General features: G+C 46.1%; 1 protein-coding gene across 2 annotated transcripts; it reads left to right on the forward strand.

Moving 5' to 3' along the window:
- The first annotated feature begins 24,689 nt into the window (after window positions 1-24,689).
- Window positions 24,690-98,967, forward strand: LOC119402383 (uncharacterized). Of its 2 annotated transcripts, none has more exons than XM_037669518.2 (5): window positions 24,690-24,905; window positions 35,929-36,104; window positions 74,555-74,643; window positions 80,469-80,552; window positions 98,756-98,967. In XM_037669518.2, exons 1-5 carry the CDS (start codon window positions 24,714-24,716, stop codon window positions 98,866-98,868), a joined length of 654 nt encoding a protein of 217 aa, XP_037525446.1. In that variant the 5' UTR covers window positions 24,690-24,713; the 3' UTR covers window positions 98,869-98,967. The 2 variants fall into 2 exon arrangements, with proteins under 2 accessions (XP_037525446.1, XP_037525445.1); XM_037669517.2 differs by lacking the exon at window positions 98,756-98,967 and adding an exon at window positions 86,651-86,865 and having other exon boundaries at window positions 24,693-24,905.
- The last annotated feature ends 45,212 nt before the right edge of the window (window positions 98,968-144,179 follow it).

A 144,179-nucleotide genomic window follows, 5' to 3' on the forward strand; every position in this document is an offset into this window, starting at 1 on the left:
CAATTCTCACGTCGAGCGCAGACGTACGGCAAAAAGGGCCCAATATTCCCGCAAAAGATTGTGACTGAGCTCTCCACTCTCTGATGCACGGCAAAATTCGCGCAATGTTAACCGGTGAAAGCCAACGCCTCAGCCAGCGTCGGCTGAAGAACGGCAAAAGTTGCGAAATATTAGCCGGTGAAAGCGAACAGCTCAGTGGACATAGGCTGAAGAACGGCAAAACCAGTCCCAGTATTGCCGGTGAAAACCCAATATCAGATGATGCGCGGCAAAACCGGCCCATTACTGCCTGTCATATTCAACGGCTCAGCCAATGGCTCACTGTCGGCAACAGTAGGCCGAGATAGGGCCTCGCATAGCCGTCACGAAACCAATATCGGCCCGACGTTGTGTGCTGCCTGGATGGATTTCACCTTTTAACCTTCCGTTAAACGCACGCCTCCCTGTCCACTTTCTTATGGGACGGGTGATATCGCCTTCTGGTTCCCCGGAAGTGGACCATGATGATTCCGTAGATGTGTGTTAGCACTTCTGTACCTCCCGTCCTCTGACCTCTCTCTCCAGGCGTATCCTCGAGCTGTGAGACTGCTTTGTAGATTCGTGGCAATGAATTCATGCTCATTATATGTAGGGTTGATAAGGTTTCGCATAGTAAATGAGTTCTAAAATTACGTAACATAGGATTGCCACTTTACATTAATAAATGTCTAGACACCTACCTAAGGTAGGCCACCACCTTCAAAAACATATTTTTTTGAATAAAGAATTATTTTTTTAATTCGACATTTTCAAGCTTTTTGTCTATTCAAAATATTTAGCAAAAAGAATTATGTAGTTATCTTGAGCCGTTCGAATGTTATGACCATTTTTCCAACACCTCTCAGACGCATGTCGTAAATGTTTTTGCTTATACATATTACATAATGCTAAGTGTCTAAGTAGATTCTAAAGCTTGTGGGGCATGATTTTTTTTATTTATTTGAAAATTTCCACTATCCGGCTTCAGCACTTTGTGTTTAAGTCGCGCGCGTTTTCGCTCGGCTATCTGTGCTTTTTCGTATACCACTTCGAACTCTTGGACTTAGTTGTGGCCTTTCAAGGAGAAAGGTATAGTACTCCATGAGGAACGGCAAAGTATAGGACAAACAGGAAGCATCAACGCAAGTTATGGAAATAATATACCAAGAGTGGACCCGCTGTTGCGCACAGATGAGAGTCAGCTGGAGACGCAAAATGAGCTAGAAAAAAACATATGTGCTTCAGCTCGCTCAAGAGGCGAATGTGCCGCTTCAGAAGAGGTCCCAAGATATGATCCTGGAGAATTTCAGACATCTTCAAAATTGGCTAGCGCGAAAATGGACAAGGACTGAGAAGGAACACTGATGTACAGGACAGGCGCTACTCTTGGTTGTAGACACTTGGTTGTAATGCGAATATGTTTTGGTATCCCGGTCCTGATTAGCATGTCGACTGTCATGTGCATTGCGCCTGCGCGCGCCACTCGGCTGTGTATATATGTAGGAAGACGTTTCTGAATAAAGTTTAGTTGCGAGTAGCGCCTGTCCTGTACATCAGTGTTCCTTCTCAGTCCTTGTCCATTTTCGCGCTAGCCAATTTTGAAGATTATGAACCAACTAGCCCAACAACGTATACTCTTAAGCTAAATTTCAGGCATATTGAATGTTTCTTTATTATATGTGCATTCGACTGAAATCTTTAAAGATGTTTTTCTCAAAACGTAATTTTTTGCATCCTACACTTTGGCGAACAGTGATAACTTTCCTTGTGTTAAATATTTTTCCATACAATTTTGTATACTAATTCTTTATAGTTGAGTTGTACATTCAAGCAGATTTATTGAAAATGAGCTGTAACTTTTTCTACTATGGCAAATTTTGTGCAGGACAAACCCCTCAAATATAAACGTTTTAACTCTTTTTAGGATATCGCGCCTCAGATTAAAGATGGGGTGATCGTGGAGGACAGGTGCACAGGACAGTGTCCTTACAACGTACCTGCCAAGTCTCATTTAATTCGCACGAACCATTTTATAGTTATGACTGTTGGCGCAACATGCATGGATATTTTGGCAGCTTTTGATTTCTATAAATGTTGTGTTTTAAATTTTTAGCAGTTTTATCATTCTGACGTATAAATTTACCTAAGCCCTACAAGCCAAAACCATAAATATAACTTTTCGACTGCAACTGTAAAATGTTTTCTCGAACGTGATGACCTACCTTACTAATAGAAATCAGTACAAGTGTGCCTACGATGCTGAATGCTACTTGCGGTGTGGCACGGGGAATTGCTTTGGGGCCGCCATCAATCGTTATATATGTAAATGATTTAGAGCGGGCAATCCCTAACTGAGCGCATATAAAAATTTTTGCAGATAATTGCTTAGTGTTTATTGAAAAACCGAGTCTGAAGACCATAACCAATTACAGCAAACTGCTACCCACATTGAACGCTGGTGCGCAGCATAGGACGTGGAATTAAACGTTGATAGTGCTCTTAAATAGAACGCGGCAAACTAATCCTAGTGCGTTAACGGGCAAGCGCGCCCTGACGTTCCCACAGGGCACACTGCTAGGCCACCATATGCCAAAGCTGCTGTATAGTGCCAAAGTTTCCACGGTGCTTTATGATTGTCTTGTTCTGTCCAACTTATCTAAAAAACGCACAGACCCCATAAGCTTTTTGAGTGCCATCAAAAAACAAATGTGGTTGAGTAGTTCCATCCCCTCGCAAAGCATCCACTTAACGAATGATGGCCGTGTCTTGAATTTGATGTAATTATGAGCACCATTTACTCCACTGCATAGCAAGATCTTCTGGTATACAGTGCTACAGTGGTTTACAGTGATCTGATATACAGATCATCATCCTAATCAACCTTTCTCCTACACAGCTCTTGAAATAGTAGCTTCGCTTGTATAATGAAAGGTGCTATCACCCCCATTGGTTCAAATATTCTTGACGCCGTCTGTGGAACAGACCTCTAACACGGATTTCGTTCTGTCTGCACGAATTCAAGCGCCGACTTTAAGCAACCGTTATAACGCCTGTCGACGGATTCCATTTAAGACCGAGCACTTTCGCGGAGCCCGAAGAAATGTCGGTTTCTTCAGTCGCAGCAAAGAATTGACGTGGAGTCGTCGAGTTTGACGCCCATTTCCTCACACGCATACCTGCTCATTCTATCATGACGTTGGCTTCTCGGTAGATTCGCTGAGCTTCTTCATCTGCTGGAGCTCCGACGAGAAGGTCATCTACATAAAAAGATTCAGCTGAAATCTGGCCTGTAGGCTGTATTTTGCCCTGGATGGACGTCAAGTGTTGTCGCAAAGTGACATTTAGTAGAAATGGACTCGCTGCGGTTCCAAAGGGAACTCTGGTCGTCCTTCACTCCTCAATTTCAGGTTCCGGATTTGCTGTAGTTGGAACGTCTTTGAACCAGAGAAACCGTAGGGAGTGTCGGTCTTGTTTTCTATTAGCGATCTGTAAAAAGGCCTTCTCTATATCGGCCGTTAAAGCAATTTGATTCATCCTAAATCGTATGAGAAGAGCCACCAAGTCAGTTAGCAGATTGGGATCTTTTTCTAAGCATTGGTTTAGAAAAAATAGTCAGGTCCATCGTCTGACGCGTCGAAGACCACACGTACTCATGTAGTCGTAGACTTGCTTCGTATGACGGCATGATTAGATGATACCTAGATGATATCATAAATCCTACATGGTACCTTGTCACTTTCTTCAGCTTCTGCGTGTCCATCTTCATATAATTGCTTATTATCGACTGATATTGTACTGAGAAATTACGGTTTCGCTTTATTTGTTTTCCGAGTGACAACACTCTCTTTAAAGCTTCTGCTCGATTGCTGTCAAGTTCAACACAGGCAAATGAAAGGGACAGGACGACGCGCTACTAGCAACTGTAGTTTAATGAAAACCACAGAAAGATATAAACGCACAGTACCAAAAAATTAGAAAATTAAAAATTACACACCCACAGAAAGAGCATGAACATGTCTGAAAAATCACAGCATATCCACGGAGTGAATGATGATGAGTGGGCGAAGCTGCGGAGGTTCATCGGTAAACCGTGAATCTTCCGTGAATTCTGTTCAGTACATCATCACTGACGTGAGATCGGGCGCGTTTACACTAAAGGTTTGATGAGTTATGACGACTTGCAGCTCACTTTAATTTTACATGTACGCTGTGAATTTTCATTGTTTAGAAAACCATTGCTTTAGAAAACATCTGGCGTCTTTCGTTAAGCAGCTGGCGTCTTTTCGTTTTGCTTTAGAAACATCTGGCGTTCTTTCGTTTTGCTTTTAGAAAACATCTGGCGTCTTTCGTTGGTTTATTTCATCAATCAACGGCGTTTTGAACAAAATTTTTATTGTTTAATCACGCACAGGAGAAATCTCACCAGGCACTACCTTGGAGGTAAACAATGGCTGCTAATGGGAATGAGAGACAGAAGTAGTCGGCTTTTAGCTAACACTTACACTTCTACTTCTACTAACGTTTCCTACTGGAACATACCAATGGCTGCTAATGGGGAATGAGAGACAGAAGAATTCGGCTTTTAGTTAAAGCGCACGCTGCGAATATTTTATTGTTCAACAACGCACAGGAAATATCTCCCACCGGCACCACCTTGGAGGTCAAGATCTGGTACTAGCGTTACGACTGGTTACGCACTACGACTACGACAACTACGAGGGACGAACGGGTGCCGCTTTAAGGAGCTTCGCCCCTAAAAGCCATACACGTGTCAAACTTCAGTTAGTAGTGTGATGTCTTGTCCCCTTCGTCTCTATGTGTTTTGGTTTTGTTTTCGCGTTTTGTTTACCTATGAACTGAAGTCGCGACTGTTTTACACCCTCTATATGTGTGTGGTCAATTTTTATTCAACCTCATGGCATATGAAGTCCTAGGATCCAATGTGCAAGGCCAGCAGTCACTATATATAGGAAAACTTTGTTCACTTTATGTGACTGCCAAATTCCAAGTTGACTTCTCAGCCTTGGTACTTGGATTAATTTTCAATAGGTAATTATCCATAAGCCATAGAGTGAGGAATTAAAGATGCGGAAGTTTTGAATTGCGGGTGGCACTAGCTGGAATGAAAACATTCAGACATAGCTGTACTAATTATGCATAATAGAAGTACTGCTACATTGCAGTTATGTGATTATGCCGACAAGTTCCCATGCACACTTCTAGAAATTTACGATGGTTTTCATATATGTGTGAGTAAATAAGTACAGCTGTATAAGAAGACAACGTTGTCGTTTGTGGGCATTGCTGAATGCTCTTATGAATCTTGGCAGTGGACCTACAGTCAACACCACAGGTCTATTTTGGAATGTTCTGAAGGAAACTAGACTGCGCAACATGTGTGGCATGTTTTGATGCCATGTGGCAAACTAATGTAACGGAAACCGTACAACCTTCCTGTCTTCACTGTTGCATATATCTCAAAAGTGATGCTAGCCTAATGTACTAATTTAGGTACTTTCATGTGTAGGCTGACACCAAGTGTCTCGGGTATCCCGTTTCTTTGGGTTGTGCTTATATATTTGAAGGTGAAGTGCACATGTCAGTGTGCATTATGGTAAGATTTTACGCCCTACTTTCGTGTTGCTTTACTGCTGTAAATTCTCTATAGTGCTCAGGTTCTACTGCATATGTTGCTCCACGTGTTCAGTGTCGGGAGTATGTTTTGTGCGCTACGATGGAAATATATATATATCCTTACATTGACATGAGACTGCTACTGTTTTGTTTCCAATAAAATATTGCAACCACTGGTTCTTGTATCCATTCAAGTATGACTGCTTGTCGTGCATGGAATTGAAAGGAATGAACTTGTGCAAGCAAAACAAATTGCTGAAACACTGTCTCCTCATATACCTGGTTGTGTTAATTACCACACACGTTGAACAGATGATTCGCAGATGCACAGATGATGACACATTGTAGAGGAGAGATAGGCAACAGAAGGTTAGGCAGAAATCAGTGTCCTAACGTAGATTCGGTGACTTTTCATCAATAGTAGCATAATTCAAGTTGCCTGTTGTATAAATGAAGTTTAACATAATGAGCAGGTAGACGAAGCAGTTCACATATGATAGAGTTTTTCGACTTTTTTGTATATTTGCTACTGTCCTCATGCTTCTGTGTTATCAGTGTGAACTTCATAACTGCGAACAAGCCAACCTGTCTGCTGCTGTGAAAATACCATACTAGAAATTGAAAAGAGCCATTATTATCCGAATAACCGCTGTTTCATTGAGGAAGACGGTATTGCCTATTTCTTAACTCATACTACATCATCTGTGCACGAAGAGGGCCAAATACACGTGGGCGTTCACAAGAGAGTAGGGCAAGCACATTAACTTTTTCATTTGGCAGGGGACCTGTCACTGGTAAATTTGGGGACGTTGTGCTTGATCTTGGGGCAAGCGTTGGTATTCGCTTTATCGGGGTGGCGTGATACTTAACAAAAAGGTTAACGAGTAAGATAGTAGCAGTGGCGTAGCCAGGAAGTGGCACGCCCCCACCCAAAAAGCAAAAATTTCTGCCTACGCCTCTGGATAGTAGGTAGTCTTCGAGTATGAAAGCAACTAAATACTGAATATTAGTGCATGCCGCGCTAAAGCGTACATTGCGAATAAGCGCTGATTGAGGAAACAGATGATCGTTCAGCTGCTAAGACAACGCTGCTGCCCATGCGTGCGGCTCGCGACAGTACGCGCGCATTAAATGCACTTAATGTAGGCGCGCTACAATCTCCTTGTAAGTCGTACACCTGCGTGTGTAACTTTCATATGAGAACGCAGACGGTCATCGAACCACTCAGAACACGCTGCCGCCTCTGGACGCGTGCAGTTCGCGGCTGTAGAATAAACTAAAACTGCTCCACAGCATACACTCATAGAATGCACACACGTTCGCTCATCTGAAAATACCTTTGTCACGCTGGTATTCACGAAACTTGGGCGAGCGAAGCATTGTCGATATATGAAGAGCACTCAAGAGGGCACACGTTTATAATTTTTCTAGCGGCACGACACGATGAACCGAAGAATTTGGAGCCGAAGGTGTCTACGTCGGCCTGCATGACGCCCAACAAATTAGGTTATCGACCTTACTCAAGCGCAAACACACGCCGATGGTACAAGAACAGAAGTTCGAAGTTCCGCCGACGGGTTACCAGCTGCTTTGTACATACATTGGTACATATAGACCTTTTTTTCGTGGGCGCCGCCATGTTGCCTAGCGGGAGGCGCCGTCCCTGGTCTGGCAACCCACTGGCATGTGCGAAGCTCCGCGTTTGTATGGAAGGTATGCGTGCGGCTGCAGTTGCAGTCGTATATTTTCGCTCTGGCGCACGGAATCTCATATAGAATGATGTAATTTAGGTAGGAAATGAGTCTATGAGACGTCCCGAAAAAGTTTCATCCATTGAGGGTCCATGATGTTAATATACGGCGGTGCGAACGTGTCGCAAATTGTCGTTATCATACATTTTCGCCACTGTCTGTCGGTAAACCACTCAAATATTTCGACTCGTTCTATCTGGACAAGCAAGTGCTGGAACTCTTCGGGGATACGATGACTTTTTTTTCTTGCACTGTAATCTTTTAGTTTTTTTTCTCATTCTTTGTTTTTTTTTACGCTGTCGCACCGACTACCGCTCGTACACGCGGTTGCGCGTGCGCGCACAGTCTCGATTTCGTGGCGCAGACGGCTTCTGTTTGTTGCTTACAAACTGTGGGCTGTCTTGTTTCTCAACTTTTAAGTGACCGCTTATTACTCGTTCGTTTATTGTCCACCGGTGCGACCAAAATGAGAGCTATTCACAGGGAGGTGCTGGTACATAAAAACGATACTGATGTTGACATGCCGGCGTGCATCTTTTTTTTTCTTTTTTGAAGAGTCGTGATTTTTTTATTGGATTTCGGCGGCGATAACGTGAAGACGGTCAAAGTTTCTTCTGTCAGTGAGACACCAAGCGCGCCCGGACTCGAGCCTATGATCGGCATCGGAGGTGATTCGCGTTGTTTTTTTTAAAGATTTCGTATACCAGATGTACTGTTCTTGCGAAATTCTTGCTGTCGTTCGCAAAGCTAAGCAGCAAAATTGGCAGTTCAAGAAACACTAGACAAGCGTAACAACGTGGTTTTTGTATCGCGCTTAGAAGAGAATTAACTATGTTGCATATCATTGCGCGACTTGTCGGACACGGTTAATTCTTGACCACATAAAAATTTGTCTTCCTGAGGTATTTGTTCTACACACAAAGCGACAGAATTATTTTTTTTCTGTTCTTTTTTTTGTACTATTCGGCTTTCATATCTCTCATCGTATACAATACACCCCACGGTCTTACGGAAGTTGTATCCTCTAGACAAAGCTCTCGCCACGCCCATTTGATGTAGTGTTCATTGAATGTTCGGGTTTTACAAGGATGGCACGAAGCAATAATTAAATGTATGATGCCGATTACCCGCTGCGAAGGGAGGCGCGGCATTTCTCGTCCGTGCTAATACCGGCATACATCAACTGCAGCGATCACCCTGTTGAGCCGTACTACGAAGCTAATTGTTAGACCACACACATTATAATAAAATATAATATTAAAACGAATCGAAAGCAATTCAGGTGGTACTTATATGTTTTGCACTTTACCGGACAGGGCCGCACTTGACCGTTTATGTTTGTTCGCAAATCTGACCACGTCCGATTGACATTTGAATGCGTGGCACACTGGGAATTCCGGATATATTGCGGCACTTGCCCATTTAGAGCCTGTAACGTAGCACAAACGATGTACCTTGAAGAGTTGGCAACCACACACACTTCGCGTTTGGCGATGCGCGTCGCATACAGACAGCACTTTCCTTTTTTAGTAGTTATTAGAACAACCAAAAACGGCACAGTGGGTTCCCGTTGACCTTTCGCTGGCTAACATTGCAAGAAAAGAGAACAAAATCCGCAGGTCGACCCAAAACACGCAAAAATTGTTCAAAAGCGCCACTCATGCAAGCACCAGCCCGCACACTCCGCGCCGTCGCGCACGAGCCAGAAAGGAGGAAAGCGCCGGTTGCCAGTCCAGTCCTCCTCGCCCGATGCAACGGTCTATATAAGCCCACGAAAAACGCCACGACGCGAGTGGTGGCGCTTTGGTGTAATGGTTATAGTGTTTGCTTTAGGTGCGTGTAGTCGCGAGTTCGATTCCAGTGTCGCGCTTACTTGTATGCAAATGTCGTGTATGTGCATAAATACATTGATGACTATTTTCTACTATGTCCTAGTGGTGAATAGTAGCAAAAATTGTCCGTGAAACGCTAATAGAGTGCCTGAAGTATATATATTTTCTGCCATTTTGCAACCACTCTAGGGCCTCGTATAAAAGGAGGCTTTAAAAGCTCTCAAACGAACCAGGAAAACTTCTAATGCGCTCCGTTCAAGCCACCAAGATGAGTTAAATAAAAACACTAAATTTACCGCCTAAAAACCGTTAATTCCGTCTAATCACTCCCTTAACAAAGGATGTAAATAAAACCTCCTTTTGAAGGAGGTTTTGCGTAGTACCTTTAGTATGCGCGTTATGCGTCGAGCCCGAAACTCCCTAAAAGGCTCAAACCCGTTTGCAGTGTAAGAAGAAAAAAAATAGTGAAAAGAGGGTCACGGTGCCGTGACTCTCTTCGGGTATCCAATTGACCCCTTTTGCAAGGTAGATGCAGAAAAAGAAATTAGCATTTTTGAAGGAGTCAATGAACTCTCGTGAAGCGCGTTTCGACTGGCTTCCTTGATGAAGGCGCTGCCGTATACGCCGTACATATCGCGCGTTTGCCGTTCGCCGCAGTCCTGGCGCCATGGCTCGCCGACGGAGGCGGGCTGGCGCCATGCTGGCGCGGCGCCTCCGCCTCCTCTCTCAGTATCCTCGTTATTTTGGAATGTGTTGCGTTGGTTGCGCGGGTTGCGTCAGTTGCCTGTCTTGTAGTTTTGTGTTCGAGCTAACATGCGCATCTTCGGTGGTGGTGACACCAGGCTCCGTGCTGTTAAGTGACGCTTGGAGGGCGGAATATTCATGGAGCTGCGGAGACGGACCACGTGCGCCTCTTACCTGTGAGTGTACTGCTTTCGTAGGTAGTAATCATAAAGCTTTAGCGGGGCGTCTGCAGCAGCTCTGTGGAAGTAGGCTGCGAGCCCTTCCCAACAGCCGCCTGCGTCAGTGGGGCTGTTGCAGATGTCCAACTAAAAGTGTCAGTTAACGAGTTGACACCGTTATGCGCGTTGCTGTATGAGCTCTCATAAAGTCAGCGATTGAAACAATTATCGAGGGTCATTGTTTGCTGACCACACATTGTGTCTGCACTGCTGAAGGTGCAAGATGTTGTTTTGAGGTGCGCTTTAGTTTACTTCATAATAACATTTCATCTACATTGAGTGTGCTGCATATTTCAGCACGTGGGAACGTGAAAAAAAAGTCTGTGTAAGAACACTTAGTCGCGCTATATATAAGGGTATTTGTTGGCCCAAACACTGTAGTTTCATATGCAGATTTAGTATGCAGAGTCACGATGTTTCCAGAGCGTACGCGGTAGTCACAGAAGTTGGGCACGCCTCGCCGGTAAGGTGAAAAGCTCGAGACTTTCGACGGCGCAGGTTGTTGCGGCGGGCGCCATGCACTCGTTTCCCTCGTTTCTGTTTGCTGTTTTCGTGGTTTGCCCACATCTGCGGTGACGTTTGACATTGTAACAGAATCGATGGAGTACGTGACTGTGGGAGCTATGTGCGGTATTTCTGGCATATGACATGTCTGATCTCGACGTAGACGGTGTCCGCGCGCGCTTGGGGTGTCGCTCGGGCGCTCGTACTCGCATATTTTTATCTGAGTATTTAAGGATGTGTTACTTTTCTAAAACACGCGGTCAGTAACCGCTCCCGACGTGCGCCTGTATGCCGGAGGATGCGCTTCGGTGTCGGAATATGCGGGCGCAAAGCCGGGCTAGTTCTGATATCGATCTTTGAAGCGAGTTCTCAGAAAAGAAGTGCTTTCATTCGTACATGGCCAGTTGCTTTGCGAAACTGGGTTCCTGTCTCGTTTTACGGGAAAATTTGTTTTCATTGCGAAATATTTAAAGCGAAACACACGTTACAGATTTGTGTACAGTAACGGTGTGTTGAACAAAGGGTCGTTTTAAATACAAATAATCAGTGTGTGTGTGTGTGTTGCTTATTCCCAGACTCCCGGATCGCTTCTCCCGCCTCTTCCCTCCACTTGACAGCCACACTCGGGGAAACGAAGGTACGCTATGGTCTGACTCCTCCGCACTCGTGATGGGAAAATAAGCGGCAGCATTCGCCCTGTCAACGAGGCAGTCGGTCTTACATTTGCTTTGGTTGGACAACACGACTCAGGAAAAGAGATGAGTGGCACCCACGCAAACGAGCCTCAACCAATTGTGTTTATTATTTAAAAGAGGTTCCCATCATCTTGTCCTGCAATTTTGTCGCTAAGCGACGTGTTACAAAAGCTACAATTTGCAAGTTGTGTTTTGCAAGATAACGGCAAAAAACTTTGTTCTTCACTTGCATGTTTGCATTTGTCGTTTTGTTTCGAGCCTTCATTATGTCTGTGTAAATCACTTATTGTGTAGGTATTGCCAACTCTTACTGCAATTGAGTTTTCTCTTCTTAATATCACGTTCAGCTTTTCAGATACAATTTTTATGGCTGTTCAAGCTGAACAGGAGCCACAACGTAGGAAGTCACAAGTCTGATGCCTCCAGCCGTCACCACTTTTTGATTTATTCGTAGTCATAAGGAATAAATATGGAAACATGGTGCCCATTTTTGCAGTTTCTTTTAAAGTTTACGACACTATGCACATCACAGTCACATATTTTAGTTGGCTATACTCATACAAGCATATTGTCACGCACTACAGACGTTGTAGGGCAAGAACACCGGAACAGCAAGACGCGAATGACAGACACGATCCAACGGCTAGCGCTCCTCGCCTTCACGTCTTCGCCTTTTCGGCTTGCCACGGCATGCTGGCTCAAAACACCAGGTGGCATTATTCCCCCTCCCAACGGAGCATCGACTCGATGCTGACACACAGGAGATACACTGAAGAGGCCGATAAGGAAAAAAAATGAACAAGAGAAAAAAATGTGAAAGAAATACGTTATAACACATAGCGAAAATGCACGCGAAAGAAAATGAGGTCTGGGGTCCGCAATAAAGGCAAAAAACGCAGTTCACAGTTCTTTGGAGAGCTAACCGACAACGGCAAAGGGAAAAGAAAGTTTGCTGCACGGCGAAAATAGTCACCAAAAATAATCACCGCGTAAAATATGGTTTTAGGCGTACAACATGTACAACCTCTGTGCGCGGTACACGGCGTTGGGACGATGCTGAGCCTCCGTCTGGGATAACTTCATAGTTAACTTCGCTCACACGCCTTAGTACTTTGTACGGTCCGAAGAACTTGCTCAGGAGTTTCTCGCTGAGACCTCGTCGTCGAATGGGATTCCAAACCCAAACTTGGTCACCAGGTTCATAGGTAACTTGTCGATGGTGGATGTTGTACCTTCGTGCATCTGCACACTGCTGCGTGCTTATGTGCACGCGGGCCAGTTGACGCGCTTCCTCTGCGCGCTGAATGTAATCTTCGACGTCAGGAGCTAACTGTTCGTGCTGGGAGGTGTCGTCATAAGGAATCATGGCGTCTAGCATGGATTCGACATCTCAACCATAAACGAGGCGGAATGGCGTGAATCGAGTCGTTTCCTGTGTTGCGGTGTTGTACGCAAACGTTACGTACGGTAGGATTTCGTCCCACGTTTTATGCTGCGCATCCACGTACATAGAGATCATGTCCGCCAGCGTTTTGTTGAGCCTTTCTGTCAAACCATTAGTCTGAGGGTGGTATGCAGTGGTCTTCCGGTGGTTCGTGTAACTGAGCTTGAAGATGTCGTCCAAGAGCTTTGCCGTAAACGCTGTCCCTCGGTCAGTGATGATGAATGACGGGGCGCCGTGACGAAGCACAATGTGATGCATGAAAAACTGGGCGACTTCGGATGCTGTCCCGCGGGGTAGTGCCTTCGTCTCAGCATAACGGGTCAAGTAGTCAGTGGCGACAATGATCCACTTGTTTCCGGAGTAAGACAAAGGAAACGGCCCAAGGAGGTCCATTCCAACCTGGTCAAACGGCGTACGTGGTGGATCGATGGGTTGTAGGAGGCCTGCAGGTTTTAAAGGTGGCGACTTGCGACGCTGACATTCACGGCATCCTTTCACGTAGCGGTTTACGCAAGCAGCCAGTTTAGGCCAGTAATATTGTTGTCGCACCCGATCAAGAGTCCTCGAGTAGCCCAGATGGCCAGATGTCGGCTCGTCGTGACAAGCTAACAGGATGTCATCAAAGTGGTAAAGTGGGCATGTTGGTATTCCATGCTTAAGAAGGGTAGAAGCGCACTGAAGACGAGCACACAATGAAGACACACACACGCACACACATAGCGCTACTTTCAACAGTTTATTTTGTGATCTCAACACTACTTATAGGGCAAAACCATGAGCACATCTGCTGCGCAGAAGTAGCAGCAACATTACTGAGCATCAAAAACGGACACCAAGAAAATCAAATTCCTTTTTCGTCAGCGCGATAGAAGGCATACTAACACACCTTTCACCCAACTTTTCAATCTCTCCTGCTTCAATTATCTCACGTGTAAGCTGATTTCTATTTCTAGCCAGAACTCTGCACGTGTCGAACAAAGGCATACAACCACACTTCTGAGATGTCATCGCGAAGGCCTTGAGGCACGACTAGAAGATGAGATCTGCTGCCGACACCAGTGTTCCGTTTGTATAATATGCCCTCTCGTAAGCAAAATGACGGCAACGTTCGCGAAATAGGACGAGGGATTGACGCGGTGCCGCCTTCTAAATGATCAATGATGAGCCTTAACTCAGCGTCCGTTCGTTGTTTAGCGATTAGGTCCGCCCCACTGAGAGTCCCCAGGAAGGCGTTGTCGTCTTCTGCGGCTGCACTGTCAGATTCGAGAGGGGCTCGTGCTAGCGTGTCGGCATCTTCATGCTTTCTACCTGACTTGTATACGATGGTGACGTCGAATTCCTGAAGTAGCAGACTCCATCTTGCTAATCGGCCAGAAGGGTCTCGGAGGTTAGCCAACCAGCATAGAGAGTGATGATCAGTCACAACTTTAAATGGGCGCCCGTAGAGATAAGGCCTAAACTTCGTAATAGCCCATATTACCGCGAGGCACTCCTTCTCTGACGTTGAATAGTTGATCTCGGCTCGTGAAAAAGTGCGGCTCGCGTAGGCGATAACTCTTTCGGTCCCATCTTGAGTTTGCACCAAGATAGCTCCGAGACCAATGTTGCTGGCGTCAGTGCGTACCTCTGTGTCAGCGTCCTCATCGAAATGGCCAAGTACAGGAGGAGAAGACAATCTATGTTGCAGTTTCGCAAAGGCAGTCGATTGTTCGTCAGCCCATAGAAATGGTGCGTCGTCACGCGTAAGTCTGATTAGTGGTTCCGCAATCTTAGAGAAATTTTCAGTAAAGCGGCGATAATACGCACACAGACCCAAAAATCGTCGAAGACTTTTCTTGTCCGTCGGGGCTGGAAAAGCAGCCACGGCAGCAGTCTTCTCGGGATCGGGCCGAACACCAGCAGCGCTCACAACGTGGCCGAGGAACTTTAGCTCTTCGTAGCCGAAATGGCATTTCTCAGGCTTGAGGGTGAGGTCAGCCGATCGAATGGCTTCGAGAACACTCCGAAGGCGACGTAGGTGCTCGTCAAACGTTTCCGAAAAGACAACGACATCATCCAGGTAGACAAGGCAACTTTTCCATTTGAGGTCAGCGAGAACGGTATCCATCATTCGTTGGAAGGTGGCCGGAGCGGGACAGAGGCCGAAAGGGAGCACTCGAAATTCGTAAAGGCCGTCCGGAGTTAAAAGAGCAGTTTTTTCGCGGTCCCGCTCATCGACCTCTATTTGCCAATAGCAACTTTTCAGGTCGATTGAGGAGAAGTACTTTGCGCGCCTGAGCCTGTCTAGAGAATCGTCGACCCGAGGCAACGGGTACACGTCTTTCTTTGTGACGTTATTCAGCTTCCTATAATCGACACAGAACCGAAGGGTGCCATCCTTCTTTTTCACCAGGACGACAGGCGATGACCACGGGCTGCTTGAGGGCTGTATTACGCCGTCTTGCAGCATTTCCTTCACCTGCGTTTGAATTGCGCATCGTTCGGTTGGTGAAACTCGGTAAGGCTGCTGCCGTATAGGGTGCGCGTCGTCGTAGGTGATGATACGGTGTTTCGTAATCGATGTCTGACGTATGTTCGACGCACATGCAAAGCAAGTGTGGAACTCCAGCAACAGGTCGCGCAGTCTTTGTTTGTCTTCGCCAGGAAGAGTGGGACTTATGTCGACTCCGCGGAGAGGTGCTTCAGCAGTGTCGATCGCCTCGGAAGCAAAACACTCAGTGACATCGGCTACTGGGTCGGCGTAGGCGATGACAGTACCGGGGAAAAGGTGCTGGTGGGCGTAGCTGAAGTTTGTGACAAGAACCTCGCAGTGGCCTTCACGGAGGTCAACCAGGCTTCCTGCTACGCAGACACCTTGGGAAAGGAGTAGGGAATGATTGCTTTCCGCCACCATTTCGCCGTGTGCTAATCCGTCGCACGCCACTTTAACCACGACACTTGCGCGCGGTGGTATCGTGACAGAGTCGTCTATTACACGCAGACATACTCGATGGTGGCTAGTGTCGTTCGCTGCTGTGGCACTCTTTGTCGAGAATGTGACGAGGCGTTGTCGAGTGTCGATGATAGCACCGTGCTCTCTGAGAAAGTCCATTCCAATTATTAGGTCTCGAGAACACTGACGGAGAATGCTCAAGCTAACAACAAAGGTACAACCGCGAATCTGTATTCGTGCCGTGAACGCCGAGCGGTGTGACGATATGACCGCCAGCAGTACGAATTGGCGTTCGGTTCTAAGGCGTCGTCACTTTCGTCAGAAAGGCAGCCAGTTTTTCGCTAATAATAGAATAGTCCGCACCCGTATCCACTAAAGCACTGACTTGGCGACCGTCGAGCAGTACTGGAATGTCCAAGGAAACCTTTCTGGAATCAGTCGGCGATGTCGTCGGTGGATCGTCGGTTCGCGTAAGCGTCGATGGGGGGCCTTGAGCATATCCAGTCTGAGCGGCCGTGCCCCCGAAGGTCGCTGTGGTTAGTTTTCCCGGCGTGGGCTGGGTGACCGACCCTGCACCACGCTCGAATAACTACGGCGACTAGGGGAAAACCGCCGCGGTGATGGGGAGCGAGGTTGGTGCAGGGATGACGAGGATCCACGCTGCTGGGCAACGTAGTCTTCGATTTCAGGGGGCCGCTGGCCGAACCTAGGTCGCGGTGAGTTCGCCGAGAATCCGCGTAAGCCAAGCTCCCGGTAGGTGCACTGTCGGTATACATGCCCAGCTTCGCCACAGTGGAAGCAGAGAGGACGTCGATCTGGTACACGCCATACGTCTGATTTCCGCGGGGTCAGTCGATGGTCGTTGCAATACGGGGCCGCTTGGACTGTCTGCAGCATTGCTTGGTCCGCGGTGTGAAGCGGCATTGCAGGTGTGATCGGGGCCGCGGTGTGAAGCGGCATTGCAGGTGTGACCGGTTGCCTCAAAGCTTGATCATACGACATCCGGGGGAAGTCACTCGGTGGCTGAGGTTCTCTCATAAAAGACGGTTCTCTTAGGGCATGCTGGACTTCATCTCGGACAACGCTGGACAAAGAAGAGATAGTGGGCGGTGAGGGTAATGCCACCTGGTGTTTTGAGCCAGCATGCCGTGGCAAGCCGAAAAGGCGAAGACGACGAAGGCGAGGAGCGCTAGCCGTTGGATCGTGTCTGTCATTCGCGTCTTGCTGTTCCGGTGTTCTTGCCCTACAACGCCTGTAGTGCGTGACAAACTGGTGGAGGTGCGGGGTACTGACAGCTTCTGAAGTTCTTCGCGTATTACTGAGCGTATGAGCTCTCGGAAGAAATCCATGTGGCCACCGAAAGCGCCCAAGCAGTCCGTAGTTGAGGCAGCGTTGAGTTGTCGTTCGTATGATGGGGCCCGGTGCCGAAGAGTGTTCTCGATGGTCACGGCTTCAGAAAGAAATTCTGACACAGTCTTGGGCGGACTGCGCACAAGCCCACCGAACAGCTGCTCTTTCACCCCGCGCATGAGGTACCGCACCTTTTTCTCTTCTGCCATGTTGGGATCGGCTCGTCGGAAAAGACACGTCATGTCCTCGGCATACATTGCAACGCCTTCGTTTGGCATTTGTATGCGGGACTGGAGATCACGCTCAGCTCGCTCCCGACGATCAGGGTTGGCATAAGTCTCAAGAAGCCTGCGTTTGAAGTCTTCCCATGATGTCAAGATGCCTGCACGGTTCTCATACCAAACACGTGCGCCATCCATGAGGCTGAAATAGACGTGTCGCAGCTTGTCTGCGTTGTCCCACTTGTTGTGCACGGCAACAAAGTCGTAGTGCACAAGCCAATCTTCCACATCCTCATGTGGAGCGCCATGGAAGGGATTTGGCTTTCGAGGATTGAGCAAAGTACAATGAAGCGGCGTTGTGCCTTCCGTACCGGTTTGGTTGGTGTCGGTTGGGATGGTCGGAGCCGCCATGTTGTCTGGGAGCAGTCCAAACTCAGGAGCTTGTCCTCGAATCCTTCTGCTGGCGCGGTGCACAGGAGTAACCACCGGCACGATGCTTGAGATCTTGCTACTCGGAGGGGTACGGTGCATAGATTACCCCGCACCACCACCAGTTTGTCACGCACTACAGGCGTTGTAGGGCAAGAACACCGGAACAGCAAGACGCGAATGACAGACACGATCCAACGGCTAGCGCTCCTCGCCTTCGTCGTCTTCGCATTTTCGGCTTGCCACGGCATGCTGGCTCGAAACACCAGGTGGCATTAATATAAATAGGGAATACCTCAACTGCCTAATTGGAAATGACAGACCATCTTTTCGCGCTTTTAACACTAATCTGCTGGAAATGGTCTGTTGTTTTGACGAGTTTCATGAAAATAATGCGAAATTTGAACTATTATTTATACACCTCAACTGCTTAACTGGATATCACAGACTATCTTTTCGCGCTTTCTACATTACTGTGCTGGAAAAGGTGTGTTGTTTAGACGAGTTTCGTTACAATTGTGCTAAAATTTAACTATTCTTTTTTCCAGGCGCTGGGTACAACGGCAAGTATTATTGGACTTGCTTAAAATGAATATTTCAGTATTTCCAACAGTAGTCGCGCAAAAGTAGAGCATGGGTTTAATGAGCAACTTAAAATAGTTGTGGAGTCTCTTGACGCTTCGGTGTGTGTCATTTAACCAACCCCCGTACAAGTCTTACCAGCAAGAGTCGTTTGACGCCCTCAGAAGAATAAGAGTCCTTCGACTCCTCTTAAGAGGGTCAGGGTACCCCCCTAGAGCGCCCCCACTCTGCCCCCCAAGAGAGTCACCGTGCCTCTTTAAAGAGAGTCGTATACGTGGAAAGTCAGAACTCTTCGAAAACAGTCACGCATATTTTTTTCTTAGGGTGTAGGATGACGCCCGGCACAATTATTTTAAAAGGTATCGGGGGGTAAGGACATGCTGACGTACACGCTGGATTCTAGCATACCCACGGCTTCACTTACACGTGATTCATTGATATGAAAGTGCCAGTTAACCTTTAATCTAGGTAGATACTATATGGCTGCAGAACAATGAAAACTGTTTTCAAATTGTTACTTAGCACAGATGTTTTTCAACTGCCAGGAAATCCAGCGGTGACCTTTTAACAAACACCATCTGTCCATAACACACGTTCCAAAATCAGTTCTTCATCTATACCTATGCCTAAATAAATATCAACAGCTATGTTAAAATAAACTGTCGCCTCCTTAGATTTAACGTCTATTACTTTGTCGGAGAGACTATGTAAACAAGTTTCCAAAGTATGCACCTCTCAAAGTAATTGCTCACCTTGTATTGCGAATATTCCTTACCTCTGCTGTGGTTTCCTTATCAAATAATTACTGTCCACATGTACATGCATCTCCGCATTTATGCTCGCGTGTTAGTCATTACTAGAGTTACATAGTGATCTGTGCGGATGCGAAAATAAAATGTCCAATTTATTCCTAAATCTCATGTTCCAACAACTGAGCCCATTGAATAAGTCAGCAGTATCTTCTTTTTCTGTTTTGTAAGCCCTAATCTGTGGTTCCTACTTTCTAGAATGCCTGCTATCAGTTACATCGTCTTCACAATACACTTTGTCATACCAGTTACATCACTACTTGTGCCGTGGCATTCTTGCTCCTCAAACCGTTTAAATATATACGATGCTGAACGAAACAAGCGTGAAATAGATTTTCACTCATTAGGTTCGAGCCGCAGTTGATAATGAAAATTCGTCCCAATGCTTTAAACCCACCGTGACATTGTTTTTTTATAACGTGTCAAGGCGAAATCAAAGCGACCGACATAAAGCGCCGTGGTCGTACAGGATGGTTTAGGTAACACTAACTTTAGAAGTACATTGCTCTTCCTGCGTCAGCTGTCAGTAAATGTTCCCCAATGTTTCCCAGTACGCACCTAGCACTTGCCCCAAGATCAGCACGAGCTGTCAAGCGCAGACACAGCGGGCAGGAGACAATCATCAATTTTGGCTTGAACTCTTCCATAGTCAGAAGCGGCAACGCCACGGGTGCGCAACATTTGTGCGATGACCTCCGTATTGAGTTTTTTAAACGCGCAGCATTTCTTAGTAGCACCTGCGGCGTCAGACGCCGTCCACACCCCCACTGCGCAAGCTCGGCTCGTCTCGTGCAGGCAGCAAGCCTCTCCTCTCCCTCCCTCGCATGCTCGGCTCGTCTCGTGCCGGCAGCAGGCCTCTCCTCTCCCTCCCTTCTTTCGATCGAACGCGGGCGTTGTGTATATAAGCGGCGGAGCGCGCGTTCGGAATTCAGTCAAGGGCGTCTTTACTTGGCTTTGGCTTGACTTGGCGCTTTGTTTGACTCGAGTAGATGCGATGGAAGCAACAGTACTTTCAATCAGCGTCCCACCACTCGTTGAAGGCAACGTTACCCCCCACCCTCACCGTCGTCGGTGAGGGTGGGGTAAGAGACGGCTGCGAAGAGACGAGCATACGACGCTGAACGCAAGCGTTTGAAGCGAGCTGCGGATCCGGAACTTCGTGCACGAGAAGCTGCTGCGAGGCGGCAACGAGGGGCTGCGGATCCATCACTCGGGGAACGAAATGCAGCTGCGAAATGGCAACGACGGGCTGTGGATCTTGAACGTCGTGCTCGAGAAGCAGCAACCGTTCGTGAACGTCGAGCAGTGGATCCATCACTCGGGCAGCGCGACGCTTCTGCGAAACCCAACTACGCAACATTCAGGCGATACCCCCACCACTCTTGCGACGCATTTACTCGAGTTCCCCCCATGGGATGATGCGGGCACCATTTTTTCTGCACACATTTGTCAGCTTTCAGTAGGATTATACAGTTACTTCACTATATACCGAAATCCGGTTTTAAGAAGTTGCCGATATAACGAAGAAATTACAATTCCCCGGCATGTACCCATAGGGATCAAAGTTAGAATGAACTTGAATGCCCCGCGTACCGCGACCAGAGACAATAATTGAGTGACAAATGGACATAATTTGCCATGAATAGTTAACGTTGCAAAGCATATATGTGCGATGCCCAGCACTTCAAAACAGCGACGGGTTTTACAGTAACTATTCAGTTACCTGCCTGAAATTGGCCTAGTCGGAATGCTTTAATGATTGTGTATTTCCTGTAAAAAAACTAACTTTTCTGACATTCGAGTTGTAAATGTTCGTATCAAATTCACTTGCACATTTTATATTTCTTGATGAACTTTCTTCTTAATATAGTTTTTCCCTATCTTCTGATAATCCTGTAATCGCATTTCCCAACCCTATACATAGTAGAATGCCAGCGGTTATGTATACGCTGACAAAAAATCTCTCTTTTCCTAATAAAGAGTCTCTCTCTATGAAACTGAAATAATGAAACTAACTTGGCGCCAAACCGGAAAAAGGAAGTTTTTGCCTAAACAAATGGTTTAAAAATCCGGCAGATCCCACGCACTGTGGGAATCGATGTAATGCGAAGCAGCCAGCAAAGAGCTGCATACATCGCTTTGTTTATTTTTGAGCCGAATGAAATCATTCATGCCATGGCATCTAATTCACCATATATCGCATGTTTGCCATGCACGCGTGCATGCACAATATGGTATGTACCATGCCAATGAAACGTATATTCTGGTATATACACTGCATGACCGGTGAATTATGTTCATCACGCACTCCTGTCATGCAATACCAATTTTGGTATATATCGAGTTATCTAAACGGCCGGAAGCGCACCATAACAGTGTCATGTAAATCATACCGTACACGACATGCATAACATAATTCGCATGTTAGGACCTGTCATTTATGTTCGGCATACAGTCACGTCGCACAGTACCAATTTTGGTGTATATCAAACGAGAGAAATGGTCGCGAGTCCACCATGAGCGTGGCATGTAAATCATGTCATACATGACATGCATGTCATGGTTGTCATGTTACCACCTGTCATTTACGTTCGGCATACATTCGCGTCACGCAATGCCAGTTTTGGTGTATATCAAGCTAGTGAAACGTCCGCGAATGCACCATGAGCGTGGCATGTAAATCATGACATGCATGTCATGGTTTTCATGTTACCACCTGTTATTTATGCTCTTGATACAGTCACATCGCGCAATACCAATTTTGGTGCATATCAATCTAGCGAAACGGCCGCGAGCGCACCATGAGCGTGCCAAGTAAATCATGTCGTACATGACACGCATATCAGATTTTCATATTACCACCTCTAATTTACGTTCGTCATACAGTCTCGTCGTGCAATACCAATTTTGGTGTACATCGAGCCCGCGAAACAGCCGCGAATGCACCTTGAGCGTGGCATGTAAATCATGACATACACGACATGCATGTCATGGTTTTCATGTTACCACCTGTTATTCATGTTCTTCATACAGTCACACCGCGCAATACTAATTTTGGTGTATATCAACCTAGCGAAACGGCCGCGAGTGCACCATGAGCGTGGCATGTAAATCATGACATTCATGACATGCATGTCATGGTTTTCATGTTACCACCTGTTATTCATGTTCTTCATACAGTCACATCGCGCAATACCAATTTTGGTGCGTATCAACCTAGTGAAACGGCCGCGAGTGCGTCATGAGCGTGGCATGTAAATCATGATGTGCATGACACGCGTGTCATGATTTTCATGTTACCACGTGTCAGTTATGTTCGTCATGTCGAAATGTCTCGTCATACCAGTTTTCGTATATATCCATTCATTTAAACGGCCGCGAGCGCCCCGGAACCATGTCATGTAAATCATGCCGCATATGACATGCGTGTCATGATTTGCACGTTAGGACCCGTCATTATGTTCGCCATGAACTCTTGTCACGTCATACCAGTTTTGGTATATATGAAATTAACGGAATGGCCGCAAGGGCCCCAAGGCCGTGGAATGTAAATCATGCTGTTCATGACATGCATGTCATGATTTTCACGTTATGACCTGTCATTTATATTCGTAATACGGTCATGTTATTCCATACCAATTTTGGTATACGTCCGATTAACGAAACGGCCAGGAGAGCACAAAGTCGTAGGCGGCTAGATAGATAGATAGATAGATAGATAGATAGATAGATAGATAGATAGATAGATAGATAGATAGATAGATAGATAGATAGATAGATAGATAGATAGATAGATAGATAGATACGCTCAAACTCGCAGCAGTTCGCTAAGAAATGCTTCGCATTCAAAAAGCGGTGACTTCCTTTCTTTGTTTTGATACAGACGGATTTTTCTACGAGCCTGCGCTCGAACGCTATCATGTGAAACCATCTAGCCGCCCTAGTAACAACCCTAGCTTTATTTTGTCGAGACTGCACATAGGGCCAGTGTGCTGAACAACGCACGCAGCAATCGGTGGTGCTTTTACGTAAGAGACTATTGTTGTTTACGTAAGAGGCAAATTGTTGGCTCCTGTACTAAATTACTTGCACAAGCTTGGGTATATTTGCAGTCAAAGACTCCAAATATTTCCGCTTCATCCAATTCTTTGCCCGCGCGATAACTGAGTCTGGGTATCAGTGGGAATCATGATGCGTTCAGTGTTTCATGCGTTATATGTTTTTATTTCTACCATGCCATTACATCCCGACCAGGCGAGATTTCGTCCGATTCTCGATTCCATACCCGCTAGGCGCTGTGTTACGCTCCGCAGGGATCAACTTCGACCTTAAACAGCAAATAAGGGGGTTATAATTTAATAGTGAATGCGATCGGGGCTCACCGTCTATAGTTTAGCACTGTTGAGACTTGTAGCTTATATATGCTTTCTATGATTGACTTGAATCACCTGTAGTGGACAGTCTCTGATTCTCCGCAGAACGTCTGTATTTCAAAAGCGCATGAGAGTAGTTCAATCAGCCCGAGACATCCTAAAAGTGCTCACTGTGATGTGCACGCAAAACAGGGAGTTCTCGTGTGTGATGCACTGAGATTCAGTCGCGCTCCATTATCACCACGAAGAAAAGCACAATAGACAAACAAGTGCAGAATATCGGCGGTTTAGTGATTCTGGAACGATACCTCTCTAGAAAAATTGGCTAACCACACAAGTAACGGGACAAAAAAGACAGACACACTCAGCTCTTCGTCTGTCGGAGTATGTTTGCCCTGTTCCTTGCACTGTTACCGAATTTTGCTAGTATGTACTAACAAGCCCAAGTTAGCACCACATTGACACTTCTATCTTTACCCTACTTTTTTTCGCTCATTTGGTAATTTGTTTCTATTTTTTAGCACAATGTAACACGTTTAAAATTGCAATCCCAACTTGCATCTTTAACGTAGGTAAAATCCATTCATTTTTTCACTCAATTTTTATTTCGTAGTTTCCTTCTGTACAAGAAAATGACCCAGCAAACTTAAAAGAAAGATACTTTATTTTCAGTGCGCGAATAACTGTGGATCAAGAAAATTGCTGTGAGAAATACTGCTGACACTCCGATAGCTGAGGTATTTCCTGAGAGAGAGAGAGAGAAATGCAATGCGGAAAGGCAGGGAGGTTAACCAGAAAATGTTAGAGTAAGCGAACGCTGCTTTTAAATGTCAAATAAATTCACATTCAAAAATGGTCGAGTTCCTTGGCCTGCGTCGCTGTTAAATGCTTTCGTTCATGCACTATCAAAAGAAGGGTGAACTTTGCGTGTGACCCCAAGAAACTTCGTACGACTTTTCCCAATACACACCTTTCAGTAAGATATGCAGTGTCAAACATGTTGCTTCATTTTCTGCCTAAAGACACTCATCGAAAAAAGGCTTTGACTGATACAAACACTATTGACGTAAAAAATGGTGTGATGTCTCCGTGCATACATTTGACGCCTATATAAATGACGGAAAAAATAGCATCGCACATTGTATTACTAGAGCCCCCAGTAAATTCCTACCAATATATGAACACTAAGCAAAGCAACAACAGTCTCTCTTCTTTTGCCATGAAGCTTCTTCATACTCCATCGGTATACCATGCTTGCTTCACGTTGCTCTGTATTTCTTGTATTTACGGCTGCATCGAATGCACAACCACGTTCAAACCTGGAACGGGAGCACTGGCAAGAGGCCGTGCCGAGTTGAATCTCACAGCGGTAAGTGTTTCGCATTTGAGACCGCCAGAGTCTTGCTCAGATTACTGACTCTAAGTGACCTAAATATGAGCCAACATACATTGCATTAATCCTTTGCTCTCTTTGTGCAATGCGGCAGGCTTTGTGAAGCTAATTCCTAAATGCTTCAGTGAAAGATCTCATAAGACATTGCGACAAATAATGTTTGCTTTAATCACGTAAGTTGAAACGGCATGGCGCCGCTAACAAATACGTGGGCAACGGCGACGGAGGTGCTGCTGGCAGCCCAATATATTTAATGAAGCTTTCCTTCCCTATTTAGCGCCAGCGTTTTCTAAGTATAAAGGTGCATGGAGGAGGATACTTAGCAGGAAACGAAGGAGCTCTAGCAATGTTCAATCTAGACGCTCAAATATGGAATATGTAGCATTGTTCGAGAGATAAGTGTCTGCACTAGGCAACTTATTTTACGTGAGCATGTTAGAGCAGCTGAATACTCAATGATTGTCACTGAAATGTATTTTTCGGAGAATAAAGAAAGAGAAAGAGAAATCTGTGAGTGTTGGCCGGTTTGCTTTTGTGAAGTTTTAGCATTTCACAAAACCACTATAAAAGAATTAGCGCAGCTTGCGCTAAGTTGCGCAAGGCTGGTTCACAGCAGAGCTGCTAGGCACGTTCCAGCTTGCTAACCATTTGTATAGAATGCTTGGGCGGTCATTGAGCGCTTGCGGATTGATGATTTTGATAATTTTCTATCTACGACACTGGGCAAACCTCTACCATAACAGCTTTGCTATGAAACTGCTATAGCGCGTATGTGCCACAGAAATCGAGCAAATCCCGCTACACACCACACTGGTCCACTACACTGGCACACCGGAATTGATGGGATTGCTAAGGTGCTAAACGTAGCATCTCTCGCCCGTCGTTGTTATACTGCATCCTACGGTGTAGGAATCGGCACACGTGCTCTGGGAGCGAAGCAGAAGATGGAACAAGACGACGAAGTTGAAGAAGTTAACGAAGAGAGCACGTGCCGATTCATGAAGATCGTAGGTTTCCTACGCCACATGGCAAATTATACTTCTTACTCTTTTAGGGGCGAAGCTCCTAAAGCCGTGGGTTTGTCCCTCCTAGCTCGTACGTGACCGCCTATGCCGCGCGTATGTGCCAGTGGTGATGGCAACGAAGCAGCGCGAGTGTTCTTGGCCCAGCGCAGGGACGAAGAAGACGTTGCAGTTCTTTCTCTGATCGATAAAGCGTGTTTGTTTGTCGTGCTCCGTGTCCTCGTCGATCCCACGTCGTTACACTGGTGGAGGTGCGGGTTAAGCTTCATGCTTGGCACTCTGTCGCGGAGCCGACAATCGAGCTCGGAAGCGCCACCACGCGTCAAAACACCGGTCCACCGATTCAGTCGCCGTCTGCTAGTCGCCGTCATGACCGTGTACCTCGGACCCAACCTGTCTATCGGGGACGTCAAGTCGTTTATAGACGCTGCGTTACGTGACTACGACAACAAGTACAAGAACCGTCTGTTTGTGCTTGTTGGGGACTTCAACGTGGACCTCATTGCCAATGACTGGATCGTGCAGCACATGCTTTCCAAATACGCACTCAGATGTATCCATATGCAACCTACCACGATCCGAGGGACGTGCATAGACTTAGTGTTTGCAAACTTCCCACTGCAGCCAGTACAAGAACCTCTCTCGCTTCATTTCGCGGACCATAAAGCCGTCATAATGAAGGGACCTCGCAATCCAGCCGCCATGACAACGACGACATGAAAAGAACGAAGAAACGAAACAACAAATGAACAAGAACAAAATAAAAGTTGATTTTGTATAATATACGCTCATTCTTACGTCTTTCTAATGATGTAATGGGCTAACTTTCACGGGAGAGTTACGGTTTACCGATGATCTCCCCCTCTCGAGCTTCGCCCACTTGTCATCATTCATTCCGTGGATATGGCGTGATTTTTTTATTTGTATCTTCTTTTTTGTGTCCTTGGCTTTCTATTTCTTTCTCTATCTTTGCCTCTTTTATTTATCCCCAGAAGAAACACAAGCCACCTTCTTGTGTTTCTTCTCACTCGATTGCATTCACGCCCCCCCCCCCCCCCTTTCCGACCCCACGCAAAGCATTCTGCACCCAACGTAGGTTGGCACCGCCTCCGGCATCAGAGGCACTGGAAGATTTCTGCACATCACGTCGCTTTGCATGGCCTCATCGGTGCTCCGTTGGCCAAGGGACGATGTGATGACGTCGTCATGACGTCATAGCGTAACCTCATCATCTTATGATTTTTTGTGCAGTTCATGTTGAAGCCGATGGTCACTTTCTGCGTTTTATAAAGCATCGATGGCATTCGCTATAATAAAAAAAAACTAACTATTACATATTCATCAATTATAACAAAATATGTTAAAGTTGGAGGATTAAGAATAAATTGTAGAGGTTATGTACCACGCAGCTGGTGTTGAACGGGAAATTATAGGTGTAACTTTAACTGGTGGGAAGACAGCAGAGGGCATCAAATAACTAGGAGCAATAACCGATATTCTAGTGGGCACTAACACAAAGAAACCTATCTGGACAGGCTCAGAAATGCGTACAAACCACAGAAAATGCGGACACATCACAGGTCGTCGTTAAGGTCAACGGTGTGGAAACTAAGGTATGAAAAACGCAGCCGAGGGCCGCCGGGTGTCAGGGTCAGTGAATAAATTAAGAAATTTGAAAGCCAAATATGGAACGACGAAGTGAAAGACAGGCCTTATTCGAGAGGACATGGACAAGCTTTCGTCCTGAAGTGGCAAATATAATGATGGGCATCATGATTGTCATGATGACGATAACCGTGTATGGTTAGTTATTCTTGGTTATTGCATGGTCTCTTTTGAAATCGTCTCTAGCCCACGGGTCATTTGGCGCTCGTATCGATGGCTCACCCTTCTGGCCCTGTATGTGTTTCTTTTTACTATGAACGACATACGCCTGATCCAACTTGCAGCCAGCATTAATATATGGTTAGACATAGAGAATTCCGGTGATATCAATATAACAGTTGCAAAAGGTCACGCGCAACTACAACGAATAGTTGGAGGGATTGAATGAAGGGCTTGTTTCTTGCTATACAGAACGAAATTTGGCGTACAGACAAAACAGCCAAGGGAGTCACAGGAGACATTACTTTTTTGCTGCAGTGTATGAATTATGATATAAATGGAAATGAAATAACTTGGACGAAAAACAACTTCCTGATGGTAGGTGTCGAACCTGCAACCTTTGGATAACGCGTCCGATGCTCTACTAATTGGGCTGCAGCGGCGGTCGTTCTCGCTTACACTTTGTTGGGTGTTTCTGTTTCTGTAATCCTGTGAATGTCAGCCAGCGCCACTCGCATGCAGGACGGCTAGATTGGAATACTCTTTTTGGCATCTGGCGCCACATAGCAGATAATATTTTCACGAAATTGCAACTGGCCAAAAAACTTGCCGCGTCTTTTACGTGGTCGCCTAAGACGACTCCAAGGGAAAGCCATCTTCTTCTGCTTTGCCTTCTCAGTCGACGTTTCATGAGCCGCATTTGATGATCAGTCGACGTTTGATGAGGCATCTAAGGTTTTCGGGTTAATAAAACTTCGCTTGCTACATCAAGGCATGAAGACTGCCGTGACGAAATCCTCACTGTGGAAAAGCGAAAGGGATTGGATCAAGAGCTCGCTTCTTCGTTAGATACAACCTAATTAAACCAACATAAGATGAAGCCAAGGAACGTGCAGGGGATATTTTTGTAGTTTTTAGCTGCAGTGTAAAGGGCAAGTTGTTTTTCCACCCTCTTTTCCTCCTTTCCATTTATGTCATAATTACTGCAGTAGAGATAAAAACTACAAATGATGACCCTTTCGCTTTGATGGAACACAGCGGGCGGCTTTCCTGCGCTGCCTGTGTGCCCTTTGCCTTGACATTCGGAAATGAAATTCGCGAACTACGTGTCCTTTGTTTTCAATTTCTATAAAGTGGGTATGATATATATATATATATATATATATATATATATATATATATATATATATAAACAACTGCGCTCGAAATAATAATAAAAATGCCATTAAAAATTCCAATGATTTGTTTTACTGTAGTGAAGAGAGGGATAGGTTGAACAAACAGGAGAAAGTGCCTCAGACAGGCTGGCCGGCGTTCCGATAGGGGCCCCTATCTTTGTCGAAGGCGCCTTGTCATCCTTGGCGTTTAAGCTTTAAGGGGGTTAGTGTTGACGTCAGCTCCAGCGGGGGCGCGTGTTGCTGTTCGTAATTGCTGTCTGGAAAGGAAAAAAAACTATAAAGGAGAAGAGTGTAACCCTTGCCCCGTTTCAAGCAAAATTGCAACGGCCCTCAGGAATCTCATCTCGGAGATAAGGGGAGCAGAAAAAGGGGGAAGAAGAAAGAACGAGAAGAAGAAAAGATTGCAGGGAGGAGCGGTGCAACAAAGAGAGAGCCGCCCAACGCACGGCGAAGAAAATAGCGGAGCATGGAAGAAACTTGTAAGACCGGCAAAGGGTCGTCGAGTCCAGCTACCGCAAAGGCTGCAGAAGATGGTGGCGTCTCTCTAATTCCAGAAAACCACCTCTGAGTGGGAAGCGCCAGAAGAAGGCAATTACAAAAGGGGAGAAACGGGCGGCGTTCTTTTAAAAGTCCAGATGTCGACTGTAAGTGATGCTGAGAGGGGTGTCTGAAAAACAAGCGTTTAATGGGTAACGTCTTTGGCAGACATATGCATCGAGTGTCACCGTAGGTTTCCCTCCCAGGGGAATGGCCTCAAAAGTTGGGAGGCATACCAACTAAGGAAATGGAAAATTGAAAAAGAAGGAACGGGGAAGGAAGGGGAAACAAGCGGAATAAGACGCGGAGAGCTTCCTGGGGAGGCGACGACTTTGGCAATGCGGGGGCAGAAGTGGCAGAAGCGACGCCCTCGTCTTCCTTTTTACCGCCGCCAAGACGTGTGACGAACACCGGGCAACAGGCTCATCTGCTTCGCGTTAGTTGTCGCTGGACACGTCGCTGGCCACTGCCGCCGATGCCCACATCTTTCTTCAATACCATGGCCCCGCCTGATCCCGCGTCGTCACGTACACCACCCAAGCACCCCGCTTAAAATCGACCATGCTTCTCCAATCACCGGTCACCATCTCCTCGACGACGCTCTCTCGCCCATGCGTCGCCGCTCAGCTACAGATGAGGGAAACTGATTGCTGCAGTTCCGGAGGCAAGAGCTGCATGCAAGTCGAACTGCCCAAGGCCCCCATGTGTTTCGCCGCAAAATGTCATTGACGTCGATGTTAAAGGAACCGCCGCCGTAGCGCTTATTGCCAGAGGGGCCGCCGTTTCCGTCATCTCTGAGACACTGCGTCGCAAGATAAAGAAGTAGACGACGTCGCTATCAGGAATAATGATCCGTACTGACAGCTCACAGTGCATGGCGCCGTCAGCTGTCTGCACTGTGCCAGTCATCATACTAGGTGCAATTTACGTGATCGAATTTTTCGTGCTACCGTCCTGCTCCCACGACATTATTCTCTGGTGGGACTTCCTATCGAGTCAGAGCGCCATGATAGACTGTTCTCTGCAGAAGCAGCCCTTAAGCCTCTGCAGACCTCTCTTTCGACGGACCCTCCTCACAGACTTGTCGTCGCTAAGGCCACAGATATCACCCTACAAACGTGGACCCTTGTCGCAATGACCTGTACGACTGCACCAGACTGAGCAACACTCTTTGCCCCGTCGGAAGTATGTCTCCGTCGTCGCGGCTTACGAAGGCCCTTTGCAGTACTATCGGTTAAATCTGGCGCTACGATAACGCTCGTTGCCAACTCGCTGACGTCCGCCGTTACCTTTCTTCGAGGGAAATGTTTGGGGCACGTACAAGACGTCGACCTCTTGCGATCCCTGGACTTCTCTGAGGACCAACACAACCTTCAACTGAAGGCCATTACATCACCTGTTGCCAGCTCTTCAGCCCCAGATAATTTCCGCCCTTCTACTGCCGACGATCTACCGCCATCGAATCGCAGCGAACTTCCCGCTCTTCTGCAAGACTTCCGCTCGTCCTTCAATTGCGCACAGCCAACCTTGAGCCGCACAACGAGCGTCACACACCACATCGACACCGGTTCACATACTCCCTCACGCCAACGATCCTATCGAGTTTCCGCGGCAGAAGGGCAAATTTTCAACGAACAAGTCGACGACATGCTTAAACGCGCAGTCATTCAGCCGTCCCAGAGCCCCTCCCCTGGCGCGAGAAGGACGGATCAATAAGGTTCTGTATTGACTGTCGCCGCTTCAATGAGATTACTCGAAAAAATGTGTACCCGTTGCCGCACATCGAAGATGCTCTCGATTGCTTACAAGGAGCACAATATTTCTCGTCTTTAGATTTATGCTTGGGGTACTGGCGAGTACCGATGACCGTCACCGATCGCGCGAAGACTGCTTTCGTCACTCTGATGGACTCTATGAGTTTAACCTCATGCCGTTTGGATTGTGCAACGCCCCAGCTACTTTGGAAAGGATGATGGACAACATCATTCACGGCTACTAGTGGAAAACGTGCCTTTGCTACCTTGATGACATCGCAGTCTTTTCTGGGAATTTTCCTACTCACCTTCTTGGCCTTCGTGAGATTTTGACGTGCCACACCTCATTTTGTGTCATTTTGTGGCACGACAGCTGACTATACTGGGTCACGTCGTCTGCAAGGTAGGCGTTCTTCCGAACCGAACGACCCTCCGGGCCGTTGCCGAATGCCCCAAGCCCACTTGCATGAAGGCGCTTCGATGTTTCATTGGGCTTTGTTCATATTTTCGCCGATTTATCTGCCACTTTGCCTCCATCATCGCCCCTCTTACCAAGCAAGACGTTGATTTGGGCGAGTTGGTACAAGCTTAGCTGGCGAAAAACAGCGCAAAAGGACGAGGATGCAGGAACACAGTACAGTGGATGAGCGCTGAACTTACAGCTGACATCTTTATTACACCAATCACTCGTTTTTACAACGCACCTAACCGCGCACACCATTCCAATCCAACTGCCAATAAAAAGCATCAGGTAGGCAAACTACATTGTCAGTGAAAACTATCACATGTACATGAATTACACCGTGCGCACGCATGTTTCACATTTACATAAAATGAACACAAGTGAAAAACCGATAAAGCCAGCCCCTAACAAGGATGAACGAATTGAATCGTCTTGATATGGCAATGCACATGCACATATAAACAAAGTAGGCGTAAACCTTTATTTGGCTAATTGCAGTCCACTACAGCTAATATGGTAACACATTTGCTAGCGCGATTACAAACAACTTAGTAATAAACTAACCATTCGAGTCAGCACTATTCACTTACTAACTAGGTAGCTAATTTCACTAACCTGCACATTACTACCTTCACTTACTAACTAACGCCCCGCCACGGTGGTCTGCTGGTTATGGCGCTCGACGGCTGACCCGAAGGTCGCGGATTGAATCCCGGCCACGGCGGCTGCATTTTTGATAAAGGCGAAAATGTTTGAGGCCCGTGTACTTAGATTTAGGTGCACGTTAAATAACCCCAGGTGGTCGAAATTTCCGCAGCCCTCCACTACGGCGTCCCTCATAATCATATCGTGGTGTTGGGATGTTAAACCCCAGATATTATTATTCACTTACTATGAGGCTAGTGTTTTTTGTAATTTTTAGTTAGAGAATATGCCAACCGTTTTCTTTTTCTAAGAGCGTACGGCCCGCTTCCCTCGACGACTTCTGGGAATAGATGGCTCATCGCCGGCGTAGACCACCTCTCGCATTATGCAGAGACTGCAGCTTTGGCCACAGCAACAGCCAGAAAAGTTGCGTTTTATTGCGATAGTAATTATGCGGACAATCTAGGCGATTTTTTACCGTCGCCGTCATGTCCCGAATATGTATATGCATGTATATGTAAATAAAAGCAACAAATAAAAACAATTTAGAAGACAAAAATACCGACGCGCTCGCTCCGCAGCTCGCTGCCTTAGACAACTAGGCCATGCCTCATTTGTTCTCCAGGATACTAACGGCAGATTACAAACACACGTGGCGTTGGGTGAAACGCACGGGACGCAACATGTGGCGAAATTAAAATTATGTGAGACGCGGGCATGCTTCACGGTTGGCCGCACTGTGTTTGCGTCGTATCACTGGCGGCCCATGATAGTTTTCCATTTTGGGGTTTTAGCGCCACGCCACTCGTGGCCCGTCAGCCAGGGAAAAAGAAGAGCGTCCCGTGGCTCATGGTGGCGCGAGCTAGTGGGAAAGCTTTGGCTCTTGTAGGCTTATGCAACAGGAGGGAAGAAAGGAGATGGCTGAACCAGAACCACAGTATATATGTTACAGCGCGACCAGAATCCTGAGGCTAAAATTACAGCTCAAACGCACAAGACACCCACGAAGAAAAGAAACGTATGACACAAGCGCTGACTAACTGCTTTATTCTTGCGTACGCCCATGCATATGTAAGCCCAATGCAAACTTACCGCATATGCGCACAGAACAATAGCTATAAACCAAAACATGTAAGAAGGATGATAGTGTATTAGATACGTGAAGACATGAGATCATATTAAGATGGGTGCAAGGACAAAGAAGTAAAGAAGAAGTAAGAAGGACGAAGAAGATCGTTTGCGCTGTAATTTTAGCCACAGGAATATGTATGAACTAGAGTCAAAGGAAGTTTTATCTTAGTCACCAGAATCGACGCCCGAAGGAAATGCGAGCCTTGGCTTCACGTGCCACTGCCAAGTGCCGTCTTTATTTTCTTTTCTTGAGGTCGTGCGCTCTGTGCTTTTGTTTGCCGCCCAAAGGAAGGCGCTGCAGGGTTTTGGGACAACGCCAGCGCAAGAGTCTGAGAGTGGCTTGCGTTCTGCACATGCGTCCTGGCGGCTCGCACATTTCTTCGGTCCCCAACTCTAAAACTGTCTAGTGTTTCGCCGAAGTTGGGATGTGCACCTTCAACTTGTACTTTGACATACAGGGCGTGGTCGACCGTGCTCGCGTGATTATCTCTTGAGGTGGAGTGTTGTACGTCTTGTTTTTACACCGCAAAGTTTGCGTCGAAGCTGTAGACCCTACGAAGATCACTTTGTTCGCTGCAGCGGCCGCGTTTGCGAAAGGAGTGAGCTGCTAGCTAGAAGAGCCAAAGCAGGGGCTAGTTGAAGTAACAACTGTGAGACTTCGCACTCGTATTTTGTATACCTGTGCGTTTTTTTCGTGCGTCCTTTTTTGTGTTTGAGCAGCGCGCTGCAAGTGTTGATTTGTGACAGCTGTTAGTTCGCACTCACCCTGTGTGTGTTCTATCCCGCGTCCTTTGTGCTTGAGCAACACGTAGCAAGTTTCTAGCTGCTTGCCGTTCGGCCTGTGACATTCCATTTTCTTGCTATCGCATTGATTGCTTCGCCCTTGCGGCCACACTGTCACTTTTTTTACGTACGCAACCTTGTCCTGCGAACTTTTGAGCGACAGAGGACATGTTTTCCTGTCCGAAGCTATTGAAGCATTGCTCGTTCAGTGCAACATCGTTCACCACATGACGACCGCATATCATCCGCACACCAATGGCCTAACCGAAAGATTTAATTGCACTCTCGGTGATATGCTGACGGTGCACACCGCATCAGACCAGACCAACTGGGGCACCGTCCTTCCTTTCGTGACATATACGTACGACAGTGCTACGCCAGCGACCACAGGATTCTCACCATTCTTTCTTTTATACGGTCGCGAGCCACCATGCATGCTGGACACCATGCTTCTTTACACACCTGACGTATGTGAGTACAGTCCAATTTCCGACGTTACCAGGTACGCAGAAAATTGTCGACAGTCGACCGTTCATTTACGATTTACGACAGAAGACAAAGGTCGCGAGAAGCTTAGGCGCGACGGCGACCGACCTCTTGCTGCTTTCAAGACAGGTGCCTCGTCTAGCTTGGGGTCCGACCGAACACTCCTGGACTTCCCTCCAAGTTACTGGCCCGATACCACGGCCCCTACCGCATTCTTGCTCGGACTTCTCCCATCAATTAGGGGGTCGAGCCCTTGACAGTATCTGACGACTTGAGCAGTCGCGGCCGGGTAATCGTCCACGTGTCTTCCATCAAGCCATATTATGAGCCTACTATCTTGCCAACGCCTTAAGTCGCCAAGATGGCTCCGGTATTCCCCTGGGGACAATGTAGTGAAGAGAGGACGACGACGAAGCACACGAGCAAGCAAGCAAGCAAGCAAGCAAGCAAGCAAGCAAGCCGCGGTGTCAATAATAGCATGGGGCACGAGCTCGGGCTCGCCCGGATTTTGGCTGCTTGACGCCCGCCGCTCTTCGACGCCCTACTCTTGACGTCTCTCGACTTTCGCTGAAGACGCGTCAATAAACCACGTCACATTACCAAGGTACCGTTAGCAGCATCAAGCATTGCAGCCTCCATGTATATATTTAGTCTGAAAAGACGACATTTAACCTTTGTGGCATAGTACTTTTATTTTAAATCTTGCATTTCCCTAACAAACACTCTGTATTTGCTGCTTGAACGAATAAACATTTCCTTATTTCTCGTCGCTGTTGCATGCCCAGTCTAGATACCTGTTTGTCTGCGCTTTTTCTAATAGAGTTCAGCTTTCTGTTATGCGTGTGGTAATTCCGTGTTTTGCTCCTCTTTTTATCAAGCTTATTGTAGAGGCTGGCACAATTCGCGAGCAATAATTTTCATTTATTCATGAGCACCCAGAACACGCTTCTGCGTGGCAAGAAACGAATGAACAAGCATGCACTTTATGCCCTGCAGAAAAATACAACAGGTGCCATACCTACCAAAACAAGACTACCAGGGGACTCGAAAGACATAATTCTAGAATACTTTACTGCCTTTGCTGACACGTCGCTAGCACTTGTAACTAATTTAACCTATAAATGATAGAAATATTGCACACGTACTCATAATATCGCTTCCATACTTTTTCCGCAGGTACTGAACACAACTGATCCACTGTATTTGTATTACTGGAGTGTAAATGTCTCTGCGAACTGTAGTGGTTTCGAGTGCATAAATGAAACAGGAACCTGTGATCATTTAAGGAAAAATAATCTCACAAGTGATCAGTACAATTTCACACGGTCCTTCCTCACTGCAAATAAGCAATGGTAAAAAAAGCTTCCAACGTATAATAAGGGATTTGTGCATAATACCATGAATTTACGGTTTGAAACGGCACTGCAAACGGGCTTGAGCCTCTTAGGGAGTTTCGGGCTCGATGCATAACGTGCATCAAAAAGGTACTACGCAAAACCCCCTTCAAAAGGAGGTTCAAAAGGAGGATTTATTTACATCCTTTAAGGGAGTGATTGGACGGAACTAAGGAGGTAAATTTGTGTTTTTATTGAACTCATTTTGAGGGCTTGAACGGAGCGCATTGGAAGTTTTTCTGGTTCTTTTGAGAGCTTTTAAAGCCTCCTTTTGGAGGTAAAGTTGGTGTTTTTATGTAACCCATTTTGGGGGCTTGAACAGAGCGCATTGAGAGTTTTTCTGCTTCTTTTGAGAGCTGTCAAAGCCTCCTTTTATACGAGGCCCTAGAGCGGTCGCGAAATGAAAAAAAAGCTTAGGCATTATATTACGTTTCACGGCCAATTTCCGCTACTATTCATCACTAGGACATAATAGAAAATGGACATCAAAGTATTTATGCACAACCACGACATTTGCATACAAGTACCCACGACACAGGAATCAAACTCGCGACCACACGCACTTAAAGCAAGCACTATAAGCATTACACCACAGCGCCACCACTTGCAAACTTGCTTTTCTCTTGGGCTTATATATGTACCAATGTATGTACAAAGCGGCTGGTAACCCTTAGGCACAACTTCGAACTTCTGTTCTTGTACCATCGCCGAGTGTTTGCTCTTGCGGAAGGTCAATACATAATTTGTGGGGCGTCATGCAGGCCGAGCCGATCGACGTAAACACCCTCGGCTCCGAATTCTCCGGTTCCCCGTGTCGTGCCGCTAGAAAAATTATAAATGTGTGCCCCCTTCGCTCGCGCTAAATTCGTGAATACCATCGTGACAAAGGTATCTTCGGATGACCGAACGTATGTGCGTTCCAAGAGCGTATGCTGTGGAGCAATTTTCGTTATTTCAGCAGTCGCGAACTGCGCGCGTCCAGATGCGGCCGCGTGTTCTGAGCGGTTCGAAGACCACCTGCGTTCTCATATGAAAGTTACACACGCAGATGCCCGACTTACAAGAACATTGTAACGCGCCTACATTAGGTGCATTTAAATGTTAGTAAAACGAAATACATTGTGTTTGCTCCACCTAATAAGCCGCGTAACTATAGTTCGACTGTTTTATTTGAGGGAAAAGAGATAGAGCGAGTCACCAGCCAGAAGTTTCTAGGTGTATGGTTTTCCGAAGGCTTGACATGGAACACACATATAGAAAAACTAACAGTAGAACTCAGTAAAACCGTTGGATGTTTATATAAGCTCAGCCCAGTCTTACCAAAGTGGTTACAACTAGAATTATATTATGCTCTTTTCTACTCTAAAATGACATACGGTATCTTGGTATGGGGTACTACTACACAAAAAAAACTATCAAAAATTACTAGTTCTTCAAAAAAGAGTTTTGCGAGCATTCGAGCAGTACCATGGTATTATCAAGGACTTGAAAACTAAGCCACTCTTTAAAAAATACGTAATACTAACGGTAACAAAACTGTATCACTTCAAACTTCTGCAATGGGTGAAACAAAACAAGCCACAGTTTCTTCAGAACCCGCCTGACAATACGCATTATACTATGCGTCAGCAACGCCGGAAAATCCCAGCATTAAGGACAAATTATGGCAAGCAACACGTTCAGTATCAAATACCCACAATGTTAAATCGTTTACACGGTCTCATAGATGTCAATTCTATACCTTCGAACACCATTATCAAGTCCATTCTAATGAACCATGATATTGAGTATGCTTATTAAAGTTCCTATGCTTGATTTGTTACATCCTATCTATCAATTTGAGTTATGTGTTCTAGTTTCTTTTCTTATGCTTTATTTAACATTGTGTATTGATGAAGTTTCTTTTGAGATGTAGCTTTTGTGATGAAGTTCTTTTGTTATGTTTACTCTGAAATTGTGTAACAAGAACATGCTAAATATTGTTGTGTTATTGTTTTATTTCTGAAAAAATCTGCCACAGAGTGAGATGTTCAGCGGCCTGCGTGCCAAACTGTATTTAGGAGCAGAGGCCCCATGTCAGGCTATATAGCCTTTAGCCTCTGCTCCCGATCCTGTAAAAATTCAGGACAAATAAACTTCAATTCAATTCAATTAATGCGCGCGTACTGCCGCGAGCTGCACGCAGGGGCAGCAGCGCGCTCTGAGCAGCTGAACGAAAATCAGTTTCCGCAATTAGCGCTTATTCGCAATGCACTCTTTAACGCGGCATACAGTGATTCTCTGTGACTCATATTCAGTATTCAGTTGCTTTCCTACTCGAAGACTACCTAGTATATTACTCATTAATCTTTCTGTTAAGCATCACGCCTCCACGTTAAATTGAATACCCGACACTTGCCCCAAGGTCAAGCACAACCTCCCCAAAATTACCAGTGACAGGTCCCCTGCAAAATGAAAAAGTTAATGTGCTTGCACTTCTCTCTTGGGAACGCCCATGTGTACTTGGCCCTCCGCTAGCACAGATGATGTAGTACGAATTAAGAAATAGGCATTACCGCCTTCCTCAATGAAACAGCGGTTATTCAGAAAATGATGGTTCTTTTGAATTACTAGTGTGGTATTTTCACAGCAGCAGACAGGTTGGCTTGTTCGCAATTATGAAGTTCACATTTATAACACGGAAATATGAGGACTGTAGCAAATATGCAAAAAACCGGAAAAACTCTATCATATGTGTACTTCTTCGACCACCTGTTCATTATGTTAAACTTTATTTATACAACAGGCACTTTCAATTATGCTACTATGAATGAAAGATCACCCAATCTACGTTAGAACACTGATTTCTGCCTAACTTTCCGTTGTCTATCTGTCCTCTAGAATGTGTCGTAATGCGTGCATCATCTGTTCAACTTGTTTGGTAATAAAGCACAAGCAGTTATATTGAGCAGACAGTGTTTCAGCAAATTGTTTTGCATACACAAGTTCATTTCTTTCATTTCTATGCAGGACAAGTAGTCATACTTCAATTGATACAAGAACCAGTCGTTGCAATATTTTATTGAAATCAAAACAGTAGCAGTCTCATGTCAATGTGAGGATATATATATTTCTGTCGTGGCGCACTCAACCTACTCCCAATACTGAACACGTGGAACAACATATACATAGAACCTGAGCACTATACATAATTCACAGCAGTAAGGCAACACGAAAGTGGGGTGTAAAATCATATCACAATGCACACTGACATGTGCTAGTATGTAAGTACAATCCGAAAAAATGGGATACCCGAGAAACTTGGTGTCAGCCTACACATGAAGGCAACTGAATTAGTACAAAAGGCTAGCATCACTTTGAGAAATATGCAACCGTGAAGACAGGCAGGTTGTACGGTTTTTGTTGCGTTAGTTTGCCATATGGCATCAAAACATGTCACACATGATTGTGCAGTTAGGTTTCCTGCAGAAAAGACCAAAATAGACCTGTGGTGTTGAGTGTAGGTCCACTTACCAAAATACATAAAAACATTCAGCAACGTCCACAAAATGACAAGGTTGTCTTCACATATTGCTGTACATATTTACTCACAGGTATCTGAAAACCATTGTAAATTTCTGGACGTGTGCTTGCGAACTTGTCGGCATAATCACACGACTGCAATATACCACTACTTCAAATATGCATAATTAGTACAGCTATGTTTCAATGTTTTCATGCCAGCCAGTGCCATCTGAAACTGTAAAGTTCTGCATCTTTAATTCCTCAGTTTATGCTTATGCATAATTACCCCATTGAAACTTAATCCAAGTATCATGGCTGCGAAGTGAACTTGGAATTTCGCAATCACATGGAGTGAACAAAATTTTCCTATACATAGTGACTGGTGGCTTTGCACATTAGGACTTGATATGTCATGAGGTTGAATAAAAATTTACCACACATGTATAGAGGCTGTAACACAGCCAGGACTTAAGTTCATAGTTAAACAAAATCTGAAAACAAAACCACAACACATAGAAACGAAGGGGACAGGACGACGCACTTCTAACAACTGAAGTATACCACGTGCTTCGCTTTTTTAACACGAAAGTGTTTTATGCCGGGGTCCACCAAGTACATCCGTCACGGATATGACGTTGATAAAATGGACGCCAACGGGTGAGAAAGAAAAAAAAACAAGAAAGATACCCCGCTGGGAATCGAACCCACGACGTTGCGGCCGCGACGGCAAGCGCCCGACGCCCTACCGAGTAAGCTAACTCGGGAAATGCTAGACACGGCGCGAACGCGCCTTATATCTTTCGAACATTCTCTTTCGCGGCGGGCGGAGCGGGGCGCTGCCGCCGTCTGTGAGGTGTGAAAAGAAGTAATGCTTCACGACTAGCGCTTCCTCCGAGATTGCAAGCGATATCGGAGGTAATGGTTAAAGCGTCTCGATACCAGATAGGTAGACTGGCCGCGCTGGCGTCGCCGAGGCACCCTTGACGCTGTTACGTTCTTTGCCTTTGACTTCGTGTTAGCGTGCGTCGGCTCATCGGAGTAGTGCAGCTTCCACGTGCATCAACGGGATTTCTCCGCGGCCAACTGCTTCACTTGCGAGAGCACCGACTAACAAAACTGCTGCAATATGCGTTGCAGAAAGGACGCGATTTCGACGGGCGATTGTCGTTCCTTGGTGGAGCGAGAGCCGCGCCTGCGAGACAGAGGCCAGCGGGACGCACGCGTTTGCGGCTCAGGCTACGTACCTCTACCTCCCGTGTTGCTGAAGCGCAGTGTGTGTTATGTATGCATGAGCACAGGCGTCGGCTACCCATTAATAGAAAGCGCACACCGTGCCGTTCTCTCCTTAATTGACGACGCTTTGAAGAAGTGCATACCGGGTACCAGTGTTGATTATGAGCTTGTTGATATCATCCTTACGCGGGATTCACGATTCGTTGTGTCCAAATATATGTTCACACCGTCAGCTACCACAACAGTTTAATAATGATCATGGGCGTTAGTCGTCGCGATAGAGACATGCATGAGTGCACGAATAGACATTGTACAAGCTCTCATATATCACTACACAATAAGCACTATACTTCTGTGAAGACACGTTTAACTTTCGTGTTATACCGATTCCTATGACGGAGGGATCAGCCATGTTTTTTTATTCATGTTCCTGCTCTTTCTGTGGATGTGTGATTATTAATTCTTGTAATTTTTTCGTACTGTGTGTTTATATCTTTCTGTGGTTTCGATTAAACTTCAGTTGCTAGTAGCGCGTCGTCCTGTCCCATTCATTTCTGTGTGTTGTGATTTTTTTCGCTCCTTCTTTAACGACACGTATACACCAACTCGCCCAACTGTCCCGTTAGGACTTAAGTGTGCTGAATAGCGCTGGCTCCACTCAGTCTCTTTTTAACGCAATGCGAAATTTGAAAATGCACACGATATCGGAAAGGTTGCACACAGAATTGTGCATAGCACTCAGCCTCAATCCAAGTGTTTGCTCAAATGTAGTAAGATGTACGAGATGTTCCACATAGTGTATAGTAAGGCACCGTAGAGTGTTCTCGCAATTGTGGGCATTGGCACGGTGTTCCAAATGAGGCACTTGCCCCCCCCCCCTAAAGACACACCAGCACTTGGGCTCCCGGAGGCTACACCAGTGCTCTCCCACTTTCCCGGCCGGTATGTTACACCAGCTTGCACCCCCCAAGACAAAATCATGCCGACACTCATGCCCACAATAGACTGTCTTGAGCACAAACAGGTGGGCGAGCAACTATTGCTGCTTTTGCAGAAGTGTATTCCTCAAAATGACACAAAAAAGAAGCCCATAAAGTTTTCTGTATCCATAAAATGATTGTCTTAACCATGAATGTCTTAACCAGACTCGCACTTGACTATACTTATTGCAGACTTTTTGATGAAACACAAAATAAATACAAAATTGAGGTACTGCTAATATTTCCTTGTGAGCTTTTCACTTAGTTTACGCAGGGCGAAAAATACACGCAAGTAAAAAAACACGAAACAACACCAGAAGTGTACTCTTGTCATGTTTACCATCATTCGGGTAGTTTTGATGTAAGTAAATTAATCATTACAAGTGCGCTTTGAAAGGGGTGTGAATGTTGGTTAGGTCTTCTTGATCAACCGCAGCTACTCTGTTTAGGAGTGAAGATTGGGCAAGTTAGTATTGATTCATGGATAAAAAAAACAAAAAAAAGAACAGTGCACTTCTAATGAGTATAAAATAAGGCCTGGACACAAGAGCATCACTTTCACCTTGTCAAAGTGTGTCAACATTCATAATACTGTGTATTGATCATAAAAACTATGGCAACATAATGCAAAACAGCAAAATACTGAGAGGGAATAAACAAGGTGACTCAACAACGCGGTTCAAAACAGATTCAACTGACTTGTATCAACGCAAATAAATTAGCCTTGCACATCTCCTAATGGCTAAGAATATGCACATGCAACCTTGGCAAGTTCCACTGCCGATATGTAACTAATGAAATTGAATTGCTTCCATGCCGTCCAACGGCTTTTCATTGTTTTCTGTTTTCACTGTTTTCTGGTTTTCATCCTTTTCGCTAGCGCAAATGATCACCCTCTTTGATTTTGTCACAGATAATGACGTTTATGTGCCTAGATATTCTATTTCACTGTACCTTGATACATATGTAGCAAGGTGCAGTGCATATGTACCTTAATATGGTATTTCAGGAGACAGGCAGTGTGCGCAATCCAACTTGTTGTCGAAAAGTCTTCTCACATGCTGATAATCTGTGCTTCGTTGGGTTCTCACAGTTGCATGGCGGCAGAAGGATGTTCAGGGTATTTCACAGTATCCAAGGTAGATGCTGCAAAACGAGAGCGCACGGATATGTCACACGTCAATGCGCACAAATCGACACTGAGACGAAGGATCAGAGTTCAGAGTTCAGAGTTCTTTATTTGCCCGTAATAATGGTAGGTACAATTGGGGATTTTACAGATACTGAGGGAGGTCCCAAAGTCGACAGACTGTACAGGGGGTCTCCCATAAAAATTGAGTAAACAAAAGTATGTTTAATGCAGCTAAATATGTACACAAAGTACTGAATATGTACACAAGAGAAACAAGTGAAGTTTGTGAACAGAATAAATAGAGAACTAAGTTGGCCATTATTCACATTTCATCACATGGTAACGTGATATCTGCAGCCTTCTTTTTGCTTTAGTGTATATTCTCTGAAAGCATTCTGCTTCATTCATGCTTTCGCAAGCAAGAACATTATATAGAGCTAACGCCTTTTTCAGAGCGCACTCGTGCGTCGATTGACTGGTCGCGCGAAGCACGAGCTATATTCACAAGAATTTCAAAACACGCACCACACATCGTCGCTATGTGATCTTAAATACTTTTTTTTGCTCTTTCACTGCACTTTTCACGCGACGAAGTGCTCTGAACGACACCTACAGGTGTCTGAGCGACGATAAGACACGCAAACAGAGAGAACATAAGTATTACGTGCCATTTCTGTTTCTGACTGTGCCAAGCACGAAGGGTGCCCATCATCTGCTTGGTCATACACAGCGGCACGCTCGCTTGAGTCGACGGGCCGTCGCGATTATCCCACTCGCAGTGCGGCATGTTGCATTGTCGTAAAACCAGAGAACATCTATACCACTGTCAAACCACGCATTTCACATCCAGCGGCGAGAACACAGTGGGCTGCAGGCACAGAACGCGCACACACGGCCGACACAGCTGATCACTTGATAGCGGCGTCAGCCGAGGTGCGATATGGCGAATACCGCGACGGCTCCGCTTCGGCATCACGCCGCCGCGGGCAATTAGGAACTTCAACTGCTTCAACGACTCCGTTCTCGCGTTTCTTTCTTGTTTTCTTGTTTTTTTTTCTTCGCGCGCATGCGTCGTGAAGTTGCGCTTCGGTAGCCCCTCTGGCGCCTCGTCTGGCTTGCTCTTGAGCTGGCCACTGGCGAGCCGCAGCTGCCGCAGCCGCCAAGGCATGGTGGCTTAGCCAAGGTCAAAGTGTGCTCTCGCTTTTTCTCGGAACGCATACAGGACCCGTTAAGGGCGGCCGTTCGAGGAGAGTCGCGTATATCTTTTTCTTTGCGCTATCTGTGTACAGGACTTTATTCAGTGCTCTGAAGCATACCGCCGCCAGCCATTATATTGTACACAAGCGTATACCAGTGTGCGTTCTAGGGTTCTGCGTACTAGGGTTCGCAGGCTTTTCCTTTTAGTTTATTTATTTCTATCATTTACTCCCTCCCCCTCCCCCCTCCCCCCCCCGCTCACGCGCAGCGGTGTATATGCCCGCCAGTACTGAAGGCATTATAGAAAGCTTCGGAAAAAATACAAAAAAACATGCCAGAGACGTCAGATGGGAGTTTTTTGTTCGTGAACTCCATTTGACGAATGGCGTCAGATAGTGAATTTACCTCCATTATCCCACATAATTTTGTAACGAAGTAGAATTGAGGACGCAGAGCCTTATTACACCCACCTCATTACACCCTAAGGGAGTACTGTCTAGATGCGGGTAGTATTAAGGAGGATCGTGGCCCTTAAAACGCCCAATTTGGCTAGTTTTCGTTTGCAGTGGGCGTAGCAGTTTCGTGAATGAATTTTTATCTCATTTTAACCATAAACTCAGTTCGCCTTTTCGCTACGTGTAAAGTCTGAGTGGTCAAAACAAAAAACTATGTCTCAACTAATGCGTAAAACCAAGAGATGGTGCACTTCACTAGATCACACTATAGTTATTTTTGTATTATATGTGAAGCAGTTGCTCGGCGCAGTGATGAGGACAACGATTGTGTGACGCTTACGCGATTGTCGGGCTTCCGTGATTGCTGTAGCGCGTCCTTGCGAACTCTTTGGCAGATAACGTCGGCGACGCCGTCAATGCGCATTGTCGAAAATGATCACGCAGTTTATGCCCTATAGTTTATACATTTGTTTAGGATGTTATGTAACGGGAAAGCACAACACACGCAAGCACACCGTGTGCGTATGTTGTGGGTGCGCCACATTGCAATCCAGCAATATGCTATACGAGCAAGCTAAACATGCAACTTAGACCAAGTCTGCTGCTAGTTCGATTGGCGCTTCCCCCGGGGCTTATGTCTCTGTTGCATAGTCACTTTCACCACCACAACTGTGTGGTGCACTTCGGTTAGAGAATGTTTTTTATAAGTGTTCGTAGGCTTTTGTATAGGCTTTTATATACTTACCGGAATTCTTAAAGGGAACCTTAGGACCGCCTTTAGTGTATGGACACGAAACTCTTATCCGCCAAGTTTTTCGAGTGGTGGCAGAAAAAATCTCAGAGATACCATGCATTTTGCGCGGAATAACTGCTGGCGCCTTCCAGCCACGACATGCTTCAGTTAAGCGCATTCGTATCAATCACCAATTCACCGAGCTAGCATCTGCAGTCCGGATTCCTTCGACACAGTGTCGCGACGTGGAGTTACCGACCAGATATCACCGCGTTTTACAATCCTGAAGTGCTTGAAAGCCACATCGATTCCCTAGGATCCCAGACCTATGTCACGAACTCGCGCAAAAACTCTTCTGCAGATGACAACTCACGGCGCCGCAAAAAGCATACTGAGACGATGTACTCAGCGACCGGAAGCTAACGCCTAAAGGCACATCAGCTCCGGATTTTGTCATTCAATGCAAGAAGTATTGTAAGTAAAGCAGATAAGTTAGAAGATTTGCTTTTGTTATATGATCCCCATGTTTGCGTCATTTCGGAAACTTGGTTACATGAAGCCATTCGCGATGATGAAATCGTTCCACCGAACTATCACCTGTATCGGAAAGATAGGGGTTCTCGCGGAGGCGGTATTGCAGTAGTTGTCAAAACCGATGTTCACGTAACAGTCGTGGATCAAATCCGCGGGCACGACAGTTTGTTTCTGAAGGTGTCTCTCTGGGGACTGTCGTTTTTCTTGTGTTCTGTATATCGGGCTCCAGGTACCGATGACTCATATATGCATAAATTATACGATCATCTACTAACATTGAAAGGAAAAAACTTGCTAATAACAGGTGATTTTAATTTGCCCTGTTTAAATTGGAATCGCCTAAATTATGGTTCGACGGTTTCTGGTGACTTGGCGATAGACATTATGCTCAACCTTAGTCTTCAGCAGGTTATTAATAATAATACTCGGGGAAATAACGTTCTGGACCTTCTGTTCCTGAGCGAAATATTTTCTGGCGGAACAGCAATGGTTGAGCCTGGTATATCTGACCACAAGCTTATATATTTTTGCTGGGAGGTTTCAGCTGCAACGCAACAAAAATGTAGGACTGTAAGAAAAATTAGAGACTTTGCAAAGGCCGATGATTTAGCGGTCACAGATTACCTAGTTACGCATCTTGAAATAATTGATAACAATGTTGAACTTTCGTGGCAAAGGTTTAAGGATGTCGTAAAGTACTGCACTGAACACTTTGTCCCGTTAAAATCTAATAGACAACAACGGATAAATCCTTCGATAAATCGAGAAATTATCCAAGCCAACCGTAAGGTTAAAAGACTGAGAAAGAGGAGCAAATCGACGACCACACAGTTTGCGCATCTGAAACAAGAATTATTGATAAAGGTAAAACTGGCCAGAGATAGGTTCTATAGCACGAATATTGAAGAATTTCTTTCTAATGATCCTAAAAAATTTTGGTTACACCTAAGCCAAAGAAAACAGCAGATAGAGAGGATTAAAGTCAATGGAACTGAAATAAAGGATGCTCACAGCATTGCAGAGCACTTCAATGCCTATTTTCAAAGTGTGTTTGCGGAACAAGGTCAGAGTGAGTTTTCAAGCACATGCAGCCCTACGGTAAACGACATTTTAGTCACGCGTGAGGGTGTCCTGGCACTGCTCCTAAATATAAATACGAAGAAATCTGCTGGCCCCGATAACATCCCCAATGCTTTCTTAAGGCGATATTCCAATCAAATATCCGAATTTATTTCTAGTTTCTTTCAGTTATCTTTCAACTCAGGAGAAATACCGGCAGACTGGCGCTTAGCTCGTGTTGTGCCGGTACACAAGAAAGGAGACCGTGCAATAGTTTCAAACTACCGGCCTGTATCTATTACCAGCACAAGTTGCAAGCTTTTGGAACATATTGTCGCTGGTTTCATACACGAGTTCTTGAAAGATCACAATATACTGACACCTTTTCAGCACGGATTTAGAAAAGGACTCTCTCCAGTGACTCATTTAGTGACAACCGTGCATGACTTTTCCCAAGTACTTGATTTATCCGGGCAACTAGATGTGCTGTTTCTGGACTTCAGCAAAGCATTCGATAGGGTCCCACACGGAAAGTTATTATATAAACTGGAAAAAATCGGACTACCCATGGGTATTATACGGTGGATTTGTGCTTACCTGACGAACAGAGAGCAGTTTGTTGATGTCCAAAATTGCAGCTCTGGTGCCCGCCCGGTCTCCTCAGGAGTTCCTCAGAGCAGTGTGCTAGGGCCATTATTGTTTTTAATTTATGTTAATGATATAATAGATGTTATCCCTGCAAATGTGTCCATTCGGTTATATGCGGATGATAGTGTTATCTATAAGGAAATAGTGTCACATGATGATCATGAAGAGTTGCAGAGATGTCTTGTAGCAATTTCTGAGTGGTGCTTAAATTGGGGAATGCAGCTAAATGCGGAGAAAAGCGTACTTTTGCGCGTAACAAGAAAAAAGTCTCCCAGCGAATTTCATTATCAGCTTGAAAACAGAACTGTAGCCGAAGTCGAAATATATAAGTATCTTGGCGTTACTCTTACCAATAAATTAACATGGAAAACACATATTTCAGATATCTGCTCAACTGCCTTAAAGAAACTGTGGTTCGTAAAGAGGAAGCTTAAACACGCGCCTATAAGAACTAAAATGTTAGCTTACAATGCAAACGCGTAAGATCAAAATTAGAATATGCTGCTGAAATCTGGGACCCACATACTAAAAATGACATTCTGAAACTTGAGCGAGTCCAGAGAAAATCTGTGAGGTTTATATACGGAAAATATGCGAGGAAAGATTCTCCGTCCTCATTAATGTCACAAAACAGTATACAGACACTACAAACACGCAGAAAAATTAATCGTCTTGTATTACTACACAATACACTTCCTGCGAAAAATAATATGGTTTTGCCATCTTCGGTATGTAGGCCTACTACGAGAAAAACAAGACACACTCACGAACATTTGCTTGCGCCGATTTTCGCGCGAACAAACGCTCACAAGTACGGTTTTTTTCCTCGAACGGTGAGCGAGTGGAATTCTCTTCTTTTTCATGTATTTGAATCGAACGATTTCATGGCTGCCTTGACAAACCATTTTTCTTGTGAATTTTAGTGATGTCGAGGTGAGATTGCTGCTTCTTTTTACGCACTATGTACATTTCATATGGCATTGTTTACGCATGTTGTATTTTCTTTTCTTTTGCTTGTTTGTTTTTTTCTCTTTCTGTAATGCCCCTCCTGCTTGGGCCAAAGTACTGGCCTGCAGTATTTCTAAACAAAATGTCCTTGCTGCTTAACAAGGACAATGCAGAAGCTCGAGTCGGTTGCACGACAGGTTTACATCAGGGCATTCCTGAAAGCTACTCTAGAATAAAACCTTAAGGCATTGATGTTTTCAACAAGTGTAAACCTTCACCATCAAAACGGCCGGTAAACGATCTATTATACAGATGTTTCACGTCACTGCATCCAACTACTTTTAAATAGTGGTTAACCGCATTTAAATGAAACCAACGGCAATGGTTTGCCGTCATGTGCCCTCTTTAGAGTACGTTTATATTGCGCTTAATTAGTTATTTAACTAAGAGCAATTATACAAACCTTTTTGATATTTACGTTAGGGTCAAGCACGCTTCCTTACGTTGTAGAGGACAGTCCACAAGAAACAATCCTATTTTTTGTCGCAACATACATTGTAGTAGAATAACGGAAAGGTGGGCGGCAGCGCATGTCCTGTCTTTTCTCGTCCTTGCATTGCGCTGTCCCATACATTGCATTGTAGTCTTTTATGAAAGGAAACACACGAGTGAGTGGCCTCCGCTCTCCGGCGGCTATTTGAAGCACAATCATGACGCACATGAACATGATATGGCGCAACGAAAAACACGAAACAGTGGCCACGAAGAAGACGTGAAAACAATCTTTCATCATCGGTGTTCCATGTTTTTCGTTGCGCCGTTTCATACATTTCATAACCATGCACCCATATCCTTGCCCAACTATCAGTGCTACTGAATCATCAAGTAGTTGGAGGAAGAAACGTTTCTGGTTTGGGCGTCAACATTTTGTGAGTAAGTTAACGAGGCACGGACGATAACGGCCAGACCAGAGAACAACTATACCCACTTGAGGGAACGGGAACTGTACCTTTGTCTGTAGTACGAAAATGAAAGTAACGGTGGCTTTGTGAATTGAAATAGCACGAGGTGAAATGACGCTGCAAGTACTATCACAATAATTACACAAAACTCATTTTTGCTGGTTCGCACGCGTCGACCTGATCGCTCATTGGGGTGTTTGTTAGTTGTCGTTGATAAATCGCTAAGAGAAAGAAAAAACAAAATACTGCAGTGACCGAGTAGCGCTGGTCGCTAATTCGCGGCTCGCGCGTGTAGTTATCGCCAGGTGACCAAAATCGCCTCGATTGGCAAAAGCTACATCAATGAAGTAAGGTTTGCATCGTTTATTATGAGTGCGGAAGCTGGTACAAGCAATTTGTACAGTCAAGTCCTAATAAAACGAATCACTCATACATATCGAAAGCTTTCAACCAGTGTGTAATCACTCTGAAAGCTGAGAAATGCGTGCATAAAACTGAACGCAGAGATCGCTGAAAGAACGTTGCTCTCATTGTGCTGTAGCGTCCGAGTTTAGTAACGTAGCTTCATGACAAGGTTCTGAGCCTGCCGCTACGGTCTCCAGCATCTATGCGGGCACTTGCCAGATCGGTGTGCAAACGGAAACAAAAGGTGCTCAACGCAGACAGATAGTTGGCACAGTAAGAGCAACGTAGATTGCTGTTTCTTACCTCACTAATCGCGGATGCGTTCAGAACTGCATCTTTGTCGCTCTGCGATGTCTCCTTGCATGTGTTACAAAGAGGCAATATAGCGCTGTGCGAAGAATAGGCATGAATTTATTTCTCAGTCGTGAGCCCCTACCCTAGGTGCAAAGATGATAGGTGGAAAAAACTATTTCAGGTGTGCTCTGTTCTTCCTTATAGTTCAGTTAGACAGTTTCCACTGCTAGAATTCATTGGCGCAAGTAGTAATCGAACCGGTTAGATGAAGTGAGTATGAAGGCAATATAAATGACAAAAGATATTCGGCAAAGTACGCATCGAAGACGATTGCTAAAGAAACATACAGAAATGAGGGTAGCGCTTACAGATTCAAGAACCACAATTATGAGACAATAACCTTCAGGCATCAATTAGACGTCTTTGTTGGTGTTCACACAGAACACTAAACAACCACTCAGCCATGAACACAATCTCTGTAATGCACAGACATGCCTACGGAGCTTATGCACTCTAATGCAAAGAAACACTCACAAAATGAACTACATTGACATGATGTAAATCTGTGCCAATGTTGCATAAATAAAGGTCGTATATAATGTTGCACTAAATATGTATTGAAATAACCTGAACTGTCACCGTGGAGCAACGAGACCTGTAATCTTGCTTTTCAAATACGACTGCTGCAAATTCAAATTTTTATGTTGTGTTTTTTGCCCTGATATATTTGGGTTTCTTTTCTCAAAGAGCCAAATCCATAAACTGAAACTGGGCGAAATTTCGCGGCAACGTGGAGCACGATTAAGAAAGATTTCACTTTTAAAACAATTGTAATCATAATGGGGCAATTCCTGATTGTAACGTGAACTCAAAAAGGCAGTTTCGAATCGGAAATGAGCCAAATCCTGTACCTGTTTGAATCAAACTGAACCAGATCCATTAAATCAGCGCTGCGTCAACAATCGTGACCAAAAGAACCGACAAGACCGCATCAAATCTGTTTCATTTATGTTCCAGGTGCTTCGCTATCGTATTTTCGTTGCACAATTAGTCTTTCTTGGGTGAGTTCATACTTATTGAAGCACATGATGTAGTAGGGCAAAACTCGAATATAAAGAGTAAGGGGCCGACTTTCCTACCTCTTTCTACCCCTTAGTGTTTCTTTTCGAGTTTTGCGCTACTGTATCCTGTCCTTCTTTCGCTTCAGGACGGTAAATTTGCAATGGAAGGCAACTGAAATGAAGATATTAGGCCCCGATCTATTCCTTTAAGACGTTATCCGAAATGGCTCGGTATAAAAGAATCTAAGAAGAAGAAGAGCTGAAGCAGTTTTGAAGGGCTTCAGATGCCACAGATATTGAAATTGATATTCGAGCTCATAAACTTACAACATCCCCTATTTCTGCCGATCTAAATTGAAGAACAAAAAAAGATTGACTTGTTTTTTATTTGCAAAGATTCCAAGAAGGAAGCGGCAGGCACCTTTGGGGTGCTCTCGGCACCATTGGTCCGTTGAGAGTATTTCAATGGAACTGCCGATCTATATTCCCAGCCTCAACCCACTCATATTACCTTTGTAAGTAGGGCTGGGCAGTATCGCGATACAAGAGTATCGCGATAGTATTTCAGAGATACTTTTGAGTATCTGTATTTCTGTATCGAGATACATTTGAAGAATGTATTTGTATGTCAGTAGTGAAATACATTTACGATGTATCGCCTGTATCGCGATACTATGCCGGACACGGGTATTTCGTTACATTGTTTTTTTTTTGTATCGGAAATGAGTTGAGGCGTGTTTCCAATGGGGGAATGGCGTTTTTTTTCTTTTTTGTGCCAAGACAAGCAAAGACGCGCCGTTCGTCACCGACAGATAGGGTGGCGATGGTTTCCCCTCAAGCACAGAATGGTTCAAGTGGTAAAGCGCGCGACGCCGCAGACGGCAGAATCGCGGGGGCAGTGTTGTCGGCCTCTGCCGACAAAAGTCGCTGTCTCTCAAGGTCAGTGCAGCACGCCTAAATTTTTTCGGGTGGGAAGCCCTTACTTCGCTACCCCCCGCGCAGATACCGCCTTGGAACAGAGGCTTTGCAATGCTTCGCGTGCGTTCAGTTCTCAAAGCGGCGGCACTTCCAAAAGCAGTTGCCGTAGTCGCGGCGGAAGTGACTAGAAGTTGGCTATCTTTGACGCGCTTTCAGCCACCTCTCCAATGTCAGGGTGCGTTCCTAATTGATTACATGTGTGAAACGGTCTTTTGTGGTAGCAGGCTCCCCCACCGCCGGAGCCGACTTCGCCTGTTGCGGCTTTCTGAAATGGGTGCTGGTAGCGTCGGTGGTGGTGACAGTTTCATTGAAGCCGACAGGGTCAGACGGCTGAGGATTCCGAAAATGGGGACAGACTTCGGATTCTCAACGGTCAGAACAACCCAAGTGAGGGCGGAAGTGTTTCGGTATCTAGATGACCCGAGAAGAGACATCGTCACGCTGCAGGGCAATCCGGCTATGAAGGCGATATTTATTCACTATAACACGAATTTGTGCTCGCCTTCAGCGGTAGACAGACTTTTTCTTTCGTGAGTCTTGTGCTGAGACTGAACCAACGCTGTTAGAAGACAGCCTACTTGAGAAGCCTACACAGCAACCTTCTCAGCAAAGCAGATCTTCAAAACAAATGTGTGCTTTTTCTCAATTCATTGATGTTCATTAGTGATTCGAGTGGTTTGCTTAAAGTGTGCTATGTCTAGCATAGCTGAGTTTGTTCGCCAAGTATGCCATTTCGGTGCCCAATCCTTGTTACTGTTGCTGTGAAATAGTGTATTTTTATTGCAATTGATACTTGTTATTATGTCATTATTACTAATTATCTACTTTGTCCAACCCCCTCCCCTGCAATGTCTTAATGGCGCTGAGGGTACTGTAATAAATAAATAAATGAACTGAACGTTTCGATGCGCTCTAACTTTAATTACAACATTATGTTGCACTAATAAGTGTCCTTGCGTAGTATGAGCATCCTTGAAATAAAAGAAGTATTCCAGTATCTGTATCGCTGTAACTGTATTCCGGAATACTTTTCTCGTCTTATTGCAAAAGTATCTCCAAAATATCCCGTTACGTTAAAGGCAAATGTATCTCAGTATCTGTATTTTAGGCTTCCAGTTCATGTATTTCGATATCTGTATTCCGGAATACTTTTCTGAGTATCTCTGCCCAGCCCTGTTTGTAAGCAAGATAACTCTGGTATTATAATTATCTGAGAAACTTGGCTCATACCGGAGCAAAATTTTTATCTTACAGGTTTTCGTTCTTTTCGATTAGATCGCGAAACATGTGGTGGTGGTTTAATGATCCTTGTATCAAGTAATATATGTCATAGGGCAATTATCTCATTCAGAATGTTAGACTCAGATCATAAAATTATAGCATTCGATTTTTGTCTCCCAGTGAAACACACTTTTTCAATGATAAATCGTTATTCCCCCCCCCCTCGTCTGCTGTGGAAAGTACAAGCCACCTTGACAGCGTTTTGGCAGCCTGCGGACAGCAAATTGTACCCACAGGAGAAATTCACATCATTTGTCTTGGGGACTAAGGCCTGATTTGTGTGGTAGGCTACCGTGGGAGTGGACCATTGACGAACATTTCTCGTATATGGATGAAGGAGACGTAACATTTGTTCGAGGTCAGAGTGGCTCAGTGTTAGATTTAAGGTTTTGCACCAAGGCGATCAATGTTTTGTCATGGTCCGTGGTTGATCCTGCAACGAACAGCGATCACCTTGCTATAGGTTAAGAGATTACATGCCCAATAATAACTTTAGATCTGCCCAACGCATATATGTCAACCATAGCTAATTTCAAAGCTGTCTGCGTTCTGCTATTACAAAACTTCAGAATGCCAGTGATAAGGAAATCGCGTCTAAGATTGGCTCTATACTAGAGAGATCTCCGAAAAATTCCGAGTTCATTATTCCATCGAGTGATCGACGCTCCTCTCGTTGGTGGAATTATGAGTACACACGCAATTATAGAAGACGAAAAGCCGCTTGGAAAAAACTTTTCTATAATCGATGCCTAACAAATTGGAAGGACTATCAGTTCCTTGCTGGCGTTTTTAAGAACACTGTTAACCGCGCGAGAAAGAAAGATACGACAGTAGACATTACGATTATCTTTCCAAATAAAAAATAAGCGTCCTTTGTTCGCATATCTTCGGACAAGAAAAGTACTACCAATGCCTTTACCATCAGAATCATATATCTTGACGCCGCAAGACACGAACGCCTATCTGGGAGAGATAAGCCAAAGCTTTAGAACGTCGCTTTACTACTAATCTTTCGGATATTCGCAACATTTCACCTTCGCATAAAGTTCCAGGCATTTCTTTATCTGAGTTGACTCAAGCTATACTACGTTTACCGAAGACAGCTCCCGGACCCGAGCGAATTACGAATTCAATGCTAAAAGTCTTACTTCAGGAATCGCCTAATGTTCTTTTATAACTTGTGAATTATTAGATAACGAACGCTAAACTTGCTAAAATTATGTTGTCATATAAGAAACAAGATGGAGGGTAAATATTGGATGACGTAGAGCCAATCGCATTGGCATGGAATCTAGTAAAATTGATCGAAACAATTATCCATACTCGAATCAATGGATTTATTTGCGGGAGATCAATACTAAGCCCCTGTCAAATTGGGTTCACGGCCGACTGTTCAATTTGGAATGCGCATCTTGATTTAGAAATTCGTCAAGAATTAGCACGACTGGATAACAAATATGCGGCTTCAGTTACTTTAGATATCACTAAAGCATATGATGCCGTAGAACATTGTATTCTGATAGATCGAATGGAATTCCTTGATGTTCTGGCATACGTGCTAGCGTGTGCTCGCGAATTTCTTGTGGACAGAAAGTTTCATTGTTTTAAAGGCGGCATCTACATTTCAGCATCTACTCAACACAAACGAGAGGAGTACCGCAAGGCTCAGTGATTTCCTTTGTGCTATTGAATGTACTGGTGAGCACCATTCCATGTCACCAGGAAATAGCAACTTATGTCTATGCTGACGATATCGCGCTCTTTGCAACCATGCAAAATATTGAGACCTTATATGAACGACTTCAGACTTATTTTAAAGGGGCCTTGCGACAAAAATTAAGCATGTCGTTTTTAACGCTTGTTTCGGTACTGTGGAATGCGCCGACATCGTTGCTCAAGTGGCAACGCCAAGAACGAAGCCGTTATAATTTTATTTCAGCGGATAAACTGCCTTGATTTAGGACTACAACGACACACATCGGCTATTTTTTTATGGGAAGTGACGTTTCGTCATGTGACAGTGACGACAAAGGCTGTGCGTTTTGATTGGCTTGACGTGACAAGTACCATGTAATATTCATACGCCGGTAGCTAGGACATATTATGGATCCCTAAAAGGAACAAAACCCATTTTTATGATTTCTCAGAAACAAGGCATTCCACTTTCTAGCTGATGTATTTTCAAAAGAACGAGCACGACGCTAGCCCTTACAAAAATATATTTAGGCACTCTAAAAATGGGTTTAGACAGTCTATAGACTGTCTAAATTGATTTTTTTAAGGGTGGTACGCTGTGGACCTGGTGGGAACGGTAACCAAACGATACTCTTCCGCGTTTTACCTTTTGCGGCATCGAGCGACACCGGCTACACCGGCACCTGCGGAACACGCTACGCTCATTTCGGCGTGATGCTGTCAACAACAAAAAAAATTCTATACGCTTACCGGCCGACGCCTTCCGCGTCATCGGGCGTTAGCTTTTCGTCCGGGCCCTCGGAGCCATCCTCGCGTCGCGCGGGGCTCAGCGACCCACTTTCAATTTGCAATGGCATGCACGACATGCAAGCCATCACTGCGTCGCAAGAGCTCGCGCTCGAGGTCTGTTAGGTCTTCCAGACTCATTGTATGCGCTACACGACAAACCATGGAAGCGCCTGCTAGATGACGCACGTTGTTCGTCGTAGCCATGGTAACAACGCCGCCAAAAAGAGCGGTAGCAAGGTACTGGTGAAGGCCACCATGAGGTGACATTTACGGTATGCATTTATAAGACGCGAGCGGTGATTGAAACCGGCCTTTCACGTCAGCGGGAGAGTGAAATGCGAAAGGGAACGTTTCTCGTCGTCGTCTGCTTGTGTTTTGAATTTTGAGGACTAATAACTTCACTTGTCGTGCACTAATTTGCCCAATAGTCTTTGCGTTCGTCTCGGCATTCATTACTACGCGCATTTGCGATGCTAAATAAAGCAGTCTCGAAAGTGTCGCAGGGCCCCTTTAATAAGCTGGAGAAATGGCTCGATGACAGTCACTTCTAATAGCGATGCTGTTTAAGGCAGGCGTAATGCATGCGGTCTATCCTGCGTGGCCACCAATGTTGGTATACATGAAGTTAAGAGAAACGCCCACAACAGCACCAAGACCGTGGCATGTATATCATGCCGTACGTGACATGCATGTCATTATTTTCAAGTTACTACCAGTAAACTATGTTCGCATTACAGTTGCGTCACGCAGTACCAATTTTGGCGTACAGGAAGATAGCGAAACGTCATCGAGCGCCCCTTGAGCGTGGCATGAGTGTCAAGCCGCACATGACACGCATGTAATTATTTTCATGTTACCACTTCTTACTTATGTTCGTCATACAGATATGTCTCGCCATACCAATTTTAGTCTAAATTCGTTTAAATAAATAGCTGAGAGTGCCTCGAGAAGATGTAATGTAAATCATGCCGTACATGACATGCGTGTCATGGTTTGTATGTTAGGACTTTGCACTTACGTTCGTCATGCACACTTGCCACGCCATAAGAATTTCGGTATATATATCAAGTTAACGAAACGACCGTAAGAGAATAAAGACCGTGGCATGTAAATCATGCCGTTCATGACATCCATATCATAATTTTCATGTTATGACCGGCCGCTTATGTTAGTCATACGGTCATGCCATGCCATATACACTTCGGTACCCATGTCATGAACGAAATGACCACGAGAGCACGAAGTCGCAGGGGGATAGATAGATAGATAGATAGATAGATAGATAGATAGATAGATAGATAGATAGATAGATAGATAGATAGATAGATAGATAGATAGATAGATAGATAGATAGATAGATAGATAGATAGATAGATAAGTAGGCTCGAAATCTCAGAAGTTCGATAAGAAATGCCCTGCATTTCTTGCACATGTTTGATGATCCAAAAGCGGCCCCAGGACTCTTCGGTCTTTCCTTCGCTAAGCTCCGTTCACTGGCTCGTCTCTCCTTCTGGTCGACTGCTCCTGCTCGCGCAGCGAGGAGGAAGAGCGGTAAGCACTTACCTGCAAGCAGACAAACACGCTCTTTTTTGGTTGACATGATCGGACGCGAATGGTGGCGTCACCGAAAGGCCTAGAGAGGACAAGGAATTGTTTCTCGGAATTTCTGGAGAGCCCGCTGCTCTTAGCGCTGCCGCGTTTAGTATTGTTTATTGTTACGGCATTCTGAAGTCAAAACGCGTTTAATTGAAATATGAAAAAAAGATGGTTGATGCCTCTGTCATAGGAACCGGTATAACACGACAGTGAAGCGTGTCGTCAAAGACGTAGTTGATTGCTTCAGTGCATTGTTGTATCAGAGGTTGTATAATGTCTATTGTTGTTTGGCAGATGTAGCACCGCCTGATGTGGACGCACTCACGTGGACACCTACTGGTACAGCTCCGTACCGACGACTAACGCCTGTGATCACGATTTTAACCCTTGCGGCAGGGGCGTAGCCAGAATTTTTTTTCGAGGGTGGGGGGGGGGAAGTCACCAATACTTTATATATGTTCGTGCGTGCGTTTGTATGTGTGCGTGTATATATACGCAAGCAAATTGATGATTTTCGGGGGGGTTTCAACCCCCCTTGGCTACGTCCCTGCCTTGCGGTAGCTGAAGTTCTTAACATATACGTGGATACCGCATATGATGAATCCCGCGCAAATATGGCATCAACAAGCACAGAATAAACAGTGATACTCGATATAAGTCCCCCAAAGCGTCGTGAAACGCGAAGAGAAACGCTGCGCACGTCCTGTCTTCCCTTTAGCCTGGCAGTTAATTCTCACAGGGCGAGCGAGGAACGCGGTGCGACAGCCAGGCGAGCGTCGCAGAGTTAATTTTCGATATGGATGGATACTATGAGCGAGGCTTGGTCTAAACCCACCACTTTGCGGTGTGCTAAACGAAATTACGCTTCTATTGGAAACGCGCCGAATGGGACGGTCGCAGCAACGGCTCGTTTTTTTTTCGAGCCTAGTGGCACACGTCACCAACCCGTTATAAAGGGGACGCTCATAGCATCCATCCATCCATCCATGCAAGAGCACTGTGAGGGGAAAGTGTGAAGAAAATGAGGTGCGTTCATGTAGCCTCCGTTATAGACGTCAGACTCTGCCCAGGCGGCGCTGCGAAGAACACCGCCGTCAGCGCCCTCATCGCAGCCCTGCCACTAACTGGGTAGTGCAAAGAGAGCCGTCCGGAAGCGAATGTGCATAGGCCACAATATATCCCTCCTCTTTCGTTGGTGTCGAGGCGCCGTTTCCTGAAAATCAAGGACCTGGAAAGCTTCTTCCGCCAATCCACGCTTCAGAAACAAAGGAAACTGATCAAAGCGAGCTGCGAGCACAATGCAAAATAAGTTTTAGTTATTCCCGCGCGCTGCAACTCGCAAGTACAAGCGAGCATCACACGACATCGAATTCGAGGCAAGCCCTCCGACATCCGTTCTCTAGCGCCTAAATGCGTTAAAATCGGGTATATACGTAGTGCCACAGCGATAAAGTACATACACGATCAATTTACTTAGCTATGCAGCTTACGATCAGTGGTACAAAACTCCGTTCATCAGGGACGAATGGGCCCGGCGATTTTCGCCTTTGCAGTTGCATTCTCCGTTAATTCATCTCTCGCTTCCTGTGCATTGGACTGTTTTATTACGCATCCTCAAATGGTCTCTTGATGGTCGTCTTCGGTTTGTGTGTACTGCAAATGGGGATACGTGCGTCCACTTTCGCGGGGTACAACGAAAGGCAAAACCGTGGCCTCCGAGATAGCTACGGCAACCGCGGAGGACACGGGGGAAACAAACCTGAAGGTGGTCACGACCAACATTCTGCGATTTACTTGTATGGCGCACGTGTTAGCTAGTTAGAACCAGAACTCTGAGCCTTCAAAACGTACGTCCGCGATGATGTGTTGTGACGACCAACTCGTCGCGGTGTGCGTATCACGCGTCTTCAGACTGCCTCTAGCTGCTCCCTTCGTGTTACACGACAAGCACCGCGGTCAGAGCCTCTTCTGAGCTTCATAGTCAAGGTTACTACAGTTCTCCAACAGGGCTACGCAAAACAACAGCAGAGCAACATTATCACACTTTCTCATGCGACCGGCTGTGGAGAACGCGGGTAGTTCGCTTACCAAACACGCTCGCAACATACCGTATCCAGCGCTCTCGCCTTTCTTCTTCGTACGACAACTATGGAAATCGGTAAAACTGAATGTTGTTATTCAGTCTTTTACGTCCGTGGCAATTCACAACGCAACAGCGCGTCTTTTGCGGCGTTTCTTCGTAGCGTGCGGAGGGGTCTCGTCTGCCAGGGGCGTAGCTACGTTAGGGCAAACCGGGCCCGTGCCCCCCCCCCCGAAATTTTTTTTGCCATAGCATACAGACCAGAAAATGACACTCGACCACATCTGCCTGCTCGTCCCCACTACAGATGAAGGAGGTGTCCCCCCGAAAAAAAGTTTCTGCCTACGCCCCTGTCGTCTGCTGCTGTTTTCGCCGTCGTTCTGGCGAGCGATCCAGCAAGCACGTCACGACGGTACGGTGGCGCGTCCGACTAGCAGAGAGCAATTCACAGCTTTCGTTCTGTGTGTTAAATGCGCAAACACACGCGACATTAAGCTCAATCGTTGTTTCGCACTCGTTAGTTGCACCTGGTCCCGTAGCAAACTGTGCGAGGGAGTCGGTCTATGCACTACTCAATACTTCTCTGACAGGTGGCGCCACACATCTTAGAAACTCCAGAGTCTGACGTCTATGTGTTTGGCGGTAGCTCAGTGGGCTAAACGCCCGCCAGCCATCCCTGCGGACCGAGAGTTCATGGGTTCGACTCCTGTCAAGGGAACTTATAGTTTTTTCTTTGCCATTTGATGGCATTAATTTTGCTGACGTATTTCCGTGACGGAAATACGTCATGAAAATCTTGGTGGACCCCGGCATTAAACTTTCGTGTTAAAAAAAATATGCATGGTTGATCCCTCTGTCGTAGGAATCAGTCTAACACGAAAGTAAACCGTGTCCTTAAAGAAGTAGTTTAACGTTTACTGTAGAAGAATATAAGAGAGCTTGTTGAGTGTCTATTGGTGTTTGGCAGCCATAGCACCGTTTAACCGGATGCAACCAAGTTGACGCTGGGTCCATGATCAACGATTAGACAAACCTCTGTGGTATCCATAGTAGTGAACGGTGAGAGCGTAATCAGAAAACGCGGTGTGACAGCCAGAACAGCGTCGACTGAGGTCGCCATTACGCGGCATATAAAACAGTAAACTGAAATCCACGACCGGACTAGTAGGAAACGCAACGCGTGTCTGGTCTTTCCTTTAGCCCGGCCGCGATTTTTCTCGGCGCGAGCGTAAGCGGGGAAGGTAGTGTTACAGAGGCAGGCGCGCGTCGCAGAGCTATTTTAAATATGGATGGATGCTATGAGCGAGGCCGAGGTTAGGGCTAAGGTCACCACCTCGCGGTGTTAAGCCTTTGGCAAAATTGCACTTCTGCTATTGGAAACACGCCGATTGGGACGGACGCGTACCAACGACGCGTTGCAGGAGCTAATCGCGAAGATCACGGTCATGATGCGTGTCTTCACTTTGCCGCTCCTACATGGTGACACCGCCCCATCATGATAGAAAACTTTGAGCGTAAATAAAGGACGCACGACGAAGAAGTATATTTGCGCTAAAAGTTTCATATAACATGATACAAATTAGTCCACCTAGCCATCCTGACAATAGACCACCCCGCCGACTAAGAGAACTGTGAGAAGAAAGTGTGAGATATAAAATGCGCATTTGTAAAGTCTCCAGAGTGAGTGACGGTGGCGGAGTCGATAGCATGCCCGGCATGTCTTGCGCGGATCAAGAGGTCGTGAGTTCGACTTCCGCTCATTGAACTTTTAAGGTATTTATTTGCTGTCAGATCATGTGCATTTTTTCTACGTCCTTTCCGTGACGGAAATACGTCTCTGAAATCTTGGTGGAGCCGGGCATGAAACACTTTCTTGTTAAAATTATCGGAGACGTTTTAAGGGCTCTTTAAGCCGCGTTAGCGCATTACCGAACGTGATGACTCTTGTTCTTACTTTGTCTGCTCTTGTTGCTTTTTGCAATGATTCTTTTTAAATGCGAAGCATTTCTTAGCGAACCTTTGGCACTTTGAGCGTTCCCATCTATCTATCTATCTATCTATCTATCTATCTATCTATCTATCTATCTATCTATCTATCTATCTATCTATCTATCTAGCCGACTACGTGTGGGTGCTCTCATGATCGCCTCCTTAACTTGGTGTAGACCAAAATTGGCATGCGACGGTAGAGGACCTCACGAATATGACTGTCGGGTCATGACAATTGAATAACGTGAAAATCCTGTCGCGTACGTCGTCAAACGCTTTCCTCCAGACATGTGTGGCACATACCCGTTTGCCACTGGTCGCGGTGTACGGGTATGCGCCACAGGTGATTGACAGTTTATATCTACCCGGGAACGGCGAGAACAGACACTGGTCATTTAATTGCGAGAGCGTTAAGAAAACCGATATCGGCAGCGTTGATCCGCAGAATGCAAAGCATAGAAATTAGGATACTGGCAGCAGGAGTCGAACCCAAGCATTCTGGTTGACAATCGGGTATTCTACCGCAGAGCCACGCCAGGTATATAAATACGTTTGCAAAAACAGCCTATGCAGGCGTAATGTCGGTGCAACATACACTGTGGTTTTGATGCTGGCTATCTAATTTTACAAGAAAGCAATAATTACTACATATGTATTCCTACGATACAGGTCTCATATCAGATTAGAGTCTGTGCTTCCTGTGTTGACTCCGCTTTTACAGCAGTCTATACCATTACATTGTATTCCTATGATTCAGCAAGCAATACTGAAGCATTGCTCGACCCCGGAGGAATACATTAACGAAAGTTACATATGATATTCACATGATTGCACCATAAAGTCCACTTCGTTGCAATAATACTGCCGTATGTACGCTAACATGAGGGCTGACGTTACGTCGCACCAAAAGTTACTCTTTAAATGCCCGTGATGTCGACGTGCCTGGTAAGCCCATGATGTGCACGCAGCTACTACACTTGCAAAAAACACGTCCGTCCACCTCGTAACGCTTGGCTCAAAACCATAAAATACAGCATAGAAGTACTCGTTGACTGCTTCGCATGACACCGATTTCCAGAACGCGTGGGCTCTGCCAATTTTTTTCGCTTACATGTTTTCTTCTAAGAATCGGGATGATGCTTTTTCCGGAGGGGGGCACTGCCGCACGAGCTTATTTTTGTTACCTTAATGGGATCGGCCTTAACCCTCAAAGACCTGTAACTACCACTTTTCGCAGGCCATGCTGCAATGTCTGGAAATTTCATTATTGTTTCAGAATAATCTGTTAATATTAAGCGCGGGACTCGAATAACCGAGTGTCACGAGCGATAGCACACGACGCTCTGTGCGTGTCCCGCGCGTTAGCGCGATGACAACGAAAACCGGCGCCGAGCTCACGCATACCCGGGGGGCTTCGAAACGTAAACAAAAAATTACACCATCTCCCATAAAGGAAACCATGTGGGGATGCGAAGCAACGCATCGGTCGACTTAATGTTCCGTTCATCACGGGCACCTTGCCCGATGTTAACGCGTCCTTGCAAGCGGAGCACACCATGAATTCACTGTATTTGCTGGTGCTGTTACTCGTCCCGAACTCTTCCTGGAGCACGCCACACTGGCGCACGTGCGTTGATCGCGCGTCTGCAAAATATCGTTCCCCGACTCCATCATGTGATTGCTGAGAGAGTGTAAGGGGGAGAAGCCACAGCGTCTTACCCGCCCCTTACACAGGCCCGAACGCGCTAGCGCGTGCAAGCACACATATTGCCCGAGCGGACGGTCGCCAATGGAAAGACGGACACAGCCCCAAGCAAAATCTGCTTCGCAACTAAAAAAATGGCGAGAGGCAAAGCATGTAGGGAAGAGTGTTTCAGCTCCACTAACATGAAACCTGAGGAGCGGCGAAGCATGTAATGTGCGTCGGTGTTTCCCATAGCAAGATCACTACGAATGCGCAATGAGAGACACAAGAAAGTTCAGACACAGAGACCCGCAGTCCGCTTTTAGTTAACATGCGCGCTGCGAATCTTTATTGTTCAATTACGCGGAAGAGAAACCGCCCACCGGCACTATATTACAGGCCCAATCTAGTGCTTATATATAAGGGATGGCCGGTGAATGGTTGCGCAGCGCGAGTAGTCGTTTTTTTTTTCAAACAAGAAACTTGCTAGCAGACGCTGCCTGCGTCGGCGTTGTCTCTCGCGGGCGAGGACGCGTTCTCGTTCCTTGCGAGCTGGTACTTCAGCATTCGTCTCAGAAAGAGCGTTTCCATAGCCAACGTGCGCCGTTCGCTCTCTCTCGCCACACGGCGAGCGCTGAGGCGGTGGCGCCCTTTTTTGCGCTCAAGCAAATGGACCGTCCCGACAGCAGACGACGTTGCACGCTGCGAGAGCAGACGATGATGCACGATGCACGCTGACACGCCGACACGCCGAGATGCTTCGCCCTTAAGAGGGCCAGGCAGTCCTTTCCTGGTCTCCAAAATCTTCACTTTTGTTCCTTACGCCGCCTCGGAACCCATAGAAATTCAATGGCACAACGGCACGTCACATATTACACCCAACGACTCAGGGTGAGCTAAGAAGACGTTTGTATTGTCTATTTGGGTACGTCGCTCTCTACGTGCACCTTTGGCTGTACCACGGACTTCAAGACAACGTCGGCAACGTAAGCCCAAGATACCGACTGCCCCATCCAGCTGTTCGTGTTCGAACAGCTGGATGACGCCGCCCGGGTGGAAGCCTACAGGACAGCCTTGTCTTAAGCCGATGCCATAAAGATCGCGGTGGATCAGCTCCGGTGCAATTTGTAGGGACTCAAAGTAATGCTTTCTAAGGACCACAATGCCGCTAAAGGTGACGACGCACCAAAGCCACCTCCTGAACCGCCGCTGCAGGCAAGTCACGCCTTTTTTTTGCAAATTACTTGCTCCACTTGTAGAACGCATCGCGCACTTGGAGTCAGAAATGCATGGAAATGGTAACGCCGAATCAAGCTCGACTGCGTAGGAGAGCATTATGTCAATGACTCGTGGCTCGCGATAATATTCTATGCACGTCTGACGGTGAAGACGCTCGCGACCGACTTTCAAGTTTCGTGGCGAGCCCCCGCACCGCATCTCTGGACAGATCGAAACGACTGGTTTCATCTAGTCGTTCAGAACCGGAGTGGTCGAGAACGTTCAGCGTTCCTGACGAGGTCGCCATACCATTCATTATTTCGAGGCTCCCAGCTAAAGAGTTTACATGGATGCACCACCACACAAGGGTGGCTTATAACACTACTTGGGCTGATATGAAAGCAGCGTTACGCCGACGTTATAACAGGGATTGTGATGTGACGTCGAAGCAGCGAATGTTAGGAGCAACGCAACGCTCTGGAGAGCCTTGGACATACGGAAAGTTGGACCCCATGGAACGCTGCAGTTTTCCGGTAATACAGCAGTAAAAGTGTCAAGTCAACATTGGTACGCTGTCACCTAAGGCAAGAGGCACTTTCTTGACAAGACATTTGGCAGCTACATGGTATGATATGCTCATTTCTGCGCTTTGACCAGATCAGAAATTCTGAGGAAAGCGTTCAGATTGTGGTTGCAGAAGAACGCGAGAGTCCATCCACATTGCCGTCCGCCGAATTCCGCGTTAACCATGGCGTTCGCCTCAGAAGCCTATGTGCCATCGTCCGCGCACGGATAGCATATAGTTGAGCGGTTCCTCACAGGATGAAGTAGCACAGAGAAACAAGCCTAAAAAAGAAGATACAAAGCGGAAGCCATCCCCGTCGGGGCATTCGATTCATTCAGCGACGCGTTTGATAAATCACAAGTAAATGCATCCAGAATCCGTAAACTGCGCTTGAACTGCTCCAGCAGTGGTAACTTTGTCACTTAGTGCCGTCTACCGCTAACTGCAGAATTTTTCAAGTGGCAGGAGCAGTTTCAGTCTTCCAGTCTAGAACGGCGGGGAAACGAACGACTGGTGAGTCCAATGCCCGCGAGCAGTCACCAGTAACTGAGCAGGTGTCGTGTGTTACAGAAGCGGGCACTTTCTGCGTTCCTCTCACCACCAACGGACAGACAGGTAAAGGTATTTTGGACTGCCGAGGAGTGAAAAGTTTGATTACAGTACCACTAATGAAAAACCTCTCCAGGCATTTTATTAAAGAAAATTATCGCTCTCTATTGTATCTCGAACTAAGCATTGGGCCTTTGTCCATGCGTTTGGTAGGAGCAAGCGGCCACCATCTGGAAAATTTGGGTCAGGTCAAAGCTGCGGTAACACTTGATGGCCAAACACTGCAGCATGATTTATCGTTTTTCCCCGGTTACCTCACGAGAGAGTCCTTCTAGGCGACGACTTCTTGCGGGCCTCAAGAGCCATCCTCTACTGGGGTTCGGAAAGCTTTGCTTTGTCTGTTCCTGAGGGGCTACGAAAAGGAGCAAGCACTGCCTCCTTAATCTCGGAAGGTCGTTCCCGTAACCTGGCATCGTATACCTGAAGACAAAGATCGTGTAATGGTCATCACAGGGACGAAACCCTTGTATGATCACTATTCAGTGATTGTGAAGCCCATGGTTGCAGATTAATCAGAAAATAGAGTCAAGGGTTTGATGATGAACTGTTCATCTCAAGCCGTCGTGCTTCAACCTAAGGTGACAATTTGCCTCACGGAAGAAGCAAGCGGAATTGAGGATATTGAGCTCTCTGCAGACGACTGCCAACAGATCGTCCAAATTTTATGCCTGCCTTCTCCTGAGGACATTGATGCACTACCAGCTCGTATAGTCGCCGACCCGCAGCATCGTTCAATTCCAATCGACGACGTCAGCTTTAACACCGGAACAATGTTATCTTCCTGTGAGTGGCAGCTCACATGGGCGTGCGCACGGGGGGGGGGGGGAGGGGGCGCGAAGCCAGCCCCACACATTGATATATTAGGGAACGGGGCGCTGCAAAATGAGGGGGGGGGGAGGCGCAGTGTCAGCGCCATAATTGCGAGGGGGACGCGTCGACGAACCTTCGCCCCCCGCCCCTTAACGGACACCCTGCGCACGCCTACGGCAGCTTGTGAAGGATTTGTTGGCACAACATCCTGCCTGTTTTACGCAATCAAGCACAGATGCAGGCTCCTGCAAAGTTGAACGACACTGCATTCCAACTAGAAACGCTAAGACAATATCTCAACCCCCTCGTCGGTTATCCCCATAGCAACGTGATCTCAAGAGTCTTGTGAAGGACCTCATTGATGCCAGTATAGTGCGACCTTCTCGGAGTCCTTGGGCGTACCGCTGGTCCTTGTTGCAAATAAATACGGGACGACACGCATGTGCGTCGATTATCCACGTCTCGACACAGAACCTGAAGACATCGTCTAGACTTTTCCGAGGATTCAAGATGCTCTTAAGGCACTAACCGGAAGCAAGTACTTCTCTGTCATGGACTGCGTTTATTTTTTTATCAGATCGCCATGCATGCAGAAGATATACAGAAGACTGGCTTCGTTACGCCGTGGGGTCTTTACGATTGTTAAGGCGGAGGTCATGGCACTAGCGAAATAGGAGACGAGGACGAGATGAAGAAACACGGGATCACGCTATAATTCAACTAAAAGATCTTTACGAAGATGAACTAAAAGGAAAGCCTTTACGAATTCTTCCATAGCCATTTGGCCTTCAAGGTGCCCCATTCACTTTTCAGCAAGTGGTTCATACAATCATAAACGGTATTAAATACGACAGTGCCCTTGTCAATATGGATGATTGCGTAGCCTTCGGACGCACACTTGAACAACACGTTTCGTATCTGGAAAACATATTTACAAGGTTCGAAAAAGCAGCCTTGAAATTCAAGCCACACAAGTGTTTCTTGTTATGTACTGCCACCAAGTATCTTGAGCACGTTGTTACAGAAGATGGTGTACCTCCTGACCCATCAAAACTGGCAGCTGTTCAGATGTTTCGGCTTCCTTGGAACGTGCATGAACTACAATCATTCATCGGGCTTTCCTCTTACTTCAGGAAGTTTATCCCGAATTACAGCATGATTGCCCCACCTCTTCGATCGCTCTAAAGAAGAATTCTACTTTTTCTTAGTTTGCATCATTATCATCACATCATCATCATCATCATCGTAATTCTTAGGAAGAGCATCAGCAACTTACGTTTGGGACATTAAAGCGCGCTTTGTGTCAGCCACCTCTCCTCAAGCTGTTCTCCGAGAAGCCGGAATTCGGTGTCCAAGTACACACAAATGCTTCTCGGCTCGGCTTCGGAGGCCTGCTGCTGCGGCAAGAGGACGAAGATCGACGCTACCGTCCTGTAATGCACTTGAGTAGGTAACTCAAAGGCGCAGAGGTGAATTATTGTTCGACGGAACTGGAAGGTCTTGCAGTGAAATGTACATCAGAAGAGCTGCGACCATACCTGATAGGGCGGAAATATCAAGTTGCCAGCCACCACCGCGCACTTGTTTTGTTTTGCGCCGCAAGGAACAAAACAAACGTCTTCTTCGTTGGTCGCTCATTGTGCAGGAGTTTGATTTTGACGTCAGCTATAAATCAGGGATCCTGCACAGCGCACTATATTGTGTCTCAAGGAACCCTTCCATTGTTGCTGATACAGAGAAAATACTTGCAGTATCATATCCCTCACTGCGATCCTGTGACAACGTGGGTTGTCGCTAGGACGCATGTTGCGCTAAAGTCCTGGATGTACTCAGGTGTGCGCTGGGCACAAAGAAACAACCGAAACGGGCCCAAAAGAATTTGTTAGGCAAAATGAAGTGTTGTATTATGGGGTTCTGGACGGCGGCTGGCCCGAACTGCTCAGTGATAAAGCTTAAGACGCCGCAAGACACGTCTTTATTAGTGGAAGTCTCGGCCGGGACTGCCTGCGAGCGGCAGCTGAGCGCGATCTGCGAGCACGCCATCGTTCATGGTTCTCTTCTTCTACGGTCGGCGCGCTCGCACCCGCCGCTCGCATACTACCCCCTCCCCTCCGGTGCAACTGGGAGGAGGGCGCAGTAGCCGTTATCCTTGGTCACGGCGGACCGCACGGGGCGTACACGACCACACGCCGCTACTGTTCGCCCACCCCGTCACGAAGGTCGCGGTGTTGTCCATGGCAACTTGGGGCTCAGCATCCACTTTCGCGGCGGCAGTCGTCGTGGCAACCGCCTTGCTGCCGCTGTCTGTGGTTGCCTGCTCTTTCCTGTTGTTGACCTCTGGTTCTTCCTTGTGATAAGTGTGGGCATCCTGGGAATCTCCTTGCCGAGCCTAAGAAGATACCAAGGTCGGTCAGCAATCGGTTTTTCCTCTGCCTTCCTTCTGAGCGGCACGCTGAGGCTCTTCAGGAAATGCACGAAGGCCGACACGGTGGCCACATAGGCATAAGGTGAAAATTTGATGCCCTATGGTCAAAGTATTACTGGTCGAAGCTCTGTGTGCATGTCAGACGCTACGGGCGTCACTGTGACCTTTGTCAGAGGATGTAGATGTCGACATCGGTGCCTTACGGTTTACGACAGCCAATAGAAGGCCACAGCCCCTTCCACACAGTTGGGATGGACATAATAGGACCCTTCATGACATCTAAAGGTGGCAAGTACATCACCGTAGCCATTGAGTACCTCTTAAAGTTCATTGAGGCGAAACTACTCAGGAACATAGAAGCTGCAGCCGTCCAGAAGTTCGTTGAGCGGCGGATCAACTTGAAGCATGGATGCCCAGCCACGATTATCACAGACCGCGGTACTGAAATGATGGCGCGCTCAACTGAAGCCTACTTCAAGCACCTGGGAATCAGCCATGCTGCGACCACCACATATCACCCCGCAGCAAACGGCTTATGCGAAAGGGCCAATAAGACAAACAGATAATTGCCATGACTACCGCCGGGAGAGAAAAGTGGGTTGATGTTCTCCCACATCCCGGCCGCGGTGACTGCATTTTGGATGGACGCGAAAATGTTTGAGGCCCGTGTACTTAAATTTAGGTGCGCGTTAAAGAAGCTTAGGTGGTCGAAATTTCCGTAGACCTCCACTACGGCGTTCCTGATAATCATATCGTGGTTTTGTGACGTTAAACTCCAGATATTATGATGTCGGATATTTTGCATTACACCAGGTACGAAGACACGGTGCGCCGCCAAACTCCATTCTTCTTTGTGTACAGTAGAGATCCAGCGCTGTCTCTAGACGTTGTTTAAAGCCGCCGGGAACTTGAAGAGCTCAAAGAATGATCAAGCTCTTTCGCAGTAGTGCGCGAACGGCTACAGAAAGCCATATAGCTCGCTGCGACATACATCAGAGTGGCTCAAGAAAGACAAAAAAAAAGATGGTTGATTCCTCTGTCATATGAACCGGATTAAAACGAAAGTAAAGCGGGCCCTTACAGAAGTAACGGAATGTTTACTTTGCATTGATACAAGAGAGTTTGTACAATATATATTGATGTCTGGCAGCTATAGCACCGTTTAACGTGGATGATTGGTGGTAAATCTCCATCCCGACGACTAACGTCCATGCTAAATTATTAAACAAAGCCTTGTGGTAGCTGTAGTAGTTAACGATGAAAGCGTAATCAGAGAACCAGGTGTGATAGCCAGAGGAGCGTCGCATATTGGACACAAACTCGGTCGCCATCCCGCGGCGTGTTAAAATGTGATTGAACAGCACGGCCGCGATTTTAGGGGCGAAGCTCCTCTTAGTCTAACCTTGTCACGTCTGTGTTGTCCGGCGTAACCACCTTTGCAAACTGCCCACTACTTCGTCTTTGCAAACATCCCACTACGACCCATCACCGATCCTTCGCAAACTACCCACTATTTCGTCTTTGCAAACATCCCACTACGATCAATCACCGATCCATTACTTCACCGACCATAAAGCCGTTATAATGAAGAGGAACGGAAGCCACGTCTAGCTACCACTTACAATTATTAAAATTTCTTGTATAAATATATACAGTGTTTGTCACGTCTTTGATGATGTACTGAGCTATCGCTTTGATTACTGCTGGGCGAAACCACTGAAGATTTCACGGTGTAATCATAATTGCTTCAGGAGCTTCACCCAAGCTCTTCATCATTCACCCGTGGATATGCTGTGATTTTTTCTCGGGGCGAGCGCGTGAGCGGGGAATGCGGTGTCACAGCCAGGTGAGGCAGGCCCGCGTCGCAGAGCTATTTTTGGTTTGGATTAGCGTGATGCTATGGGCGAGGCCGACGCTTTTACGACGCTTGGGCTAAGATCGCCACCTAGGGGTGTGTTAAGGCATTGACGAAAATGAACTTCTATTGAAAACCTCCCGAATGGGACGGACGTGTAACGCATTGCAGGTGCTAATCGGGGAGGCCACAATAATGACGAATTACTTTACTTTACCGCTCCCAGAGGGCAACACAACCCCGCCGACCGGGAGAGTGGTAGATATAGAAGACGCGTTTGTAAAGCCTCTAAATGCTGGGATCGTGGCGCAGTGGATTGCGTGCCCGGCATCTGTTGCGGACCGAGCGGTCGTGGGTTCGATGTCCGTTGACGAAACTTTTTTTCTTTGTCATCTGATCGTGTAAATTTTTTTGACGTCATTTCCGTGACGGAAATACGTCACTGAAGCTTTGGTCGATCCCGGCATAAAACACTTTCGTGTTAAAAGAGCACTTTGACAAGCACGACAAGGACGTTGTGCCTCACAAGATAGTGGAGAGACTGCCTCCCGTGAATTACGAGATCGAACTCGCGCATAACGTAGGAATTGGCATCGTGCATGTCAACACATTAAGACCCTTTTTCAGTCGCATTGCTGAGATGTAGCAACCTCATGATTAGGACTAATCCGTGCATGTGTTCTGTGCTGTGTGAATTATTGCTAGTGTTTTTATGTACTTCAAAATAGTGGCGAAGCGGGCTTGTTGGTACGTACACATAGTTTTTCAAACAGCGCAAAAAAGCGACACAGATAATGCGTTGTGTGGTGTATTCTCGGTGTCCCGTTCTTGCGCTGTTTGAAAAAGTATGTTTTTATGTGCTTTTGCGTACCTCAAATTGAAAAATAGATTTTGTAATTAATTACAAATGGCGCTGCCTAAGTTAATGTACTTATGTTCCACCTATCTTATGTTTTAGTTTTACGTTACGTATTTCGCTATGCTACATTATGTATTACGTTACATTCGGTCGAGACGACTAGTTTCAAAGGCAGGGCATGTCACGAACGATAGCTGACGATGCTCGGTGCTTGTCTCACTCCTTTGCGCGAAGAAAATGTGTAGAAGGTCAGCGCCGTGCTCGCGCGAGCTCGGGCAGCTTCGAAGAGGGCCAGGCAGTCCCTTGCTGGTCTGCAATGTGTTCTGTTGACTTTTGTACGCTTCCTCGGAACCCCTAGAACTCCTCCCGGCCACAATGACACGTCACACCGAGTTTATTCTTGCACTGACGTGAGGACCAGAGAAAACGCGGGAAGGTTCGATAAAGCATCTATAAAAGCCGATGCATTTCACAGACGACGAGATTAGTCGACGCCCGATGTCCGTGCTCACCGTTATCATTGTACAGCGACCATTGCTTTTACGGTTTTACTATGAGTCTTTCCTTTACTGGGTACAAGTTCTTCCCATAAACTCTTTCATCTTTACCGCCACCGTACTGCTTTTTTCACCGTCATGACAACGTAATAATATCCGTATTAAAAATATTGGGCGTGCAAAAACGGACACACGAGAGAAGTCAAGACATCACAAACGCCGAACGTTCCGACTCCTTTTTTTTTGTTTTTGCGCGCCGAATCTTTTATTGCGATATTAATTTTATAGACACTCGCGGCTGGTTCTTGCCGTTGCCGTCATGTCCCGGACATGTATATCTGTGTATGTATAAATAAAAGCCACAAAGAAAAATAAATTACAAGAAAAAAATTCCGAAGCGCCCCACCGGGATTCAAACCTGCGACCCTTCACTCCACAGCGCGCTGCTTTAAACTACTAGGCGACGCGCCACCGGCTGTTTAGCATAAAAGCGGCAAGCTATTTATACGCACCATTTAACGCTAACGGCACGGAGGGCTAGGAGGTGCTTCAGCGTGTGCAGTATCGCCCACGAGATTTCCCGAAGAGCGCGCTTTAAAGCAACGCTCCTACATTTTCCTTCAGTTTAAAAGCTGCCCTTGAGACGCGCACTAAAAAGTGGCCCATTTATTTACCCACTCACGATGTGGAACAATGCATCGAACGCCACCGCGCGGCAGGAGACGCGGAGGGGTCACTCCACGCGCAGCCCTGCCTAGTTTTAAAGAAAAATAAGTCTAAGAGCGTTGGGTTGTAGGGCGCTGCTAAAAACGAAGTAACAGCCGTAACAGTTGTTAGTTCGCGCTCACCCTGTGTGTACCTGTGCGTTCTTTTCGAGTGTCCTTCCTTGTGGTTGAGCAGCCCGCTGCAAGTGTCGAGCAGTGACCGTTGTTAGTTCGCGGTCGTCCTGTGTGTCTTATTTTCGTCAGTCCTTTGCGCTCGAGCGGCGCATTGCAAGTATCGAGCTGCTTGCTGTTCTCCGTGTGACCTCCTAATTTGTTGCTATCGCATTCATTGATTCGCCGTTGCGGCGAAACTGTGACTTTTTAGCATAAATATCTGCCACCTAGCTCAGCTCTCTCCCATTCAAAGTAGCAATATCATGGTGTGTTACAATAGCTTCCGTACCGATAGCGAATGGTTATCGGATGTTCTAAGCGCATGCAGTCTGGAGTGAAGGACACATATATGCTTTGTTACGTAAATAAAATTCATTAATGAAACAAGAGTCAATCGCGTATATGTGTCTTCTCTTCTATTGTGCCAGCTGCACTACACCGTAATCCTGAAGAAATGCTCTATAATCAAGCCCAACATGCCACTTTCATCTTTATACGGTTTTTAATAAAAGAATTCGAATGAATAAAGGCGGAGATTCTCTGAGAATGTGCAGCTCTTTTTGAGCACTGTTGCTCAAATTTCTGTTTCTAATAGAGCTATTATGCTGTCTCTAATAGAGCCATTATAGTGCCCTGACTGTCTATATATTTTTTACGCATTGAGGTTTGACTTGCAAAGACGGTTAGCAACGCTCGGCGCAGACCGCACAGCACGTTTGAGAAGCTTTGCGATTGTAGTAGATCATTTTGTTAAGATTGAGCGCAGGTCGCAAATACTGAAGGCTATTCCAGAGCTTGAACGACCATCACTGATAAGGCGGGAAAGTTCGATGCGTGATGTATAAAAGACGGCGTGTCCCAGCGATGATCAGATTACGACGACCGACGCTGTGTTCGCTTCCATTAGGCTACAGCGTGCATTGCTTGTAGTGGGATTTTTCGTTTTCCGGGCACAAATTCACCCAAACAAAAAGTTTGGTCTGACACGCCAACTGCTGCTGTCGTCAACATCACGACCACGTGACAATATGCACTGCTGTCTAGTGTACTTATATTTAGGCGCACGTTAAAGAACACCAAATGGTCAGCATTTCCGGAGTCCTCCACTGCGGTGTCCTTAGTAATCATATCTTGGTTTTGCGAATTTAACACCGACAATTATACGCAGTTATATGATTATTACCCTGAATACAGGCTTCACAAGGATCTCCTTATTTCTCGTTCTCCCGCGCGCTGCAATGCAGACGCCAAACATTATACATTTGCCACAGAAATCGGGTCCTGCTCAGCAGTTCTACAACGCGATAATATAAAAGTTGTCACCCAACTATAACAAGAAATGTCTCGCATACTTTTTAGATAATGTCTCTTTTTTTTCATCTGAAACAATGATCTAAATATACTATGTTGGCGTTAACTATTAAATGCCAAAAATACTTGCTGCATCTTTTGAAGGACAAACGAATCTTATATGGGAAAATTCAACAATAGTCGATCTCCACCAATTGAAATGATGGTGACTAACCTTACAAGTGGTTCTACAGGTAAGCGCATTTACACGTTCAAACAAGTTGTGTTTATTTAATAAAAGCGTAAATTTCGGTCTGCCCTCTCGAAAACACGAAAGTGAAAATCCGCTGAATTCATAAGTTCGCTGATGAGAAGTACATACATTGTATATTTCGGTATATTAGATATGACGTAAATTACGTGCATGCCATTAGGGTACATGCAATAATTACGTGCCAGCGTTTGTAAAGCACGAATTCAGTAGTGACATTGACAAAAAATCGGCAGGTCCCACGTCTTGTGGGAATCGGTTTTATACGAAGCAATCAGCGAGTAGTTGTGTATGCCGCATTTTTTGGCTTAGAGACAAGCGTTACGACGTGGGTCGACGTGTTTTCCTAAGCGTATTAGTTTTGTGCACATCGTGGCCTTACCAGGCACGTCGACTACACTGGCGTTTAAAGGGTAACTTATGGTCTGGGGTAACGTCAGCACACACTTCAGAACAAATGTTAGTATTATCGAAACAGAGCGCACTTTAGGGTGCGATGATATGAATATCATACGTAACTCATTACCGTATTCCTCCGGGGTCGAGCAACGCTTGAAGATAGCTTGCTGAATCACAGGAATACAAATGTGATCTTTATTACACTTGAATGAAAGAGGAGCCAACACTGGATACAGAATTACCGTTAACCTGGCATGACGCTGTATCAGAGGAGTACATACGCAATGTTTCATTGCTTTGTTACAAAATCAGAAAGTCAGCATTGCAACTACAATTGACGCCGCACCGACATTGCACCTGCACAGGGTCTTTTTCCGAAGCAGTTTCAAGACTCTGTGGCTCTGTGGTAGAATACCTGACTTACACGCGGAATGCCTGGGTTCGATTCCTACTGGGCGTCTGATTTCTATTCTTTGCATTCGTCGGGTGAACGCTGTCGATGTCGGTTTTTCTTTACGCTCTTGCATTTCAATTATCAACGTCTGTTCTCGCTGTTCCTGGGCAGATATAAACTGTCAGTCACCTTTGGCGCATACCAGCTTACCGTGGCCCGTGGTATACGGGTATGCGCCCCACGTGTCTGAATGAAAGGGTTTGACGACGTACGCGACAGCATTTTTAGGTTATTCATGCCATGACCAGAGAATCATATTCGTCAAACCCTCTTACCCTCGCATGCCAATTTTAGTCTACACCAAGACAAGGAGGCTATCACGAGAGCACCCAGACGTAGGCGGCTAGATAGATAGGCAGATACGGAAATAGAAACGCTCAAAGTGCCTTGGGTTCGCTAAGAAATACTTCACATTTAATAACATCCCGTCATCTAATTCTAAAAGGCGAGAACAGATACAGCAGCGCATTCTTCGACATATTGCCGCAAGAACTTGGCCAAATTGAATTAGCGCTCCCATCATCGCTCACTATTAGTCTCATATTGGACCCTATCGTAGTGCAGCTCAGCAACCACAGGCGACGGTGATAGTGGCACGAGCAGCCTGTCGAACCCCCACTTTAAAGCCTGCAAGCGCGACGCGCAAGAGGCAGCGCGCGAGGAGGAGATAGGTGGACGTCTGTGTGGAACGCAACTGACTCGCAGCTTCACGAAAGCAGTGCCTCAGTTGCAGGTTCACCTTTAAAGGAAGCTAAAGTTATTATAGATTAAGTTCGAACTTTGTCGTTAGCAAGGACCGTCCCTAATACCGATGGCGTTGTAGTATTTTCCGCTGTTGTACTCGAAGGAGCTTTAGGACACGAGAACGCTCGTCTAGCTCCGCCCAAGCGAGTGCACCGAATGTGTGAGCGTAGAAATGAATCAAGCGGAACTACGTCATCATTGGTTCCGTTGACAGAACCTACTGCTCTCTGACGAAAGATTTCCGCCGCTCTCTGATCCAAACTGACAGCTAGAGTCACGTTTACGTTTTGTGCACTTCGTGAATCTTACAGGAGGTCATCATAGTTATCCGCTCAGGCTTTTTTACTACTCCGCGAGAGCACTTCCATCATTGTGCTCGTCGTATAGTTGCGCAAACTTCAGCAGCAGCAAGGATGTATTTAATCGCTTCTCAAAAGAGAAGATGCTTGCAGCTAAGAGGATTGTAGCAGTTCGAAAGAAACTTGGAGCCTAGACTGACATTATGATTTGCTCGAACTACTTTAGGGACGTACTATTACCAGAGAACCCAGACGATGAAATCAATGTGAATTCATGCGAAGAGCTCACAGCTGAGGCCTGGTGCAGTTCCTTCAGTGTTTTTATCTCACAGAAGGAACTCTTCGCCGCCCGTAGAGAGCAGCTTTCACCCAACGAAGAAAAATTTATGTAACAGATCCAAAGCGCAGACATATCGTTACGTTATATATATATATATAATAAATTTTAAGGCCAACGAGAGGTACATAGCTCCGCTGTATAAGACCTGTCAGCAATGACATCGTACGTGACATCGCTAAGACGGAGCAGAACCTTGTAGGGCCCGAAGTATCGGTGAAGAAGCTTCTCTGGAAGGCCGTGCCGTTGTAGAGGGGACCAAATCCAGACTCTTTACCGTGGATTATAAGCGACGAATCGATATCGGAGATTGTACCGATGGGCTTCAAGTTCTTGATCGCTAGTTATTCTGACGAGGGCAAGCTGTCTTGTTTCGTCGGCGCGCTCACCCAAATCTGCGGCGTCTGTCTCTGAATCATCGCACTCGTGAGGCATCCTAGCATCAACCATTGTAGTTAGTTCTCTGCCATGGGTTAGTGCGAACGACGCTGTTTTCTTTGTTTCCTGGCACGCCGTATTGTACGCAAATGTGATGTTTGGCAAAATCATGTCCCGTTTCTTGTGCTCCACGTCGACGCACATGCAAAGCATGTCTTGGATGGTCTTGTTGAGGCGTTCAGTAAGCCCATTTGTTTGTGGGTGATAAGCTGCCATCTTCCTGCATGCCGCACCACTGAGCGTAAAGACAGTGCGCAGAAGCTCGGTTGTAAACGCGGTTCCTGTGCCATGACGACCGCGGCAGCACCATGTCTCAGCACAACGTTCTCAATGAAGAAACGGGCCGCTTCAGCTGTAGTACCACTCGGCATTGCCTTGGTTTCCGCGTATCGGGTGACGTAGTCTGTCGCCACTATTATTCATTTGTTGCCGCTGTGTGGTATCGGAAATCAGCCCAAAGGATTCATTCGCACTTGAACAAACGGAGTTTCCAGTACTGCAACGGGATGTAGTAGCGCAGCGGGTCTGACCGGTGGTAGCTTGCGCCACTGGCAGTCAACGCATATTCGCAGGCAATGTTTCATCTCCGCTGCGTTTCTTGGCCAGTAGTATTTTTCTTTGACGCGCGAAAATCTTCCTGAGAAACTTGAGGTGGCTTCGTCTAGGCAGGCTTACAAAATTACGTTGCGGAGAGTTTCAGTAACTACCATGAAATAGCCTTTCTCTGTGGAAGAGAAATTCTTCTTATAGGCAATTCCGTTACGTAAACAGAATAATGGCAAATTCTTCGAAAACACTTTCGGCGCATTCGTGGCTTGTCCTTTCAAGAATTCGATGAGTGAGTTCAGCTCGCGATCGTATTCCTATTGCCCGAGAGATGACAGCTGCATCAACAACTCCTAAAGGGCCTGCGTATTCGTCATCCTGTGTGTTCGGTAATTCAATTGGCGATATTCACAGGCAGTCCGCATCTAAGTGTTGCCTTCCCGATTTGTAGACTACAGTCACGTCGTACTCTTGACGCGGTAAGCTCCATTGCGCCAAAAGTCCACATGGGTCTTTCATGTTGGTCAACCAACAAAGAGAGTGGTGGTCGCTTGCCCCTTGGAAAGCGCGGCCATATAAGTACGGGCGAAGCTTTCCTACTGCCTAAACGACAGCCAGGCGTTCCTTCTCTGTTGTTGAGGAATTGGACTCAGTACTTGACAAGCTTCTGCTAGCTTAGGAATCTACTCTCTTGGCACCCTCTTGGCACCCTCTTGGCACTGAAGAAGAACCGCACCTAAGCTGACATTGTTGGCTTCTATGTGGATGGCTGTTGTTGGATCCTCATGAAAGCGAGCACCGGCGGAGATTGTAGGCACTACCGTAACTCGTTGAATGATGCTTCTTGCTCTTCCCCCCCATAAAAAACGTAACATCTTCCCTTGTGAGGCCGCTGAGTGTAGAAGTGATGTGCGCAAAGTCCGCTATATATCGCCGGTCATAGGCGCAGAGACGCAGGAAGCGTCTGACCGCCTTCTGATCCATAGACCTTGCGAACTTTGCGACGGCTGCAATTTCATCTGAGTCAGGCCTAACACCTTCCTGACTGACCACATGTCCCAGAAATTGAAGTTCTTCAAAGCCGAAGTGGCATTTCTCCGGTTTCAATGTGAGTCCTGCGGACCGTATGGCTTGAAGAACAGACAGCAGCCGTTTTAGGTGTTCTTCGAACATGGCCAAAAAAAGGAATGACGTCGTGGTACACAAGTCACGTTTTCCGTTTGAGGCCGGACAGAACGATATCCATGAGCGTTGCAAACGTGGCTGGGGTCGAGCATAAACTGAAAGGACGGACTTTGAATAGCGAAAAGCACGTCAGGCGTCATGAATGTGGTATGTCCTCGGTCGCGCTCATCTACTTCTATTTGCCAGTATCCACTTTTCAAGTCCATAGACGAGAAGAAGCGCGCATACCATAGCCCGTCCAGAGGGTCATCGATCCGTGGCAACGGACAAACATCTTTCTTTGTCACGTGGTTCAACTTGCGATAATCAATGCAGAAACGCAAGCTATCATCTTTCTTTTTTGATGGGGCTTTTTGATGGATGGATTACATCGTCCTCTAGCATCTTCATGACCTGCTGCTGTATTACCTCAAGTTTCTTCTGAGCGACGCCATACGGGTTTTCTCACATGGGTCTTCCGCGATGCTAGGATGTTTTGTCAGTGGCGTTTGATCCACTCGTGACGTCGAGATGTAGGCTCTTGTGTCCTATAAAAAGGACACGGAGGAATATTGCTATAAATGGTTACATAAATAACTAAGAAATTATTAAATGTGTTGTAATAAGTAATCAATATGTCGGCAATTTCCCGGCCGGGTTTTTGCAGCTGTTATGACATGCGAACTCGCAAGAGCAGATAGAAGTCGACTTTTTTTTGCCGCGTACAAACGCTTGCGCTGCTAGGGGCCATTGCCAGCCTGCTGCGGCCAAGGGCGGCTGTGCGGAGGGAACAGGGACATTTTGCCAGCAGCCGCCGCAGTGGCACTGCATGTCCGACTTGAAACTGGGGCGCACGAGGCCTATACGAATGTCATGCAGTGGAAGGAGTCTCCTTAACGCTTGTAATATTGAGTGGCAGAAGCGTAGAATTGCGCCAGGCGTCAAAACATGTGAATTGCATAACGAATGGGTGTTTTAAAGGCCCACCCATTACAAAGCGCTCAGATATATTTAATCGTCATCAGCTGCAAAAGCATCAAGAAAGTGAGCAGCTGCGTAGGTTCGCGCGTTGCCCTACGGACGCATATGGGTTCGATCAGCAACTACCATCTTTGATGAAAAGGGCACGGTCGCGAGCGCTGGCGCATGCGCTATCTCGACGGCTCGTATAACCTTCTACGTTCTGTGCTCTCCCCGCTTACCTCCCGTTGAGACGACAAACGGGGCAGAAACCGCTTCGCTCCCTGGAGCGGCCGTATTTCCTTTCACTAGTGTTTTGTACAGTTACGCGAGATCGCATCCATGAGAGTTATCTGCTAGCCTTACTTGGCATAACATCACAACTTGTTGCTGTCACATTCACTGCATCGCCCTTGCAGAGAAACTGTGATTTTTGTTTCAGTAAATATTTCCTTAAACGTTTTCAGGGAGCTGGGACGTGCAGTTGTGGTTTAATCAACCAGATACATACAACTGCAGCGTTGTAACCATCACAAAGAAGAATTCAAGTGGTAAGTGGCCTGAAGTGAGAGGTGAAAGTTTACTTGAAACGCCTTCCTAACCTTGGCAACGTGCCGTACGTAGTTGCAGTTGGAGTTGCATTGAAGCTAAAGAATAACATTCCGCACGGACTGAAATCAGTATGCAATAGCATTTATAGAGCTTGTTTACATGACTCATATATAGAGCTCTGCTGAAATCTGAGTTATTACAGACGGATGGTAATGATACCTGTTTCCTCCAAAGGGTTACGGAAAGTAGTAATGATTCATGACATGACAAGAACTTTATTTTAGCCCAAAGGTAATGAGATTTAGAGAACCGGAGGCCCCCCAAAATCAAGTTGGTGGCTCCGCCCATGATGGGCCCGGGAGTGGAAGTCCAGCGCAATGTCGTGGGCCCTCTGGGCGGCTTGTATGCAGCTTTTTTCGCAAACACATTATAGTTTTGGAGTGGCAGCAGAGTTTTCAACATGGAACACCTGCCGCCTGCCCATACTTCAGTATGAGCTGAAATTTAGTTAATACTTGAAAACAACTAGAAAAAAAAGCGTAAACTATGTGTATTCATTGACTAAGAAACGCGATCGATAACCTAAATGATCCTAGTTTGCGCACGAATATGTCGATATGGGGTACGTAACGCAGTGTATTCGCTGTCGTATTCGAATTGTCTGACTGAAAGTAATATCTGCACTTGCTCAGTGAACTTCTTTTGGTATAATTATTTTGGTGTGCCGGGCGGAAGCACTTGGGTAACGCATGTTTTCAATATATACAATAAAGTAATGTTGAATTTGATTATTCTGTCTCATTGCTGCCCTATGCAGGCGATAGGATCATTGTTGCTTCTTGCACAAAATGCAAGAGGAATCATTGACACAACGTGATTTTAAATGTCCTGCGATCCCCCACTAATACTTCCATGTGTACAAATATTAAAAAAAATACTAAGGCGGCGCGTTTAGCTGCTGAGGCCAGGAACCTCACTTTAATCAACTATTAACACTCAAAGAAGCGCGTGGGCAAACTGTGGACAGACAAAAAGTTCTTGGCGTCATTTGCGCCTGCTCTTCGGGACGGGCGTACCGTACTGACGAAGTCATTATTACGTACTGCTATTGTTTTTCTTTACGGACTTCGACGCTTTCTTCTAGAGAAACCTAAACTCATGTTTTACCATCTTGCGATAGGAACAAATTGTACTGTGCTGGCAGCTAACTTTCTTGGATCCGATCTCGCGTATCTCAAGAAAACGATAGCTTAAAGGAATACGGCCGCTCCAGTGACTGAAGCGGTTTCGTGCTGTCAGTTCTGAAAACGCAAAGTAAGCGTTGAGAGGCCAGCAAGTTTGCGAGCAGTCACCTGATGCCTGTCGAGATTGCGCGCGCGTCAGCGACTAGGTCACCCTTCGGGCGACGCAGCTCCCCCCTCCCCTGGCGTGCCTTCATGCTCTTTACAAAATACTATTCAACACACTAGTTGAATAGACTAGTTAGTGGTAGCTGAACTCGTGCTTTTTAACAGACGGAAAGGAACACACTCAGAAGAAAGAGACATAAACAGGACGGATGCTAGACATCAGCTGATGTCTAGCGCCGCTCCTGTTTGCGTGTCTTTTCCTTTTGTGTGTGTTCCTTTCTGTCTGCTAAGAAGCACAAGTTCAGTTGCGAAAGACGGGCAGGCCGTTTTCTCTCCGCTTGATCAGCACTCGACGGCAGGCCTCGCACGCAGGCTGATGTTATCGCATGCGCCCTCCGTGCGACGGAGACGGCCGGTTTGTATCATCCCCGCTTCAGCCACGTTCGTCGCCAGCGCTCGCGAGCGTTTATTCGCGGGTAGAACATACGATGCCCGGGGTGATGTTATCAGTTTGGGCTTTATACGACAAATGGCGGCCACGTAGACCGTGACGCCAACGCCATAAAGCCATCGAGAGTATCTATATATGCTATCGCAATAAAAAAAAACACTCGGTATATTACGAAAGTTACACGCAATAGTGTTATGGGTACGTTGCCATCTGCTTATAAGATTAATGTGAAGAATAGGTGCTGTATTCGTATACTGCATGAATATTCTTTTTTTTTTTGCAGCGAAAGCTGTTATGAGGTCACAACAAGGGCCGTTTTTGGCGCCGTAGTTGTACCCCGCCGCCGGTGTCCGTAACCACTATCGCGCGAAATAAAAAAAAACTAAAAAAGAAAAAAAAAACATTTGAGATGGAACGATGCTCGAACCTGGGCCCTCTGCGTAGTATTCTACATCAGAGCCATGCCGGTGCTTGAAACGGCTGTGCAAAAAGAACCAGTACAGGCTTCATATCGGGAAGGAACCACATTACAATATGTAATGTAGTGTGAACGCGAATTCTGTAACCAGGCGTCACACGATGCGAATTGCGCAACTAGTGGGTTGTTGAATGCTTCCAGCCAATTACAAAGGTCTTTGCCATAATTCTTCATCGTCATCAGCCGCAGCATCAACAAAGTGCGCATAATACCTAACAGGTATTTAGCGGGCACTACGGCTCTCCGCAGAATGACCAAAACTGCATAGCGCTTGCTTCCCTACTTCACAAAAATTATGATTTCAAGCGTAGTGGATTCCTCGCATGTGCCCTTGTATTGGTTGCCAATGAAGCTCATAAGGCTCCCATGATCCATTTCCTCAGGGTCTCAATAATGTTAGCTCCCTCTCTCTCTCTTTCTCACGTTAACGTACGTTATAAAGCATGGTGGGAGAGGTAAATAATGACCGGGCGTCACCCAATGCGAATTACGTAACTAGTGGGTCGTTTAAAGCTTCCAACCCATTACAAAGGGCTCAGCCATAAATCTTCATCGTCATCAACCGTCGCATCGACAAAGTACACATAGTGCCTTAAAGATGGTACCTCGCTTCTCAGCAGAATGACGAATAATGTCGTGGTAGGTGCTTCCCAACTTCACAAAAATTGCCCTTTTGTGCGCTGCCTATTCGAGAAAAATTATGATTTGTGGCATAGTGGGTACGTTGCTAATGTACTTGTATTAGTAGCCACAAGAGAGTTGACAAGAGGCTCTAGAAATGCCGCTCTTCCAGCTTTCGCTGTGACTGTGCTGCGCGTTTTTTCATTGGCGATCATCTTACGCTCTTGACGGCCTCAGCCCTAGGCCAGGGACGGTCCATGAGCCGCGATCCATACGACGAAGAAGCTGCATCACAAGGAACAATGACCACTTAATTCATGACGCAACGAGACACTCACAATCACTTCTGTGCGGCACAGACCACCATGGAAACACGACGAGGCACACCAGTGCGCAAGCCAAAAGCCAAAGGCACCATAGCAGACTATTAACACAGTATTGCATTCAAAAAACAACATGCGAGCCGAGCAAACCAGCTTGGCAATCCCAACAATTGCACTCTCATAAGAAAAGCGATGGAGACTCCTCGCTATTGTGCCCTTTTCAGAACCCGCGTTCCTTGCTCCGCCGTCAGCACGACTGTAGGAAACGCTAGACGCGTCGTGCCACCACATGCATCTCCCCTGGACACAGGGAACAAAATCACCCAAGGCCTCGTCTCTCCTGCCTTCTTATCGGGTAGCCTTCGTCTCGCCCGCCTCCGTGACAGTTTTAGCCGTAGCTAACACGTCGGACTCTGGCGCCTGGTTCAAAAGGGGTGCATCGTGCGTGCTGCAGAGGAGAGCGAAAGGGCCGACGCTCTTTAGCGAATATATTGAGCATGCGCGTGTAAGATTCTGACTCACGCACCCACAGTGTCGATAGGTGGCTTGGCCCTCGTTTGCGCTTGAGTTCTTTCCTGCAGTCACGGCTGCTTTACATTGCTCCCTTTGCTCAATAAAGGTGAAGAGACAAATGTTCGCTTTGATGCATCCTCCCGAAAAATGGTATGGGCATTTTTGAAAATGTCGCTTATTCTCCTTATGAGCTATTCTCTTATTACCATGGGAATGTTTTTTAGCTCTCTGCATTACGCTCATTGTCATTTCCGCCATCTTGCGATATGTGTAATGCGGCATTTATTTATTTCTTTATTTATGAAACCCTCAGGGTACATTTGTACATTGTAGAGGGGAGGGGCGGAAATGCAGGTGAACAGCAAAATAAATACAGGATTACTTTAACATATTAAAGTGGAGATAACAATACTACATAATAGTAAATATTGCACACAAAGAGTATACTTTATTAACAGACAATGGAAATCAATACACAAAGAATACACTAAAGAGCCAATATACACCAATAATAGTAGTACACGTTGGTACAATTCACAATTGCAAGTTTACTATTAGTGCATTCTTAAAACGAATAGGATCGGTGATGGTTACTAATGATGCAGGTAGATTATTCCAATCGATTGAGGTCTTAGGGAGGTGTGTTAGCGAACCAAACGTACTGGAATGTACGTACGTGTTGTGTTTGTTGTATTTGTATCGACTATTTTTTCTTCATTACTTTTCACCGTAATTGATTCCCGCTATTATACTAATGCGTTAGTGCTGGCTTATTTACGCTGTAAAAAAAACAAAAAAAGCCTCTAATCTAAGAGGGCTCTCAGACACTTTCAAGTATTCTGCAACCACATTTTCACTGACAAACCACGAAATGCTGCTGGTAATAAAAAAAATTCTGTTGATCCCTCCGTCATAGGAATCGGAATAACACGAAAGTAAAGCGTGCCCTTAGAGAAGTAACTGAGTGCTTACTGTACATTGATATAAGAGAGTTGCACAATGTATATTGATGTCTGGCAGCTAATGGCGCCGTTTAACGTGTATGCACCCGCTTTGATGATGTGTGGTAACGACGACTCCCGACGACTAACGTCCATGTTAAATGATTAAACAAACCCTTGTGGTAGCTGTAGTAGTTAACGGTGAAAGCGTAATCAGAGAACGAGGTGTGATAGCCAGAAGAGCGTCGCGCATTTGACGCAGAACTTGGCCGCGGCATGTTAAAATGTGATTGAACACCACGGCCGGTCTAGGGGGAAACGCAAATCGCGTCGTGCTGCCCCGGTAGCCCGGCCGCGATTTTTCTTGGGGCGAGCGCGTGAGCATGGAACGCGGTGTTACAGCCAGGTGAGGCAGGCGCGCGTCGCAGAGCTATTTTTGGTTTGTATTAGCGTCATGCTGAGCGAGGTCGACGCTTTTACGACGCTTGGGCAAAGGTCGCCACCTCGCGGTGTGTTAAAGCATTGACAAAATTCAACTTCTATTAAAAACGCGCCGAATGGGACAGACGCGTAACGCGTTGCAGGTTCTAGTCGCGGAGACCACAGCAATGACGAATTACTTTACCTTACCACTTCCGGAGGTCAACACCACCCAGCCGATCGGGAGAGTGGTAGATATAAAAGGCGCGTTCGTAAAGCCTCCAGAGTCTGTGATCGTGACGCAGTGGATAGCGTGCCCGGCATCTGGGTTTGCGGACCGAGCGGTCGTGGGTTCGATGCCCGTTGACGGTACCTTTTTTTCTTTGCCATCTAACTGTGTATATTTTTTCAACGTCATTTCCGTGACGGAAATACGTCACTGAAGTCTTGGTGGACCCCGGCATAAAACACTTTCGTGTTAAAAAACTATGGATTCATATCAAACCTCACTTACAATGACCCGCAACACGGTCAACAGAAATAGCTTACTGCGATCACAGTGTGTATATATCGCTCTTGCTAACCTATCAGAGGCTCTGTCCTCTATCAACGCGAACTTTGTGAGAGCCTCTAAATGTACTTGAAGGTCACGAACTGCGGTCGTTTTGCTGCTTATCTCACAGTTCAGCTAGACAAGTTGCTCTTTACTAACGTAATACAATCGTTAAGTTGGCAGCTTATCAGCGACATTCTTCTTCGTCTTGGAAAATTAAAGAAAATCGCAGAGTAATTACTAGACTGTTCATTCTGGCATTTTCTCATCGCTACATCGTTCATTCTGGCATTTTCTCATTACAATATCTATATGTTTTTACGTCACCGCTTCTCTAATATCTCGTTTTTTTCCCGGCGACACCCAGCATCTTTGATTTAGCTGAAAGGCTGAGGCGTCTATTGATGTGCTATTGAGAGTTCTGCTGACAAGCCCTTTTTTATTGTAGATCCAATGATTTGTGCGATGTACATTCGTGGAGACTTCAATGGGACATATCCACCAGAATACTGCGAAATTGACTACTTTACACACTGTGGCGTGACAACCTTTTATAAGCCATACTCGTGGAATTGCAGTTCCCTTCTAAAAGCTGCAGCAGAGGAATAGTTTTATGCGGGTTTGAATAAAGAATGCGAAGTGGTCTTTTCCCGCGACTACAAATGGCGTCTCGTAAAATTCACAGCGTTCAAAATTGATTAGACATTGAAATTGCTTAGAAGTAGTGGATACAAAAACAGATTTTGCGAGACTGTGATGTTATCTAAAAGATTACTCACTCCGCAACAGAACCTGCTTTCTACAGCATCGACATTTACTTTCCTTTGGGCGATCGCTGCCCTCTCGCACGTGGATTTTTTGTTTACTTAGTTACATCGCGTGATAGGAATTATACGTAAGCGGCTGAATGTGCCTGCAAAATAGCTGGCTTACTGCGGCACACAACACCCGTGGGAAAAGGCATGTGACCTTGCAAAGCAGGCAGAATAAATGGAGGTTATTGTTCCAGAATATGCAAGCTAGGCGTTCAAAATTAGCACAATGAATAAATAATGACAAATGGTAATTCTAGACGGGACATGTATTCTGCACGTTTTTAATTTGCACTTGTTGTTTACCGATTAACTGCGGTTCACACCCACTGTGAGGGATTAGCCTAGCCATTTTGTGGTTTTACAAAATGTTAGAAAACTTAAGAGTAGGGCACATTAAAGAATAGAAATGTTGCTAAATTATATAGGAAATTTTCGTTCTCAATGGACTGTATATGTAAAAAAAAAACGCTTGTTTTCCACATGCTAACAATGGAGAATAAAATAAAGAAATCAATACCACAATTTATTTAGACATTTGCACTTGTAAGGTGCACTTCTGGTACGTGTTTCTTCGTCTTTTCTGTTACTCCATATATAGAAGCAAACAGTCACAATTAGGTACCAAATCCACTGAATTACACTTTTTGAGTGGTGTTTCTACTTATTTTAGATGTAAAACAATCCAAAAGCTGGTATTATTGGCAATTCCTACTCTCACTGTAGAATATTTCCTTTATTATTATTAGAATAACATGATACCCTTTATTATTAGAATAACATGATATTTTTTAATTGAACAAAAAAAAAAGCAGGAAACTTAAGTTCGTTTGTTTCAACTTGAAGTTTTTACAGAGCGCTACAGGGGTCGTACCTGAGCAATGACATTGAAAACGATCGAACAAATTTTGCTATAGAAATATCTTTCAGAGTTCTTTATTTTCACGTTCCCTCCGGCAAAATTCGTTTTGTAGGTAATAAAACAAACAGCAGTAGACGCTTCCAATTAGCACATATATTTACACAGTGATAGCCAGGAGATCTTAAAATGGCGCCTGATACATTGTTTCGTCCGTCATAACAATTTGCGTTATAGAGAGATATAGAGGGAGAAAGGTAGAGGAAAGACAGGAAGGCTATCGATGAATAACTCCGGTTGGCTACATTTACGTTATTAAGTAAAAAAAAAAAGATCTAGGGTGACAGTCTGATGGGATACTTTCATGAAATGCTAAACACTGTTTCTAGGCGTAAATTATGAAGACCAACACATTCACGAAGCGCTAGTTACCAACGTATTATTTGTTTCAAAAAGTAGCACATAGGCGTAACCTTCGCAAGCGCTTAAGACAGGCTCATGATGTGACGTCATAACATAGCTAAGCTCAAAGTTCACTTGTAATAAAGTCCATATCTGCAAAAGCAAAAACTAAGCAAATTGAAGTGTCGCTGACTTGCCGGACTTTTCCTTTTTATAGAGATAAACATGTTATGGGCCAATCTCGAGCACTGCTATCTAGTGATGTCACAACATGTGCAACCTGTGTTGCGCGTACGTTAAAGGACTGCCCCTATTGTATTCTATTAGAGAATAAATCAGTTGGTAGCGGTCGCTTCGTGCGTCTGTTCTCCCCTCATAACTGGTAATTGGAGCCCACAAACTATGTTTAACAAACGACACAAACTAAGATATGAATATATGCGATTTACTTTTAAGTAATTTCTGTTTTAAGTAATTTTCTATTTAAACTTATGTGCTGATGTAATCACATATTCACAGTTGTTGAAGTTGATCGGTATATCTAGAATAAATACTTATTAAAGCGAACCCTTTTTAACTGGATTTAACTGCGCTTTCTGTTGCTATTACATGTGCATTTTGTTAGCAAAAATTGCTTTAATATGTTGGATCGAAGCTTGACGTGGAGCTGCCAAGCTAGAAAATCCTGATCAGCACAGCTGAGTCTGTTGCTTCAGATAACGATACGTTAATAAAAATCAAAATCTTTGTATCCTGGCTCACCGATGGTCCGAAAACTTGCCGTGACGAAATCGCGCTCACGCTGGCAGTTTAATTATGTGTGTTAGTGTGAAAAACAGCATAGTTCAATTGTTTTCAAAGAACTTTAACTTTTACGGCAATATATTTGAAAGATGGGCAGTATTGTATGCAAGGTGTTCTCCTGTTAGCGTATTAGGAAATGTGAAGCTAGCATTTGTCGCAAAGGTCCACACTCTAAGAAAAAAAAAGGGTATATGTGACTACTGTCGGTGAGTTCTGACTTCTTACGTATATGACTCTCTTTAAACACACATGTTAACTCGCTTGTGGATGACAGAACTCTCGGAAGAGTCTAGAATAATCTTGATAAAGGGTTGGCGTGTCTCTTTGAGAGTCACCCACGTGACTGCCAGAACTCTTAAACAAAGTCAAAGGCCTCTTTTTTCTTAGAGTGCATGGTTGTAGGTGTAGATGGCAGTGCAGCCCTAAAGACAACATTTGTCACTCTAGCTGCGCATCTGCACGAAAATAAGAGATTTCTGCTGTAAACCACAACGATTGTTGCAGCGAACGTCTCGTTTGGAGGCATTCGCACCAGGTGACAATTTAGCATTGTCCATTCCGTAGGGTGGGGATCGTTGTAATTCAATCCTTTCTGACCTCTTCTAATTCGTGATGGCCGAAACACAAACACTCATCCAGGGGCTGTGCTGGTACATTTAATTTGTTCGATCCTAATATATGAGACGCCTCTTCTGTAATTGTTTACTTCTTAAAGGGACACTAAAGTGAAACACTAAATCTGTTTATGCAGATAAATCAGTCTTTCAGAACTGCCCCGCCACGGTGGTCTAGTGGTTATGGCGCTCGACTGCTGACCCGAAGGTCGCGGGATCGAATCCCGGCCGCGGCGGCTGCATTTTCGGTGGAGGCGAAAGTGTTTGAGGCCCGTGTACTTAGATTTAGGTGCACGTTAAAGGGGTACTGACACAAAATTTCGCGGCCGAGAAAGCCTGCTGGATCGATTCCCGTGTACGTGTGTGTACCATCTGCAAAATATCGACAGCGAATAAAGCTTGGAAGGTATTTTATATGAATTTTGAAGTTCGCGAGCGCGATCCAGCATTATAGGCCGCACCTAGTGCAATGACACCCTCGGAGGTGACCCGAGGTGACCCCCCTACTTCCCCTACGTAAACGTTTCAGCCGGTACAAGTTATGATGACGTCGTGGCCGCCATTTCTGTTTTGACGCGCTTCCCGACTAATCGCTCCTCGCCAGCAGGTCAAACCTGAAGTGATTCGCCACGTCGAAAATTCCTTCCATCCCCGCCGCAAGAAAATCGTCGCCATCAGACGACAATGAGCCCGACGACGACAGACCGCGCGGAAATGCGTCGCTGTTCTGTGTGCTCACGTGACCGAGCGTTTCACTCGCTAGGTGGTGATAGTTGCACCCGGCGGCTTGTCGTTTTTGGAGCTCTGTGAAACCGAAACTGAGGCTGTGTCGGTAATGAGGAGCTTGTAAATAATTATCTGTCACGCGCTGCAGCAAACCATGTGCCGTGTTATGACTAACAGGCCCCCAGCAACACATTGCAGCAAAAAAACGCGGGGCGAAAAGTTTCGTGTCAGGACTCCTTTAAAGAACCCCAGGTGGTCAAAATTTCCGGAGCCCTCCACTACGGCGTCTCTCATAATCATATGTTGGTTTTGGGACGTTAAACCCCAGATATTATGAGTCTTTCAGAACTATCTTGTGCTCGATTTCGCTACCATAGGTCAATTACTGAAGAGGTAACAAAGGCCTGAGTTTCATGTTTGGACTTCGCGCCTTAACTTCAGCACGTAAACGTTAGCGTGGCTTCTCCAATTTCGAAGCATTTCGGGTATTTTGGGCGCATCGGTTCTATGAAATTTTCTGAAACTTGCTATGGTATGTGTTCATTTAGAACACAATGTAAATAATTTCTAGTCTTAAAGATTTTCCGTCTACCAAGAGCCTTTTCGAGGTAAAAGCGGTGCGTTCAGCATTGTAAAATTCTCCTTTAGCAATATGAGAAACATCGTTTTTTCCCTTAGTGTCCCTTTATGCTTCTTTGTCTATAAAAGGGACCGACAACCGGTTTTTCTCGACCCAGTTTGTTAGGGCGCAATAGAAAGCTCACCCTTCGTAGTGTTTGTACCTGCAGCGGTTAATCCCAAAAGCGCGTGGTTTTTTTTATTAGCAGTATTTTTCGATCTGAAAAGCCCCTGAACTGTAAGTAGATGTCCTACAGCAACGCTGTGAAGCGGTAGAGATGCCGGTAGCCCTCCTCGCGTTATGCTCAAGGTTTTGCTTTCACAGGAGTGGGTGAAACTATGGTTAACCACCTTCATATTAACAGTTTCGGCCGTTTTGGAATATAAAAAAATCCACGCATATTTACGAAGTGAATGATGATGAGTGGGCGAAGCACTGGGGATCGTTCGGTAACCGTGAATTTCCCGTTTGTCGTTTTTGCGGTTTTGCCGCCGCTTCCCGCGCCCTCGCATCCGGAGTACTAGATTGTCGTCAGCGTACCCGTTGAGCCGCCGCATGCAGCGCCTTAAAGGGTATTCACACGAGGGAGAATTCCGCGGGGGACACGGGGAGATTGCGGATGACGTGACCGCGATGTCACGAATTAGTGGGTGGGCGTGACCCCCCAGCGGCTCCTCGGAGAACACGGGAACCTTTTCCCCGACAAGACAAACGATCCCCTGGAGGTGGTGGACATAGCGGAATTCCGGGATCTTGTTTGGCCACATTGTTGCACTTCTTCCTGCAGAGAGTGGCAGTGGGTGTCCAGTCTGCAGCTCGTCGTCAGCTGCTGCTGAAACGGATGGTACAAGCCACCAGAGTAGTCCGGTAACACTGGTCTCCACCGCCGTTAGCCTCGTCCGTGTGAGTGGGGGACATTTGTGGGGAATTCTCCTCGCGAGCTGACGTCACTAGGCTCCACCTTTATCCCACGAGGATTTGTCCCCCGTGTGAATACCGCTTTACTTTCGTTTTCATCCATGGCGAAAGAGAATGTGCGGTCTGGAACGCGCTTACATACGAATTTGCACCGCAGCGTTCTTTTGTGTATTTTCACTCCAGCGTGCATTGTGCTGCCATATGCGTGATCGATGGGCGCTGTTGATTGATGTTGTTTTGATGATTTCACTTTTTGGCAGAAAGAGAAGGTGTGGTATGGAACGCACCTCTATGAAGTGAATGATGACGAGTGGGCGAAGCTAGGTCCTCAGGTCCATAATGTCTACGTTGTAGTCGCCGACTAGTATTAAGGGTTTGTTCTTGTAGGAGTTTTATATTGTTCTGTTACAATTGTGATTGATATTTGTGTACTGTTCAACCGTCTTTTTGTGTCTCACATATTTTATCCGAGCGTTGCCCCATATAATGTAAATTGAGTGACATCATGTGACATAAAGAGTCGATGACAAAGGTCGGTCCTAAGGTCCATAATATGGAAGTTGAAGTCGCCGACTAGTATAAAGGTTTCGTGCTTGTAGGTGTTTTATATTGTTTTGTCAGAATTACGATTGTTGTTCTTCTATTGTAAACCTTTTTTTTATTCACATATACACATATACTTCGACAGTTTTCTAACCACCATGACAGCGGACAGTGAGCGTCGACGACAAAGCTAGGTCCTAAGATCCATAATGTCTACGTTGAAATCGCCGACTAGTATAAAGAGTTTGTGCTTCTAGGTGTTCTATATTGTTCTGTCGCAATTTTGATTGATATTAGTCTATTGCTAAACTTTTTACGGGATTTTACGCGGTGCTGTGCTGTGAGCACCGACACCACACACCGGACAAGCCTAGACCTTAAGGTGCTTCGTACTAGTCGAATGCATAAGAACCCACTTGAGATTTTCGTAGTAGACCTCTTTATTTCACATCAGTCACAAAAAGAAACGACACAAAGCATTCGACTTTAGGTGCGATGTGCCTAACTGTACGCATACCTTGTGAGAACACCCTAGTGGCCCTGTCAAGGAATTCCCCCAGTGGGTGTCAACACCGACTCTTATGTCTCCAGCACTGCAGTGTCTCGCTGACGCAGGGCCTTGGATATATATAAGGACACATTCCTTCCGCTTGCTCCGTGATGGCGCAGTATCGGCCATGCACTTGTGTGGCAAAGGAAAGGGGAGAGAGGTGGAGAGAGACGGGACGGAGACGTCGAAGCGACGGTCCAGGAGCATAGCTGCGGCGCGTCCCGATGTTTTATTTATGAGGCAGGCCGTCTAGGCGGCGGCCATCGCGAGATGTTATATTCTCGCCTTCTTTGGTCTTTCGTACACTTATTGTCTGTCCGGGGGCCACCGTCATTGTCTTCTTTCTGCTTTTCTTTCTGTGTCCTCGCTGCCGGTGTGCCTCCTTCCTTTGTCAATGAACCCAACAGCCGCCGCATTGTGTTGTCGGCGGCCTGTTGATAAATGGAATAGGCAAATAAAGTCATTCTCCCATTTAGCTTTTGCCCGGCGGCGGCGGCTGCTGCTACGTGTCGTCTGCGTGTCGTCCGCTCCGGTGTCGGGAAAAAGGGCATATCGTCAGTCCGTTTCGGCGCGGGGATTGTTGGGCTATTTCTGGTTTTTTTTTCATATTTTCCTGGTTTCACTGTCTGGTTTCCTAAAGTAGAAGATACTATGTGTGCACTCAGGCTGCGCGTTGTTGTGGAACTGGACACACCGTGCTGCAAGTGGGCATGGGGAAGCATATCTCGATACTGAGAATGCTCACTTATGTGAGCGCACCACGCGCTTTTAGTGTGTAGGCCGCATACTGTGTTCGGTGGCGGTCGCATAGAATAAGCCACGCATATGTGTTTTATGCTAAGGAGTTTACCGCATCGACCCGTATTTTTCTCGAAGTGACGACTCAGAAGAAGAAAAGGGGGAAATCTTGCTGGTTCGATGGTCCTAGCCGAATGGAGAATTCGGCAAGTTGGTAATAGTCGTTGAATATGTTGAAAACAGCACAAGAAAAAGAACATGGACAAGAGAGACAACAGTCTCTTGTCCTTGTTGTTTTTCTGCGCTGTCTTTCAAGATGCTTAAGATCCCCGTAAACAAGATCGGCGCTAAAGAGTTATATTTCAGCAATGGAGAAGGAGTGCCGGAGGGCATATTGATCTCGTTCTTTTCGAAGGAGTCCTTGCGGCAACGGCATCAGGAAAATGTAAATCGTCAGTTCGATAAAGCGCGTTATAAAAAGAAATTCAGTGTTTAAAACACATTGTAATGAATCAATGTGTTTTGCAGGCATTTTTCACTCAGGTTTAAGTGCACGTTAAGGAAAACCAGGTTGTCTAGCCTTATGGAGCCCTCCTCTACGGCGTGCAACTTAATTATATCGTAGTTTTGGCACATAAAGCTCTAGAAATTATTACTATAAACTTCCGTGCCTCCTTTCACTCTTCACTCGACTTTTTGTCCAATGTGAAGTTCTCATCATCATCATCGTCATGATCAGCCGGTCCTATGTCCATTACCAGGACTTCAGCCCAGCCTGTCCTGTGTGAGCTGATTTTATGCCCCCGAGTTTCTTAATTTCACCAACCTACCTTGCACTTTGTTGTCCGCTACAGCGCTTCCTATTTCTTGGTATCTGACGTTCTAATTGGCCATGTGTTATCTCTCCTTCTCATGACGCCACTGGCTCGAGTGCACTTTTCTCTGTTTGTTCTCTGATCCACTCTGCTGCCTTCCTAACTCTTAAAGTCACGCCTGCCATTTTTCGTTCCATTGCGTGCCGGTTGGTCCGTAGCTGCTTATCGAGTTTCGTTGTTATTCTCCAGGTTTCTGCGCCATATGTTAAGACTGGCAAAATACAGTGGTTGTACACTTTCCGCTTTAGTGACCGTGGTAAGTTACTGGTCATGATTTGCCAATGTCTACCGTATTCGCACCAACCCATCCTTTTAGTGACCATAATCTGATGAATACTGTAGTGACCGAATTGCCACAGCACTTGCTTCTGCGCTCTAAGGCGAAATTACCCGAAAGAGGAGTAACGTAGTCCAGAGGGCGCGCGCTATGTACACATAGACTGTCGAAGGCGTAACCACAGAGGGACGCGTGCCGTGTGGAAAGCCGTTAGTCTGCAAAAGCAGCAATGGCGTGGGAGATGCAGGCTGTGTGCAGAGACGCGTTCTGTGTGCAAACCGTTGTGAAGGAAACTGACCGTCCTCCTCGCTCTTGGGTCAGTCTTCTCACTTGTGTTCGTGGTGGCGTGTTGGCCGTTGTGTCGCGCTCAACAATTATAGATTGATGATGTAGAAACTATGCCGAGGCGCCTTAGATCTACACGTATGCGTGGATGAGCGTGTGGTACTGCTTTTGCGTTTAGCCGCACCCATGAAGTCTGGTGTGGCACGTCGCGCTGTATTTCTCCGGCGTAGTCACGGCACTGCGTCGCCACCGGCTGGGAATGGCGGCCGTGAAGCCAGTAGGGCTATCGGATCTATGATTTCAATCTCACTCTGGGAAGAAATCGGTGCTGGATCCTTTCACAGGTGATCACTCGTTATTCTGTCGTACCCGTCGCGTGCGCGAAACGCGCATCGCGATTGCGCGCAACGGGCTCGATCGCGTTGGATATCGCGCGCGCGAAATGCACCGCGAGGGCCGCCTTGTGCGTCAGCTCGCCTGTGCTTCGTGACCAAGGAGGACTTTTTTTTTAAATCCTTGTTTGTGACCGCCTGAATATTGGCCGCCATTGTAGTCGGCCGCCCGGGCGCTCGCTCACCGAGGATTCGCCGTGGTGAGGAGCAGCGAGCTCGCGATACTGGGCAGAGGCCTCGCCGCTGCACTGGTGCTCGTCCAAAACGCACTGCGGTGGCCGGAAACAAGCTCGATTGCGTGTCGCGCGCTTGAAATGACCCTGTATGGTCTTTAGCTTGCCGACTTTTGCGGTGCTTCAGAACTCCGTGGAAATTGGTCGCCATCACCGTCGGCTTCCTCATCGCTCGCTGTCAACATTTCCAGCACCATCTTGGCCTACATATTTGAACAATCCTGGTCAACAGGTGAGATACCCAGCTTTTGGAAGGTGGTGAAAATTATTCCCGTCTATAAGGCCGGAGATAAACGCTGTGTTACAAACTACAGACCCATATCACTAACATGTATTCCATGCGAAATGCTCGAACACATCATCGCTTCTAACTCTGCTCAGTTTCTGGAACATAACGACTTCTTTTTTTGCGAATCAGCATGGTTTCAAGAAAGGGCTCTCATGTGAAACACAGCTCATCGAATTTACTCACGAAATACACCAGAATATGGACAACGGCTTCCAGACTGATTTAATATTCATCGACTTTTCGAAAGCGTTTGATCGCGTCGCCCATACCCGCCTTATAGCTAAACTGTCATCTTTACATCTTGATTCGTTAACAACATCGTGTATTCGAAATTTCTTATCATCTCGCAAGTAGTTCACAGTCATAGGCAATCATTGCTCCGAGTTAAGTGACGTCACATCTGGAGTCCCACAGGGAAGTGTCTTAGGCCCCTTATTGTTTTTAATTTTCATCAGTGACCTTCCCGACGGAATTGTATCTAACATCACGTTATTTGCGGATGATTGTGTCGTCTATCGTAAGATTTCCTCGCACACTGACCACATCACCTTGCAGCAGGATCTTGACAGAATCACCAACTGGTGTTCATCTTGGCAAATGACCCTTAACACGGATAAATACAAGTTGCTTACTTTCAGTCGTAAACACACCAACTCGACATTCGATTACTCGCTTAGCAATAATTTTGTAAGTGAGGCATCTATGTACAAATACTTGGGTATACATCTGACATCAGATTTAACTTGGCCTATCCATATAGAAAAAGTAACGACAAACGCATCGCGTACACTTGGGTACCTAAAACGAAATCTTCGGGATACACCGTCAGCTACACATAAACTTGCCTATTTATCATTTGTCCGTGCCCAACTCGAATTTGCATCATCCATATGGTCACCGCATCAGGCATATTTGGTTCATTCACTCGAATCCATACAAAATCGTGCAGCTCGTTTCATCGTTGGCGACTACAGGCGAACATCGAGCGTGACTGATATGAAGTGGAAGCTATCACTTCCATTGTTAGACATGCGTAGGACCATTGCACTTACCAGCCTCCTTCATAAAATTATCTGGTCTCATCATACATCTACACTACCGCTTATTCATGCGCATCGTATATCCCGTCGCCTTCACAATCATCGAAGTTTGCAACGTCTGTTCGGACGAACGAAGGCTTTTAATTCATCGGCTTTGCCCCGTGCCATAAATCATTGGAACAATGTTCCAGATAATGTGGTGGACTTACGCGACCCTGACGATTTCAAGCGAGAACGTCACGTTATGTTTTCGTAATTTTTTTTTTTGCTTTTTTTTGTGCTTTTTCCTTCCACGTACATACGACATTGTATAATGATGTTTACATTGCGCAAAATGTGTCGCTCTTCTTTGTTTAAACATTTGCTTACTCAAGTGTGGTTTTGTTTCCAGATTCAACAATATTATTGCGCATTTCCTATCGTTTCCAGCCAAATCACTACTAATACAAAACGTTTAGTGTGTTAAAAAAATCGCAGCATTTCCACGGAGTGAATGATGATGAGTGGGCGAAGCTGCGGAGGTTCATCGGTAAACCGTGAATCTTCCGTGAATTCTGCCCAGTACATCATCACCGACGTGAGATAGGGCGCGTTTATACTAAAGGTTCGATGAGTTATGACGACTTGCAGCTCACTTTAATTTTACATGTACGCTGTGAATTTTCATTGTTTAGAAAACCATTGCTTTAGAAAACATCTGGCGTCTTTCGTTAAGCAGCTGGCGTCTTTTCCTCTTGCTTTAGAAACATCTGGCGTTCTTCCGTTTTGCTTTTACAAAACATCTGGCGTCTTTCGTTGGTTGATTTCATCAATCAACAGCGTTTTGAACAAAATTGTTATTGATTAATCACGCACAGGAGAAATCTCACCAGGCACTACCTTGGAGGTAAAGAATGGCTGCTAGTGGGAATGAGAGACAGAAGAAGTCGGCTTTTAGCTACCGCTGCGAATTTTTTATTGTTCAACAACGCACAGGAAAAATCTCCCACCGGCACCACCTTGGAGGTCAAAGCGTAAGACTGGTTACGGACTACGACTACGACTACGAGGGACGAACGGGTGCCGCCTTAAGGAGCTTCGCCCCTAAAACATTTGTATTAATCATTCACATTGCTCAACTTACCTGTTTTGGATCTACTAACAGATGCGCCAAACTGTTCGGATTATGATGTAAGACCCCCCTCATGTAATGTTCCAATGGGAACCTGTGATGTACTTGAATAAATAAATAAATAAAAAAGTAGTTCGCTGCCGCTCGGGGCGGCGGCCCCGCTTTCGCTCGCTCTACTGCCGCTCGCTCGAGGTTCGCCGGTTCGCTGGCGGCAGGAGCGGCTGACGGGCTTGCTCGAGTTGTTTGCAGTGCCTCGGCGTGATGGCTGCGGCTGCCGCACTTGAGCTATTGCGCCATGTCGCTCGAAATGCGCCTTTGAATATGTATGATATCAGGGTGAAATTATTTGATGCCATATTTTAAACCTGTGTTTTTATTTCACCTTTCACGTATTTGCCACGTGCGCGCATCTTCATCCTCTCTGTCGAGCGTGACTAACTATTTGCAATATTTTTGTGCTTTGCAGGACGTAGCCGTTTTTCAGAATGGGCAGACTGTTGGGTGCGCTGGCGCGTGCAATGCATGTCATCGATCACTTCTGTTAAAGCAGCTTCACAAAGAGGACTCTACGAGATATGACAACGCGGGTAGACCTGTATTAAACATTTGGCAGTGAATCCACTGAAAGAAAGCATAAATTTCATATGTACATAGAAAAATAAAAGATTTCATTCTGTTTCTTCTTTCTTTGGTTGTCGCATTCACTGCGAAAGCAGTTAAACACTCATGACTAAATATTTTTCGCGTGTTCTTTTGAGCACCATTTGTTGCTCACCGCCTAAAAAACTCCCGAGAAAGTGTTAGGCTCTGCGGAGAGTGACTGTAGAAAGTCATCTCTGAGAATGAACGGATTATTTGAAATGCATTTCACACATATCTTGTGGATAATATTGATTCATTTCGAGAGCTTACAGTTCCGGAGGGTATTCTAAAATTGTGGTTCTTTAAACAATATAAGAATAACATTTAGAGCACCTTTCAGGGGCTCTAAATTATACCTTACGAATTAAAGCTGCTCTGAAAGGTACGCTTGACTTTAGAGCATATTTACGGTGTTCTAAAGGGCATGGTGAAATTTACAGGTGCTCTATGAGGTATGAGGAGACGTTTTAGCGCACCTTTTAGATGCTACAAAAGTATACTACAAGTTTTACGTGCGTTGAAAGATATAAGGGCGCCTTTAAAGGCCCCCTCATTTGGAATATAGGGTACTATCGCAATCGTTCAGCTATTATGTTTGCGCTGGTTCGTAATATTCGCGCTGTTTATCAGCGACCCCGCTGATTTGATCGCTGGCAATCGTTTATACTCCTTTCCAATGCAGTGCTCATCATGAGAGACCATATAATTATGCTGCTGCGAAATATTTCCTTTTTAAAGACGATAGTCTTTCTTGGGATACTTAAACAGAGAAATTTTGGTCTATCATTCTGTTTGTCGGCACGTCCCTCAATTCAGCCACTCGGCCAAAGTTGAACCACTTGCCCAAGGGCCAGCCATCTTGAACGGCTGACTAGGTTCATACTTGTGTACATTGTCGATCAAAAAGCAAACATTAAGCATATCTGAGGCGCAACATCACTATGTAAGTATTAGGTGGTGTGTTCCTTTAATAGAAATTGCATGCATACGTAATTCTAAAGACCCTAGTTTCTTAAGCTGCGCTGAAAATGCGACTGCGCTGAAACTTGCCTTCCTCCGTGCCCTCTGCACGAGATCATTGCTGTGTTTCGGTTTCGGTTCTGTATTGCACTGTACGAATGCCATGGGGCGCCGCTCTGGCATTCCTGTTTTACCCAGGCGACGTGTAAATAAAAGTGTGGAGAATACTCGTTGAGTGCGGACGTTTCTTCTGCTTCAGCGCTTCGCGCCAAACCGCGTGTTCGGGCTGGCTGGCGTCCCCACCGGTCGCGTTGGTCACCGCCGGTCTTCGCCTGCTGCTGCGCCGGGACTACCAGCCCGCAACACAGCACTCATGTCACTCATGTTTCCCGACGTATTGCCAGATGGCGTCCACATCTCATGCAGCGCCTCTTCTATCGTCTTTAGACGACATTTGCAGCGAAGCACGCAGATACGCGGCCAATTTTTTCTCACATTATCCACCGCTTGCTTTAACCTGGCTACACTAAGTTTTAAAACATCAAGGATGTTTCCTAATACTCCAAATCTTTTAGATTGTTCTATAGTCGGATACAACTTAAGACGTCTTGAGAGGCCCAGCCCAGATATCCGAAGCGCGGCATCCGATCGCCTCTGCGACTAAAGAAATAATTCCGCTCATCCACTCAGCTATGCTTTCCGAAGGCGGGGTCACCGGCCACCCGGCCAATGACATCAACGTGAAGTGCGCGCTAATTGGTGTAGGCTTGTGTGCATCCGCCTTTGAGGAGGAAATGCCACAGACTTCTAAAGTTGTATCGAAGTATAGTGTACACATTTTCGTTGATCTCTCACTCGCTAAATTTTTTATACCGCGTTCTGAAGGCAGTACTAAATTTGCAACGCGGCTTAAGCTGAAGAGGTTTTAGAATTCAATAAAACTTCGTGGTTAGCAAGGACCGACGTCATTGTCGACAATGTCGTCGTTATTTCCACAGTTGTTGCAGCAGGAGCTTTAGAGTACGCGAAAGAAAAGTTTGTTTGCTCCACCCATGCGTGCGTGCCGAAAATGTGGGCCTGGAAACCTACATCGTCTTCGGTTTCTTTGGCGGAGCCGTGCTGCCATCTGACGGAAGGTTCCCGCCGCTCACTGATCCGAAATGCGCGAGCGCTGTTGATGTGACGAAGGCTCATGTAAGTGCAGCGAAAGTGAAAGTTCTGCAGCTGGATTACGACATCTGGATTGACGACAAACAGCCGTGCGCTACATGAACAAGCGTCTTTCTTATGTTCAGCCGTGAACTCCATGACTGACTTGTGACGTGCCTTTGCCGGAGCTAATCTAAGAGACCACGCTTCAGCAGCGCTGCTGCTGCAGAAAACGCGGCATATTGAGGACGACGTCAACGCGTTCGCTCGGCATTTCAAGAAGCCCTGCCGCCACACACTCTGTTTTTGCCAAAAAAGTGCTATTAGTGTTCAATATTGAGATCTCCCACGTCGCTTTTCGAATTCAGCAGGGATCAAACTGTCCTTACATGCTTCAAAGTCATTTCTTTTTGAAAAAGTACTTCAGCTTCCCTTTAAGCTTGGAGCTGGGGCATCTCCTCGGCCTGTGGCAATGCAGTGCCTGGGCGATGTACAGTACAAGAGCACTGTTGGTGTTTTTAAAGGCTACACTCCTTACCGAAACTTAATAAACAACTATTTTGTGTGTATTTGTGTGGGTGACTGTACGTGCTATTTGTGCGCACATGTGATCATTATATATAGCATAGTCAACACACGGCAGAGGGAGTAGTAAGCCAGGCGATGAACAAGGCTAACACATGTCCTTGTAATCATTAAACAATCGTTACCTATCACTCATTAACTACTGACGTAAATGTTTCTGCCTAATCCCCCAGCCAAATCGTTCGCAGTACTTGAAAAAAAAATTGCAGTGGCTTAGCTCGGCTATGCCAGGATAAACGCAGCGTTAGCAAAGGTTCAGCTGATTATTCTCAGCTTTCCAGATTGTCTAGGATTAGCTTGATTGTCACGCTTACTGCTGCTCCAATGACACACACAAGGTATACGTATTATGTGGCACATGCATATTTATTTTTGCTCAACGTCAGGTTGCTTCTCCATTGCCACAAAGACGGCTCGGTGGTCAGTGAAGTAGCACGCTGCCGTCTCAATGGCCCCAACACAGTAACCGCTAATTGCCAGGCAACTAGTTCGGGATCCGACGAGATAAGCTTCTCGGCTCTTCTGCGCCGTCGAGCAGCATTTGCGCTCTCCTTCTCCATAGCGTTACCCACCTGCAAACGCCAGTCAGAGGCGCTATCAAGCGGCCCCGGCGCAGTGTCAGACGGCGACTGCACAGCGAAGGCGAATAGCTGCGCGCGCGCAGGCGCCACTGTGTCTACGACGTCACTCCTTTCGAATGCGGCGCAGACCAGCAGTGGCGAGCCGCGCGCGGCGGTGTCGGAGAGCGCGTGAGGTGCCAGCTCCGGTGGCCCAGCTGTGTGATAACACTGATCCTCCCGCATGCGCAGCACGGCTCATGACGCTCCACGCGAAAGCGGCTCCGGCTAGGCAAGTGTAGCTAATGCTACAAAAAATGTAATGCAGGCAGCAGTAGAAAAAGAGCGATGCGATTGGTCAGTATCATTCATTCGCTTTGTCCCGCAGTATATAGTTGTCGCTTAGCGACAAGTATGACTCTCATCTACGTAAAGCACTGTCCCGGACAGCTGAACGGCCTTGGCGTTTTCTATATACTCTCAGGTCCTTAGACGATTCACTGCATCTTGATTTGTAGGTCGTCGAACAGGAACGGTTTATTTCGCGACTCGAGAGCTAAACTATGGCGCAGAGCTAAGCCAATGCCACCTAGGGCGCTGGCTAAGCTCGATGGCACGGGTTCAATTCCCGTCTACGGCGGCCGCATTTCAATGGGGCAAAATGCAAAAAAAAAAAAAAAATGAAATAGCTCCCGTGTACTTTGGTTTAGGTGCACATTATGCAACGCAAGATGTTAAAAATTAATGTTTCATCCCTCTCCCTGCTCCAATAAGACGTGCCCCATTAGGATATCGAAGTACTTCAAAGCAAAACCCCCGAAGCATAACGATAACTGCTGTACAGACAGCAATTGTCGCTGATTAACAAGTTTCACGTTGGTCGTTATCGTTATGGATACGCCGGGCTCTTTTAGCGCGCATGTGTGTAGAATGAAACAGATGTGAGGAAAGAAGGTTTGAGCAGGGGCTAGTTGGTATTTCATTGTGAACTTGCGCACAGCGCAGACAAAGATGAAAAGATAGTAACGATCATATTTGCCATTCTTTCTGTCGTTTCGTCTTTCCCTGTGCTTTACGAAAGTTTACAAGATTGAGGAAAGGCGGATGTTAATCAGAACAAGAAAGAGACAATAATTCCGGTAAGCTCTACACTGTGGAACAGTGCAGGAGAAGGTTAAAGAGAGAGAGGGGAAATAAATACGGAGCACAGACATTCGCACTCGCCACAGAAAGTCACTAGAAAAGAGGAGCATTACTTTTTTTCCCTCCATCGACGGTTTCCTTCTTACCGCTTGAGGGCGAGGTCGTTAGGCGTAACCTGTACCCTAACGATATCAGCGCCTCGGGGGATTTTTGCTTTTGTAGCAAACTTCGTGCCCTCCTTGTCTCGCTCAGCCAGCAGGCGCCCAAAAGAATGGCCGCTTCCGTATAACGGCACAACCGTCAAAAACTGCCTCCGTTGTAATCGATACCCCATTCGCAGTTTTGTGCTCGCCCATATAATACGGCGCGCGCAATCGGTCGCTATCGAACACGCTGGGCCAACAGGCGGGCGGGCCCTGCCGGCTGTGCCACGTCGAGATCTAGCCGTATAACACTGACTACGGCCCCTTTTCTTTGATGTGTTTGTACGTTCACTTCGCAACAGTCGACTTCTGCGTTCTCGCTGTTGCTCGCTCGCCACTTCTGAACTGCCTTCCTTCTCTCTCGTCTAGTACGCCGTTATTTCTTTCTTTTGTTCCTTCATTCTTTTGTTCCTGGAGAGATGTTCGGCGTCGGCACATCCTTCAGGACGGCTCGGACACCGAAGCCATTAAATCGATCTCCGCTTCGTCGGCTCTCGCCGCGTTCCCCGAGAGTAGAACGTGATGTATGATATTTTTGTCGCTCATGAACGAGCCGGCGCCAGCATACTGCTCGAAGAAAAAGAAAATTTAAAAAAATGTGAAGGCTGTCACATTCTTACGGGAAGCGGAGCTAGGCGACGAAAGATCAACAGTGATAACGCGTGCGTGAGTATATATCTTTCCGACGCGTCTTTTCAGCGAAGCTCGACTCCCAGTCATCGGGCGTGATCAGGATTCATCAATTTTTCGGAAGTGCGGGAAAAGAGTTGTGTCCCGTCTATAAGCGTCATTTCAGCCTTGATTTGATGCCATTCGAGGATCGTTTGTTTCGCTCTTTCGCGTTGTGCTCGGCACGATTGGCCTGGATTCTCGGCGATATATCACATTGGTGCGTCGCGTTCACACTGCTTGCCTCAGAAGTATTGGAAAAAAAACTGAGAATGTTTTTCCAGTCGAGAAAGGGCAGTTAATGGAGAAAACCACAGACCTTCTGGCGTCGTGCGACTATCGCGGTATTATCGGTGCCACGAGATTGCCTGCAAAGTGGTGGAAACAATGTCAGTTTCACCATAGACAAGTCTTCCAACAGGGGTATACAAATGTTTGGATCCCTGAAATGTTTCACAGATGCCGGCTTCGTAAACAAACGGTTTCGCAATATATCGTTGTTTTCAGAGCTTAAAGGCCTAAGGAAATGCGACGCTACGCTGAATAATGTTATGAAACTTGATAATGAAATGGCTTTCGACATAGGCTTTCGGTTCTTGGTAAGATTTCTAATCGTTAAAGGGACACTGAAGAGAAAAACGATTTTTCTCGCATGAGTAAATTTCTCGTTCCCGCTACCAATAACACCACGCTTGCTGCCAGAAGACGCTTGGCAAGCTAGAAAACGCGCAACAACAACAACAAAAAAAAAGGGTGGCGACGCCCCCTTGAAGTTTCCGCAACCCGAGGTGGTCCAGTGGTTATGGTGCTCGACTGCTTACCCGAACCAGCTGACCCGGCCGTGGCGACCGCATTACGATGGACGAAAAATGATGAAGTGTGCATAGCTTTAGGTGCACGTTAAAGAACAGCATTTGTCCAAATTTGCGAAGCCCTCTACTACGGCGTCCCTCATAATCACAGCGCGTTTAGGGATGTAAAACCCCAACAATTAAATCTCATTGAAGTTCCCGCGCCATTCGTCATGACGTCATAGATTCTGACGGCGTCGACTAGGGCCTATGTAATTCCTAATCGGTAAAAATAGAACACATTGCCTTCTGATAGAGCCAGAGACTTCACATGCGAAGTTTTATTAAATATTATTGAGCCCATGGGGGCAAAACACGAAAAAACTCTTTGAAATCCGTGATGTCACCATCAGAGAATTTTGGCGGGAAATTTAAAAGGAAAGCTTTTGACGTTCAAGTCCTCATCTATTAATAAACCTACGGTGGTGAAATTAACGACACTGCAGTGAAAACTGTAGTGTCGATAATTTCACGACCATAATCTACAGTATGATTTGTCAGTCTGGACTAATTTATTCTTTCACTTCAGTGTCCTTTTAAGACCGTACCAGTGGGCACTTCACTGCCCGTAGTGCCTTGTATCTTAAACGTCAGCCGATGTTAGCCTAAGTGATCCAAGTTTAGCGAGACCAGCTGAAAGTTCTTTTTTACGCCTGTTTTAGATCTCGGATCGACTATCGATTCCGAAAAAAAGTGGTGATGTGCCATTTAATATTTGTAGTTTGTGTAGTTGTGTTACGCAAAGTTATTATTATTATTATTATTATTATTATTATTATTATTATTATTATTATTATTATTATTATTATTATTATTATTATTATTATTATTATATGTATACAAAAATACTCAAGGACCGAGAGGAAAGAGGAAGAGAGCAGGCTGACAACTGCCACCTCGTGGAGCACAACACTTGCCTACTCTTTCGGAAGCAATAACCTTCATTCATCGGTACTTGCATCTTACGTACATCATCAATTAAGAGATAAACCATACAAGAGAAAATAAGTAAAGCCGTTGCTTGTACGAGTGCCACCGTATTTCCTACCACTAAGGTTTCGATGCCTGTTTGGTGTGGGCATGCTGTAGTGGCGGCATATTATACTCGTGATGTAAACCCCAAAGACATATCGCGTATGACGCACGCGCAATGGCGACAGCACAGTTGATCGCGGTACTTCACGTTCAATTTCTTCGGTGAAAGCGTTAGTCGTGAGTTCCTAAATAAAAGTATGGAAGGATCGTAGCGCCATTAATGAGAAATTGTGTTGTCGCCATTCCCATGAACTAGTACTTTCAAGAAAAGTCTTTTAAACCTCGAGGTTAACATACTGAAATGGATTGAACATTTGTTTAACCGCTATCAGTTTGGTACTGCTAATAATCGTGACTCACCGTTAAGTGAGGTTCGTTACGTTGTGCCTCAAAGATCAGTCCTAGGACCCCTACTTTTTCCAATCTACATTAAGGATCTACCTTCTTCATTGACTTCTGACGTTCACTTGTTTGCTGACGATTGCGTAATTTATCCTTAAATAACCAGTATTGACGATTCTAATCCTCTTCAATCAGATTTTAACTACATAAATGGTTGGTGTAATACCTTGCGAATGGAACTAAATATTATTAAATGTAAAATTTTGCCTGTTCACAGCAATTCCACCACCATTCCATTCTACCATATTAATAATATCCCCTCAGATCCTGTGAACTCATACAAATACTTTGGCGTTCATATAATTTCAAATCTAACCTGGCCTCTTCACATTGAGTACATAATCAGAAGAGCAAAAAGCACGCTTGGCTACTTACGTCACAACTTTTCTAATGCCCCATCATCCTTAAAACTACTTTTTTACCGGTCATTAGCACGCCCCAAATTAGAATATGCCGCAGCCGTGTGGGACCCGCACAACGAAAACCAAAATTTTTTTCTCAATCTCGTTCAAAATATTTCAAATTGATTATTTATTTTAATTATAACCGTACTTCCAGCATGACTTTTATGAAAGCTAACTTATGCCTCCTATCACTAGCGTCTCGGAGAAAGATAACACGCTTAACTTTGTTTCACAAGTTCTATCGTCGTCCAATTTTTCAAAACGACCATTTCACAGCCGCAATACTGATCGCACCGTATGGACCATGGCTATGCAGTCAGAATTCAAACAAGAAATACAAACATTTTCAGTCACTCCTTTTCCCTCAGAACATCCCGGCAATGAAACCACCTTCGCAATGACATAGTCGCCATCAATGATAACAAATTTCTTCGCAAGGCTGTAGCTAACATTGTTTAACTAGGAAGTGTTAACATTTTCTTTTTATCGTTCTGCTGTCTAGAAATTCAGGAATAATTAGCTAACATTGTATATGCAGGAAATAATATCATGTTGCCTTGTTTTTTCACATTACTACTGACAGTCTTTTGCGCAAATGATTGCCTAACTACATTGTATGTATTGGTATTACTAGTGTGTTGTTTTATTAGGCTACTGTATTACTTTCTTGCAGTATAATAATACTACCCGTTTCACGTTTACCACTCCCCTCTGTAATGCCCTCGGGCCTTGAAGGAGCGAGTACCTCTGAGGGAGCGAGCAGTCAGCGAGTACTTCTATGCTGTACTTTATGGCTTTGAGCCAAGCATTACGAGGTGGATCGACGTGTTTTTGTAAGTTTAGTAGCTGTGTGCACATCATGAGCTTACCAGGCACGTCGACAACACTGGCGTTTAAAGGGTAGCCTTTGCTCGCGTCGGCACTGACAGGAAGAAATGCGGAATTACACAGATCAGAATAGAAGTAGATAGATAGATAGATAGATAGATAGATAGATAGATAGATAGATAGATAGATAGATAGATAGATAGATAGATAGATAGATAGATAGATAGATAGATAGATAGATAGATAGATAGATAGATAGATAGATAGATAGATAGATAGATAGATAGATAGCAATTTTTAGTGGTATCCCTGTGAGGTGTTAGACTGGTTGGTAGATATATAGGCAGACTGAATGTTTCCGATACTGTGTTTTTTTTCTCGCTGCCATTCGAGGTGCCATGGTGAGAAATCATAACAATTTGTGATTCAAATAATAATAAGAATAATAATTTATGAATCATTATTAATTTCTGGGGTATCGCCAAAACCACGATATGATTATGAGGTGCGCCAGTACTGGAGGGCTCTGGAAATTTATATTATCTGGTGTTCTCTTACGTGCACTACCATCGCGCATTACACGTGCCTGTAGCATTTCGCCTACATCGAAATGCGACCGCCAAGCCATGATCTAACCTAAGACTATCGGGTCAACAGCCGAGCACTGCAACCACTACGATCGCGGCGGACCGTAACGTGCTTCCGCAGGAATTTACTATGAAGCACGGGATGCATGGCGGGCCATCTGTAGTGTATAGGAGATAAGTGACGAATTAACGTTTTAAGTCGTTATGTTATTGAAATGCAGGTGATTGGTAGCTTTAGAAGTGACTACAAATAAGTAGAACTGAAAAAAAAAACAAAATGAAGATCAGCAAAAATTATTTGCGATAAAGCATCCTCATTAGAGACGCGACTTAGTTTTGCATTGCTGTGCACTATTGGCAAGAAAGAGCCTATAAGCCGTGAGATAATGGTGAAGTAAACATTCTTGTTGCCTTAGGTTTGTTTATATCGTTTTTGGTTGAAATACCTTGATAGAAATGATCGCTTTGGTGATGGTACCGTGTTTAACGCGATTATTTGAGAATATAGAATTTGAGAATATTTTTGTTTACTTGTTTAGGAATGCTCGCAGCCAGCAGGTAACTATCGCATGTAATTTGAGTGGGTCGTAGAATTCGGTTCAAGGAATATTGCATGACTGGCTCTGCAACAATTAAATAATTAATTGCGTTGTAATTAAAATTCATTGCAGTAAAATGAACTATAACTTATTCTAACACTCCCACTTGTATTAAATTGGTTATCCAGGACCTTGGTACCCTATTATGTAAATTTCACGCATTTAGAAACAGTCAATCGTAATGAGTGCTGCGATGGGATAAGGCAGTTGTCGTGAGGCTGCCTTGAAAGCTTGCTTTTCTGCATAGCGACTGTGTGAGTAGAGAAGCCTACCATAGGCCTGCTCATTGCGTAATGATAACTGATCGGTAGATTTCGTAATTCTGTAGTACTAAGAATAAGTGATTGGCGACGTTAAAGAAACGTCACTGCGTCGAGGTCACAACAACAACAAAAAAAAAAACATATTGGCTCCGCTCACAGCCGCCACTGTTCCAGTAAGAGAAAATTTGCATAGATGCCCCATCCAGTTACAGTGGCTCACTTTCCTGACATCAAGCAACTTACGCGTATTTCAGGCAGATGATTTTCCCATACAAACATTTGTTCGCGTAGCTGGTGACCGGGTGAAAACTTGACCTTTGTGCAAAATTTCAGCAAAGATCTCTATACCACTGCTCAGCAAAACGTAATATTTAAGTAGGGACGACGAACTTTAAATTCTTTATATTATGAGGTCTTGGTTGGGAAGATGTTTACTTGGCCCGAGGGCCCGGCAGAGAACACATACGGTGAACCAACGTCTCCTATAAAACTATCAGTTGTTCCGGGTACGAATACAACCGATGAGCGAAGCTCCTTAGAAATGGGACGCAAACGACTATGCGCCTGATCTCGCTGCTGGCTTTCATGAAGGCGGTAGGGTGGGAGCGGGTGGGGTCACCATGCCTTTCCAGGGTGAGTCTGCTGCGCTCGGTGGCGGGTTCAACTGAGCGAGTGTGTGCGGCGCGCGCAGCGCAGGGTGAGGGAGACAGGTGGGAGGGGGGTGCGAGTGGTGATGCGGCGGGGACCTTCGACGGCGGCGACGGGACGCCGCGCGCGGCGTTGGGCGCGCGCAGCGTTTCATTGTCTTTATGCGCCGGCGCCGGGTGGGGAGACCAGCTGCTACTACCTTCGACAAAGCGCCCGTAGCGCGCTAGAATGATGGTAGTCATTTCACAATCCACGATAAAGGAGGGGAAAGTGAAGACGACCATTATAACCAGCTGTGCACAGAGCTTATTTCTTTTAACCTCGAATTTCTGGTGCGCTAGAACCAAACCGCTCAAGGCTTAAACATTTGCTCTTAAATCACCGGCCACTGCAACGTAAAGCGATTCTTAAGAGGAGGGAGCTTCGATGGCGCGAAGGAGTGCGGGCCTAAGGAGCTCCGCTCCTAAAGAAGTAAAAAAATAGCTGTGGTGAAACCGATTGTGAGGACTCTGTTGATACGATCGCTTTAAAGTGGTCTTAACAAGTCAGCCGGATGTGTTCTTGCACTGCCAGCAAGGAGATGTAAACAGGGTCGCGCTGTATGGCATTTATTAGGAAGAAGGAGATTTAAACATTCTCGGTTTCAAAAGGTTTGTGTGCATTCGGGATTTAGACACGAATTTGTACGCGTGGCGTCCCACCATAATAGTATAGCACGTCACGCCATCGCTCGGCGCTACGCTAACATGCGGTCGCGCCACGCATTTCTCCATATTCTTCACCGGCCGCGTGGGACACGAGGGTCACGTGAGGCGTGGGGTATCGACTTGGACGGCGCGCCAGTGCTTACGCATAATTAGACAACTCATTCGGAGGTCCTCTCTGGTTTTACAACGAAGCGTTTTACCTCTATACACTATGCGCTTCCGGGGTGAGTCCGAGGGGAAGTGGAGAGGGGGAGGGGAGAGGGTATGCGCATACACAGTAAGGATGGTCACGCCGCACACCACCACCACCACCACCACCACCGGATTGAACTCCGCCATAAGATACTTCGCATCTAAAATATATTGCGGAAGAAAAAATTGGCCGCGTATCTGCGTGCTTCGCTGCAAATGTCGTCTAAGACGATAGAAGAGGCGCTGCGTGAGATATGGACGCCATCTGGCAATACGTCGGGAACATGAGTGCTGTGTTGCGGACTGGCGGTCCCGGCGCAGCAGCAGGCGAAGACCGGCGGTGATCAACACGACCGGCGGGGACGCCAGCCAGCCCGAACACGCGGTTTGGCGCGAAGCGCTGAAGCAGAAGAAACGTCCGCACTCAACGAGTACTCTCTACACACTCTTTTATTTACACGTCGCCTGGCTAAAACAGGAATGCCAGAGCGGCGCCCCATGGCATTTGTACAGTGCAATACAGAACCGAAACCGAAACACAACAATGAGCTCGTGCAGAGGGCACGGAGGAAGTCAAGTTTAACGCACAGTCGCATTTTCAGCGCATCTTAAGAAACTAGGGTCTTTAGAATTACGTATGTATGCATTTTCTATTAAAGGAACACACCACCCAATACTTCCCTAGTGATGTTGTGCCTCAGATATGCGTAATGTTTGCTTTTTGATCGACAATGTACACAGGTATGAAATTAGTCATCCGTTCAAGATGGCTGGCCCTTGGGCAAGTGGTTCAACTTTGGCCGAGTGGCTGAATCGAGTGACGTGCCGACAAACAGAAAGACAGAAAGACAGACAAAAATTTCTCCGTTTAAGTATCCCAAGAAAGACTATCGTCTTTAAAAAAAAGTCACAGTTTCGCCGCAAGGGCGAAGCAATGAATGCGATAGCAAGAAAATTACACCATTTCCCGCTAAAGGGGAGCATGAGGCGGTGCGAAGCCGGAGCACTTGCACGATCGCGTTCCGTTGGCGTTCTTTGGGCATGCTACCGACCTGGCGTCGTGGAAACCGATCGTGAGGAAACCGATCGTGAGGATTTTTACTTGGACCGCATAAGTACCAAAAATACGGTCAAGTATGCCACAAATCCCATTTTTTTTCTGATTTCACATTTTTTTTGGTAAGATTTGAAGTCTATTTTGATTTTTTTTTTGCAAAAATGCCCTTTTCTGAAAACAGCAGTAATATTAAGATTGCTTGGGGAGACTTTGAGTTAGCTGCAGAAAAAAATCGCGATATTTGAAGATCTTCGTTGTTCTTAAAAATACGTAATTGGCAGTTAAACACAAACATTTCGGAATTTTTAAATAGCACAACTAAACAGAACCTCTGTAGTAGCGCAAGCGTTATTTTGAAGCTGAACACGCAAAAATCGATTTTATATGCATTTTTATGAGGCACTGTTTAACAAAAAAACACCATTTCCCGCTAAAGGGGACCACGAGGCGATACGAAGCCGGAGCACTTGCACGATCGCGTTCCGTTGGCGTTCTTTGGGCATGCTACCGACCTCGCCTCGTGGAACGCAAAGAGGAACGCTACGCGCGTCTTGTCTCCTCTAGCCTGGCCGTTAATTCTCACAGGGCGAGCGGGGAACGCAGTCGGCAGGCATGCGAGAGGGAGGCAGCGTAGAAGAGGAGAGAGAGGGGGAGGGCACGGGCATGCGCTGGTGCTCATCGCGGCGTTGCGCAGGAGAGAATTTCGGTATGTCTAGCCCGCGTTTCGGAGGAAGAGTGGACAGGGGGAGGGGAGAGGGAAAGTGGAGAGGGGGAAAGGTGAGATGGGAAGTGGAGAGGGGTAGGGGAGAGGGAAAGCGGAAAAGGGGAGGGGAGAGGGAAAGTGGAGAGGGGAATGGGAGAGGGGATGTGGAGATATACATACTTATACATATACGGTGCATGACGGCGGCGACGGCGACGGCAAAAATCAGCCGAGACTGTCCATATAATTGCTATCGCAATAAAAATGGAGACGGCGTAGCTCGCGGCGCATCTTCACGCGCTCACGCGGCGGCTCCAGCCTAGACGCTGTGCGCTGGCGCTGCTGTAGTATGGTATAGAGCATGGCGAGAAACCCAAAAAGGAAAGACGCCGAGTGGCCGCAGCGCGTTCGCGCTGGAGAGAAAGCTGATGAAGCTCGAATACAGACTCAGAAAGCGGTGCCGTCAAAGACGTTACACCATCTCCCGCTAAAGGGGGCCATGAGGCGATGCGAAGCAGCGTTTCGGCATGTGGAGCCCGCGTTTCATCTGTAGCAGTTTCCCGCCGGCGTTGCCATTTGCGCTGGGCTTCCCCAGCCAGGAGCTCGGGGTACGCTTGCCGACGTTTACGTTGCGCTTCGGCGCTTCAGCCCGTAGAGCCTTCCGCTGCTCCGCGATCTCGGCAAGCGTTAAGGTATTACTGCAACTGGCGCCGACGTTGACGTTGGAACTCATGACACTGGCGCAGCCAGCGCAGTGACTCAGCGTGTGTACGGCCTAACGCGAGCCTTTTATCTAAATGAGGAGGGTAGTGGAGAGGGGGAGTGCAGAATGGGTGTTTGGAGAGGAGGCGTGGGGAGAGGGTTTGCACATGCGCAGTAAGAGTCGTCACGCCGCGCACCACCGCTGGATTGAACTCCGCCATAAGATGCTTCGCATCTAAAAAAACGGACATGCATCTACAGAACACGACTTCGAGGAAGAACATCCGCGTGTGCAGTCCCTCAGGCCGGAGAAGCCAGCAGAAAGCGTTTACATCAGAAAGGCGAATACAGGTTCGCTGGTAATCCATCCCCCTATGAATATTGCAGCCCCACGATGTTTTTCTCGTATGGCCTCCATCGAAATTGGTAACGTCTTTCATCATGGTAAAACCCCCTTAACCGCTTGTCTACCACAGCGGGTAGCTGTACAGCGTGTTTAGTTCTCAGATGTATGAGATATTAGCCTGGTAATGCCGCAGTGACGCAATACGCCAGCCGCGCGTAAAAGGCATTTGCGATAACTGAACAATACTCCAAATATAAGGTTTAAAACAATATTTGCACGCCAAGAAAAATAATCTTAAGCTTATATTTATCGCAGCAAAAAGATAATGAACAAATAAAACATAAATAAAGAGTGCCGAGTTAGACAGTTCCACATTCGTGAATGCTCTACAGTGCAGATTCTGCAACTCTACAGCGTGCCCTTATTGGCCGTAATGACAAATGCGTAGGTACGCATGAAGTCCTACAGTTTTACCCGTGTTGCTTCCCCAAATGCTGATGTTCGACGTTGCAGTGAAGTTTCGCAAAGGAAAACTACATGTTTTGTGGGAAGCGCCCTACAATACATAACGTTGTACCATCATCGCATAAATGCGCGAAACCTATTAGCTTTTAAGTGAAGCCAACAATATAAAACAAGTGCCTTCGAGGCACATTCGGTGCTACCGATAGAGGTGGGCTGTGTAATAACCTTTCGTCATCGCCGGAAGCAAAGCATCGTTTTAGTGCTCAGAAATGCATACAAGCGTTCTCTTGTGTATCGCAATTTGTCAAGTATACAATAGGCCCGAGGGCGCGTTTCTGCTATCGAGTCGCTGCTGTCTAGATCTTGAATCGTACCGTGTGAATACCACCGTGTCCGAACTCCTACTGGTACACACCGAGTGCTGGCCTATTTTTTTATTTCTTCTTATTTCCTTCAGTTTATGATTCTTTTAAGTATAGCATCTTTCCAAAAGGTATCAGCGAGTGGAATTCTTAGTCGGACGAGGCCGTTTCGTGCTCATCAATTGATTTATTCTTAAAACACATAGCTCATATTTGTAACTAATATACTTTTCTTTGTCTCTATGTGACCGTGTGCGTTTAATCCTATTACCTGCTTAAATATGTCTTGGTGCTATTATTAAATCGCTTTATCTGTTGGTTTTGATAGCACAAGATAATTACGTTTTGTTTCCAGAACGATTGTAATATACATCTTTTCGATTCTAGCAGTAGCCCTGTGTAGAGATTGGCAGTGTTTGTCAAATAAATAAATAAATAAATAAATAAATAATAAATAAATAAATAATAAATAATAAATAAATAAATAAATAAAAAACGGTTTCTTGAATCGCCGGCATTCCCTTGTGGCAGGCTCCAGTACATGCGCATTCGTATACTTAGTCATTTATTTATTGCGCTTTGCAGGAAACTGCGGTGACGGATTTGAGCCATGCAGCAAATCACAGGTTTGCCTTGTGTTCGGCACACAATGCTCGAGGCGTTTAGCCAAATCTCTTGTCGACTATTTCTTGTTAGGCTCAAGGCAATCCTCTTTGCACACGAGACGGGTTAGGCTCTGACTATTTCTTTGTTCTTTATTCAACAGATACCCCGCAGCGCCTAAAGGCGTTAGAGCAGGGGGGTTACAACATTGAAAGAAATGCATCTTCGTTCGCACACATAATACAACTTTGTTCAGACATAGAAACATCTTTGTTCACCTTTAAAGCACTTGATCGTAAAATACCAGCGCAAAAGACGACGGACGAACACACAGAGACAAACGAGCACTGACATCCAACCGGTTTATTTATGCGGAAACACAGAAATTTATAGCACTCACATATCACAAAAAACAGAAAATTACATCATGCGCAGAGAATCCCTTTCTTTATGAAGAAGAGCTATTGAAGGAGTGCTGACGCACTGATCACCAAGCTTATCAATCAGGTCAGCTTCTATGATCTCACCCGTAATCTGTTCCCGGTTTTTAGCGACGACACTCGACTTGACAAACAACGGAACGCACCCGCAGCGAGAACAGTGATGAGCTAGATTGCCTTGCTTATATTTTTCTACATTGTACTTGTGTTTAGATAATCTAGAATTGAGGCACCTGCCCGTCTGCGCAATGTACACTTTTCCGCAAGATAATGGTATACGGTATACAATGTTCTCTGTGCACTGGACAAAGTTAATCTTGTGCTTAATCAACTTTCTTGCGGTTCGGGTCAGTGATCCTGCAAATCTTAGACAACTTATCAGGTTCAGAAAATGCAACACGAACATTGCGCTGTTATTTTATGATCATGAGCAACCAACTAGCCCGATTTACCGCCATTGTGAGGTTACAGCACTGAATAACATAGATCATCATCCCTACAATGTACTGTTTTTCCTGTTTAATTGATCTAGGAAAAAAATGAATTTGCATACATGTTCGTTTTAGCTGGATATTACAGAATTTTGCAGCTATGATCAAGTCGTTTTGAAATGTAATGAGTAGAGGCCGGATTTTTAGGCACTAAAAATATTATTTTAAGGTGCCATAAATAGGCAGACAAACCAACGTTTTAGGTCCCAATATCGTAAATATAGGCACAATGAACTTTCACATAAATGCAAATAATTTCAAACGAAAACGTGCGCGACCTGTATCTATCACAGGCAAATAAGAATGTCATTGCCTAAGGTGACACAAAGGAGCCAACATTTGAACATAGCGAGCTTTGTCCCGCACGATTCGCACTCCCGTGTTCTGCAGAGTGAGTCGAATGTCCACTGTCGAATCAACTCACTCCTGAGTGTCTTTTCGGGATGACCGAGAAGTGCAGAGCAGGAGCAGACAGCCAGATCGCTAACAGACTAGAATAGAAGGCAGGAATTCCTCCTATTGGCGGGGTCGAATTGCGTAGAGCCAATTTCTCCCCTGGCAGTGAACCCTGGCATAGCCAGGCAGGTGGGGGGGTGGGGGGGAAGGTTCAACTTCCTCCCTCCCCCGAAAGGTGTCAGTTTTGCGTGTGTGTATATGCACGCACACATACCAACGCATGCAAACATACTATATAAAGTATGGTTGCCCCCCTCCCCCGTCCGTTCCTAAAAAAGATTTCTGGCTACGCTACTGTAGTGAACACCTTAAAAAATGAATTACAAACAAAACAAAAGCGGCGTGCACATCACATTTTTCTTTCTTTTTTGCTCTTCCCTCTCCTTTCCTCTGACGGCTCTCCGCGGTTTCGCATTCGCCAACCGCTCGGGCCATGTCAGCGCGGCGGCGAATGCTCGTGGGCGTGAATCGTTTCACTGCTGCTAGCGGTTGTTTCCGGGTGTTGGTTGAGTTGAATTGAATTGAAATTGAAATTTTATTCCGCAACAAGAACACGTTACGAGGAGGGCAGGTAAAAGCTGTGAGAACAGCTTTTACCTGCCCTAGAGGACTTATATAGGTTGAACCCAGGCCCGTAGCAGGGAATTTTTTCGGGGGGGGGACTTGCGGAAAGCCTTGACTATTTGAGAAAAACGCCTCTTTTCATTATTTATTTTCGACAAAACACTACGTATCATAAAAATTACGGGGGGGGGGGGGACCGCCCCCCCCCCCTGGCTACGGGCTTGGTTGAACCCCACGGTTCCAAACAGTCAATTTTACGCGGTAGCATGAATAACGGTCTCAAACAGCACCCGGGGCCGAAACTTGAGGCTAAATAGTGTTCATATAAGCACCAATTTTGAAAATAGGCATTTTTAGGCATTTATAAGCATTTAGGCCCGAACGCCAAAAATAGACATTCATAGGCACTATGAAAACTCTTTTGAAAGCCTTGTTAACCTCTAATTCATGCTCATATATCAAAATGGCGCGATAGGAGCTGAAGGAACAAAATAGGCATTTGCCTAAAATCCGGTCGCTAGTACTAATGAGGTTTGTGTAGGTAAGTTTTCCTGTTAATTCCAGTTTTATAATAGTAAATGAAATAAAGAAATTTTAACCTCTGTTTATAGCGGTAGTGAGAAAGTCATTCCCATCCTAGCTCAGCCTTCATTGCACTGCAGCTTTGCCTCCTTCTGTACCGGCCCAAGACGAACCTGGCAGCACGATTCTATATTTGTTCAAGGGCAACAATGAAGGGTATTTCGGCGGGGTCCCACACGGCACAACCATAATATAAGGTGGGTCTATTACAAGTAGTGTATTCCATACGCACTTGCTGAAAGCCTTGGCTATTTGAGAAAATTGAGAAAAACACCTATTTTCATTTCATTGTCGGTAAATTACCCCTCCATCAAAATTGGGGGGGGGGGGCAACCCTCAGCCCTAGCCCCCCCCCCTACCTTCCCTGACTACGAGCGTTACAAGAGCCAGTACAGACGTGGGTACATTGTCATTGTTCTATAGCGCACACATCTGCATTGTCGTCAGGATCTATCGACGTGTCGCGCTGTTCAGCTTGAGGACGCGGATGCGATTTGCGGCCACGGCGGCCGCACTTTGATTGGGGGAAATGCAAGAACGCCTGTGTACTTACAATCAAGTGCGCCTTAAAGAACCGCAGGCTGTCGACATTATTCAGTATTCTCCCACTACGGCGTGTCTCATCAACATATCCAAGTTTCGGCACCTAAAACTCAAGAAGTAATAATTATTAATTATTACGGCTCTCGATCCTTCTTATATTTCGACAGCCTGGAGTTCCTTAACGTGCATTCAAAGCTAAGCACGCGGGACTCCAGCATTTCGCCTCCTTGGAAATGCGACCGCCGCGGTCGGTATCGAACCAGCGACTCTCGGATCAGCAATCGACCACCGTAACCGCTGCGCCACCATGGCTCATTTCCTTTCATTCATCTACTTGGCCTTTATAAAGCAAGCCTCCATTTCTATGATGTACAATTTCCCACGCCTCTAACAACCTCTGTTCTGTCAAATTTCTGCTTTGCTTTTTTTCTACCACCAATATCCTAAACGTCTCTTGCTTATCGCCACCACTGACCAGATAAATGAAATTAAATAAAATAATTTTATTTACCAGAAAAGCTACATATTCTGGAAAGGTTCCTTGGCGAATCGATCCTGTGGGCAACTTGACTAGGCCAAAGAACCCTTTAGAAGGCAGATTGGAATATGATACTCTACTCAATACTTCTTAGTGCGTAGCACTTTAGACGCTCGGCTTCTCGTTCATCCTCCGTCTCACGACGCATGGTCACGCAAGGGTCAGTACAGTCAATAGAGGCCTAGATCAAGGCTAACAATGCTCAAAACCAGTGCGAAATAAGCTAACAAGGTCTAAAATGACATAAAGAGCAGAAATAACCTAGAATTAATCGCAATAATTTACCTAAAGTCGAGAAAAATGCTTCTGAAACATGCGGCTGGTACCCGTCCCACGCAAGAGAGGGCGCCACCGCCTTGGCAAGCGCGCTATTGCCAAGGCAATCGCTGAGTTGCCCGTGCTACGCACTTCCCAGATTTCACGGTAATGAAGCACGGTATTGAAGCGCCGGATTTAGAACTACACAAACACCAGCGCGAAATCCTGCGCTAATGTCGTTCTCGTCTTGCGTGTGATGTGTGGTTGTTTAGCATATAACCGGTTTTTTAAGTTAATAATTTCCATCTCGCTTCAAAGCCAAGGGCCTTTGAAAGAAAGGGCGCTTTCTCCGAACTCCGACTGGTGCGCCACTCCTCGGCGAAGGCAACAAAGACGCACATCCGAAGCGGTGTACCCGTACGACTGTGGAACTACTGTATATGCAGCGCCGAATTCGCTCGGCTCTCCACGCCGCGGCATTTCCAGAGGCGCGCGTTTACAGGCCGTAGTCCCCCCGGGGCGCACTCGGGAGCCAAATGGGGCTTCGCTTCCGGCTCTTTTGCCGTCTCGTATATTGGCCGCACTCGTGCGGGCTCCAAGGGGTAGAAATTCAATTTCCTCTCCACACCACGCTGCCGCAGCGTGCGGCGCCGGCTGCGTCGTCCACCGTACCCGAAACAACGGGACTTGCCGAGCCCCCTTTGTATTATTGCTCGTGGTTACCGATATTTTTCGGCGGTAATATCCCCCGCCCAAACGTGGGGAGCCTACCGTGCAATGGCGCGTACGGTGGTGTGTGCGCCTGTGTCCGGACATTTATTATGGTGAAAGCCCTACATGTCTCATCCAATGCGAAAAGCAACCGTCCGCGTCGCTGGCTTCGGCATCACCGTGAGTGATGCAAAAAAACATCATGCGATGACTTCACTCTATGAAGTAATCGTAATATATGACGTCACAGGGCGAAATAATTTCTTATATTGCTATTACGTCGATATGACGTGGCATAACATAACGGCATGACATGACATTGTCGCTTGGTCATAGGTGGGTAGATCATGGAGGAAGGGCAAAACCAGACTAGGTGCAGAATGCTTAGGAGTAGGCGTCAACGCAATCGACTGAGAAGGCAAGGAGGAAGAATGCGGCTTTCGCCTTCCAGCCATTTTAGACGAATGTACAAGGGCCCGTGTGACATTTTTTCTGGCGTCGCTGTAACGCATGCGCCGGAGATGATTGTGCTGTTGCAGTCGTGGAGAGTATTCAGCGCTTCAATGCCATTCAATATAGTAGTTAGCCAGGTTTCTTCGCATTCGGACCTGCTAGCGCAAACAGCTCGAAGATTGGAAGGAAGTTAAAGGGCCCCTAAACCGCTCCGAGTTCTGAGACGAGAGAGTGATTTTTTTTCGTCTCCACTACCCTTCCTACGGGCGCTAGCTCCTCCTTGCCACCTATTTCATCGTAAAACGCTTAGACAATGTCAGCACTAAGTGTTGGGCCTTTACATTTCTCGGCTACATACTGGGATCTCCGCTAACGCGAAGTGGAACGAAGTGGAATCAGTTTGATCGCGCGCCATAGTCGTGCGAGACAGGGCAGAATGGGTGTGCAACTGCATGGAAAATCAGGGTGCCAGACAATTCACAACATCCCTCGTATATGGACCAATCGAGAGCTTATATCCTTATGACGTCATGTGAAGAGACAGCTGGAGTCACGAGTTCCGCCGAAAAGACGGAAAACTTCAGGAGAGAAGAACGCGCCCGTTTTTGCATTCTCAGAGACCGTTTAGGGGTCCTTTAAGGAACAGTGATTCGGCGTCTGTGTCATGGTTTCTTTAAGATAAGTCCCATTTTCGCACACTTTAGTTTAATGTGTCTTGAACACCCGACGCAGTCACTTAGCTGGTTGGTACTGTGTTTGAGTGCTCAGCATTATGTTTTCGGTTTCAATTCTCAGCCACAGAAAAATAAGGCGAAAAGCAAGGACGATCATGTGCTGAGATTTCGGCGGCCACTCGGCGGCCAGAGACCACCAGCTGCTTCAAATTCCTTCTAGTAAAACGTGCGTACGGCCAGTCTCACATCTCTTGGTGCAGTTCTGGAGTCTTAATTACCAGAATGTTCGCTTTATTATAATGGGTATCTGAAGGCACTGTTCGCAAATTTCAGGAATATCAAGAAAAACCTACTGTCTAAACATCTTTCATCATCATCAGCAGCCTGACTACGCTTACTGCAGGAAAAAGGCCCCTCCCACGTTTCGCCAATCAACCCGGTCCTGTGCTTGCTGCGGTAACGTTATCCCTGCAGTGTCATCGGTCCGCCTAACCACCTCCCTCCCCCCTCCTCGCACGCTTGCCTTCTCTTGGAATACAGTCTCTTACTCTTAGTGACCAGTGGTTATCTCGCCTTCTCGCTACGTGCCCCGCCCATAACATTTTAACGCGAGAGCGTAAAAAGCTTGTTTCGCAGAAATTCCGATGTCAGCGAAGGCGTCGATGACGCCGTCGTTTGGTTGTGAGCGAAAATCGTAATCTTGTCGGCGATCGAAAACTCGAGAAGGATGCGAACAAAATAATAATAAAACTTTCGGGTTCGAGTGAGAATCGAACCCAGGCCATCTGCGTGGCAAGCAGGTGCTCTACCCCTGAGCAGTGCTCTTTTTATTTTTTATTGCCTCACACAAGTATTTTCACACACTAATCGTAAACTAGGGAACAGTACAATGATACACCATCAGCTGTTAGCTGACTACATGTTAAAACTTTGGCATGTGTAACAACGACTCCACTCTGCGAACCCACTCCGGTACATCCATCTGCACTTTCTGCATATCGACAAAACGAGACACACATTCGCAAAAGTAATCGCGAACAGGTCTGACTTCCACAAGCAGCTTGACGAAAGAGCATGGCTCTGTATGGAATGGCCTTTCACTATACAGAGCCATGCTCTTTCGTCAAGCTGCTTCGAAAACAAAGAACACTATATGATTGTAGTGTAGTGGAAGCAGTCTCCTTGTAGTATTGCATGGCAGAAGCGTAGAATTTCGCGAGGCGTCAAAAAAAAATATGAATTGCGCAACAAGTGGGGGTTTTAAAGGCCCACCCATTAGAAAGCGTCAGACATATTGATTCATCATCATCAGCAAAAGTATCAACAAAGCGAACAGCTGCGTAGGATCGCGTGTTCCCTTACGGACGCGTAGTGGCCCCTTCGCTTATTCGCAAGAGGGATAATTGTCGCGTAGTGGGCACTTAACTGTACTTGCAGTAGGCATTCTAGGATACTTTGAAAGGTCATTGGACAGATTTAGTAGAGCGTCCGCAACAACGTACGGACGCAGCCTGCCATAGGAAATGGCTGGCAGGCTGCGTCCGTACGTTGTTGCGGACGCCCAGCTAAATCTGTCTATTGTTACGCGCACAGTCATTCGTTTCCTTACGGCACGGTAGAGGCATGCACCGAGAACCGAAGCGAGGCGGCTACCAATTGAGTAGGCGATCCGCACGGGGCCCATCTCGTTCTACTCTTGAAGGCAAAGCTCAAGCGTCCGCCAAGTTTTCTTTATGATTTCGACTAAGATGCCCTTAACAACCCGTTTGTCTCATGACTCACACAGCTCCCTTCCTGTACCTTTAAGGTTACACCTGTCATTTTTCATTCCATGGCTCGCTGCGTCATCCTCAATTCAAGTTGAGCCCTTTTTGTAAGGCTTCAAATTTCTTGCCCGTAGAAGAAATTGAACAGACTACTGCAGAGCCAACGGCGTCGTATCGTCTGCCTTGTCGCGAACCAGCAAATTTTAGGGAACGCGCGGCCCTATTCCTCAAATAAAGGCATAATACAGTCGGAATGACGTGCTGTATTGTTTTGCTTCACTCACATACATTAAGGGGGATGTAGCAATGTATATTTATATCAGCCCATTCATGACGTTGTAACCTACACCCTACTCAGTGCTTCCTCGCAACCTTATCGTAGCTGTGCTGATGACTAACCGATACAAAGGGCGAAAGTTTCGCCAGATTTATTCATCCATGGCACTTAATTTACTGGGTACACCCTAAAAAGTAAAGAAGGAAAATGGATATAGAGGTTGCTCCTTCAGGGGAGCAACTGATCTACCACAGCCATTCCTCCTTTTTGGGAGTAACTGCGAAGGGACAAACTGTCACTCCCCCGCCCGTTTACTCCTTAAGTGTTGCTCCCTCCCGATACTCCTGAAAGGAGCAACGGTTACTTTTTGCGCGAAGAAAAATTCAGTTCTTTGTTGGCATATAGAGAATTATGAGATATATACGGACATGTGACTAGATCTGCAATTGATCTGAATTGAGAAACAAGTTTACCAAAATTTGCAGGAAACACACAGGATTCGAACTCACGGCCACTTAATCACCGTGCGCGCACGCTCACCACTACACCACGGCCCGCAACGGCACTGCCGGAAAGGAAACGGGGTTATCTAGGCACCAATGGGTCGTTGTGCCTTCTGAAGCGTTAGTGTAACGAGCATAGGCGTGCGAACAGGGGAGACAGGAGTGGAACCCCCACCCCTCCCCTCCTTCCCTAGTTATCTATAAGGAGGCGCCAATTCCGCGCCACAACTTTTCTCGGTTAGGCCTGTCACGCCATTGGTTAAGGCTCAAGATTATGGCGACGCAAGTTTCGTTAATATAAAGACGGCCGAGGAACCTGGATGTTGCATTCCATGGCATTGGCGTAGCCAGGGGTTGGCACACCGGGCCCGTGCCTCCCCCCCCCCCCCCCGGAATTTTTACTCCCACGAGATACAGATGACAAACTGACGCTCGGCCACACTTACCGTCTCGGAACCCATGTGGTATCAAGGGCTCGCCCCCGCCCCCTTCCGACGACCCTGCCCTCCCGAAACAATTTTCTGCCTACCTTCAAGCATCAGCGCAAGAACGGACAAGGGACAAGAAAGGGAGCATAGACGAGTGCTCGTCTATGTTCCCTTTCTTGTCCCTTGTCTGTTCTGCGCTGATTGTTGAAGATGGATTACCAACTAGCCCAGCCTCCAACTTTGTTTCTGCCTACGCCACTGTTGCAAGGGCTGTTTACTTCGAACCTTTACGCCCGGAAAATTGCGGACCAATGGCACGCCGCTGTGAAAAGCACGTCAACAAATCACTCATTTTTTTGCATCCATTCCGGACCTTGTTTTCTTTCAGACTCGACAAACAAGGGGGGGGGGGGGCACTGCGGTAAAACTGATCCCCTCTACACCCCCACCCCCACGCAGAACACTGAGGCGCACACTGATATCGCACAGTACACGGACCTCTAGCAGAAAGGTGACCGCCGCGGCCGGGATCAAACCGGAGACCTCCGTTAAGCAGCCGAGCACCGTAACCGCTGCACCATTGAGGCAGACCATGTGCTACTCTAAAGGCTCGCCGTCGCCTCCGTAAGCGTGGCAGCGTCAAAAGAAACCGCTGATCTCAGTAACAGGAACCAAACCTATCTAATGCTTGAGCCTCTGCGTGACCTCAAACTGTGCGATGGCCGACTTCACGATTTGTAACTGTCACTTCTTAATCACGATTAACGGTGGTAACCATTACAATATTGCACGGCGTGCCATGCGCAGGCGCGGGAATCCTATAGAGTATACCACGTGTCGCTGTAAGTCCCGACAAGTCGTCGAAAAAGGAAGTGGAAAAAGGAAGCGTGGCTCTTGCAAGTCACAATGTAAATGTAGCAGCCGGAGTGACTCAGCGTTTGTAGCTGACGATTAGCGAACGCGGAGCGGTCTGTTAGAGAGAAAAGAAATGTACGTAAGATAATTAACAAAGAATTCATACGGCCCCTTATATATTCGCCTAAGGTGACTCAAAGCCGAAAGCCATCTATCTTCCTATTTTCCTTCTTCTCCTCAGTCGATTGCACTGACCCCCCCCCCCCTTCCTCTCCGAAAACATTCTCCACCTAACGTTGTTTTACAATGCTTCCAGGATTTTAGGCATCGCATCTCTCTGCACTGCCTCCGAGATTGGCCCATGTTTTACCAAGCGACTCGGACGTGGGATGACGTCGTCGCGTGATGCGAGGTCATGTGAAGTAACGATGACGTCAGAAATTTGGCATCCTGTACCATCATGATGATGTCACATGATGAGTTATTGCTCCACTTCCTGTTCACACCGACGCCGCCGACGGTTACAAATCTTCCAAATGAAGCAGTTTTTATTTTCACTATGATTCTTATTTCGTAGGGAGCCGTGGGAGATCCTCTTCGCTCGGCCAGGGCTGGAGGTCCGGAGAGGCCTCTTGGACCAGGCGGAGCACGTAGCCAGGATCACTGGAGTTCTGGAATAGGGACCCACCTACTCGCTCTTTCTCATTCTACCCCTTCCCCTGAACAATCGATAAAGTTTTCCACAACCACCATTTCGCGACCGACCAAACAGAAAAAAATAGCCCTTGTATTTCATAATTATGCTTAGTATTTCATGTCATTTACACTGTTTGTTAATGTATAACTTCACTATCGTACAACGCTTCCTATAAGACTATTATTTGCGCCCTTTCTATCCCTTAATGCTGAAAAACAACTATTGTTCATTCTTAACTGCTGTAACCAATTTTTTATGCATACATTGTAAAGGATGTACCATTGCAGTTTCTGACTTCGGAACCTCCTTCAGCATAATAACATCCTGCAATCTTTTTAATGGTCACAATGTGCTGATTCTGATTTTTGTGTCTGATGAGTCATTTAAAGGTTTCGCCTTGATAACTGTTGCGGAAAAAGCACCTTTTTACACTCTTTTACGTTCCACGACATGTGAACTCCTTTCAATATGAAGGATTTTTGGAGAGACCTCTCGCGATTTAGAGCCATTCATCATCAACAGCCATCATTGCTAAGGGACGCATTCAATGCCGTAGCGCCTCGCAAGTTGCAAAAGCGGTAGCAGCGTAATCGATAGACTGGTGTCTCTATCGATTACGCTCAGTGCTGCGCTGTAGCCCATTCCTTGCACGCTCCGCTCCATAATGACACTATTGGGAATACGACTGCTTTGTCTTCCTGATAAATGAGGATTCCATTGTAGTGAAAGCGTGTAGATTACTGGACAAGCACGCTTGGCAAGCGAGCTATACAGGGAGCCAACTGTCCGGTCGTTACTATTCACGTCCTTTAGATGCTGTGAGCCGACAGCAAATGCCTTAGTCGCAAAGTTTGTTTGTTTCCGGGCGGAATACTAAGATGTTCGCACGTTCTTAACATACGTTTGCTCCATGCGTATGAGTTAGCTATTCCTGTTTGTGCTACATACGAAAACGGTAGACGTGCTTCCTGTTTATGCTAGCTGTAATTTGTGCGGCCTATCAGAAAACTACCATCATCATGAACAGCTATGCGCAACAGAAATTGGGCAAATCCCACTACTCACCACTGGTTCACAAAGCGAAAGAAACAGAGAAGGTTATAAAAAGAAGGAGAGCGAAAAAAATTGAGAAATTATAGGAATAAAGACATAAAAAGATCAAAAGACAGAGAAAGGGAGAGAAACACAGAAAAAATCACAGCATATCCACGGAGTGAATGATGATGAGTGGGCGAAGCTGCGGAGGTTCATCGGTAAACCGTGAATCTTCCGTGAATTCTGCCCAGTACATCATCACCGACGTGAGATCGGGCGCGTTTATACTAAAGGTTCGATGAGTTATGACGACTTGCAGCTCACTTTAATTTTACATGTACGCTGTGAATTTTCATTGTTTAGAAAACCATTGCTTTAGAAAACATCTGGCGTCTTTCGTTAAGCAGCTGGCGTCTTTTCGTTTTGCTTTAGAAACATCTGGCGTTCTTTCGTTTTGCTTTTACAAAACATCTGGCGTCTTTCGTTGGTTTATTTCATCAATCAACGGCGTTTTGAACAAAATTTTTATTGTTTAATCACGCACAGGAGAAATCTCACCAGGCACTACCTTGGAGGTAAACAATGGCTGCTAATGGGAATGAGAGACAGAAGAAGTCGGCTTTTAGCTAACACTTACACTTCTACTTCTACTAACGTTTCCTACTGGAACATGCCAATGGCTGCTAATGGGGAATGAGAGACAGAAGAATTCGGCTTTTAGTTAACGCGCACGCTGCGAATTTTTTATTGTTCAACAACGCACAGGAAAAATCTCCCACCGGCATCACCTTGGAGGTCAAAGCGTAAGACTGGTTACGCACTACGACTACGACTACGAGGGACGAACGGGTGCCGCCTTAAGGAGCTTCGCCCCTAAAAAGAACTGGAAAGACAGAGAGAGATATAGGAATGTAACTTAATAGAACTTTTTGTTGGCCTACTTGGTACATGCTTACTGAAAAGCCAAAAAGACGCGTACCTTCAAGGAAAAAAGTAAGGACAGGACAGAAAGGGCGTCACTTGTGAGGCGATGGGCGCGCGCAGGGTCGCTGTGGTTATATATGACGCTGATGTTCTGGGAATAAAGTTAGTTGCGAGTGACGCCCTTTCTGTCCTGTCCTTACTTTTTTCGTTGATGGTACGCGTCTTTTTGGTTTTTCAGTAAGATATAGGAAGAGAAGCACACAAAGAGCGAGAAAGAGTTAGAAAATAGTAGAAATATCAAGAGAGAAATAAAGCGAAAGAAAGAGAGAAAAAAACATGGTTGATCCCTCCGTCATAAGAATCGGCATAACACGAAAGTAACACGCGTTCTTACAGAAGTAGTCGAATGTCTACATTACATTGTCATAATATAGCTTGCCCAACACCTATTGGTGTTTTGCAGCCATAGCACCGTTTAACACGGACGCACCCATATTGATGCTTGGTGGTACATCTCCATCCCGGTGTCTAACGTCCATGATCAATGACTAAACAAACCCTTGTGGTAGCTGTAGTAGTTAGCGGTGAGAGCGGAATCAGAGAAACCGGTGTGACAGCCAGAAAAGCGTCACTAATTTGACGCAGAATTTGGGCTAAAGTGGCAATCCTGCTGCGTGTTAAAGATTTATTCAACACCACGGCCGGACTAGAGCGAAACGCAACGTGCGTCGTGTCTCCTTTCTAGCCCGGTCGCGATTTTTCTCGGGGCGAGCGTAAGCGAAGAACGCGGTGTTACAGCCAGGCGGGGCAGGCGCGCGACGCAGAGCTATTTTTAGCCGCCGTGGTCGCCATCTCGCGGTGTGTTAAGGCATTGACAAAATTGAAGTTCTCCTATCGGAAACGCGCCGATTGGGACGGACGCGTAGCAGCGAGGCGTTGCAGGAGCCAATGGTGGAGGCCATCGTCATGATGCATTACTATAGTGAACTGTAGCATTACTTCACTTCACCGCTCCCAGACACCTACTCCGCCAAACCAAGAACACTTCGAGAGGAAAGTGTGATATATAAAAGGCGCGTTCGTAAACTTCGAGAGTGTGTGACCATGCCGCTGTGAGAACTGTGCCCAGCATCTGTTGTCGCGGACCGAGAGGCCGTGAGTTCGCCTCCTGTTGACGGAACTTCTTTTCTTGATGTTTTTCTTTGCCATCTGATCATGTGTATTTTTCCGACGTCATTTGCGTGATGGAAATACGTCACTGAAGTCTTGGTGGACCCCGGCATAAAACACTTTCGCGTTAAAAAAGTCACAGTTTCACCGCGAGGGCAAAGCACTGAATGCGATAGCAACATATTGTAGTACTATACGAAGTCAGGCTGGCAGCTAACGGTTTTGTATGCGATCTCGCGTAACTACAAAACGCTGGTGTAAGAGAATACGGCCGCTCCAGGGAGAGATGCTCTCCGCATAGCCACTTCGCGTTGAGAGCGCAGCACGTAGAAAGTAGGGTGCCTTGATGCGCGTTTTGTTGCGCGTTTTGGCGCACACATCGAGGCACACTAGTAGAAAGGCATACGAGCCGCCCTCTCTGATGGTTGTCGAGATAGCGCGCGCGCGCCAGCGATCGCGACCGCGCCCTTAGATTGAAAGTTCAAAGTTGCTGCTCGCGCGACCCCTCGGCCCTCCACGCGTCTTTTCATGGTCGTTAAAGACGGGCAGGGCGTTTCCTGTCTGCTTCGACGGCAGGCCTCTCGAGCGGGGTGATATTATCGCATGCATCCTCCGAGCGATGGAAATGGGCCGCATCGTCCGATCTCTGCTTCGGCCGCGTTCGTCGACCCCGCTCGCGCGCTTTTATAATATGATGCGCGGGGGATCTTATCAATTTGGACTTCATACGGGAGGGACATGGCGGTGACGGCAACGGCAACGGTGACTTCGACGGCGACGGCAACGGCAAAAACCCGCCACGACTGTCCATGTATTTGTTATCGCAATAAAAAGCAGAGATAAAGAAACGACCGTTCTATGTGAAGTGCGAATGCTCGGTTCTGTAATTTTGGCATCCGTGTCGTGGCTAACCTAGCTAAAGCCTAGCAACAGCCCAGAAGCAACCAGTTGAGACTGCAGAATCATCCAGTATCGCTGTGTCAAGCCTTGCACGATTTAGTGCAAGGTTCGCCTGTTTTTTTTCTGTTTTTTGATTGGCTGATATAGTCATTTGACGAACACTGTTCTTCATCTTCTTTACGTTTATTCATTGTTTGCATCAAAATGTTTAGATACAGTTATATATTGGGGTGAACAACCACCTATTCAATCGATGCTTGCTATAACAAACAGGTTTCGGTGGCGGCGGAGTACGCGAGAAACCTGGCGCCGGCGACTGTACTGAAATATTCTGCCCCCGGAGGTGCGGCGGTCACATGCGTATATGTATGCGCAGTTTTCTAATGGTGCTCTCTCGATTGTCTGCTTGTCGGTGATCAACCGTTTCTGATATGGCAATCTGATCGAGGTGACTTGTCATTTGCCTTTGCCACATTTCACTGTTGCCTGGATGTGAACCTGTAATTGTCGTTGTTGCCTGTAGCAACTCAAGTGTTGCGCTGGTAATCACGTGTATAAATCTCGAATGCCCGGCATGGAGGAAGAAAACAGTTAGGGGGGAACATTGCGGAACGCGTTAGAAAGAAAAGTCAGTTTCACCGCAAGGGCGAAGCAGTGAATGCGAGAGAACAAATTGTAATGTTATATGAAGAGGGACTGGCATTTAACTCTTTTGGATCCGATCTTGCGTAAATCTACAAAACGCTGGGGTAAGAGAATACGGCCGCTCCAGGGAGCGATGCTCTTTCCGCACAGTGTCTTCGCGTTGAGAGCGCAGTACGCAGAAGGGTATACGACCCGCCCGCTGATGGCTTCATATAGCGCGCGCGCCAGCGATCGCGACCGAGCCCTTAGAATCAAAGTTCAAACTTGCTGCTCGACCGACACCCCCTCCCCCTCCCCCTCGCGTCTTTTCATGCTCGGTCAAGACGGGCGGGGCTTTTCCTCTCTGCTTCGACGGCAGGCTTCTCGAGCGGAGTGATGTTAACGCATGCGCCCTCCGAGCGCCGGAGATGAGCCGACTCGTTTGATCTCTGCTTCAGCCGCGTTCGTCGCCCCCGCTCGCGCGCCTTTACCCGCGGTAGAACATACGACACGCGGGGGATGTTATAGATTTGAACTTTATGCGAGACATGACGGGACAAACCCGTTGAGAGTCCCCATGCAATTGCTATGGCAATAAAAGAAAGAAAGAAAGAAAGAAAGAAAGAAGAAAGAAAGAAAGAAAGAAAGAAAGAAAGAAAGAAAGAAAGAAAGAAAGAAAGAAAGAAAGAAAGAAAGAAAGAAAGAAAGAAAAGTAATATGCCAGGCACGCACACGACAAGCTTCACTTGCACCGATTTTCCCGTCAGGGCAAGGGCTCCAGAATTTTTTTAATCAGCATTGCGCATAATCCTCGTGTGGTCTGTATAGACACATAGAAGTACAGTGCCATAAGTTCTGAGTATCACTAATGTGTTTTTGTGAGAGCATTATTCAAAGAACCCGGCTAGAGTGTTCTGACTTCATTAAAGAAGTTCAGGATTTCATGCAGGCTTTGGTAACAGATACCTTTCATAAACCTTTCATAAAAGAGCTTGCGATTGTTATTTTATCTCGGACATATCGGTCTTAACAACGCACCCCGTTAAAGGTAACGGGTATGAATAAACCAAATTATATGACTGTGCGAAAGTAGCTTCTGTCGGCATAAAATTTGAGATAATATGAAAGAGCCCTTCTGCGGAAGTAAAAGGGTGCCTCTTCATGTCGCACCGGTGCATTAAGAAATCCTGTGAGTGTACATGGCGTACTTTAAGAATATGTAAATTAGGCGTCGCTTGTATGAAATGTGCAGTCTCTCCTCGAATGCATTAACTCCAAATTTCGGCGCTTCCAGCCACTGAACTAAGGTTTCATCTTCGATAATACGCATTCTTTCCTTGTATGCCAGAAAATTTGAAATTCATGCAGAGACTTTTCAATAACCTTTACCCGAAGCCTCTAGGGATTTTGTTTTTTTTGAAGCGCATCTATATGTGCGATAGTTCAGCCCGCGTACCAGTATTGAACCGGTGTTCTTTGAGGTTTCGTGCACCAATAAGAAAAAGAAAGAATAATAGTTCAGAAGGCCTTGCCGTATTGGAAAAATGGGCGCAAGTGTCTGCGTGCCCGACGTACCACCTTTTTTCTTTCTTGCCCTCTTTTCCTCTTTCTTTCTTTCTTATATTCACATGGCGCAATGCTCCCTCCTAACTTGTTCCTTCCTTCATGCCAGGAATCGGGCCTTCATGCACGTGCTCAGGAATGGATGCTATGAAACGATACGAAACAGAAAGGAAATAGAAGAACGCTAAGTGAAGAGAACATCCGATCAATAAAACGCCCAGCATCATTCTGGCGTGGATGTTCGCAAAACCTTAATCGAACCGAGAAGCAGGGAACATCCTCTCGTATGAAAAAGTGTCAGGCTCCATCAATAGGAGAAATATCTCCGGCACCAGCACGGCGCGCCGATAAGCTAGGTGGCAAATTGGCACGCCCATCATCCATTTCTTTCAAGAACTTCACTGACAGACCCTTTTATGACAGGCTAACGTGTTGAAGGATAACAATGCGGGGAAAAAAGACCGAATGCCACGGAGATCGCCTTTCGTTTCTTAGTGCTCTTTATCAATGCCTGCTGGCCCTATCTAATAACATGTCCTTCATCAGCATTGCCATGAATACGGAGAGCTGAGCGAGTTGGTGTGTATCCAACTTCCCGTCAAAACTGAGGGAAAATACGCAGACGAGGAAAGAAACGAGTGAGCATTAGCGCTGAAATGCAACAAACGGTTCATTTTGAAATATACAGATGAAGTAGAGGGCCACATAAGTGAAATTAAAAATAGAAAAGAAACTGTCTCGCGAGTGGGGGTCAATACAATCGACTAGTAGGAGGAGAAACAGGAAGAAAATAAAATAATAATAATAATAGGATGGCAGTAATGATAATGATGATGATAATGATGGATTTCTCCTTCGAGCCGTCTTAGGCAAATACATGAGAACCCCGTGAGTTTTCTCACGCTGCTGTGCCTTCAATAATTGATATGCACTGCTCGTAGTAAATGTCTAAGTAATGTTGCCTAATGACCTATCGGGTGGTAAACAACGCCAGCGGTTTCTCGAGACTTGTAAAATAGAAACTTGATGCATGCAACACCGCTAGCGACATTCTCGTAATGTCGTCGACATGACACTCATATAAGATTTCATGGTGGTTTTCTGATAGCCCCAGCGGTAGTTACTTTCCGTATACGTCGCGCTGGCTTGTCTCACTTACAACAACAGCTGAGGAATCCAAAACCACCGCTTAACTTTGCTGTCGCTGCCCATTAACGACCTTTGTTTCTTATTTTGTAAGCTTTTGTTGTATGTAAATTTTTTTTAATATTCGTTTCAATGACAGTTTAAACGCAGCAAAGTATTTCCATTCCGACGTAGAGTTAGTTTGCGCCTGACCGTCATAGCACCTTTATAAACAAAATCTATGTTGTATAAAACAAAAAGAACACTGGTATATATCGCACCATATTATTTGCCTTCTGATACCTTGAGCTTCACTATCCGTTCAAAACTTCTGCTCACTTGTTCTGACCCCCGATTTTCTTCCTGCAACATTCCAAGCAAATTTTGCTTAATTTGACCGTTAACGAGGTATTTGTAACTTTAGCGTTTAGTTCCAATGCTGCTACTACCTGGATGCTCCCCAGCAGGGCTTGATTTTCAGGCATATTTGTTCTTACAAGAGCTAGCAAACAATTCTTTTCTGCCGTTTTTGTAATTATCCATAAACGTTTTTTTCTTCAGAGCCAATAAACATTCGCTGCTTTTGTTACTTTTTATGACGCCTCCGAGTTGTCTATTTCCATTTTTTATTACTTGGTACTTTGCTTCGAGCTTTCATGACCCCATGTTGAATTCTCTCTCTCTCTCGGGCATTGTGGCAATGTTCTTAGCGCATTATAGCCACCCCAATTTGTTCATATATGTAACTGTTTCTTTTCTTTCGATAACAACTACACGGACACTCAAGGCGCAATTTTGCCGTCGCCATCGCCGTCGTGCTTCGTATGAAACCCAAATCGATAACATGGCCCGCGCGTAGTGTGTTCTATGTACGAGCGAAAGCTTGCGAAGGCTGCTGACGGACGCCGCTCAAGCAGAGATAAAACACGCCGGCCGGCTGCGTTGGACGAAGGAGCATAAAGGGGCAACGATGTGGGTTGGGGAGGGCAGGCTATGTCACTCGGGCAGCAACTGGGAACTTTGGTAGGAGGGCGCGGTTACGTTGCCTATCGCGACAGACATCAGCAGGTGGCTTCTACCTGTGCTGTGCTCTCACTACTTCGCGTTGAAGCGACAGATAGCATGAAAATCGCTTTTATCCCTGGAGAGGCTATAATCTGTTACGCCAGCACTTTGTGGAGTTACACGAGACCGGATCCTGAAAAAGTTAGCGGCTAGCCTTACTTATATTATTGCAATTTGTTCCTATTGCATTCATTGCTTCGTCCTTGCAGCGAAACTGGGACTTCTTTTGAAAGTCAGCATTCCTTTGCGTTTCTACGACTTCAAGAAATGCCCAATTGAAGAGCCTCAGCGCAGCAATCTCCTGACGAAGAAGCGCACTTGTGAAGGCTTCTCGATGCTACAAGTGGAACGCCACTTCACTCGATCGCGTTCGAGTACGCGCAGAGAGTAACTCGTTACGAAAATTCCACTGAGGAACCGCCCTCAACTGTCACCGAAGCGCATGCACCACTCCGGCCATGAATCTTTTCGCAATTGCGTGTCATACTCAGTCTGCTTGAATGAGTCTTGAGGCAAGGTGTACAGAAGAAAATTTCTCTCCCTCAAGATAATGCTTGGGAGAGCACAGGTAAAAGCGTGCGCTTTCGCGAGACACTGAGGTAAATTACCTTTGAGTCACCTTTATTTCGCTTTCTTTCACTTCAGCATTTGCTTTACTGTTTGACAATTCGAGCTTCACAATTTCTATTTTAGTCACCTTTATTCATTTTAACATTTCAGTCACTTTCTATGCACTCCAATTCAGCTCTTTATTTCACACAAAAAATGTCTTGGATAAAAGGGCAAAAAGGAGATGTGGTCTGCCTCACTTTAGAAGAACTTCTTGCTGGGCGAGTTGGTGCATGTTCGTGGTGGGAATCGTTGCGCATTCAATCGGACGAACACAGGAAGGAAGGACGTTTACTCTGTCCTTCCTTCCTGTGTTCGTCCGATTGAATGCGCAACGATTCCCACCACGAACATGCACCAACTCGCCCAGCAAGAAGTTCTAAAATACTTGACCAGCACAGAGGGCCCCTTTCTCAATGTCTCACCTTCACCTTTTGAAGTCAACGCCTGTATGAACCTCATCGTCAACTCAACGTGCCGCGCCAGGTACATTTCCTTTTGTCTGCGAAAGCGGATCATTCCCGAGGATGTGAGTGCAATGTTTGGCTACCTCAAACCGCATGTGGGCCTCTTAAGGCGTATTTGCAGATACCTAAGGGCGGAACTATGGCGCCAGGTGCGCAGAATGCAAGATCTGTTACGTATGCTTTGCTATACGTCAGAACCAGCTTGGCTTGCAGATGTCAAAGTGCGCTGTGCGAGAAGGCTTGCTGCTCAGCTGACGGAGTTTTGGTGGGGCCGGTGCCTCAATGAAGTGCTTATCCGCTCTAGATCGGAGAGCAAGATGAGTCGTCCAAGAGGCCTTGTAGCCCTCGGAGGTGTTGTGCTACCTGAAGAAGTTGCCTGCATATTAAATAAGGGCCCGAAGTACAGTTACGAACCTGTGGTTTCAGCTCACGACCTCTTAGCGCTTAACCGGAATGTTTCGAACAAAGCGGACCAAGAGGCTCAGGAAAGATGCCTTCTTGAAGGAGTAGAAGCCCTCAAGAAAACGGTGAACACGAAGGCCACCAAGTGTGCGAAAGACCCCACAAAAAGCGTCGTTACGTTCTTCAAGAAAAATAATCTACGGCTACTTCAGGCAGACAAGACTGGAGGTTTCGTCGTTCTAAGAGAAGAGGAATTCAACATCAAGGCGGGACAAGCAGTCGCCAAGAACTTCATGCGCGTAAAGCCAAGTGCCATAAGGATCAAGAGCCGAGCTGTAGCTATGTGCAAGAAACTTGAGTTGACTAAGCTTGCTAGTTCAATAACTAGCTGTAGGACGAAAACGCTTTCGGTTTTCTTCAGTGCAAAAACTCATAAGGACGCTGTGCCGTTTCGAACGACCGTTAGTGAAAAGGGCACGTGGCAGTTCCTAATCAGCCGATATCTGCAGAAGCATTTGAGTGTCCTACACGTTGAAGATCCTTTCGCCACAAAAAACTCTGGGGACGTTGTTAATTTTTTCAAGTCCAGTGAACATGTAGGCTATGCTTTTTCTGTGGATATAGAAGATCTGTTTTATTCAGTGCCTCATGATCAATTGTTCGTGGCAGTCAGGGAGTGCATCGAGGATAATGGCGTGCTAAGCTTTCAAAATTCTACACATTTGCGCTCTTTCCGTTTACTCTGTCCTTCCTTCCTGTGTTCGTCCGATTGAATGCGCAACGATTCCCACCACGTCTGCCTGAGGGGACCCTAGCACATGAATACACACTCAGAGCATAGACGACGGAAATAACATTATACATTAATACATAAAAACGCAGGTTCATACAAGATGAACAAAATGTATAGCTTTACAATAATAAAGAAATGTCGTGAAACAACAAATACCGAAACCTAAGGAACCTATGACGTCATACACAACTAGTTAATTTTTAGCACAGAAGAGGAGGTAAGTTCTGACATTTTTTTTTAAAGAGCATGGGGACAGTGATTTCTGTATAATTTCTATGGACTGTGTATGCTGTTGAGAAGATGTGGAATTAAGTATGTTAGCGTTTGAGCAAGCTTAATTGACATGTGGATCGCATATGTTTTACACTAGTTCACCTTTGATTCCTTTATTTGAGCCTAATAAATATTTTATTCACCTGGTGCCCTAATCATCCATTCTAATCGTTTGGTATATCATCAAGACAATACGTACAAACTGCTCCCTCTCTTTCCTTGAAGCTTTCTCTACTTACCCGTTTTTGCACTACGTTGGCGACCGGCCCCCATTTTGGCAGCATTCATGCTCACGCCGCCAGACATTTTTTAGTAATGAGCGCTAATGAGCCTTAAGAACGTGAAATAATTAGAGCACTACGCACTCTACTATGAAAGAGCTGTAATGAGCGGTCCCTAAATGTGAGCATGATCAAGCTGTGAAAAGTCCGTGAAGTGTAGTGTGTGTGCGTAATCTGTGTAACGAATACCGTCTCTAATGTTACTCCGCCTATCGACGATGCCCTGGTTATTCCCCAGGTTCCGAAATTCTCCTTTCTTGTAGGTGGTGCAAGACGTTCATATCGCTTACCTGAGCCTCTCTTATTATCGCTCCAGTCTCAAAGTTCTTAATGAGAGGTATGGTCTGAGCAAATCGGAGATATTCGTATTGAAAGCGTAACGCCAAAAATTCAGGAGCCCTTCCCCGCAAGCGAAGATTCGCGTGTGCGTGCCTGATGTTCTTTCTTTCTTTCTTTCTTTCTTTCTTTCTTTCTTTCTTTCTTTCTTTCTTTCTTTCTTTCTTTCTTTCTTTCTTTCTTTCTTTCTTTCTTTCTTTCTTTCTTTCTTTCTTTCTTTCTCTCTTTCTTTCTTTCTTTATTTATTTCTTTCTTTATAAGTAGCGGCCGTCCTGGGATCGCTGTTTTCAGGCGGTACAACAGCGCAACGAAGGGACCATCACGCGATCACGGAAACGCGGTTTAGGAATTCAATTTCTGCGCAGCCGGAATTTTCCTGAAATGTGCAATCACTGATACCGACCTTAAGCGTTGTCCAGCAGATCGCTTTTAGTCCGCGAGCACGAACTATTGCAATGAAACGCCCACATGAAGTTTACTGCATGCGTTTTTTTTTTTTTTGCATCGTCGGTAGAACACACTCATATGCCTCAGTTCAGTTCACATAGGGCGAGCACGGGCGCATGGACTAATGTTCAATGCACTCACTATCGGACCGCGGGGACGCGGGTTCAAACCACAGCCCCGGAAAGGAAATTTACTAAGACGAAAGCCTTATACGCCTCATCAATTTTTAAATAAACCCATAACAGGAGATCATCACGTTATATGGTGTCCTGCTCACGAAGGATTGGAGGGGAACGCCATGGCAGACCGTATAGCTCAAGGCATCACCAACCGAGCGACGGCAGGCCATGACGTTGAACCTCTTTCCAATTCGCGTGATATCCTTCTCCAACAAAGGAAGCAAAGAAGGGAATACGGGCTTCCACATAAAGACTTAGATAGCCAACAAAGCAGGGATTGGAGACGCATACAAACCAATAGCTTTCCCAATTTGTACCATCTAAGTAGAATGTATCCCTCAAGATTTAAAGATACCTGTCCGTGGTGTTCACAAGCACCAACACTCAGGCACATAACATGGGAGTGCACCCAGAGGCCCAAACACATCGACAGCCCACACATCACTAAGCAACCACACATGTTTCACAGGCAGTGGGAGGCATGGCTTGCGCACGAGGACAAGCAGAGCCAAATAGCTTTGCTTGACCAGGTACAGCGAGCCGCTCGTGCCAGCGGAGCCCTGGACTGAGGGCCCGACCAAACTGCCTGCATTTTATTTTATTTTTTTTTTTCTGAATAAAGTTTCCTCCTCCTCCCCCTCATCAAACGCGAAAATTTAGCGCCGTCGGCGTCCACGCCAGTGATGCAAGAAATCATCAACGCATGATGATCGCCAAAATTTATGACGTCACAACGTCACATGGCGTAACGTCACATGGTGACGTCTTCACATGACGCAGTAGCTTGGTGAAACGTGGGCAGATGTGGGCTGTGCAAAACCAGTTGTGGTGCCTCCGGTCCTGGAGTCAGTGCAAAACCACATTTGGGGCAGAAAGCTTTTGGCAGGGCAGGATCAGTACGTCGCCTGAGGAGAAAAAGCATATGATGTTCGTTTTTCAGGCGTCTTAGTTGAATGCATAAGGGACCCTGTGAGTTTTTTTTTTATTTTAACACGAAAGCGTTTAATGCCGGGGTCCACCACGGCTCCCCTGATATATTTCCGTCACGGATATGGCGTTGTAAATGATACAGTAACATATGGCAAACAAAAAACTACAAGAAAAGTTCCGTTGCCGGGAGTCGAACCTACGGTCCCTTGCTCCACAGCGCGCGGCGCGAAACCACTCGGCCAAAGAGAGTACGTTCTTCAGCTTGCTAACGGCAAGCTATTTATATACACCATTTACCGTTCGCAGTACTCAGAGCTCGATGGCTTCAGCGTGTTCTTGTTATCACTACCGAGATGGCGCGAAGAGCGCTCAGGCACGCTTTAAAGGTCGTTGCCCCGCGCGTCGCGATGCGAGCGCGCTTTTGCCGGGGGTGTCGCTCGTGCGCGCGCGCTTATCTCGTGATGCGGGTGGTTTGTACATCTTGCGCATCTTGTCCTTTCACCGTAAGTTTCCGATGGCGTTAAAGAAAGCACGAAGGTCACTTCGCTCGCTGCAGCGGCCGCGCTTCCGAAAGAAGCGCGCTGCTCACACATAAAGAATTAACAATTCTGACAGTTGTTAGTTCGCGCTCGTTCTGTGTGTTTAGTGCGTCCTTTAAGCTTTAGTGCGCAGTGCAAGTTTCGAGCTGCTTGCCGTTCTTCGCGTTATATTACAGTTTGCTGCTACAGCATTCATTCCTTCGCCCTGGTGGCGAAACAATGCGCAATAAACGCTCAACTACCCCTGTGAAGACATGTTTCAATTTCGTGTTATACCGATTCCTATGATAGGGGGATCAGCCATGTTTTATATTTATTACTTCTTTTGTGCGCGCAAGCCAGCTGTGGGTGAGGAGGGTTCTTTGGAACGTCACCAGCTGCAGAGGTCAGTCAGTGCAAGCTTCGCCTGAAAAATGAAGAGAAGATATAAGGCAAATACCTGTTTTCCATCTAGGTCATTGCCTTCTTCAAGGTGTAAGATATATAAAGTCTATATCGCCCAACGTGGCCTTGTTCGTAGCGCTACCATTTCCGCAAGCAACATTGTTAGGTGAGTTTGGAATTACGGACCCCGGACACTGGGTCCCCAAAGCGAGTTGGGTAGGCTGCTCTTGTGTTCACAGGAGTAACAGAGTTTGTGAGTTGGGTCAAACGCATTTGGAATTGGGTCAAATTAGCGTCTCTTCTATTTTCTGAATACCAGCCAGATGCGCCCGATGAGTTCAATTTTGGTTCAGTTGTGTTCAGATCCGTGGGGCGGCGTCTTGCATCCCTCATGGTTGGGGTACCTTGATACTCATTTTGTCCGCTTTACATACGCGGCGTCTACTGCGGCTCGGCTGCCATATTTCAGCCCACGGCGTCCTACCGGTGTCTCACCGCTCTACGGCGGCTGTGCTGAGAGGCGCGAGACAAGGGGCAAAAAATGGTGTCGTGGCCGCGTCAGCCCCTTCAAAGAATGGCAACATACTAAGGGGGGCGTACACATCGAGGCACACTACTCATGGTCACTACGTTGGCTGTCACGCTGGCTCTCTAAGAGACGTGGTGTTTTTAACGGCGCCTCTGCGTTCGTGGCACTACGCGGGCTACCAACGGGGACGCGTCACTGCGACGCTGCTGCTTGCGCTGCCTTTAAGATGTCACACGAGCGCTGTGTGTTGGCAGCGGCATTGTTTCGAGCCACAAAGGAACGAGCACGAAGGAACAAATCTGACAGACGCATTACATTGGAGAGGGACAGCGTGTGTATCGCATCTTCATGGCAACGCGCTCAGACGCACGTGTGACGCAAGCAGTTGTACGGTACGTCGCACCACGATTGCTTCCTCAACTAAGGCGGACCAACGGCTCCCATTGATATTTGAAGATCAGCGCACAGAAAAACGAAGAGATGGCTAGTTGAGCTACATTTTGAGCTTCGGAAATTTCACTGAATGTGTTGCGAATGCCCAAGGCCATGAGCTTTTAGTGTCTCGTCCTTCTTGTGCATGCCGGTGTTTAGTTTTGCGCTTACTAAAAAAATGGAGCTATGAATAGCATGTTCATGTATAGTATAGTATAGTAAGGAGGAGGAAAGGGAAGTGAGGGTGAGGAGGAGTGATGTGAAGGTGAGGAGGATGAAAATGAAGAGAGGAGTATGTAAACCATAGCATAACTAGCATTGTATAGCATAGCCATGTGTAGCATAGTATAGCAAGAGGTGGGAAAGAGAAGCGAGGGTGAAGAACAGTGATGTGAGGGTGAGGAGGAAGGAAAGTAGGAGGCGAAGGGTAGAGCATAGCATAGCCTTGTATAGTGCATTATAGCAAGGGGGTGGGTAAAGGAAGTGATGGTGAGGAGGAAAGAAAGAAGGAGTGGGAGGGTAAAGCATACCATAGCCATGTTTAGTACAATATAGCAAGGGGTGGGAAAGGGACGTGAGGGTGAGGAGGTTGGAAAAAAGGAGGGCGGCGGTAAATGATAGCATAGCCGTGTGTAGTATACATAGCAAGGGGGCGCAAAAGCGAAGTGAGGGTAGGGAGGAGAGAAAGGAGGAGAGAGAGGGCGGCTATGCATCACAACTGAAGGTTTCCTGTTTTTCTCTTCAACGTCACTTAATTTGAAGAAAATCCCGTTCATTTATATTTGATTTCTTCAAGCCCGTTATACATGTGGAACATGCTGGTGCGCTTACGTTTATTTTTTTTTCGTTTTCTGCCCCAACATAACTAATGTCTGCACTGCCGATAAAATATAGGTAACGCCGATTGAACGCCACTTACACCTTGTCTTAATCTGTGGCGTAAGCTTGTACTGCACCTTTTCATGGTTGGCGCTATTCTTACATACATGCCTGGGTCCACTTCCTGAAGACGGCGGTTACAGTGGCGTAGGCAGAAATTTGTTTGGGGGAGGGGGCACCCCCTTGATCCGACATGGGGTCCAGGCACGTAAGTAGGATCGAATGTCATTTTGTGCTCTGTATCCCATGGGAGAAAAAAATTCACGCATATCCACGAAATGGATGATGATGAATGGGCGAAGCACTGGGGATCGTTCGGTAACCGTGAATCTCCCGTGACATTGCCCACTCGCGCATGTAAATTAGTGACAACGCGTATGTACAGTTATTTACAATGTGTTTCATTGGTCATAACTCGTATGTCGTGTTGAGTTGTGGATTCCGTTTTGCCTTCATTATTACTGCTTTGTTGTCCGTAAAATATAGATCCAATGGTTCTTCGATCGGATCTAGCCTGAAGTTGGCAAAGACGAGGTGTATGCACGTTCCCCTGTTGTTTGTTCTTTGTTTGCAGTCATACGAAATGCATCGTAGAGCGTATCGAGACGTCATATACTGCATCTCCACGAAGTCAGTGATGACGAGTGGGCGAATCTAGGTCCTAAGATCCATAATGTCTACGTTGTAGTCTCCGACTAGTATAAAGGGTTTGTTCTTGTAGGATTTTTATATTGTTCTGTCCGAGTTATGACTGATATTAGTGTACTCTTCAACCTTTTTTTTTGTGTCTGACATATGTTACCCGAGCGTTACTCCATATAATCTAAATCCAGTGACATAAAGTGACATAAAGAGTCGACGACAAAGCTCGGTCCCAAGGTCCATAATGCGTACGTTGAAGTCGCCGACTAGTATAAAGGGTTTGTGCTTCCAAGTGTTTTATATTGTTCTGTCCCAAATATGATTGCTGTTGTGTTGGTTGAACCTTTTAGGCGACTCCATTCAAACCAGAGCACGCGCCGGGAGCGAGCTTGTAAACCAGAGCTACGCTAGACGGGGGGAGGGGGTGTACAAGGCTTGGCCTAAGGTGCTTCGTCCCCAAAAATTTCGGGGGGCGGGGTTACGGGCTCGGTGTGCCACCCCCTGGCTACGCCACTGGGCGGTTACGATGACTTGTTGAAGGCGAATATGGTATGGTATTTTCGGCCAGATATGCATACACGAGGGCATTAGTCTCCAGTTGTGACAATTGGATGGATATTGCTGTGGCGTTAATGTGGGCCATCTTTGCCTCGTCACCAGCGTGCTCATGCTCTCCACGGGAAGGTGTCTGATAAGTAGTGTTATGTTTTACACTACACATAGCTGGATCGCACGTGTGTTTGCGCCTACAACCGCCGCGGCCTGCACACCGCCTGTAACCTTGGCGTTGGCAACAAGGAATACGACGTGATCATCGAAATAACTTCAGCATTTCATGCAAGAGTCACAGCAGAATACGCTATAATGGTATTGAGTGAAAAGTGGGGCAGATATTGGGAGCAATGCGGATACATATTACCCTAAAATTATATGTCTTAAAAATGCATTGCGTGTTACACATTTATAATAATTTAAAATTACTCATTTCACATTCACCTCGCGTTGACGCGCAAATAATCGTACTGGTATGCCTGCGATCAGCTTTGGAATTGTCTGTCGGTGACTGATAAACGCACGCGTATGAGAGCTATGGTTTCACGAGAACGGAAATTTGGGCAAGTTGGTTTGCATTCATTATAAAAACAGAGCAGCAACACGAGGACAGAATGAAAGAAACATGGAATTACTCCTGAGGCTTTTGTTCTTCCTTTATATTGATACCATGATTGTTTTGGAATAGTTTGGAACGCTGCCCGAGCTTACCTTAAGGAATTGTCGTGTCGAGTTCTTGCTATGGTATTTTTCTTTTCATCGATATCGCACCGTAACACTCCCCCATAATAATCGCGCATAATAGGACGAAGATTACCATATTCTGTCGAACGTTATTACCGCAATGTTCCGAGACAGCGCCAGGAATAGGTGATGGTTTGTGATTCTGAGGTTTTCTATACCGCGCATCATGATGAAGAAAGGGTAACTGCTTGCTTAACAGCCGCGCATGAAATTACCTCAGAGCGGCTTGAGTGTGATGGCGTTCAATGGACCTTCCAAATGCCTTCGGAGGTGACGAAGATGGTCGAGTGCGCCAGTGGCATACCGTGCTTTCCAAGATGTTGCCCGTAGTGACGATGAAGCAGTACTCTGAATTAAGCAATGCTGGGACTCTTCTTTTTCCACATTAAGTGAACTCCTTTCCGCCTCTGAAGCGCGTGAACACGTGTAGGATATCAAATCAAAGGGTACACTCACAGATATAGAGGGAGTACTGCAAGAGCAGAGGGACTGTGTTACTCTCGCCAGAGTTCTTTAACGCCGTGGGGGAGTAGTGGAGAGTTAGCCGCGGAACTTACTCTTTCCTTGAGGGCAGAGTAAAAGAGACCGCGAAATCTCTGCTACTCAGATAGAGTTCCCAATCCACGGAACTACTGCCCCGACGTAGCGTGAACAGAGTCGGGAACTCCCTCCTAAGCAGACGGAGTAGAAACTAGCGCGAGGTTCTGGCCGACGCAGCACGCGATATACATATAACTGTCTCTTAACCATAATCCTCCGAGTGTTGACGGCACAGATGTCACTTTAATGTGCAAGTTAATATAATAGCTTTCAGTAATAACAAAAGAAAGTCTTTGTGATCGTAAACCTTTGGTTTCTGAAATGGCAACAGAGGCAGCTTCGAAGCCTCGAACATCGGCGACTTCTAAGGCATCGCCAACTTCGTTTACGACACAAACTAATTGCCACTGGAATAAGGTAGACAGTAAAGCAGAAAAGAGCCGTGAAAAAGAAAGACGTCTGGCAGGAGGAATCGAACCTGCCACCCTCAGATTATCAGCCGAGGTCTCTACCACTACGCCACGCTCCAACACAGCGTTATTGCCGTAAAAAGGCAAGTCAAAACATAGCTCACCGTTCGACTTCACCTTTACGGGTCGCATACTGAAGATTGACGCGATCTTCCTTT

The sequence above is a fragment of the Rhipicephalus sanguineus genome, chromosome 8 (genome assembly GCF_013339695.2).
Source record: "Rhipicephalus sanguineus isolate Rsan-2018 chromosome 8, BIME_Rsan_1.4, whole genome shotgun sequence".
NCBI classification, from domain to species: Eukaryota; Metazoa; Arthropoda; class Arachnida; order Ixodida; family Ixodidae; genus Rhipicephalus; species Rhipicephalus sanguineus.

Coding starts and splice junctions, on each gene's coding strand:
- LOC119402383 (XM_037669517.2), top strand. CDS start 24,714: ATGAACACTAAGCAAAGCAACAACAGTCTCTCTTCTTTTGCCATGAAG. Junction 24,906..35,928: donor CCGAGTTGAATCTCACAGCG/GTAAGTGTTTCG, acceptor CTTTTTCCGCAG/GTACTGAACACAACTGATCC. Junction 74,644..80,468: donor CCTTACAAGTGGTTCTACAG/GTAAGCGCATTT, acceptor AAACGTTTTCAG/GGAGCTGGGACGTGCAGTTG.